This window comes from Anolis carolinensis, chromosome 2 (assembly GCF_035594765.1).
Source record: "Anolis carolinensis isolate JA03-04 chromosome 2, rAnoCar3.1.pri, whole genome shotgun sequence".
NCBI lineage: Eukaryota > Metazoa > Chordata > Lepidosauria > Squamata > Dactyloidae > Anolis > Anolis carolinensis.
In genome coordinates this window covers 28,217,999-28,333,889 of record NC_085842.1, presented here as the reverse complement: position 1 = coordinate 28,333,889, position 115,891 = coordinate 28,217,999, and the positions used below count along the sequence as shown (strand labels likewise).

General features: G+C 42.3%; 2 protein-coding genes and 1 long non-coding RNA gene across 4 annotated transcripts; 1 reads left to right on the top strand and 2 right to left on the bottom strand.

Moving 5' to 3' along the window:
- The first annotated feature begins 15,426 nt into the window (after positions 1 to 15,426).
- Positions 15,427 to 32,342, top strand: tubb (tubulin beta class I). Its single transcript, XM_003227017.4, has 4 exons — positions 15,427 to 15,650; positions 29,482 to 29,590; positions 30,197 to 30,307; positions 31,208 to 32,342. Exons 1-4 carry the CDS (start codon positions 15,594 to 15,596, stop codon positions 32,263 to 32,265), a joined length of 1,335 nt encoding a protein of 444 aa, XP_003227065.3. The 5' UTR covers positions 15,427 to 15,593; the 3' UTR covers positions 32,266 to 32,342.
- A 197-nt stretch (positions 32,343 to 32,539) lies between these two features.
- LOC134297078 (uncharacterized) lies at positions 32,540 to 37,405 on the bottom strand. The gene is made up of 2 exons (XR_010003801.1): positions 37,241 to 37,405; positions 32,540 to 35,690 (listed from the first exon to the last, which is right to left on the bottom strand). It is a non-coding gene; the product is annotated as an uncharacterized LOC134297078 (long non-coding RNA).
- Positions 37,406 to 52,740: 15,335 nt separating this feature from the next.
- On the bottom strand, positions 52,741 to 103,213 carry flot1 (flotillin 1). Of its 2 annotated transcripts, none has more exons than XM_016997917.2 (13): positions 103,052 to 103,213; positions 96,849 to 96,908; positions 93,633 to 93,708; positions 74,586 to 74,676; positions 71,246 to 71,389; positions 70,686 to 70,805; positions 62,968 to 63,063; positions 61,771 to 61,923; positions 60,138 to 60,319; positions 58,269 to 58,314; positions 58,032 to 58,169; positions 55,759 to 55,923; positions 52,741 to 53,967 (listed from the first exon to the last, which is right to left on the bottom strand). In XM_016997917.2, exons 1-13 carry the CDS (start codon positions 103,182 to 103,184, stop codon positions 53,932 to 53,934), a joined length of 1,440 nt encoding a protein of 479 aa, XP_016853406.1. In that variant the 5' UTR covers positions 103,185 to 103,213; the 3' UTR covers positions 52,741 to 53,931. The 2 variants fall into 2 exon arrangements, with proteins under 2 accessions (XP_016853406.1, XP_003228380.2); XM_003228332.4 differs by having other exon boundaries at positions 52,741 to 53,964.
- Between the last annotated feature and the right edge of the window lie 12,678 nt (positions 103,214 to 115,891).

Genomic DNA, 115,891 nt, shown 5'->3' with positions numbered 1-115,891 from the left:
TTACACATGAACATCTAATGCACTTCCTTTCCTCTTTCAGATCCTAATCTTACCTAATTGCACCTCTTGAATGTCTACCCTGCATTTCTAGCATAATAGCCCTTAAAGGTAGCACACAGATCAGGTTCAGATGGTATAAAATCCCAACACTGAGCTTAATAGAAACAGCAAAACAACAGGTACAGGAAGCATCTTTACAAAAGAGGCCCCAAAAGATGAATCCTAATAGATGTTAAAAGCCCAAGCAAGCAGGATGGACGTAACCTGGTACTTAGGGTAAATTATTCAGATACCACTGTTGTTGATGCAACTTATTTTTGAATAAAGAAACGTAGGGGGAAAGCTTTCCTTTTCATCTGCAGCTGGCCCAGTGATGTTCTTAAAAATGCATGTCACTGAAACTTATGTATGTATAACTAATAAAATAGCATAGCATCAAATGGCTGTTTTCTTTCAGGTTGTGTATTACTTTATTTACTGGCAAAGTGTCTGGTTGTGTATTATTTTATTTACAAACACTGGAGCCCCCGGTTACACAGTGGGTTAACCGCTGAGCTGCTGAACTTGCTGACCAAAAGGTTTGAATCCGGGAAGCAGCGTGAGCTCCCATTGTTAGCCTCAACTTCTGCCAACCCTCCAGCAGGAAGGTATCGGTGCTCCATGCAGTCATGCCGACAATATGACCCTGGAGGTATCTATGGACAATTCTGGCTCTTCAGCTTAAAAATGGAGATGAGCATCAACCCCCAGAATCGAACACGAATAGACTTAATATCAGGGGAAAACCTTCACCTTTACCTAACAAAGTGGTATCTGTCTTACCTTGCTCATGCACCATCCAAAGGGGCTTACAACATTTAAAATGTTAAACTGGCTTGGAAGCAGGTAGACTAAAAATTCCATAAATAAATATAAAATACATGAAGTAAAAATACCAATGTATGAAGGCAGAGATCACCAATGAAACATAGCTTTCATAGAATTTCAGTACTTTCTAGGCACAATATTTTCCTGTTGAAATAAAAAGTTATTTTGCAGAGTTCTTCTTTACTGCTAAAACTGCTACATGTGTGTCAATAATATTTGGATCTGTTATGCTGGGATTTTGGTGGGGTTTTTTTGTGGAAATTTTAAATAAGGGTTTTACATTATATCCAAGTTGCCATGCTAGTAGTCTATAGCCCCATTTCCACTGCCATATAATTCAGTGCCTGAATGCAGACTAACTGCATTGAGCTGGATTATATGGTAGTGGAGACTCATGTAATTCAGGTCAAAGCAGTTAATCTGCATTCTGAAACTGCATTATAGGGCAGTGTAGATACAGCCTATGACTCCACAAAAAAGAGTGATACCAGAAATAACATATAGCTTTTACAATGCTGTTAATTTGTTCTAATAGTATGTAAATTTAATACAATTTTATAGTTTTGTCCAAATATGTATTTAATATGTTACCTAGGGATGATCTGTAGACCTCAATAGATACTCATCCTTTTTGCTACCAAAATAAAAGTATCCTTACCAGCCAACAAAAGAGAATGAGCCTTTTTTTGGGGGGGGGGGAGGGGTCTATCACTTTATAGAGTAAGTAAGTTGCTCTGCAATGTTGGTGCAGCTAATGAAAAGATCCTTTCTTTCTTTGCCATTAATCGTGGCTTTCCATAGATACGGTACATTATAATTCCAGGGAAAGGTATGACTCTCCTACCACCAATTATGATTGTTGATTACTTAAATTATCTATATCTCTAGGTTGCTGTGAGTTTTCCGGGCTGTATTGCCATGTTCCAGAAGCATTATCTCCTGACGTTTTTCCCATGTCTATGGCTGGCACCCTTAGAGGTTGTGACATCTGTTGGAATCTGGGCAAATGAGGTTTATATATCTGTGGAATATCCAGGGTGGGAAAAATAACTCTTTTAGAGATGTTTTAAATACTGGTTGCCATATTTTGTTCATTTTCATGGTTTCCTCCTTTCTGTTGAAATTGTCCACATGCGCAAGGCCATTTGATGCTAATCAAGGTGGCCAATTGCAACATTCACACTTGCCTCCAAGAGACAAGAGTTCCTTCTTCCACCCTGGCCATTCCACAGATATATAAACCCCACTTGCCTAATTTCCAACAGACCTCACAACCTCTGAGGATGCTTGCCATAGATGTGGGTGAAATGTTAGGAGAGAAGGCTTCTGGAACATGGCCATAAAGCCTGGAAAATTCACAGCAACCCAGTGATTCCAGCCATGAAAGCCTTCAACAACATATTTATATCTCCTCTTTTAGAGTGTCCAGAGCAGGGTACAGACAATAAGGCAACATGAGAGAATGATAGCTTGTTTTAAATAAATCAGCAAGATAAGACAAGACCCCTTCTACACTATGTAAAATCTTTTTTTATCATCCTTGTGGGAGGCTTCTCTCATGTCCCCGCATGGAGCTGGAGCTGATAGAGGGAGCTCATCCACACTCTCCCCGGGTGGGATTCGAACCTGGCAGCTTTCAGGTCAGCAACCCAACCTTCAAGTCACTTAGTCCACTACGCCATCTGGGAGCCCATGAGGGGCCAACTGACCTCAAGGAGACCCCCCCCCCCAAAAAAAGACCCTCCTCAAGATCAAAACATCCAGGCGTCCCCTGGGCAACGTCCTTGCAGACGGCCAATTCTCTCACTCCAGAAGCAACTCCGGTTGCTCCTGACATTGAAAAAAAAAACTATGTAAAATCCAGATCATCTGCTTTGAACTGGATTATATGGCAGTGTAGACTCATATAATCCAGTTCAAAGCAGATAACTTAATCCAAAGCCAAGGGGTTAGAGCCAAGTCATGGTTAGTGGAAGCAGCTCAGGAGAAAAGCTAGTTTTTAGCTCTGTGCTAAAATAAGACCATGGGGGTTGTAGTTTTGCATGGTCTTTAACCTTCTCCTCTAAAAAGTCACTGGTGTTTTGCCAAACTACAAGTCCCAGGATGCCAAATAAGCCATGGCAGTTAAAGTGTTATAAAACTGCATTAATTCCACAGTGTAGATGAACCCTGACTCTCAACAGTGAAGAGAAGTAGCTGAGGAGGCTTGTTGTGGGGGAAGACTGGTGAGTTGAAGGTTAACACATTATGAGTAACACAGTTTCCTGTCACAAAGCTACATGTCATAAGTAACACAAACTGGAAACAAAGTTGCTCCATTAGTGAATGAACAACGTTTAGAGACATTTTAGAGGCATTCAAGACTTTCTCCCCATTTTATGTCATTTTTTTGTCTTATGTATTTCAAAATAATTAAAAATATCAAAAAGTAACAGGCAATGCAATTTATTAACTTTAAAACTGATGTAATGCTGTGGGTATATGACTCTAGATGTCAGGATTCAAATCCCCATTCTGCCATAGAAATCCACTGGGTGACCCACTCTCGGCCCCATAAAACCCTGAGATAGCTTACTTTAGAATCATAAGTCAGAAATGACCTAAAGGCACACAACAACAATAAGAGGCTATATTGAATATGAGTTTGTGCTGGCTATGCACAAGTTCAGAGTCTTTGTTCCCAGTCAGTATGTGTATATAAAACTGTTCTTAAATCCACAATAGAGATCTAATCTACAACTGACACTATGTCTGAATAACTACCAGGGCACATATCAGCCACCGACGTAAAGACGTTAAATGTTACCTATGAAATATTCTACCAATGCACAGTTCAATAGTCTAAGCCCACATGTATTGTTCCTTTGTTGAACATAGTGTGTGGGCACACCTCTTGCAGTGAGCAATGGCAAATACAAGAAAATTTACTTTTTGGATACTACAATGAATAATGGAAACAAGTTGCTTTTAGAAAAATAACTTCTCAAGCTTTGCTCTTGCCTTTAAGCGTGGCCTTGAAGGCTCTCTCCTCATCAGTTGTTTCAGACTTGGGTTGTATCCACACAGAATTATAGCAGTTTGGCATCACATTAACCACCATGGCTTAATGCAATGGAACCCTCCTCCATTGGAGAGATTGAGTGCCACAACATATTGCAAATCCCAGGATCCCGTGGCAGTTAAAATGTTGTCAAAGTGCTATAATGCTGTAGTGTGGATAGGTTGTTTGCTAGAGATCTGATTAATAGTTGCTTTGGTGCCGGCATGTTTTTCTCCTGAAGCCTCTGGTCACTTCAGTTTAGTCACCGTCCTGTGCAGAAATCTCTGGGTGAGGTCCCCGAATAATGTGGGTTGGGAAAACATTTGGCATCTTGAGCATTATAGTATGAGTTTAGAAGGCATAATATTAAGTACATTTGTATTTTTGTGTGTGCCTTGCGGGTTTTGCAATATAAAAGCTGTAGTCCTGATCTATTGTCCAGGGATGTATCTATACTATAGACTTAATGCAATTTGACTTCACTCTAGCTGCCATGGCTCACTGCGATGGAATCATAGGAATTGTAGCTTTACAAGTTATTTAGCCATCTCTGTCCAAAAGTGCTAGTGCTTCACCAAATCACAGCTCACGGCAATAAAGGTGGAGTCAAACTGCATTAATTCTACTCCGGGATTGTTGCTTCTCAAATCTGTGTGGAAAAGGGAGTAAGGGAATCGGCAATGAAATAACATCTGAATCATTGCCCCCTTGCAGAGGCCAAATGCTCATTGTATGGGAAAGGATGAGTCAGTGCATCTTTTGTTTTAAAATTTGGAAAGGGAGATCTTAACCAATTCAGCCATGAATGCCATACGTTTCACTCACTCATCCCATTCAGCATCTCCACACCACATCAAGGAATCACAATCAAGGATGCTATTGAGACCAGATTCAGCAGCCTTTGGGCACAATCTGTTCCATCTTTGAGTTTTATTATTTCCAGAAGGAAGTCTGTGCCATACATAAAATAAAGTATAGAGATGCTTAACTTCTAACTCCACTGTACCCTTTGTTCCTTTCACATGAGGCATGAGATTAAACTCAAAAGACCCCTTAAATTCATATTTGTTTGCTGTTTGCATTTTCATCACGAACCTGGTTCGCAGTTTTGTCCTATAACATATTTCAATTGGTTTTTAGGCTGTAAACAAGTGATAGAACAAAGCACAATATGATGCCCAGATAAGAGACTATTTAAACAGAAATAACCAATGTTCTTTAATTAGGAAGACTGATCTCCTCCTCCACTGAAAATCACAACATCAAGTCATTCTGTATAGAGTTGAAACAGGTTGAAGGTGCTGGCAAAATTTAGGCTTCTTCTTGAGCCATGGCAATTAGCTTTGGGTGGAAAGACAATAGCAAAGTTCCGCTAAATAAATCTTTCCAAGAAAATCCTATAACAGGGTCACCATATGATGAAGTTAACTTGGAGGCAAACAATAACAGTAACAGCAATATTTGGGGATCAGGAAAGTGAATACAGTAATACAAAACCCAGCCCCTAAAAGGAGACTTGAGAAATAGAAAGAGGAAGTAAATTTGAGATAAATAAGAGCATAATAAAATCCCTGGTGTTTGAGAGAGAAAAAGCAAAGGGAAACTAGAGAAGAGGGGAAGAAGCTGGAAAGGTCACAAGGGGAAAGGGCATAGAAGATGACTATAACTGGGTTATCTTCTATAGAAGACACTTAACATCCTGTTGAGTGGCAACCTGAGGGCAGAAGGATAAACGGGTGTCTGAGTGGTACAAAAAGCTTAGATTGCGTGTTCCTGTAGGGCAGAATGTGGTTGGACTGGATGACCCTTAGGGTCTCTCAGCTCTAGGATTCCACAAATAGTAATACTGTAATAAAAACTTTATTTTAATAGGGGCAACATTCAGGCAGAGTGAAGTACTGTACTTTCAAAAGTGAGGTCTCCAATTTTGATGCTAAAACATAGCAATTGCCAGAGTTTAGAATTAGGGTTTAACAAAAGACGCAATGCTATCACATCATAGAATCATAGAATCATAGAATAGTAGAGTTGGAAGAGACCACATGGGCCATCTAGTCCAACCCCCTACTAAGAAGCAGGAAATCGCATTCAAAGCACCCCCGACAGATGGCCATCCAGCCTCTGTTTAAAAGCCTCCAAGGAAGGAGCCTCCACCACGGCCCCGGGGAGAGAGTTCCACTGTCGAACAGCTCTCACAGTGAGGAAGTTCTTCCTGATGTTCAGGTGGAATCTCCTTTCCTGTAGTTTGAAGCCATTGTTCCGTGTCCTAGTCTGCAGGGCAGCAGAAAACAAGCTTGCTCCCTCTTCCCTATGACTTCCCTTCACATATTTGTACATGGCTATCATGTCTCCTCTCAGCCTTCTCTTCTGCAGGCTAAACATGCCCAGCTCTTTAAGCCGCTCCTCATAGGGCTTGTTCTCCAGACCCTTAATCATTTTAGTCGCCCTCCTCCGGACGCTTTCCAGCTTGTCAACATCTCCCTTCAACTGTGGTGCCCAAAATTGGACACAGTATTCCAGGTGTGGTCTGACCAAGGCAGAATAGAGGGGGAGCATAACTTCCCTGGATCTAGACGCTATTCCCCTATTGATGCAGGCCAGAATCCCATTGGCTTTTTTAGCAGCTGCATCACATTGTTGGCTCATGTTTAACTTGTTGTCCACGAGGACTCCAAGGTCTTTTTCGCACACACTGCTGTCAAGCCAGGCGTCCCCCATTCTGTATCTTTGATTTCCATTTTTTCTGCCGAAGTGAAGTATCTTGCATTTGTCCCTGTTGAACTTCATTTTGTTAGTTTTGGCCCATCTCTCTAGTCTGTCAAGATCGTTTTGAATTCTGCTCCTGTCTTCTGGAGTGTTAGCTATCCCTCCCAGTTTTGTGTCGTCTGCAAACTTGATGATCGTGCCTTCTAACCCTTCGTCTAAGTCGTTAATAAAGATGTTGAACAGAACCGGGCCCAGGACGGAGCCCTGCGGCACTCCACTTGTCACTTCTTTCCATGATGAAGACGACGCATTGGTGAGCACCCTTTGGGTTCGTTCGCTTAGCCAATTACAGATCCACCTAACCGTAGTTTTGTCTAGCCCACATTTTACTAGTTTGTTTGCCAGAAGGTCGTGGGGGACTTTGTCGAAGGCCTTACTGAAATCCAGGTAGGCTGCATCCACAGCATTCCCTGTATCGACCCAACTCGTAACTCTATCGAAAAAAGAGATCAGATTAGTCTGGCATGACTTGTTTTTGGTAAATCCGTGTTGACTATTAGCAATGACCGCATTTGTTTCTAAGTGTTCGCAGACCACTTCCTTGATGATCTTTTCCAGAATTTTGCCTGGTATTGATGTGAGGCTGACCGGACGGTAATTGTTTGGGTCGTTCTTTTTTCCCTTCTTGAAGATAGGGACCACATTCGCCCTCCTCCAATCTGCTGGGACTTCTCCCGTTCTCCAAGAACTCTCGAAGATAATTGCCAGTGGTTCTGAAATAACTTCCGCTAGTTCCTTCAGTACTCTTGGGTGTAGCTGATCTGGCCCTGGGGACTTGAATTCGTTTAGAGAGGCCAAGTGTTCCTGGACAACTTGTTTCCCTATTTGGGGTTGGATTTCCCCCAATCCTTCGTCCATTCCGTGTTGCTGAGGTTGAAGATTGCTTTCTTTTTCTGAGAAGACCGAGGCAAAGAAGGCATTAAGCAGTTCTGCCTTTTCCCTGTCCCCTGTCGCCATCACCCCATCTTCTCCTTGCAATGGCCCTATCGCCTCCTTTTTCTTCCTTTTTCTACCAACGTAAGCAAAAAAGCCTTTTTTGTTGTTTTTTATGTCCCTGGCAAGCCTGAGCTCATTTTGCGCTTTAGCCTTGCGAACCTTTTCCCTACAGGTGTTGGCTATACGTTTGAATTCTTCTTTGGTGATTTCTCCCCTTTTCCACTTCTTGTGCATGTCACTTTTGAGCTTTAGCTCAGTTAGAAGTTCTTTGGACATCCATTCTGGCTTCTTTGCAGTTGTCTTATTTTTCTTCTTTGTTGGCACTGTTTGCATTTGCGCCTTGAGTATTTCACTTTTGAAAAATTCCCATCCATCCTTAACTCCCTTGTTTTTTAATATCGGCGTCCATGGAATGCCGCTCAGTAATTCCTTCATTTTTTGGAAGTCAGCTCTCTTAAAGTCCAGAATGCGTGTTTGACTTGTCTTAGTTTCAGCATTCCTTTGTATTGCAAACTGCAGGAGCACATGGTCACTTGCCCCTAAGGATCCAACCACTTCAACTGTATTGATCAGGTCTTCCACATTTGTTAAGATTAGATCAAGAGTTGCTGATCCCCTTGTTGTCTCTTCTACTTTCTGGACCATAAAATTATCTGCAAGGCAAGTGAGGAATTTGTTGGACTTTGTACTCTTGGCTGAGTTTGTTTTCCAGCAGATATCGGGATAATTGAAATCGCCCATGACTACTATATCTCTTCTTTGTGCCTGTTTGGTCAGCTGTTGACAGAAGGCTTCATCAAGTCCTTCATCCTGACTCGGAGGTCTGTAGTAGACACCCACGACAAGATCTTTTTGAGTCCCGGTTCCCTTGATTCTTATCCAGATGCTTTCAAGCTGGTTTCCCGGATTACAGTCTTGCATTTCTTCTGCAACGTAACTGTTTTTGACATATAAAGCTACTCCCCCTCCTCTCCCCTTTGTTCTATTTCTGTGAAAGAGGTTATAGCCCTCAATGGTTAAATTCCAGTGATGGGAGTCATCCCACCAGGTTTCAGTGATGCCTATGACATCGTATGTGTGGTGCTGTGCTAGGAGTTGGAGTTCGTCTTGCTTATTTCCCATGCTCTGAGCATTAGTGTAAAGACATGTAAGCCCCTGTGACCTCCCCTCGAACTGTTTATTTGGGATTATTGTGCTCTCTGTACTTGGTCCTTGCTGTGTTTGTGCAGCCCTCCGTTTAGCCTTTCGGCGGTTCCCTGTGGTCGTGGGTAATATAGTGTTCGCCAGGCTGTTGTTCCCCTCCCCCAGTGGATCTAGTTTAAAGTGCGCCTGATGAGGTTTGTGAGTCTGTGTGCAAAAAGATGTTTTCCTACTTGTGTGAGATGCACCCCATCGCTTGCCAGTAGTCCATCCTCTTGGAAGAGTAGACCATGGTCAAGGAAGCCAAAATGCTCCTCTTGACACCATTTTCTGAGCCAGTTATTGACCTGTACTATTTTTCCGGCCCTTGTAGAGCCGTGTCCTACAACAGGGAGGAGGGATGAAAAGATCACATGTACATTATACAGTTTTAGCTTTGTTCCCAGAGCTCGAAAATCATTTGTGATCTTTTGAAAAGTATGCCTAGCGGTGTCATTGGTACCTGCATGAATCAACATAAGGTGGGGAGGGTGATGGGGCTTTAGGAGCCTGCTGAGCCTCTGAGTGATATGGTGTATTTTTGCCCCCGGGAGGCAGCATGTTTCTCGAGCCATCCCATCCGGTCTGGAAATGATGGCTTCCGTTCCTCTAAGGAGGGAGTCACCTACTACCAAGACCTGTTTCCTTTGAGGATTGACAGGGTCCCTTTTGTGCAAGACAGTGTGTATGTCCCCTGAAGAGTGTTCCTGTTGAAGTGAATCATGTAGGTGTAAAGTGTTGTCCTCCTCCTCAACATCCCCAGTGCATTCATCAATGACAATCCATTGAGATACATCCGAGAGCCCATTACTCTCCCAAGGATGTTCCTGTTGCTCCTGGTCTATGATTGGGGATGGAGCATTTGCATAATTACATAAGTGTGACTGTGGTGATGCACTGTCCCCGTCAGGGCTATCCCCTGCGCATTGATCCAGGGTGGTCCACTGAGTGGTATCTAAGAAACTGTGGTCCTCCACAAGATGTGTTTCCTGATTGTATGTTAATGATGTAAGAATTTCAAATCTGTTGTGTAAATGCAGCTGAGCAGAGGAGTTCTGCGGAGGCTGCCTGGTCCTGCGTCTCCTTCTATGGGTGACCTCCTTCCAAGCCTGAGGGTTGTCTACCTTTGAGTTGATCTCCCCATAAGGTTCCTGATCATGGTCTTGGTGGTGTTGGTGTGATGCAGGCTGCTGATCTACAGCAGCGTGTTGTGCAGTGTCCAAGAAGAGCTCGAGTGCCTGAATGTCCTTAAGGGTCTTAATACGGTGCTCGAGCTGTTGGATCCTCTGCTCCATCAGAGTCATCTGTTTGCATTTGGAGCAGATGTAGTTGTCTAGTTTTTGTGTGAAAAAGCGGAACATGCCACAGCTGGTGCATGTGATGGGAATGTTTTGCTTTTGTTGCATCTCTTGGTGAGCGTGGTGGCCAATTGGGATCTTTGTACAGTTCAGTAATATGCACGCACTTTATGTGCAAACTGCAACAAACCACCTCTTTGTGTATTTGTTTATGTTGCTTTGTTTCCTGTATTTACTGCAAAGGATAGTTAGTAAAGGTGCCTTTTCCTACCTGAAGCCAGGGAGCAAAAATGTCCTCCTGCTGCCTCTGCTTCTGCGAGAACCAACTGCCCTTCTGGGATCAGGCTCTGGCAGAAACTCACCAGAACAAAAACTATAATGTCAGAAGGCCTGTTTTCATGGCTGCTGTGCTATGGCAGGAAAAAGTTAGCTATCATTCACTCCACTTCCATCAATTCTGGGTCTATGCCACACAGCTCAAAGATGGAGACCAATGCAAACTATTTCTTCCCCATCCCTTAAAAAAAAATCTGAAAATTCTTTTGGTTGTGATCATGTGAATTGAAATGGGAAGGTGAGTCACCAAGAGCCCAGCAAAGAAGAGATGCCAAATGCAATAATAATAATAATAATAATAATATTTATTTACTTCATTTCTATCCCGCTCTTCTCACCCCGCAGGGGACTCAGAGCGGCATACAACATATATTTAGGCAAAAGTGCAATGCCACATTATACAAAGCAAATAAAACATAACAAAAAATCAATAGAAACAATCAACATATAAATATAATTTAAAATCATTAAGATATTAAAACATAAAAATATAAAAACAGCATCTGGGTTCACCTTCCCCCTCCCCCTTCATGATCTTAATGTCTTCTTGGACTCTCTTGGATGGACTGGGCCCTTGCCAGCATCCTCCTTTTATGCCCCAGCCTCAGGAGGCAGTTTTTCCGCTGGGCCTTGCTTCAGCCAGGTAGTCAGGGCCAGAGTCTGCAAGGCGCCAGTCACCAGGAGCTGAGGTCAAAGGCAGCCTGCAGCAACCAAACACTGCCCTTTCCTCCAAGCTCCCCGTTGTTGATGTTCCATGGCTGTCTAAAATGGCGCTGGGTCCATCTATTACAATAATAATAGTAATAATAATAATGATAGATAAAAGGAGGTGATAGTCCTATATTTGTATTTGTTTTTAATTACTGTATTCCAATATTAATCTGAAGTCTGTTTACATGTATTTTAATAGTGTTCTGAATTATCTTGCTGTTGTACCCACCTTGAGCAGCAAGGAGAGGTGGGATGATAATAATAATAATAATAATAATAATAATAATAATAATAATAATATGGGCCACCTCCACAGAGCTGAATAAAATCCCACCTGCTATGAACTGGAATATATGGCAGTGTAGACTCAGATCACCCAGTTCAAAGCGGATATTGTGGGATTTTCTGCCTTGATATTCTGGGTTATGTGGCTGTTTGGAAGGGCCCTGGGAAACCATACTCCAAATATTTCATTGTAAAATGCAGTGATAATAGAGAAAAATAGAGTATAATCTCAAGAATGATTTCATACCAAACGGAACCTTTAAAAAACAGTAATGGGCTGATCACACAATACATTTAAAAGCCGGGGGGGGGGGGGGGGGGTAAAATAAGTGACATTAAAGATAAATGGATGGTTTATATGGAAGGGATAAAAATCGGCAAAGCCAATGTAAATATGGTACAGAAACTAAGAACATTAAAGATATAGAGGAAATGTGTGGTCTGGGTGATGAGTGATGTGATCAGGAGGTTTTTACAATTAATTTTTAAAAAATATTATGGAATAAAGTTATAGTTTACCCTTATCCAGAGAGCACTGAACCCAGCTGACAATGGATCTGGACCACACTTGGTACACAGACCCAATATGGCCAACTGTGCATACAGGCGTAGGTTGGGGGGTGATTGACCTTGGCATATGGGAGTTGTAGTTCATCCATATCCAGAGAGCACTGAACCCAGCCGACGATGGATCTGGACCAAACTTCGCACACAGACCCAACATGGCCAGCTGTGAATATGGGCAGGGTTTGGGGGTGATTGCCCTGGGAATCTGGGAATATATTTGGGGCTGATAATCATAGGCATCAGGGAGTTACAATTCACCTGTATTCAGAGAACACTTAACCCAACAGATGACGGATCTCAACCAAACTTGGTACACAGACCCAACATGGCCAACGGTGAATATTGGGATGGTTTTGAGGTGATTTCCCTGGGAATCTGGGAGTTGTAGTTCACCCTTATCCAGAGAACACTGAACCCAGCTGATGACAGATCTGGCCCAAATTTGGCACACAGACCCAACATGGCCAATTGTGAATACTGAGAAAGAGTTTTGGGAGGATTGACCCAAGATTTTTGGGAATTGTAGTTCACCCACATGCTTATGCATTTTCTAATGGGAGCATTCATAAGAAACAAAAGCAAAGACTGGTTTTTTTTTCTAAGACATAGTGTCACATACAACCAAACTGATATTACCTAACATCCAAAAACAAACAAGGCCCTTTTCAAATAACCCGTGCATAGCCAGGTACCCAAGCTAGTATTAAATACAATTACAATGGATAATATATAATAATATACTGTTTCGTTATTGCATATTTGAAGTTGTAATGTTTTGGATTGTGAGCTATTTTGAGTCTTTCAGTGGCGCAGTGGGTTAAACAGCTGAGCTGCTGAAGTTGTTGACTGAAAGGTCGGCGGTTCGAATCTGGGGAGCAGCGCAAGCTCCCACTGTCAGCTCCAGCTTCTGCCAACCCAGCAGTTCGAAAACATGCAAATGTGAGTAGATCACTGGGTACTGCTCTGGCAGGAAGGTAACGGTGCTCCATGCAGTCATGCCAGCCACATGACCTTGGAGGTGTCTACGGACAACGCCGGCTCTTCGGCTTAGAAATGGAGATGAGCACCAACCCCCAGAGTCATACACGACTAGACTTAATGTCGGGGGAAAACCTTTACTTTTATTTTACTAGCAAGTCTGCAATTTCCTGTACTGAGACAGGAAAATTTATCACAGAGCTCTAGGTTTCTAGCTCATCAGTGGAAAACCTTTACCTTTTAATATATTAAATATAATTACAACTGAACAACATATAATCATATATAATGATATACTGTTTTATTATTGTATATTAGCATATTTGAAGTTGCAATGTTTTGGATTGTGAGCCGCTTTGAGTCTCCGTATGGAGAGATGATAAATAAGAGATAATACTATCTCTTTTATGTTTGGGTTGCGTTGTCGTTATCATCAAATTTTGCTGTTCTTACCACCAAATTAATTTACACTATCAAGACTTGCCATCAGTTGGGGGCCCCTCCCCCCAGCGACAACATAGTACTATATAATATAATAATATTGTGCTATGGTAATAATATATTGTACAGTGTTCCCTCACTTATCGCTGGGGTTAGGTTCCAGGACCACCCGCAATAAGTGAAAATCGGAGAAGTAGGGACACTATATTTATTTTAATATTTATACATTATTTTAGTAGTTATACACTATTTTAAGTCTTTATCAATGAACCGTGTGTTGATAAATCGCCTCCTTCTCCTCTCGTTGCTGCTTGGGCTCCTTTTCTCCCCCTTTGACTTCTCCTTCCTCCCTTCCTTAGCCTGTAAATTGTAATTTTTTATGATTTATAATAGTCTTCTAGAGTTTATTGAAAAACAGCGAATCTGCGAAAAGTGAACCGCGAAGTAGTGAGAGAACACTGTATATAGATATAATATTGATAATAGCATTATAATGTAATGTAATATAATATTAATTATATATTACACTAGCTGTACCCGGCCACGCGTTGTTGTGGTGAAGTATGGTGGTATGGGAAATAGTCAAGATAATCCAGTTCAGAGCAGATAAAATAAGATTATAAATGGGTTATATAGCTGTGTGGAAGGGCCTTGAATCTACACTGCCATCTAATCCAGTTAAAATCAGATAATCTGTATCTTATAGGCAGTGTGTAAGAGGCCTAAGTGAGGCCTAACTCTGCCTGTCCCCTGGGCTGAGTGGGTTGCTAGGAGACCAAGTGGGCGGAGCTTAGCCTTCTAACTGGCAGCAATTGGATAAAAACAATTATTCCTCTCCCTCTAATTAGGACTTTATTTTTCTTTTCTTTTTGTTGTATGAACATAGAGGCATGGATGAAGGGTTGTGCTGCCAAGTTTAGTGTTTCTGGGATGTGTAGTTTTGTTGTTTTGTCCTAGGCCGAAATTTCATTACCCTTTTATATATATAGATGTAATATTACTAATAATATTGCCGTATAGTGCTATAGTACAATATCTATATATATAAAAGAGTGATGGAATCCTGGCAACCGCCAAAACAACAAAACTAAACACCCCACAACCTCAAAAATTGACAACACAATCCATCATCCACGCCTCTGGGTTGATACAACAAAAAGAAAAGAAAAATACAGTCCTAATTAGAGGGAGAGGAATAATTGTTTTTATCCAATTGCTGCCATTTAAATATAAAATACAAATTATCAGATTTTAACTGGATTGGATGGCAGTGTAGACTCAAGGCCCTTCCACACAGCTATATAACCCATTTATAATCTTATATTATCTGCTTTAACTGGATTATCTGGACTCCACACCTTTACCCTTTACCTTAACTACCACCAATTCCTCAATACTTTATTTCCCATACCACCATACTTCGCCACAGCACAGCTAGTAGTAATATATAATGCTAATATTGTGCTATGCAAATAATATATTGTATGTACATATAACCTGTAAGCCGCTCTGAGTCCCTTTTGGGGTGAGAAGGGGCGGGGTATAAATGTAGTAAGTAAATAAATAAATAAGGGGAAAAAATCAATCAATCAATCACTTTGCCATGACTCATGGCTATGGAATTGTGGGATTTTACAATGTCTATGGCCTTCTGTGACAAAGAGTGCTGGTGCCTCACCAAACTAGGTGTGAAACTGCACTCATTCTGCAGTGTAGATGCATCCTGGACCTTGGGTGATGTTGTAGCCGACCGAGGCGTGGCGACCACCAGCACCACGTTGGCTAGGGCCAAACCCCCTTCAATGGCGCCGGTTTTCTCCCAAGCCAACAAAAGGGAGAGCTGCAGTGCCCCCTCCTGCTCTCCCCATTGCTGCGCCTGCTGCCACACCCAGCTCTGCTCCCAGGCCCCCTCCCTCTCCCGCTACGTGTCTCTTTCCGCCGCCGTCCAATCAGCGCGCCGCTCCCGACGCCGGCGGGCCAATTAGAGCGCGGACCGCCCGCCAGTTTATAAAACCTTTGTCTGGGCGCCTCGCCCACCTTCCTGCCTTCCCTCGGCGTCGCGTTCGGAGGATCGAACCTTGAGCTCCGCGGCGTTCTGAGTCTTAAAGGAGCGGCGCGGCTCTGAAACAAAAGGAACGGGGGAAAAGTAATTAAGTTAAAAAAAAAACAAACAACCCGAGCCAGGCAAGATGAGGGAAATCGTGCACATTCAAGCTGGGCAGTGTGGTAACCAGATCGGTGCAAAGGTGAGGATGGGCCAATGCGGTAAATTATTAAGTTTGGGGGTTGCAAAGAAACAAAAATAACGTGGGAAGAAATTATTTAAAAATGTGGCCGACCGGGAGTTATCGGCAGAGCAATGCGAACGGGGTGCATTGGATTTAAAATATTGGGCTGGGAGGGGGAATGGTTCGTTTTAATTACTCTCAATGATGAGGAAAGGAACGTGGGGCTGTAACGCTGCTTCCGTTCCATACAAAACGGTCGCCTGTCTTTGGTGGGAGGGAAAAAAACCTGGTAACGAGAGCCAAACGCTGTGAAAATGAACGACGTTAAATAGGGACGCGCAATTCCATTGTCCACGTGGTTTTCATCTTTCCCATCCCTATAATCACAGCGTTTTCCCAATCTCTCAAGGTGTTATTTTCCCAGTTTAACTACTTTGCAACGGAATGTAGCGCGTTGCTTTCCCCAAAGGGACGGCGTTGCTTAAGGGGCGTGGAATTTGCTGCCTCCCATAATCAGCGTTTTTTCAGTCTCCCAAGTTGTAATTTCCTCCATTGAAGGGGACAAATTAAGAGCCAAGCCTCTTCGCCGTTTAACTACTTTGTAACTGAATGTAACGCGTTTCCTCTCACAAAAGAACGGCGTTGCTTAATGGACGCGGAATTAGCTGCCTCCAACCATCCATCCAGGTGGTAAAAACGGAGGGAAGGCGCCCCAAATTCCCCGCCAACTAACGTCCTCCTTAACGTTTTTAGCGCCAAAGGGGCTGCAGCCAGGAGGAGGGATTTGAATTTTTTTTTTGCTAGAGGAAGTGGGAGGGGAAGAAAAAGCATGAGGCTTCCCACACGAGGCTCTGAAGTGTGGGTTGGAAATAGCGGGCTTTATCTCCATACATTATCTTTAACCCTTGCTCTGCATTCTCGTTTTTAAAAACATACTCTTAAGGGTTGGAGTTGGAGCAACAAGGAGTGCCTCCCTTGTACAATGAGTGCAGTTTGACCCCCAGTTTTAATTGCTATGGTTCAAGGCTGGGGAGTCCTGGGATTTGTAGTTTGGTGGCGCACTTTAGAGAAGGCTACAGAAACCATAAAACCCAAACAAAAATCCAAAAGCCAAGGCAATAAGCACGGAGGAAAAGATTTAATGTCCTTTTAGACATTAGGATCCATAGAAGAGCCTTTTTGTAACTAGTTCAAATCTGAAAGCCTTGTAACTAACCTAAATCTGAAAGGGGCGGACATTAACAAATATAATATTGACAGTATTATTAATAGCATTATTACTATTAATATATACACCAGGCATGGGCAAACTTGGGCCCTCCAGGTGTTTTGGACTCCCACAATTCCTAACAGCCTCAGGCTGTTTCTTTTCCTCCTCATATAGTAACCATAAAATATTAACACATATGCATTGCATATTATGCAGCATAACGTAGTAGTCCCAAATTATAAGCTATTGTGGGTGTGTACATTTTAAAGGGAACACCCTATGTTCTCTTTTGCAAAGAGATTCCTTCCTAAATGACTTCATGACAAAAATGGCTTCTCTAACACTCCCTCCTCTGAGATTCATAAAACATACATATAGGGGGTGTTGTATGTTGTATGTTTTACGGGCTGTATGGCCATGTTCTAGAACATACAACAACCCTGTGATCCCGGCCATGAAAGCCTTCGACAACACATACACATATATATATGCACACATGCAGAAATGTATTGTGGCCACACTTGCAATACATTCACACATGCACACCACAAAGGCCAGCTTTTACATAAAACCCCCAAATTAATGTTTAGGGTCCAACTCTCCTCCCTTTTATCTCATTTAATGGTCTTTTTCCTTCTTCCAAGAATGGGTGTCTGCAGAGCTCTGGAGTCTCAACACTGCAGTTCAAGGGCACTTAAAACTGCTTTGGCTCAATACAATGGGATTTGTAGTTTGGTGACACATCGGAGAAGGCTAAACACCTTCTAAGGACCTCATCCCCCTAGAGTTTGGATCCACTTTAAATCCACTTTAGAGAGGGGTCTTTAAACAGCTCAGCCAGACAGATCCTGGGCCTCACCAGACTACAAACCCCAGGATCCATGCTCTGGTGTGACGGGACAGTAAAACTACAGCTCTCACAATTCCATAGCATTGAACCATAGCAGCTAAAACTAGTGTCAGACTGCATTAATCCTATAGTGTGGAGGCACTCTTTGCTGCGAAGCCTTCCCACAGGGCTGAGCTGCCTTCCCTGCATCTCAATATGTATAAATATATGGCAGAGACATGGAATCCAGTGGTTTGGCCCTGGTGGAGGCTTTTCTGTCTCTCCCCGCCATTTGCTTCCCCTTTTGCTGATGAGCGGATGCCATGTTTGCCGCCAATGGACCATCCCCCTTTTTCCTGACCCGCCCCTCTTTTTTCCGCCCTTCTTTGTCTGCAGGCAGCAAGCACATGGCTGACGGGCCAGCGCCCTGCTTGCCGCTTCCCTCTTGCATTCCTGGCTGGAAATATTTTTTTCCCCTTGAGCCTTCTCCCTGTCACTCCATAGTTTAGTTTCCCTTTTAGAAGGGGTTGCTCTTTCCACAGAGGGGTGTATCCATACTGTAGAATGATTGGAGTTTGACCCCCATGGCTCAATGCTATGGAATCATTGTAGTTAAGTATTTAGCCTTCTCTGGTTGCCTCTCAGAGCTACAAATCCCACAATTTCTGCAGTGTAGTTGCATCCTGGAGCTCGGTGGCTGTGTAAGCGGGTGAGGTTTTAGCCCTATCGCGGCGTGGCGACCACCACCACCATTGCATTAATTTTACAGTGTAGATCAGGCATGGGCAAACTGGCCCTCCAGGTGTTTTGGATTCAACTCCAAAATGTTAACGGTTTAAGATTGGGAGCCCAAGGAACGCATTGTATAGCAGGCATGGACAAACTTTGGCCCTCCGGGTGTTTTGGGCTTCAACTTCCATAATACTTAACAGGCTACCAGCTATTGGGAATTGTGGGAGTTGAAGTCCAAAACCCTTGGAAGGCTGAAGTCTGCCCATGCCTAATGTAGAGCCATTTCATTCTGGCAAGAATGGACCGTTATCTGCAATGGCTACTAGTTGGGTGGGACTTTCCAGAAAGGAGCAGTTGCAGCTTGTAGCATAACAATGTTGCCACACTGTCTTTCATCTATCATGAGTTCCTTTGTTCTGTAAGTTTTTCCCCCTATTTTGCATGCCTCCATTCCAAGCAAAAGGGGAGCCGGTCATCTCCAAGCTGGCTCCCAGCCATCCTAAAATGGCTCCCTGACTCCGCGATGTAGTGCTGGCTGGGTGCACATGGCTCTTGAACTGGCTCAAAGCCAGACTCATTTGCTCTTCTACAAGGCTTTCCTATAAGCAGCCCTTTCCTTGAAACCAAGGATAACGGTTTTATTTATAGGCAAGAGAGAATCAGGGCTTTAAGGCGTGTCTCAAAGCAGCGGTCTAAACAATGGAGGACTGGAATCTCAGCCTGCCTTCCACATTCGTTCCTCAAAAAATAAAAATCCCAAAGGTTCCCCACTAAACAAAAAACCATGTGTTCAGTTTTGTGCCACATTAGATCCTTTTTCTAGACATAATTCCATCTTTTTCTCCATATGCATACGATGGTACAAAAGCCACATGGATATACCAGAGCTTCCCTTTTAGGCTCTTTTTTCTTACCTTAAACAAAGAATCAGTTCATCCCTGCATAGAAGAAGGTGCATTCAATTTGAGGGCTTTCTTCAATTCGTTTTCTCCATTGGCAATAAGAATGTGTAAGATCTGCTTCCTTTAAATAATGGCAGTAGTTTCCTTTGTTACCATTTTTGCTACAATCTGATGGTGAAGATAAGGCTATTATAAGAATCAAAAGTTGGAAGGAAAACAACACTCATATTTCTATATTTTTATCAGTGGTCACTTTAATAGCCATTGTTTAGCAGTATAAAAGACAAGATGGTAACTATGTTAAGATGACAAAGTACCTGTATTACAAAGGCTAGTGAATAGAGTTGTTTTTATAGTTCATCTGTATTCATATCTGCTCAAAATTTATTTATCGACTACCTATTCTTCTCTTTAAGGGAAAAAAAGACCTAAAGGATAAGCTCTGATACATTTATCCATAAGGTCATAAGGTAGTTGGTAATGGTTTTGCATTATGATAAGTAACATTAGCATGAAATGATCCATTGCAGCTACAGAGATGTAAGGCTGTTGCAGATTTTAGTATTCCACATAATAATTCCCCATTTGGCACAAACAATTCTGCAGCGCTCCAAAGCTTTGTCTGCAGAAATCCACACCCCAAACTGTGTTGAGTTGGTGGGTGTTTTGTTTATTTTTAATTCTTAATGAAGGAATGCAACAATAATCTGAAGAGGTTTTTTCCCTACTTACTAAGGTTCTAGATATGTTTTGGTCATCCCAACTTGCCACTCTTAATCAAGATCCATAGATGCTCACAACTTTAAAAAATGCAATTTAAAACCTGCAATATACAAAATATTAAAATAGAATTAAGCCTATTAGGAAAAAAGATTTATTTTTGGGGATGAGATGACAGTGACAGAAATAGGGTTTCAGTGCAGATCCTTTGTGAACTTGGTCACCTTTGTATGCATATAAGATCCTGTATTTTATTTTACCAGAATCCTATTAGGAATATGTCATTGTGATGGTCAGAGGATATTACTGTCATTAAATGACTAACAACTATTCCTTTATATAGGATAATGTCTTAAACATTTATGGGATTGTGGCTAAAGGAGCATTGTCTACTTTTGGGACCGGTTGTCTGCATTACCCCTATCTTTTTGGTGGCACTAGACTGCAACAGAATATAGGAAGGTGTGGCATTGATTCTTTAGCAGCTAGTTATTGTTTGATTTAATATATGATTTACTGTATTTCTTCAATTCTATGAATTGGTGCCTTTTAACTGAAGTACCACCTCCAACCAAAAAATACATACGACCACACCCTTTTTTTTTTAGAGATGGGAGAAAAAAGTATGTCTTAAAATAAAGGAAATAGAGTAGTTTATTGGGCAAATGATAGGGTTATTAATTACAGGGTAAGGTTGGGGATGGTGAGAGTTTTGGGATGGGTTGTAGAATGCATCCTAATGTTTGGTACTCATGGATAACGATTCCATCACTGGCTTCTAGAAAAAGAGTTTTTTGTGTTGCAAAGAACAACTAGGAGAGATCTTCATAGATATTTCCTATCTGCCCCACCCTCCTTCACCTCTGCATGACCTAGATTGCGGCACACTTCTTCGCTTTGGCATGCAGGAGGGTGTGTTCACCCTGCAGATCTGGCACCTGATGAATTAAAAAAAAGGGGCCTTGCCCCACTAAGGAAGGGGGATTCGGCTTGGGTACCAGATCAGCATCAGCATCCCTTATTTTAAGAACCCTCTCCCTTCCCTTCCCTCCCCTCCTCTTTCTCTGGAAACAAAGGACTCCAGCCACAGCTGCATACCATCCCTTATTGTGGAATCCATGGCTGCTGCCAACCCTAATAAATGCTTGGGTTGACTTTTTTGGAGTGTGTCTCTGCACTGGGGTGAGCTTGCTTTTCCCCACTTCACATCCTCTGGTGTATTTAAAAATTTATGGATCTGCAGAGCTTTGGGTGTGTTTGGTGCGACTGAGCCAGCCAGAGGGATTTTTTTTCTTGTTGGCACAGATTTGAAGACAAAGAAACCAGAGTCATTGAATGGGGGAAATCATAGGGCGCTGCAGGCAGCTGGATCTTACACATATGCCTTTTGAACTTTTTTCAATTTTTACTAAATTTTCACAGTACAGTAGAAACAGAACAAATATACTAAAATAAAATCTGATAGAAAAAGTACCCCATAATATTCCACCCCTTGCCCCACCCATCTCTACTAACTAAAAGCTAAGCTCTATCCCCACATTTTAAATAAAGTTTATATATATACAGTATATAGATTTTTCTCCTCAAGAAAGGCAACTGTCAAACTATTACATATTTCTTGTTCTAATTAATTGCATTTCAGTTTCTGTTACATATACATTTAAATTAATACATATGTACCAGTAATATTCATTACAACAATGCATACTTGTAAATTTTATATTCTTGTTAATTTTATCTTTAGTTCATTGACTTAATATTCTCCCCAATTTTATTCCCTTTTACTTTTTCATTTTTAATGACCACGTTTAATCCAAATCAGTTGAACTGTCTATACAGTGGAGAGAGAGAAAACAAAACCTAAATATTTATTGGAGAGGGTTTTGTTCCTTTATGTAAAACCCCCCTTTTAAAGTATTCCCCCATTTTTTTTAAAGTGACATTTTGTGCATTAACATAACTTTTTAAAAATATTAATGAATTTGGACACATTTCTCTACACATTCTACAGTATAGGACCTGTTACACTTCCCAATCACAGTGCTATTTGGGACTTAGGAAATTTGTAGTTCCAAACATCTGGTTGGCAGTCTCCCATCCAAGGACTAACCAGGGCTGACCCTCCTTAGTATGCTCTCAAGTCTGCCTGGGATGCTTTTTCCAAGTAGCTAAAAAGCAAGATCTTAACTTTAAATGGCACTGGCTCTTTAAGTTTGGAGAAATCATCTAAGAGAACCATTTGCTGTTACAGTCCAGTCATTTATTCTGTGCTTCTAGAAGCTACACTTTGTAATTCCAGTCTTTTATGATATGAAGGAAGGCTTTCTACAAACCAAATGCCAGGATTCGTTTTGCATTACATCCAAGGAAAGTCACGAGAAAAGCTTTGCTGTGTGTGATTAATGCCTCCCTGAACTATCCTCCCACCCAGAGCTCCCATAATTGATGAGACCATTATGCTTGGAACTGGCCAGCTATAACTAGTCTATTGATTCTGTGGCTAACAAAGGGAGCCATTTAAAGCCAAGGCAGTGGTCTAGAAAGATCTCCTTTGCTTCTCTACCAAAATGGCACATTTTCTTCTTTGTTCTGCTGCACAGGGTAATGCCGTTAACTAGGAGTGCATCTGCACTGTACAATTAATGAAGTTTGATACTACTTTTAATTGCCATGGCTCAAGCCTGTGGAATAATGGGAGATGTAGGTATACAAGGTCTTTAGCCTTTTCTGCCAGAGTTCTGGTGTCTCACCAAACTACAACTCCCAAGATTCTATAGTATTGAGCCAAGGCAGTGAAAGTCGTGTCAAACCACATTAATTCCATTGTATGGATGCACTCAGTGGGGGTGGAATTAATGCAGTTTGACACCACTGTTAATTCCCATGGCTCAGTGCTATGGAGTTATGGGAATTGCAGTTTTATAGAGTATTTAGCCTCCTTTGCCAAAGAGTGCTGGTATCTCATCAAATTACAAATTCTGGGTTTCTATAACGTTGAACCATGGCAGATAAAGTGGTGTCAGTCTTCCTTAATTCTATAGTGTAAATCAGGCATGGGCAAACTTTGGCCCTCCAGGTGTTTTGGACTTCAATTCACATAATTCCAAGCAGCCTACTGGCTATTAGGAATTGTGGGAGTTGGTAGTCCAAAACACCTGTATGGCCAAAGTTTGTCCATGCCTGGTGTAGATGCACCCTTGGTCTGGTGGGTTAAATTGCATCAATAATGTGTGCTTCCATGTATCTTCCAAGTCACCTGACATAAGTAAAAATAAAATGTTTCTCTGATTGTAATCCTTAATTGAAGTTTCCCAGAACGAAATGGCAATTACAGCACGTTAAATATTAATCTCCATGAGCTCATTCTTGAGATCATGTGCATATGCTGGTTCCAGCAAACATTAGATCATCCCCATGTGCAGGGTAATACCTGAGGTTTATTCAGTGCCTGTGTTATCTTAGCAGTGCTTAACGGTAGGTTGATCCCCATATTGCTGGAAGGAGGCGGGGTTGAGGCCGAAAGATTATAACTTCCTCAATGCCACCTACTGAGTGGCATAGGTGAAGCTCGAAATGGCTTTTCGCTCAGCTTCTTAGCTGTGATGCCAGTCTGCATTAATCTGAAGAGGCAGCAATGCTGTTAGACATACAGAGTTGCTTGGTATATAGGTTAGGGCAAATCTGAGCTTTGGAGAAATGACATACATGTGTGCAAAACAAAGTCAGATATAGGTTGAGGGCAAGTCGTGGGCCAAAATTATGGATTTTGATATGACCCATGGATAGGTCTCAGGTTATTTTGCAGAGAAAGCACCAGCATTGCCTTGGGTCCAATTACTTCCCCCACTATCTATCTTGTGATCCTCAAGCAAAGGACCCTTTAACAATTTCCTTTCAAATATTAGAGGCTTGGAAAGGAAAGAAATTTACCATGCTAACTTGTTATATAAAGTTACCTCTCAGCAAAATAGTCTGCTACTAAGTGGCAGGTGAGAAACGCATTAACAGTGTCACTATGTTGTTACATTTTCATTTCACTATGTTCTTTAAACCTACTTGAACAGATAAGAAGGAGGCATAAAATGTTGGTGTGGGGTATTTTTTTTGCCCCAGTTCACCTTTTAAAATGCAATTCCTTTATACATATCACTGAGTTGGAAAGGGTCCCAGGGCCATCTAGTCCAGCCCCCAGCCATAAACAACTCAAACACTGCCGAGACATGGCAATTCAACTTCTACATAGGGACCACCAAACACGAATCAAGGTGCATGAAGGGCACTGCAGACTAATTCAGCCAGAGAAATCAGCCATGGCAGAGCACTTGATGAACCAAAGTGAACACAGCATATTATTTGAGAACACAGAAATGCTGCACCACTCGAACCAACTCCATGTCAGATCACATAGAGAAGCCATTGAAACAATTTTAACAGAAAGGAGGAAACCATGAATATGAACAAATTCTGTATTAAAAAAATTCTAAAATCAGGACAGTAAATAAAGAACACCACTCAGAAAAGAGGAATTCCAGACATGAATCAATCAGGGCCAGCTAACACCTCCCAACAAAAGAGTCCCCAGGCAGGAAGCAGCCAGGCTTTGAAGCTGCAAGGCCATTCATTGCTAATCAAGGTGGACAATTGCAACATTCACACTTGCCTCCAACAGAAAAGTGTTCTTTCTCCCACCCTGGACTTATCCACAGATATATAAACCCCATTAGTTTCCAACAGACCTCACTAGCCCTGAGGATAACTGCCATAGAGGTGGGCGAAACGTCAGGAGAGAATACTTCGGGAACATGGGTGTATAGCCAGGAAAACTCACAGCAACCCAACAATTCAACATCTCTTTAAATATCTTCAGTGGAGTCTACAACACCTTAAGACAGTTCCCTCAATTTTTAAACAGCTCTTAGTATCAGGAACATTTTCTCAATGTTTAGGTGAGGATCTCTTTTCTTGTAAAATGAATCCCTTCTAGTCTTTGGAGCAGCACAAAACAAGCTTCCTCTCTCTTCTACCTGACATCCCTTCAAGATCTTTGAAGACTGCTGTCATGTCATCTTTCAGTCTTCCATTTCCCATGATAATCCTACCAAACTCTGTAAGAGCTTCATTATTGGTTTTGGCTTCCAACTCTTTTATCATCTTACTCATTCTTCTCTGGACTCAGTCCAGTTCATTAATATCCTTTCTTACAGTGTTCACAATCGATCCACCAATGTAATGCCATTCCCATATCACCCTCTTCCTTGAGGATACCTCTTTATTTTTTACTTCATCGTTTTCAGTATTGGGCTTAAAACTAGATGTAGCTGAGGAATTCTAAAGGGAGAATGAGAGGGTTGGTTGGTGAAATGTGTCCAGATATTGAAACCAAGTTGCATTATCCTGGCAAGAAAGCCTATTGGTCTAAGATGTGCACTGGGTCAATTCTCATGGTGATATCCATGAAAATATGTGTATCACCATGACAATTAACCCAGTCCACATCTTAGGCCGAGAGGATGGCTTTCTGTGAATAGTGCAGCTTGGTTTCAATGTCTAGACACCTTCCAAAGGGTGTGTCTACACTGTAGAAGCAATGCAGTTTGACACCACTTTCACTGCCATAGCTTAATTCTATGGAATTCCAGGGTTTGGAGTTTGGTGAGGCACAAGCAGAGAAGGCTAAATGACAACTGCCACAATTCAATAGTATTGTACCATGGTAGTTAAAGTGTAACTGCATATATGCTTAGTATTCATAGCAGATGACATTTGGAGACCAGATGAAGGCCACTCAGTGATAAGCCAGAAGTTTCTTATGCTTTTTTATGGTGGTGATAATTGAGTTGCTGTCTAGAGCAGTAAAATAAATAAATAAAAATCCACTAATCCGTGGAAAGCTAGATTTGTCAGAAGAGATCAGATCATTGTCAGCAAGACAGTAGATTTCACACAGGATACATCAATATCTTGCTTGACAATGCTGCTTAGTTTTATGTGTCCCTCCCTTCCATTCCTGCCTTCTTTTCTACTTAGCAAGATCACTTCGGGCATAAGAAAGGGGTGGATGGGAGGCCAGCAGGCTCCTGTGTCCTTTCTGTCAACCATTACCCTGTTGAAGAAAAATGTTTGGAATTTTTTTTTGTCCCCACAGCTGTGGTCTTAATGGGGGAGGCCAAGGCAACAGGCCTGGGAGGGACTTCTGTTTTCCTGGAGCTTGTGATAAAAGTCCTGAGGCAGTTTAAGAAGGGAACGCCTTCTTTCTTTTCTTCCCTTTCTTCTCCTATTCATGTTCCCCACGGGGTATGGACAGATGGTCCCCTTTCTTCCATGCTGGATTCGTCTTAAAGGAAATGAAGTAATGAAGGGTTTGGATGGGTGGGATGGTGTAATGAAGGAGGGAATTGTTGACACAAATGCAAGGGTGTTACATAGCCCTTGCGTAGTTTTGTTTCAACTCCAACACATAGTTCCTCAGTGGAGTCTTTTCCCTTCTTTATCTTAAGGATTGGTAGTGGAGGACTCACTTAAAAAAAAATTCAGTATAGCTCCAGTTTCTGCACCCCAAACCATGAAAAATATTGAGCCCTATTGAAATGAAGATCTTCCAGGTTGAGAATATCACAGGGTCATGCTGGAAGACCTGGAAAGATACCTAGAGAGGACATACTTTGTTGGACGTGGATAAATGAAGCCAAACTACAGATATCAGTCTTGTGGATACGGGGTGATGCTCTAGACATGATTTGAAGTGCTATAGTTTCTGATGCTTGTTGGTCTAGGAAAGTCTGGAGTCCCTTGATGGATTAGTAAAGATCATGTTCAGGATGACATTGCCCTAATTAAATCCATTCTGACACTAGAAGAAAACCTAGTTCTTCTGCGTAACATTTCCCCATTCCTGCACATTTCTCCTCTTTAAGTCCACCTTCCAAAAAACATGCATTGATGCTGGCTTCTGGAAAAAAATTATTCTAGGTATCTAAAGAATTCTTTTTTCTAAACTAATCTAGGCCAAAAGTAAGGGTTTTTTATTGGTCCTGGATAACCTGGAGGTGAGTCAGAAGGCAATCTTTGAGCCATTTTCCAATTCACAGCTATACTGGGATTAGGTATGAGCACCTGGTGGTATAATAATAATAATGGTACATCATCATAAAAATGAAATAAAACACTAAAAAACCACACAACAAGATAACAGTTAAAATACAAGTTAAAATCCACTAATGAAATACAGATTAAAATTCACAACTTACAGAGATTCAGGTCTAACTCTTGGGGTCCTTTTCTGGTTCCATTTCAGCCTATTCACAACCTCCCTTTGCACACTGGACTGTTTAGTACCCTTTGGAGGAGATAAAGTGGGGTATGAATAATAATAATATTTTATATAACCCTGCCTATGTATGCTGTTTTGTCTGAGTAGTTGCAGCACGCAATAGGGAAGAGCTTTGCCCTATTAAAACTTGTGATCCTGGGGGGAAACATGGACTGCATGTCTATGTTTTCCGCTTCCACTCTTCATTTTGTTTATAAGGTGGCCCTTGTATTTAAAGGAACTGCTGCCACGGGGCCTAATTCCTTTCCTCTCCTAAAACTATAGCCTTGGGTTAAGGATGGGCAACTGTAGGGGTTTTTCCCTCCCTGAGAGGCACTACAGGTTCCATTGATGCAATAAAATTCCCAGAACTAAAAACAAAACTGAGAAGTGGCAATAATAACAATAACAAGGCAAGCCATCTACTGCTAGTTTTGAGGAAGAAAAAGATTTTAGGAAGCAGCCCTTTAATAAAACTCCCATTGCTCTTCTTTCACATAGACTGAGCCTCAGGATCCTTTTGTGAACATCCCCATATTTGCCTTGTTGTGGATTAAAAGCGGTTAGCCACTTTGAGACTAACCAGGAGACAATATGGTCTGTCTCTGGAACCGAATCCTCCCAGGAGACTGAGTGTTCATATCCCTGCAAAATCATAGCCACTTCAGGCCTGGTTGGATACTGCCATGCTGCAACTGATTCTTCTCCCATGCTGTGTAGGCCTTGGGAATTTTGCCTTCCAGAAGGAGCCCTAATCTCTTGTGGAGAATTGATTGGCAGAGGCCGGATACAAGCAGCTTAACCTTAGTCTCTTGCCATCTGTCCAGGCCATGCTATTGAAAGCCCTGTGTGAGAGGGAGAGGGGTGGGGAAGGAGAGGCCTTGCATATAAGCAGCTGGCCAAACGTATGCTGGGGGTGGAGATGCAAGGAGGCATGCTACAGATACAATGGGAGTCTCCCAGATAACAGAACTTGGGCGGAATAGAAAAGTTTGCGAATGTAGTATCTGTATAGAATGATATCCAAAATAAAACACCATGTAGACTTTTATTTTGGGCAGAGTTATCAGCACAGATTCACTTAAAGGCCAGGCTAATGATGAAGATTTAGGAAAAGCAATATAAGCATGAGGTTCCAGGAACTTGCAGACACATGTGTACTCCCTGTGTAGCCTAAAGTCTGCAAATAAACATCATCCGAGAACAGTTTTCTTTTATGATTCACCATTAGTCATCATAAATAGATAACATAGAGGAGGTATAGTTTCATACATCAAAAAATGGGATGGGAATTCTGCAGTTCTCCAGATGTGTCTGAACTTTTTGTACTTTTACTGCTGGGAGTAACAGTTCAGCAACAATTTGGGGGGCTGAAACATTTCCATCCTTGATATAGAAGGCAACCAATGATTGAGAGCTATCTCTTGTTGTAAAATTGTGTCTCACATTTTCTCTTAAGCAAAAGAACTTAGAACCCATTTACACTGGCCATTTAATGCAGATTCATACCAGTATTAAAGTGGTTTTGCTCTGCAGATCATTACATTGGAAATCCTTGAAAAACGTGAGGGCCAGATAGTGATTATAAAAACCACAAAGCATTGATGCATATTAAGGGCTTTCTTTTGAGTATTTTGGTGGGGGTTTGTTGTCTGGCCACCACAGTTTGAATCTAGCTATCAGTGTAGTGGGGGACCTTGAGAGAGCTAGTGTAGTGGTTTGTGTGTCGAACTGTGATTCTGGAGACCAGGGATTAAATCCCTGCTCTGCCATCTAACCCACTGGTTGACACACCCAGAGGAAGATGATGGCAAATGTCTTTTGAACAAATTTGGCCAAGAAAACTATGGTAGGATTGCAGTAAATCGGAAACAGCTTGAAGGCACAGTCTCTCAACAAAAACAGCATAAAGAAGTGAAACTTGCATTAGTTCTCGGAATATTTTGGGGGATGAAGTTGCAACACTGCAGTTTTCTTCTGACTGTGGCGAAGCTGATCTTTCCATGAATGGGAACATGAACTAACCACACGATACTCAGATGTGTCTCCTCCTCACAGTTAAATTACATTGCTGCTGTAAGATATGTCCTTGTTCTGCATTCTCTCTTTCTAACACATCTTTTTTTGTTTTTCTTTCTCCCCTGCAGTTCTGGGAGGTGATCAGTGATGAACATGGAATTGATCCCACTGGGACTTACCACGGGGACAGTGACCTACAGCTTGATCGCATCAGTGTTTACTACAATGAGGCCACTGGTGAGTATTTGCCTTCTCCTTGTTTTAATGTTTTCATCATGTTAGTTTGCTCCCTTTTTTAATTTTTTTTTGGAACAGTATGCTGGTATCTTTCTTTCAATGCCATTTTTCTTTTTCTTCCACCTAATGCTTTTAGAATTGGTTGCTGTTTATTTTTTATTGTAGGCATCTGTAGTTACGTGTAAAGAATAATAAAACTGTCCAGAATTATAACTAGGGATCCCTGCATTTTGAGCATCAACGAAGCCCATCACCAGCTTCTTGGGAAACTTGATATTTTCTCTTTGTATTTAAACCTATGCTGTTGAAGAGATAAGTGATAGCACCAAGGCGAGCATCAAACTGGTACTTTTATAGGGGCTGCAGTACTACAATAACCCAACACGTTGTTGAGTTCTTGTGCTGGAATTATTTTTTTTGCCAGAAACATGTTGGATAAATGAATTTTGGAAGGACTTAGCAAAGCCAGTTTCAAGAAATTTAAAACCTTGTATGGAGCACAATCCAGAAGCTCCAATGGGCTAGGAATTGGGAGTGGGCTTGGGAGGCCTTTATGTTGCTCAGAATGTTACATCTGATACAATGTGCTCCCTTTCTTTTGACCAGGTGGCAAATATGTCCCTCGTGCCATTTTGGTTGATTTGGAGCCAGGAACTATGGACTCCGTGAGGTCTGGACCTTTTGGGCAGATTTTCCGACCAGACAACTTTGTATTTGGTAAGATACAACCCCACCCTTTTTTGTGCCATTTAATTAAACTTTGGTGGAGGGGGGAGTATACAGGATTGCCTTCCAAGACATTTCAAGTCATGTCAACTTTGCTGTTGCTATTGTGAGACAGAAGAGGTAGAATCGTATTTAAGGTTGCCCAAACAGCTAAATGTTGGGTATACCAAATATGAAGTGTTATACTTCAAAATGTATGCAAGGGAGATTGAAGTACCAGCAAACCCTGAGAATGTCTGGATTATGGAATGCCTGTTAAATCATTCATTCAGAATTGTCTGCGTTTGCACCTTTTAGAGGGGAAGCGCTAGCATGGTGAAAGGGTTTAGCCATATGAATGTCCGAGTGCATATTGGGCGGTCCCCTTATATGAGAATAGGAGACTTTGAGGCTAACCAAATAGTTTGGACTTCATTCTCAGAAGCCACAAAGAGCATGAAATGGAGTAGCATCATTTAAGCCTCTTCCTCAATTAATTGCTTTAAGAGAGGAAGCATGGGAAATACTATTAAGAGAGCTTATCCCAAAAGCCTACAATTAACTTGATAGAGGAAGTACAATATTGTGAGTTGACACTTATTTGCTAAAGAAAGGAACAAGCAAACCAGACAGTGCTCAAACCTTTCTGAGTCAATTAGTGTTCTCCTTTATGGGTGTGCTGTAGTTCACAAAGTATAGAGAATTTAAATGCAGAAAATATCTTCAATTGTTTAGGGTTAGGGGAAAAAAACAATGTTGCAGGGGGACAGCAAGATCCATTTTGGACCAAAAGATTTTCCCCCTGTAAGAGTTATTACCATGGGAACTAGCTGTATTGTAACGGAGGGAGTTGAGAGTTGGCCACCATAACCCAAGCTTCATGGTTTCTCTCCCACCTTCTGCCTCATCCAGGCCAGAGTGGAGCTGGTAACAACTGGGCCAAAGGGCACTATACAGAAGGTGCTGAGCTGGTGGATTCAGTCCTAGATGTGGTGCGGAAGGAAGCAGAGAGCTGTGACTGTCTGCAAGGTTTCCAGCTGACCCACTCTCTGGGTGGTGGAACCGGTTCAGGAATGGGTACCTTACTGATCAGCAAGATCCGGGAGGAGTACCCCGACCGCATCATGAACACCTTCAGTGTGGTGCCATCTCCCAAGGTCTCCGACACAGTTGTAGAGCCATATAACGCCACCCTCTCAGTGCACCAGCTGGTAGAGAACACAGATGAAACATACTGCATTGACAATGAAGCCCTTTACGACATCTGCTTCCGGACCCTCAAGCTTACCACTCCTACCTACGGCGACCTGAACCATCTAGTGTCTGCCACCATGAGCGGCGTGACCACCTGCCTCCGTTTTCCTGGACAGCTGAATGCTGACCTCCGCAAGCTGGCGGTCAACATGGTCCCCTTCCCTCGGCTCCACTTCTTCATGCCTGGCTTTGCCCCCTTGACCAGCCGTGGCAGCCAACAGTATCGGGCCCTGACAGTACCAGAGCTGACTCAGCAAGTATTCGATGCCAAGAACATGATGGCAGCCTGCGATCCCCGCCACGGGCGCTACCTGACTGTGGCCGCTGTCTTCCGGGGACGCATGTCCATGAAAGAAGTAGACGAGCAGATGTTGAATGTCCAGAACAAGAACAGCAGCTACTTTGTGGAATGGATCCCCAACAACGTCAAAACAGCCGTGTGCGACATCCCTCCCCGAGGTCTCAAAATGGCGGTCACCTTCATCGGTAATAGCACAGCTATCCAAGAGCTGTTCAAGCGCATCTCCGAGCAGTTCACCGCTATGTTCCGCCGCAAGGCCTTCCTCCACTGGTACACAGGTGAGGGCATGGACGAGATGGAGTTCACAGAGGCCGAGAGCAACATGAACGACCTGGTCTCCGAATACCAGCAGTACCAGGATGCCACAGCTGAGGAAGAGGAGGATTTCGGCGAAGAGGCCGAGGAGGAAGCTTGAGGTTAACCCTGCTATCATTTCATGAATTAAAAGTTAAATAAATAAATCCGCACAAAATAAAAATTAAACAAATTGCATCTCCCAAGTTCTGCTTCTTTTTCCTTTTACTCTAGCTTGTTCTGTCTCCTTCCTTCTCTTTTTGCAGGCAGGGAAGTCCCCCATGTCAGAACCGACTGAGGGTTGTCCTAGGTCTTGTGTACATATTTCTTGGTGTAACTTACAGCTGCTACGGATTAAATACTGACTAGTCTCTTAGAAGTAGCTAAGTGGGGTAAGTGTGTGAGGAAAGGTTGCCTGGAAGAGCAGCTCCAGGTTTTGTTGGAATTCAAATGTCTATTAGTTTTTGCTGCTATTGCAGTGTTGAAGGATGATGGGAGCAAGAGTTTAGTCTAGAAAAGCCTGGGCTATAGTTTCCTTTGTTCTGTTGCCAATTTTAATCTGTCTCAGCAACACTTGAGAAGCTTCTTTTCTCATTCTGCTCTTTCCGCACATCTGATTCATGAGCTGTTAATGAGGGAACATGAGTGTGAGTCCTTAATTGTGAATTGAATGGAAAGGTGATACAGAAAAGACCTTTGATCAGCCTTTCTCAACCCAGAACATGTCAGTTATGTCATCCTTGGTCAGGAATGGGATAATGGACATGGTTGGTCAACCTGAAGGCTGCTAGATTTGTAGGGAAAGTCCTTACAGGATGGAAGATGCAAAATGTATGTTCTCTTTCCAGGAGTTACTAGGGCCAGGAGACAAATGTGTTTTGAATACTTCTGAAAACTAGGAGAAATTGTATGTGTCTTAGGCTTTGCTCCTTTTGCTTTTGATTCTCCAATCGGATCTGTCACTCTAAATACTTTTGGTCTGTTCTTAAACCTGAAGTCACAACAGAATGAGAAGACTGGTGACATTTCCTCTTCTGACTGCCAAAACATGTTTCAAATCATTTCTATTTAAAACTTGTGCCCTATCTTGCCTTTTTAAAAAATCTGAAGGAGGCTACTTTTGACCTTTTGAGAGCCTGGACAAAAACTCTGGAAGGCCAGGGTTTGAATCCTCACTTGGCCATTGAAACCCACTTCTTGACTTGAGCAAGTCACACTGCCTTAGCCTCAGAGGGGAAGGTAAAGATTAAAACCCCTCTTGAGCAAACGTGGCTAAGAAAATATTGTGACAGGCTCGCCTTACAGTTGCGATAAGTCAGAAATAACTTGAAGGCACACAACAAGAGGAATCTTGTCATTTTCTATCTGCTCATTCCAGAGAGCATTGGTGCTCAGAGATGGCAGCTACTTTCTGCCTTCCAGATCTTTTTTGCTCTACTTTAAAGAGTTGGCTCTTAAAAGATGTGCCAGCCTAAAGTAGATAACCGTCAACAGTACAGAATAATTGCCATTGAAGAAATGTGGAACAAGGCATCGGCTCCAAATGGGTGTTGTTTTCAAAGATTTCATGACCCTTCTTGGGCCACTCATTTGTCTTCCTTTAAAACATCTCTGCTTTTTCATGCTGCTCTTCCCTCTGTTGGCATTTCTTAATCTTTTATCACTCTATTCCCCTCATCTTTTTTTTTAAACGACCCAGCTTTTTCATATTGAAAAGATGTCAACAAATAAAATGGTTTTTATGTTTTCTGTTTGTGTTGAGTGTTGTCACTCTCCCACCGGAGAACCAAAGTGGATCATTCTTCCATCAGCCTAGGCTTATCATAAAAATTGGTTTATTATGGATGAGGATTTAGAAAAAACATGCAAAACAAATTGTATCCATGAAGAAAGCATCAAATCCTGTAATACTGTATTTCGATAACATACTAATAGAAGGAGAGTCTTACACACAGTCTGATTCTTGTTATGTAAGAAATGTGACTGAAATAGGGCAATGTGTTGAAGGCTTTCATGGCCAGAGCTCCAGGTGGTGCAGTGGATTAAACTCTTTTTCCAGTATGACTGCTGACCAATGGGTTGGCAATTCGAATCCAGGGAGAGTGGGCGAGCTCTGTCAGGTCCAGCTCCCCATGCGGGTCATGAGAGAAGCCAAAACATCAGGGCGTCCCCCTGGCCAATGTCCTTGTAGACAGCCAATTCTCTCACACCAGAAGCGACTTGCAGTTTCTCAAGTCGCTCTTGGCACACACAAAAATATTACTAATTTAAACAGTTAACAGCAGTCTCGCTTCTGGATATGAAACAGAATAATGCCGTTTTGATCTTTGTCTCAAGCACCAAAATGCATCTGAGCTAAATCATGGGAATAACTATTCAATGTATGAATCACGTGGGAAAGAATGTTTTTCCATGCACATCTCTGAAGATAATTTTCACAGCAACTTTGCTGTTGCTTCACCAAACAAGAGGGAGCATGCTTGTTCTACTGCCCTTGAAACTAGAATTAGATGCAATGGGTTCAAACTGAAGGAAAGAAGATTACACCTGAACTTTAGGAAGGACTTCCTGACTACAAGCTGTTCAACAGTGGAGCTCTCTGCCTCAATTTGATGGAAGCTTCTTCCTTGGAAACTTATAAACAGGCTGGGTGGCCATCTGTCAGGGATACTTTGTGCTTTTCCTGTATTGCAGGGGATTGGACTAGATGGCCTATGTGGTCTATTATTCAGTAACTCCCATGAATCTAGAACATAGAGCCATGGCAAACTGCATTAAGTCTAATGTGTAGAGTAGCCTTAGAAGTCCCAGATCCTAACTACATAAAGGAGCCTTAAATGCTGAGGGAGGAATGATTAATAAGTTATGTGTCGGGGCATCGTCTAAGCAAAAATGGAAGAACAAACTGGTTGGAAAAAGTATTGGAGCAAAGAGTGTGATATGGCTATGGAGACTGGGAATCCCTGCTCAGCCATGGAAACTCACTAGATGATCTTGGAGAAGCCACACACTCTCAGCCTCAGAGGAAAGCACAAAACACTTGAGCATTGTGTAGTTTCTGGGCTGTATGGCTGTTCTAGCAGCATTTTCTCCTGACATTTTCTCCTGTACCTGTGGCTGACATTTCCAGAGGATCCCCTGAAAATGCCCACCACAAATGCAGGCAAAACATCAGGAGAAAATGCTGCTAGAACATGCTCATACAGCCTGGAAACCATACATTGTCCCTGTGACTCTGGCTGTGAAAGCCTTCGACTATACAACAAAATACTTGTTTGTGTTTACTTTTTATTATTAATGGACATTAAACATAATCCCAACATCGTCCTTCAGTGAATGCAAAGTTTGTCCAAGGATCTCGAATGACCGCAGAATGGCTGGGCTATTTGTGCTTGCCGCGTCATTGTTTTGCTCTTTAATGCCCATAATATAAGCTTCCAGCAGAATCTTTAAATTTTTTCCTACTGCTCGTTTTTAGCAGTCTGCATAAATGCATTTAGAGCTGTCATTGCTTTTGGTTGCCTTCATCTTGGAGACTATATAAAGCTGATAGAAAGGAGAAGAGAACAACTTTGCATGAATCAGCAATCATTTTCTAGTGCTGGAAGCAATTGCTTAAAAATAGTATAGCTTAGAGCAGACCTAGGCCAACTTGGGCCCTCCAGGTGTTTTGGACTTCAACTCCCACAATTCCTAACAGGCTTGACTTAGAGATTCAAAGGTTTCATTTTCTCAGACTGCAAACCAAAACGGTGGCACAGGAATGCACGAAATGCAACCTATTTCTGCCAACCTAAATAATGCCATTGGCCCTTCAGCCATCTAACCTTACTTCCTGTTTGTGGGCCATTGATTTGACACTCCTATCCAGGTATGTTGCAGCCTGAGGCCAAGGTGCAAACCTGCTTCACATCAAAGTTCATCATGCTCAAAACGCCAATCAAGATTACATGACAGAAAGCCTGTTAACCCTGCAGAAATATTATTCCCCTTCTATAGCATTAGGAACACAGAAATCAATATCATGGGGATTCTTTGTTATGCATATTTTGGTATATATGTGTCTGTGTGTATACACACACACAGCATGTACAAAGTGCATTTAAAAATAAACATACGTGTACAGTAGAGTCTCACTTATCCAAGCTAAACGGGCTGGCAGAACCTTGGATAAGCAAATATCTTGGATAATAAGGAGGGATGAAGGAAAAGCCTATTAAACATCAAATTAGGTTATGATTTTACAAATTAAGCACCAAAATATCATGTAATACAATAAATTTGACAGAAAAAGTAGTTCAATACGCAGTAATGTTATGTTGTAATTAATGTATTTACGAATTTAGCATCAAAATATATTGAAAACATAGACTACAAAATGCATTGGATAATCCAGAACCTTGGATAAGTGAGATATGGTTTATATAGGTAGGTAAGGGTTTTCCCCTGACTAGTTGTGTCCGACTCTGTGGGTTGGTGCTCATCTCCATTTCTAAGCCAAAGAAGTGTCATTGTCCATAGACACCTCCAAAGTCATGTGGCCGGCATAACTGCATGGCGTGCTGTTACTTCTCACTGGAGTGGTACCTATTTATGTACTCACATTTACACGTTTTCGAACTGCTAGGTTGACAGAAGCTGGGGTTAACAGCTGGAGCTTAACCCACTCCCTGGATTAACCCGCTGCGACACCAAGGGCTCCTTCTATAGCATTAGGAACACAGTGAACCCTTTGTTGTGTATATTTTGGTGTATGTATGTATGTGTGTGTATAGATGTGTATATGGCCATCTATCAGAGGTGTTTTGAATGAGATTTTCCTGCTTCTTGCAGGGGGTTGGACTGGATGGCCCCTTAGGTCTCTTCCAACTCTCCGATTCTCATATATACCACATACCATATATTTATATATCTGATATATATACTTTCACAGTATATATATATACACACACACCATATATATGCACTTGGTACATGCTCAGAGGCACTAAAGGGAGAAGAAAGGGAAGAATAAAATGTCCCAGTCTTGAAACATTTCTCCAATCCTTCTCTTTTACTCATTTCTCCCAACTAAAAAGAGAAGGGGAAACCTTTACCTTAAAAAGAGAAGGAGGAAAAGGCACCATCAATACCATGAAAGGGAGCAGTATGAATTTGGCCACGTTGCCTGGATACAAAGGAAGAAAATGGCCGCCAGCAACGAGGGGCGGGGCTTTTCGTAGCCACGCCCCCTTTTGGCCGCCATCTTCTTCCCTCCAAGAACCGCCTGGCTTCGCCGCAGTTCCAGTAGAGAAGGCATGTGGAACTGTACCATGCCAGACAAAGGGGGAGAGCCGACAAGATTCTGTTCTTTCCTGCCGTGCTGTGAATTCCTTACATACACACTCATGTATCAAGGAACCTTTTGTAGAAAAAAAAGTTTCGTGGACCTATTCGATCGAATTTTAGTTCCTCCATTGAGCTATTAGGAGATAAAGACAGTAAACCCCCCTTTACTGTCTGAAATGGTACAGACCCAATCTAGTATAAAAGGAAGAGAGCCTATACAGAAGATGCAGAATGGAGACAGTGGGTTGTAGTGTGGTTTCTGGGTTGTATGGCCATGTTCCAGAAGCATTGGCTCCTGACGTTTCGCCCTCATCTATGGCAGGCATCCTCAGAGGTTGTGAGGTATATTGGAAACTAGACAAGGGAGGTTTATATGTCTGCGAAAGGTCCAGGGAAGGAGAAAGAACTCTTGTCTGCTGGAGTAAAGTGTGAATGTTGCAATTAATCACCTTGATTAGCATTGAATGGCCTTACAGATTCAAGGCCAGGCTGATTCCTGCTTGGGTGAATCCTTTGTTGGGAGCATTGTGGCTGCTGTGGGGACACTCTTTGTCAGGGAAGGCTAAAGGCCTCCCAGGATTCCTTGGCATTAAGTCATGGCAGTTAAAGTGGTGTCAAATCGCATTCATTCTCCAGTGTATATGCAACCTAGTGCAGGACCAACACTAATAATAAATAATAATAAACTTTATTTGTATCAATCTCCCCAGAGGGATTTGGGGTGGTATATATGACAACCCCGGTGGCGAAGTGTGTTAAAGCACTGAGCTGCTGAACTTGCAGATTGAAAGGTCCCAGGTTCAAATCCCAGGAGCGGAGTGAGTGCCCGCTGTTGCTCCAGCTTCTGCCAACGTAGCAGGTCGAAAACGCCAATGTGAGTAGATCAATAGGTACCGCTCCGGCGGGAAGGTAAGGGCGCTCCATGCAGTCATGCCGGTCACATGACCTTGGAGGTGTCTACGGACAACGCCGGCTCTTCGGCTTAGAAATGGAGATGAGCACCAACCCCCAGAGTCAGACATGACTGGACTTAACGACAGTGGAAACCTTTACCTTTTATAAGGCAACAACAATGTAAACCAAGAACAACATAGAATATACAGCAAATAATCTAAATCGATACAAGTGAGCACCAAAAGAAATATAATGCAGTGCGTTATATGGTAAGTGTAGACCCATATAGTGCAGTTTGTTGGGGATTGTGGATGATAGATGGAAGCTCTTATGTGTGCCCGTGAGCCCAGAGACACCCTGCAGAATGATGCACCACTCAGCTTTGCTGAATAATAATAATAATAATAATTTTATTTTTATACTCCGCCCCATCTCCCCAAAGGGACTTGGGGCGGCTTACATGGGGCCAAGCCCGGACATCAACAACAGAACAAATAACACAGGAACTTTTACTAAATCAAAGAGATCAACAGAACAATGGTATTTACAGTAGTCCTTCTGTTTGCTTACAGAAATCAGCAATTATAGACAATCCTTTCTTAGTCCATGAAGTTGCTTCAGTGAAGATCAGCAGCAAACACGGCCTCAGAAATAGGCAGGCCTCTCTAAGTACAGAGCCATCTTCTTTCCAGCCAGTACTCAGTAGACACACACACACACACACAGAGAAACTTGTTCAAACTGATTCTCCAGCAGCAGGATAGCAACAGTTACAAAACGAATTCCCCAGGTCTGTGCAAACTCAGCCAATTGGCTTCATGCATTTGATTTTCCAGTTAACACACATATAGTATCTTTGCAAACCATGACACAGTTTAACCATATACAGTAGAGCAGGGGTCCCCAAACTAAGGCCCGGGGGCCGGATGCGGCCCTCCAAGGCCATTTACCTGGCCCCTACCCTCAGTTTTAGATTTAGGCTCGCCCAAAGTCTGAAATGACTTGAAGGCACACAACAACAACAATCCTACTTGATTATCTCATTGGCCAGAAGCAGGCTCACACTTCCCACTGAAATCCTGATAAGTTTACAGTATATTGGTTAAAATTATTTTTATTTTTAAATATTGTATTGTTCTTTCATTTACTAATATTGTAAATGAAATATTGTAAATGAATGATATGGTAATAATATAATATATTGAGTATACATATAATATTGATAATAATATTATAATGTAATACAATATAATATTTATTTATTTATTACAGTATTTCTACCCCACCCTTCTCACCCAATAGGGGACTCAGGGCGGCTAATAATACAGCAGAGTCTCACTAATCCAAGCTAAACGGGCCGGCAGAAGCTTGGATAAGCGAATATCTTGGATAATAAGGAGGGATTAAGGAAAAGCCTATTAAACATCCAATTAGGTTATGATTTTACAAATTAAGCACCAAAACATCATGTTATACAACAAATCTGACAGAAAAAGTAGTTCAATACGCAGTAATGTTATGTTGTAATTACTGTATTTACGAATTTAGCACCAAAATATCACGATATATTGGAAACATTGACTACAAAAATGGCTTGGATTATCCAGAGGCTTGGATAAGCGGGGCTTGGATTAGTGAGACTCTACTGTAATACAATATAATAATATTGTATAATATAATAATATTAATTATATATTATATATTAAATGTAATGTTACTAATAATATTACGTTATAATGGTATAGTACAATATTGTAATATATAATGCTAATATTGTGCTATGCTAATAATATAATATATTGTATGTACATACAACTTGTAAGCTGCTCTGAGTCCCCTTCGGGATGAGAGAGTGTGGGGTATAAATGTAGTAAATACTGTAAATAAATAAATGTTGGGGTTTTTTTTTGCATTATAAATAATACATGTGCTGTGAGCATAGGAATTTGTTCGTTTTTTTTTTTTTCAAATGATAATTCGGCCCCTCAGCAATCTGAGGGACCATGAATCGGCCCTCCACTTCAAAAGTTTGAGGACCCCTGCAGTAGAGTCTTGCTTATCCAACGTAAACAGGCTGGCAGAACGTTGGATAAGCGAATATGTTGGATAATAAGGAGAGATTAAGAAAAAGCCTATTAAACATCAAAATAGGTTATTTTACAAATTAAGCACCAAAACATGTTATACAACAAATCTGACAGAAACAGTAGTTTAATATGCAGTAATGCTTTGTAGTAATTACTGTATTTACGAATTTAGCACCAAAATATCACAATGTATTAAAAACATTGACTACAAAAATGCGTTGGATAATCCAGAATGTTGGATAAGTGAGACTCTACTGTAACACATATTTCCTGTTGACCATGAAAACTCATTGAGTGTCCCTGAGCAAAGCACACACACTCACTACCAAAAACCCTATGATAGGTTTGCTATGCATTGGAAAGGACTATAATGGCACACAACAACATGGTAGCAAAAGCATGTCTACGCAGTTTCCCTGAGTCATACTGAATAGACATCCTACCAAATGAAAGGTGCATGATAAAATTTACTAGGGTTGAACAGCCTAAAACACATGTGTCAAACTCAAGGCCCGCCTAAACAGCCTAAAACACGTGTCAAAATCTGTCCCGTTGTATCATTTTATGTGGCCCTCCAGATGGTGAACTACAACTCCTGTATTCCTCATCATTAGACTTCATGAGTAGAGTTCATGGGAGTTGGGATACAATAACATCTGGAAGGCTGCCGTTTGTTCTGTTTAGTCAGGGATTTGGATTTATATAAAAGGCTTGTGGATGTGATGGGAATTGTCGTTCAATAACATCTAGGCACCCAAACAGGGTAAAACCTAAAGAGCACCAACTACTGTGTAAAAAAAGTATAGTTGGGCCTATGTAGCCACAGATTATTTGTCCATGGATTTAATATCTCTTTGAAGGTAACCACATGGGCAATATGTTCCTCAGTGATAATTAGTTTGACAGTCCTGCTATGGGTCAACTCTTTAGTACTTGTATCAAGTGTGAAAAGTGATGCATCTTCAAAATGCTTCCCAATAACACTTTTATCAAAAGGAGGCTAGCAGGTACATCTAGCAGTAGCAATGCTGGTAGGCAACATCAAGCTGTGGCAGACCTTTGTTACTGTGGTTGTCTACGTTTTCAACGAATGGCGACTGTAAGGTTTCCAAATTTATGGTGCCGTATTATTGGATTTTCCTGGCAAGGTTTGTTTGGCAGGGGGTTGCCTTCACCCGAGAGAGTGCAACTTGCCCAAAATTAAACAGTGGGTTTCCTTGGCTGAGTGGGAATCTGGACCTTCCCACTAGGATCATCAAAACATCCGGGTGGCCCCTGGGCAACGTCCTTGCAGATGGCCAATTCTCTCACACCAGAAGCGACTTACAGTTTCTCAAGTCGCTCCTGACATGAAAAAAAAAATTGCCACCCAAACAACCTGAATCTCAAAAGATGAGTCCTTGCCACCTTTACAATCTTCTCCAAAACTCATAGAGTTGGAAGAGATCACAGGAGTTGCATCCAACTCCCATGTAGGAACACCCAATCCAAGCACTCTTGACAGATGGTCAGTCAGCCTCTGTTTGAAAACCTCCAGAGGAGACTCCACCACACTCCGAGGCAACATGTCGATTGCCAAACAGCTCTTACCATCAAGAAATATCCTTTTCTGCAGTTTGAATCAATTCCTACATGTTTTAGCACTTTCTACACTGCCATATAAAATCCAGATTATATGCTTTGAACTGGATTATTTGGCAATGAAGACTCATATAATCCATTTCAAAGCAGATAATGTGGATTATCTGCTTTGATAATTTGGATTATATGGCAGTGTGGAAGGAGCCTTAGTCTCCAGAGCAGCAGAAAACAAGCTCACATCCTCCTCAATGTGACATCCTTTCAAATATTTAAACATGGCTATCATGTCCCCTCTCGGCTTTATTTTCTCCAAGGTAAACATACCTAGCTCCCTATGAAGAAGCTGCGATTTGAGTTGGCACTGGAACAATATTGTTGTCATTATCATCATTTGTTTATGCACTGCCATGACAAGTATATGGTGTTTTGCAAGTAAAAGTGCAAAAAAACAGGGCCAGAACAGGAAGCGGAGAGCTTTGGTGACTCAGAGCCTCGGAGGCCCCAGGGAAGAATCCCTCCTTTGTTTGCTGATGCCCAAGGCCACATCTGTCACGTTCCTCCCATTTGGGGCTGCTGTGAAATTGGTCTCTCCATCCAGCTGGCCGCTAAATCGCTGAGCTGGACTTGAAACAGCCACAAGCCCTGCCGCACAGCTCCAGATGGATAGACACATCATGCGCCCCTCTGCATGCAGAGAGAGGGAGGCCCTGGTGAGGAAAACACAAGCGCAACCACGTCATTACAGACCAGACGTGGCAGCTGTAGCTGCTGTTGAACTCCACAGCTGCTGTTACTGCTGGACGATCTGAAGAAACAATTGACAAGAAAAAGACAATTCCATAGTGCAGATGCCAAAGCTTTTATAGACTAAGCACCGGCACTTTTTGTGTCATTCTAAGGAAGCCAGAGTTCGGCGAAGGCAATGCCAAACAATAGCAAATGTGCACATCAATAGCACTATATAAACAAAATTTGAAACAGTTCCTGCTTTGAAAGTGTTACTTCCTGTTTATAATAACTTTGAAACTAGTTATTTTACTCCAGAAACTTTGTTTTTGTGGCTGCCACAAACTAGGTTGAATTGGTTGAGACTCAATGAGATATTCATTGAAAAATGATAGTGAACTATGCTGCAAGATCATAGAATCATAGAATAATAGAGTTGGAAGAGACCACATGGGCCATCTATTCCAACCCCCTGCCATGCAGAAAAGGCACAATCAAAATATCCCTGACAACTGCCCATCCAGCCTGTTTAAAAGTTTCCAAGGAAGGCGCTTCCACCACAGTCTGAGGTTGACAGTTCCACTGCTGAACAGCTCATATGGTCAGGAAGTTCTTCCTAATATCCAGGTGGAATTTCTTTCCTGTAACTTGAACCCATTGCTCTGAGTCCTAGTTTCAAAGGCAGCAGAAAACAAGCCTGCTCTTTCTTCCTTATGACACCCTTTCAAATATCATGTCTCCTCTCAGTTTTCTCTTCTGCAGGATAAACAGACCCAGTTCTTTAAGACATTCTTCATAGGACAAGGTCTCCAGATCTTTGATCATTTTAGTTGTCCTCCTCCGGACACCTTCCAGCTTGTCAATATCTCTTTTGAACTGTGGTGCCCAGAATTTATGATAGAACCAATTAGGAAATGATATTTATAACCCAGGAACAAAAACCGTGTTACATAGTGTTGTTGGTCTATTTAGGCCAGTATTGTCAGCTCAGATTGGCAAAAATGGTTCTTCCATGGCTTCAGTTCGGATCCTTTATTAGTTCTACCCAGAGAATGCTAGAATAATTTCTCACCACATAAGGGTTCCATGTTAATTGCTATGGCTGCATTCTATGATATCCTGAGATCTGTAGTTTGGTTAGAAGTATCAGAAGCTGAGAATTCCTAATCTTCAGTGCATCATTGCGGTGTAATTGTTTGAGTGTTGGACGAGGACATTAGGAGGCCAGGGTTTGTATGCATGCTTGGCCACGGAAACCCACTGGGTGATTTTGGTCAAGTCACACTCTCTCAGCCTCAATTTTTGCCAAGAAAAACCCACAATAAGTTTACCACAAGTCAGAAATGACTTGAATGCACATAACAACATAGCAATCACCAACTTTTCCAAAGGATGGAATCGTGGCAGTTAAAAATGGAATTATAGTGCTATAACTATGTGGTGTGACAGGACTCCTGATATATCCTGACAGTTCTCCATCCAAATACTAACTAGGCCTGATCTGCTCAGCTTCTAAAATCGTAATACTGGGTATGTTTGGAATGATTTTGTGGCTACATAACCTGTCCTGCATTCTATTGCTCTTCCAATGCATTGGCTTTACCTTCTAGTTCTCTTTGTTATATTTCATGGTTTAATGTTGCCTACAAAGCATTCTGAGAAATAGTCATCTTTTGGAAATTTCCCAATCATAGGATGGAATGAGCATTGCCGCCTCTCAGCTCCCGATTTCCATATATTTGCTGCAGTGCTGGAATCAATTGCATTGGCAAAAAGTATAGTCAGACATTCCTGATGCACATGGAAAAAAGTAGAACCATTTGAAAGACAAGAATGCAATTTGACCAAAACAAACAGAAGGAGAAAACTCTTGGGAATGCCGCCTTCCTCTGGATATGAGATGTGCAAGACAATGAATATGGCTGTCTATTGGGAGAATTTAGACCAGCCCTCTCTCCCAAACTAATAATGCCCACAGACCGCAAGTGGCACTCCATGGTCATTTACCCTAAATCTTAGACTTAGGGGTGTCCTAAATCTGAGATGCTTTGAAGGCACACAACAATTATTCTAATTAACTTGACTATCTCATCAGCCAAAAGCAGGCCCACACTTCCCATTGAAAGACTGATAAGTCTATGTTAGTTAAAATTGTCTTTCATTTTAAAGATATGTACGGTGTGCATAGGAATTTGTTCATTTTGTTTTCAAACAATAGACCACTGCCTCTCCTGCCCCCAACAGTGAACCGACAATCTGAATTTCACCAATAATATATGGAAATTAGGATCACAGGAATATATTCTGAGCTATTCTCCTTTTTTTTCATTCATAACAAAGCTTTTCTGGACCGCAAAGGGACCTTGCCATATATTTGAGACTACAGGTATGTCTACACTATAGAATCAATGCAGTTTGACACAACTTTACCCACCATGGCTCAATACCACAGAATCATTGGGTTTATAGTTTGGTGAAGCCCCAACAACTTTTGGCAGAGGCGGCTAAAGACTCTGTAAAACCTTTGTTAATATTGAACCATGGAAGTGGTGTCAAACAACATCAATTCTACAGTGTAGCTGCACCCTGAGAGCAAGATGTTGGTAGTATAACTTCTTGCAGACTTCCAAATCATCTTGACAATGCACTTCACTCCAGACATGTGATGAAAAAGAGCTAAGTTTATGAAGACGTAGGCTACTAACTTCTTTCTCTCTGTTGGTATCAAAGATGAATTATGCATCGACTCAGACTAGCATGGCTGTGTTTTTTAAGGCTTTCCTGGACAGAGCTAAGATTCTAACAATGGAGACAATGAACACTCAGATGAAGTAACCACATGCAGATATTCACCAAGCATCAGTCTCACACATCTTCACACTTTCTTTCACTCACTGACACACATATACAACAGCCCAGGTAGTAATCTGAGGTTTTTATTATAGACCAAATATTTCAGTAGCATTCAGGGCAGAGTATGTCTTGCTTGGTAAGAGTCAGACAAGGCACTGGGCTGAGGCTCCACTACACAGCAAGCAAAGCAAGAGCTGGGATTTCACCACCACAGTTTAACAGAGATGGCACTGAAGCCCTTGCTACACTGAGACCAAATCGGCTTCACTGGAGCTCAGCAGCAGCTGCAAGTCACAGTTTGGGACAGAGATATGAGCAGCACTGTGAGATCTGGCCATGCACACCTCGGACTGGGAAAGACAAATATGGCTCACAACAGCAGTTTGAAACAAAATGGATCACAACCATAACAAAGCAGCAGCAAAGAGGTGTTAAGACTTTCATGTCCTATGTCTCAGGATAGGAAGGATCATGAACAGATCTTGGGAAAGTTACTTTTAGGATTGAGAATGCCCAACCTTTCCCAGGCAATCTGGGACCTGTAGTTTTCAAATAGCACTCTTCCCAGGCAACGGCTGATTGTCGCTGCTTGGGGAAATCATTCTTCACAGGATCAATTTTCTTGTGTCAAAACATGGAAATGCATTACAAAGTTCACAACATCTAGTTTGAGGCTACAGTGGAGGGATTTCCCTGCATTCCCTTCACTGCCACAGCAAAAAGCTAGGTCAGGTCTGGGCAAACTTTGGCCCTCCAGGTGTTCTGGACTTCCAACACCCACAATTCCTCACAGCCAGTAAGCTGGCTGGGATTTCTGAGAGGTAATGTCCAAAACACCTGGAGGGCTGAAGCCCATGCCTGTGCTAGGTGAAAAGTCATTTCCTACAGAAGTAATAGAAGTTAACTCTCAGATTTCCCATTGCCTATGGTACATACATATTCCTGTTATAGCAATTTAATATAATTTTTAACTGCCATAGATCCATCCTATTGAATCTTGAGATTTGTAGTTTAGGCAGGAATATCAAGAACTCTCAGCCGAAAGCACTAATCCTTCAGTTCATGGGAGATCACTAGAAAAGTGTACGCATTATCAATTCCAGGATTTTGCAAGCAGGAGCCACAACAGTCAAACTAGCAATCAAAATGATGGTTTGTATTATTTATTTTTTTTCTTCGTGTACTCTGTGAATGCACACTAATGGAGAGGCTGCGCCTGCGCAGGTCCCAACGGAAACTCTTCCCAAGCTGAAGTTTAAATTTTGGCGGTAGCCACGCCCCTCCGTCCCCGGAGGGCATATAAGGCAGCCCTCGGCGTGTCCTCCTCAGTTCCTTTTTTTCCGCCGCAAGGTTCACTTCGGATTCTCATGTCTACGACTCGCTTCAAGCGCTGCACTCAGTGTGCCGCTAAAATTCCTGACTCCGACGGCCACGCCAAGTGCCTCTACTGCCTTGGAGAAGCACATGTCGTCGGTACCTGCCGTTTCTGCCTGGCCCTAACGGCCCAGGCTCGCAAAAATAGAGCCGCGAGGCTTAGAGCGGCGCTCTACGAAAAATCGCTCGCTCCTGAACCCGCTCCGTCGACTTCGGGCACGAAGTCGCCGCGTAACCCGGAACCGATGTCGTCTTCAGCGGCTAAAGCCCCTTCGGTCTCGTCTAAGGCGTCCAGAGCCTCCAGGTCGTCCAAGGTCGCTAAACCACCGTGCACTCTCACCACGACCACGGTGTCGACACGTTCTGGTCGGGTCGGCCCTTCCTCGACGTCGAGCTCGGTAGCTTCCGTTTCCTCGGCTCGATCCCAGCTCGGGGCTCCTCCATCGACCTCCGCGATGAAGATCGCCTTTAAAAGGGCTCATGAGGAAGCTCGTCGGACCCAGTCCGACTCAGCAATGATCCCTCCCACACCGGGTAAATCCCTGAGGGTTCCAACAAAACAACCGCTCGCTAAGAAGAGGGCAACCCAGCGCTCTTCCTCTTCTGCCTCCTCCAAGATGGATGCCCCTTCTTCGGCAACTTCTTCTAGAAGGTCTTCTCCGATCGCTCCCGCTCAGCGACCTCGCCAGCCTTCTCCTCACCAACTCTCGGACGGCGAGTTGCAGGACTCACCCCACCACTCCACTCAGACAGTGGTCAGGGTCCCATCTCCTCGACCTGCTGCTTCTCATCGTTCATCTCGTCAGCAGCTCTTTCCCCCGACCTCGACACCGGAACGGGGTAGACAAACCACTCGCCTGGCTCGAGCGGTCCAGGCTTCGGCCTCCAAACAAACTCGGCCGCAGATAGCTCCTGCTCTTGAGGCGGTGCCGCCACCAGAGACTGTGTTGTCATCTCCTCCCCAGTCCCCTCAAGGGGCTGGGGACGATGAGATAGATATTGATCGCCCGGATTCTGCTCTCTCGGCCTCGGTGGTATCCTTAGGCCTCGATCTCTCTCCTCCCCATGATGCCTATGAGGTGGATCCTCCTTCGCCTACCGACAACATTCGGGCTTTCTCCGAGCAAATGATTAGAATGGCTGATGCCCTGGGTTTAGAAATTAAACAGACTTCCAAAGCAGTAACTGACCCGGTTTTCAAACGGGTCCAAGCCCAGGCCCCTCCAGCCACGCTGTTGCCGTTCTTACCCTATCTCCTCGATGTTATCCAATCTTCGTGGAAAACCCCCTCCTCGATCCCTCCTACCTCGAAGAGAATCGAGTCCTGGTATCGTACGGATGACGACACCTTAGAATGGCTTAAACACCACCCCGACCCGAACTCCATGGTCGTGAAGGCCTCTCAGTCCTCCGGTCGTGAATCCACTACCCCTGCAGACAGAGAGGGTAAAAGGTTCGACGCGGTTGGCAGAAAACTCTACTCCGGAGCCCTTCTACTTTGTAGAATGGCGAACTATGGGGCCTGTATGGGGGCATACCAGCAGATCCTCTGGGAAAAAGCTCAGCCCTTCTTCGCGAAGTTGTCTGACGAAGACCGGTCGGTCATGTCCACCCTCCAGCAGGAGGCCGATTCCTTAGCGCATCATCAAATCCAGATGGCTAAGCATACTGGCGACACGGCCGGCAAGATGATCGCCCACGCCATTGCCATTCGCCGCCACGCCTGGCTGAGATCTTCCGGTTTATCTTCTTCTTCGAGGCAGGTCATCGAGGACCTCCCCTTCGACGCCATGGGCCTCTTTAATGCTGGCACCGATGACAAACTTAAAACCAACCATGACTTTAAAGTTCTGGCCACTAAATGCGGCGATCAACCCCAGGCTCACCGCACCAAGTGGTTTCCTCAACGCTTTCGACGCTTCCCGCCTCCTTCTTACCGCCAGCAATCTTTCAGACGTCCCTCGGTATCGAACAACCAAAATCGCCAACAGCCCCGTCGGGCTGCACAACCTCAAAGACAACGCGGCCGGGTCACCCCCACCGCTGGTCAACCTATCCGGCGTTCCTGACGCCATCTCTCCTTCCAGAGACTCTTTCTCCGGTACCGATGTCGTTCTCACTCCTCCGCACCCCTCTCCCCCACCAAATCAACCTCATGGTCTCTTTATAGACCGCCTGGCTCCTTTCTTTCACCGATGGAAATCTATTACTTCAGATGCCTGGGTTCTAAAAATTGTCCAAGAAGGCTATGCCTTAGAATTCGAGGAACTCCCTCCCACCGGTCAGGTCCTTCTCTCCAACCCCTCTCAAGAAATTCTCGCAGAGGTCGACACCCTCCTCGCCAAAGGGGCTATTCGGCCTTCTCCATCGGCACAGGACCCTCAAAGCTTCTTCTCCAGGTACTTTACGGTCCCGAAGAGGGGTGGGGGCCTCCGCCCAATTCTGGACTTACGCATGCTCAATGTCTTCATATGCCCAACCAAGTTCAGGATGGTCTCCATCGCCTCCATCCTCCCGATGCTTCACCGCGGAGACTACTTCGTGTCTATAGACCTCCGAGACGCCTATTTCCACGTGGCGATTCGAGAAAACCACAGGCGCTTCCTCTCTTTCAAGATCCTCGACCAAACCTACCAGTTCACCGTTTTACCCTTTGGCCTCGTTACCGCCCCAAGGGTCTTTACCAAAGTCGTCGCTGTCGTGGCTGCCCACCTCCGGCTCCAGGGGATCACAGTTTTTCCCTATCTAGACGACTGGCTTCTGGTCGAATCCGACCCTGTCCTACTCCGTCGTCACGTCGACTACACCCTCTCTCTTCTAGACTCTCTCGGTCTCCAGTTAAACCACGACAAATCTCACCTCAACCCGTCGAACAAAATCCGCTTCATCGGCGCCCTGTTCGACTCAATCGCTCAGTCTGTCTCGCTCCCGCTCGACAGGTTTCTAGCTCTCCGTCAACAAATCATCTTCTGCGAGACCCACCGAAGGGTTCGGGCCCGATCCATCCAAATACTGCTGGGCCACATGGCCTCCACAGTCCTCACGACCCCGTTCGCCAGGCTCCGTCTCCGGCCCCTGCAGAGGTGGTTCATAGATGTTTTCAAGCCATTTCGCCACCCCAACTCGAGGTTTCTCTCGGTCCCGCCTCATGTTCGTCGGTCGCTCCTTTGGTGGAAGTCCCTCTCCAACGTCTGCAGGGGTCTTCCGTTCCACTCGGTTCCTCCCTCGATCACCATAACCACAGACTCATCCAATTTCGGCTGGGGAGCCCACATGAAGGGCCTCACTGTTCGAGGCCTCTGGTCTCCTTCCGAAAAGGCCAATCACATAAACTTTCTCGAACTCCTTGCTATCTTCAAGGCTCTGAAAGCCTTCTCCCGCCTGATCTCCCAAAGATCTGTCCTCGTACAGTCAGACAACACAGTAGCAGTATTCTACATCAACAAGCAGGGCGGCACGGGCTCAAGGAAGCTGATGCTTCTCTCCTCCCAGCTGTGGCATTGGTGCATAGCCCGCAACATCCAAATCTCGGCGATTCACCTTCCCGGGATCCAAAACAACTTGGCAGACGCCCTCAGCAGAATGACGACGTCCTCCCACGAGTGGATGCTCGACCCCGAGACTCTTCTTTCTCTCTTTCTCAAATGGGGTTTCCCCACCCTAGACCTCTTCGCTTCTCCCCAGAACGCTCAGCTGCCTCGGTACGGGGCAAGACTTCTCCCGTCCTCCTCTCCAGGCTGCCTGGGAGACGCCTTCCTTCTGGACTGGTCGGCGGAACCGATCTATCTCTTTCCGCCCTTTCCTCTGATACCGAAGGTCCTCCAGAAGCTCCGGTCGGTACCGATGTCGGCGATCCTGATAGCGCCAGCCTGGCCTCGTCAACCGTGGTTCCCGGCTCTTCTTCGTCTTTCCAAGGCGACCTTCTTCACTCTGCCTCTTCTACCACACCTCTTATCCAGAGAGAACGGCCAGATTCTACACCCGGATCTCCCCTCTCTACATCTCACTGCTTGGAGGATTCTCGCCTGACCTCCCTCCCGCAGAACTTACAAGAGGTCCTCCGCGCAGCTCACAAGCCGGCTACAACCAGGGCCTACACTTATAAAGTCTCTCGCTTTCGTTCCTTTCTTCGCTCCCGAGGAATCACTGCTTTCCCAACCTCGGTACCGATTGTGCTGGACTTCCTTATGTCTCTAGCAGAGCAAAAACTTTCTCTTGCCTCTATAAAATCTTACCTGGCTGCTCTATCCTGGTGCTTTCAACAACATGGTAGACCATCATTGTTCTCCGACCACCTCGTCAAGACCTTCTTGAAAGGATACAACAACATCTGCCCACCGGCCCAACCTCCTACCCCAGGATGGAGCCTCGAGCTTGTCCTTTCCCAGCTCACTGCTTCTCCTTTCGAACCCTTGGCCTCGACCGACCTACGTCTCCTTTCCTGGAAAGTTGCCTTCTTGGTGGCCATAACCTCAGCGCGCAGACCCTCGGAGCTGGCGGCCCTTCGGGTTGATGAACCCTACCTCCGTTTTCATCACGACCGCGCCGTTCTCCGTCCGGACATCACCTTCCTCCCCAAGGTGGTCTCGGCCTTTCACCTTAACCAGGACATTGTCCTTCCCGCCTTCTTCCCGGACCCCTCGTCTTCCCTCGAGCGGAGACTGCACCTCCTTGATGTGCGTAGAGCACTTCTTTTCTACCGGGACCGTACTAAGGACATTCGAAAGACCCCAAAACTTTTTGTGGCCCATGCCCCAGATAAACTGGGCAATCCTATTTCTTCTCAAAGACTCTCACACTGGATTGCTCAGGCCATTGAACTGGCCTATGAACTAGCCAAACGGCCTCCCCCCCCGTCGGTTCGCCCGCGTTCGACAAGAGGTCTCTCCACGTCGACTGCCTTTCTAAGGGGCATTCCACTAGACTCTATTTGCAGAGCAGCAATCTGGTCCAACCCCCTTACATTTGTGTCTCACTATAGGGTAGACCAAAGGACTTTAAAGGACTCAGCCTTTGCTAGAGCAGTTTTATCCTCATGCTTGTCCTAAACCTTCTGCTCTTACGACTTCTCTATGGCTACCCCTTCTTCTCAGGTGCCTCTCTTCATTGTTTTTTCTCCTGTTCAGTACATGTTTGCACTGTTCTCTGACAATTTGTGCCTTATTGTTACTACCTTCTCCCTTGGAGAATGATGTTCCTGCCTACACATGTGCTCTTACAAGGGTTATATCATGCCTTACCGGTCTGTTCTCGGTATTTGGTGTGTATTGATGCAATACCTTATTGGGTCCTCGGACCATGGTTTTTTCATGTTTTTTCATGTTTTTCATGTCTAATAAACATATGTTTGGACAGTTTCTCGTTGTCAGGGTTTGCTTAGCCCGCCTCCGAGACTTAAGCTTGCTAGTCTCCATTAGTGTGCATTCACAGAGTACACGAAGAAAAAGGACAGGTTGCTTACCTGTAACCATGTTTCTTCGAGTGTACTCTGTGAATTCACACAAGCCCGCCCTTCCTTCCCCTCTGGCAAACCCTCTTCCTTTCTCGTTGCCTTAGCGGCGTAGGAACTGAGGAGGACACGCCGAGGGCTGCCTTATATGCCCTCCGGGGACGGAGGGGCGTGGCTACCGCCAAAATTTAAACTTCAGCTTGGGAAGAGTTTCCGTTGGGACCTGCGCAGGCGCAGCCTCTCCATTAGTGTGAATTCACAGAGTACACTCGAAGAAACATGGTTACAGGTAAGCAACCTGTCCATACCTGCTTTTCTCCCTATGGAGAATTGAGATGACTATTTGTACTTTGTGGATGCACCCACAGCACAGGTTTGAAAAAATAAGAATGTGTTGTGTGATTCCATTGTTTATGTTAATTCCTAGAAGTCTGTACATATTATCTCTTCACCTCTTTGAGCCACAATCCATAATTGTTCTAGATGGCAAAATGGATAATAAGGCACAGCCAGATATGTATTTTTGGGTAGACATGTAACCTCTGCAGTGCACCACTATGAGAGCCCCCTTCACCCAGCTTTCTGGAGGGTGCCTTCGGTAAATAGAAACACTGCAGTAAACTCAGGCGTCCAATGTAAAACATACATTATAAAATGAAAGTAAGGAAAGCCACTCCTTCTGGCTAAGATCGAGTGCACATGTGTATATGTGTTGTGTATGGAGACAGTAGGGAAAAGTAATAAAGCTTTGCTATGTGTACAAATGATAGCAAAATGTGGCAACTATGGCACAAAAGGGAAAATTGTAGGACCTGGTAGAGGACTATGTACATAGAAAATAGATTGTGTTAGCTGGTGCAAAGAAGGACTATACTAGATTTTCTGAAGAGTGATCTGCAAGCATATTTTTCCAAAGTATCTTCACAGATAAAAAGTAACTCTCCTTAAGGAAAACACTAAATCAGTCTATCATAATCTCAAACATTTACAAGCTGCTCATTGCAAAGCATCAAGCAGCAACTAGCTTCCGAAAGGAAAGTGCTCAGATTTCACCGTCATTCACTGAACAACTTTCTCGTTTTCTTCCCAGCAATTCCGAAAGCAGATCTAATCTTACTTCGTTGAAGAAAAACCCAGGAGAGAAGGACATGGTGGTTTAGAGAGAACTGGATACAACAGAATATACAGTGGTTATGAGTCGCAGACGGGAACAACAAAACCATACCTTAGAAGTGACGGTGGATACCAGCATTTTCTAAGGTCCACTTTGGGTTGTAACTGGGACACAACAGCTGCACAACAGAGTAACAGGCCTCAATAGTTTTGAATATCGTTGGCCAACATGCAACAGTTCAGTCCAGAAAGGTTTGGCAATTATATGAGGGTTCTGGGTGGGGAAGAAGGCTATATATGGATATACACAGCTAAGGATAGTGGGAGTTCATGCTTAGGAAGATCTCTCTCCCTCCAACCGCACCCCCCAAATCTTCTGCCTTTAGTTCATTCTTCCTGGCTTCTTTTGGTTCATCTGCTGGAGAGACAAAGGAAGAAAAAAGAGATCAAAGCCATCTGTAGTACACTTGGATATCAACTAGCATGCCAACGCCTTAAATCAAGAAACAGCTTCCTAAAATCTCCAGGGATACTCGCCGGAACACCTCGAAAAGCGAGAGTCCAAAAGTGGCAGGCTAGAACTCGGAACCTCAATCAGACTGGATGAGAAACTCCCTCCTGGGCACACAGAAGACTCGCCAACTTGGAAGGTGCTCAACAGACTGTGCTTCGGGACCACGAGATGCAGAGCCAATCTTAAGAAATGGGGTTACAAAGTGGAGTCTACAACATGCAAATGCGGAGAAGAGCAAACTACAGACCACCTACTACAAGGCAGTCTGCCACATGCACAATGGAGGACCTTCTCACAGTGACACCAGAGGCACTCCAAGTGGCTACCTTCTAGTCAGAGAAAATCTAGTATAATGCCAAATTTTTAACTTTGTTTTTTACCCTCAATTTGCTTCTGACACAATAAAAAAATCTGTAATAAGCAGGCAGACAGAACAAGCACACCATTTTATAGAAAATGGAAATTGAGGAGGTTGAGAAAGAAGAGAGAGGACACAAAATATTTGTGGTTCCTAGAATTCTACTTTCCTCTGTGATATTCAAGGACCTGTGATTCTACGGCCCCTTCTATGCTGCCATACAAAATCCAGATTATCTGAACTAGATTATATGGCAGTGTAGAGGGGGCCTAAATCTCCTTCTCCCAACCATATGATCTTTCCTCCTTTCATAGAGCTGATTCTCAATTATCCTTCCCATGCACTATGCCAATAAACATACATGTATATTTGAGTGTGTGTTGCATGTGTTGCACACCAATGTTGAATGCTTTTATCATTAAAAATAATAGTACGTTTTTTGCACTTCTATGGAAACCTCAGTGTTTCTGCATGCGTATGTGGCGGTATAATGTGGTGGACATGGAAAAAAGCCAAGAAATACTGGAAATAGATACATTTTCTGATTTAATGCATCTTTAAAACTACTGGGTTCTCTACAACACTTCTTCTTAAACTGTGGGTTGCAACCCCAAAAGGGCTCCCCTTAGCTCAATGTGGGGCCATGAAATAATTGGCAACAATTTTCTGAACTAGTGGCTGTTTGAGACATTGACACGACTGTTGTGCAGTATTTACAGTAGACTCTGCAGGAGATGCTTCAGCTGTATTTCATAAAAAGAAAAATCAGCCTGTTTAGCAAGCCTTGCAAATGCTGATTGGTTATCAGTAAATGTTTGATTTTTACCAAAAAGGCCCTCTCCTTTGTTCTAACCAAACATGCTTGAGTGGATGGTGGGACAGAGAAAAGGCCTTCCCCAGAAGATCGTAGATTTTTAACAAGTTCGTAGAAAGAGATACGGTCCAAATTCAAATTGGCACTGCTCTTTTTTTTCCTCGGTAGCCATCGACATTACCCTACCATCTCTCATTGACATTCTCCCATTGTATCCATTTTCATTGAAGAGGGGAAGGGAGCAGCCGGGGATCTTTGAGGAGAGGAATGATCCCTGGCCTGCTGGAAGCCTGCATTCAGATGCTGTTGGACCTTACTCCGCTTCCCACTTTCCCTTTCCCTCCGACACACTTAGGCATGTCTTAAACACTAATGGCACCCTGCTCTCCCCTCCTTCCTCACCACGATGGCACTGAAAAGCTCCTGCATGTTTCTGGATGACTGCTTGCTGATATCTAGGGTTGCACATGTCCTTTACCCACCCACTTCCCCACTCCAAACATGGTACTTCCATCAGTAGTACCTGAGAGATGCTAATGCCAGTCAGTTTCTCCACGGTGTCCGGCAACCTGTTCATGATTTCCAGGACCTCCCCAGTCATCTTGGCTGCACCCACGTCTCCAGCCCCACTCGACACCATCGTGATCTTGTTCACCGAGGCCATAGGTTTGGTGATTTCTTCAGCCATCTACACACAGAAGGAAAAGGGATACAAATACACTTAGGGACTGCTACACACTTTGCAAAAATGGGGATTAGTTTGCCCTTGGATCTAACAACTTAGCTGAAGTTGTAAACATACAAGTGAAACTAATAACAAACATATTTTCGGTGTGACTGTCTTATCCATGGATTTGATATTCATGTTTTTACTAACCCCATGATCCAAATATCTCTCCTCATCCCAAAGTGTTTGTAAAGCCTCTCTAGCTTCTCTAATGTAATTCTGTGGTATGCTTCTAGCCTAAATAAAAGGTTTGCTATAGGTGGGTTTGGATATGTATGAGGGGGCTTGGAATATATTCCCTGTAGATATAGAGATCATACTGTAGTTCAGGGGTCCCCAAACTAAGGCCCATGGGCTGGATGTGGCCCTCCAAGGTCATTTACCTGGCCCCTGTCCTAAACTTTAGATTTAGGATTAGGATTGACCTAAGTCTGAAACGACTTGAAGTCACACAACAACAACAATCCTAATTTTGGACTACTTTATCATAGTCTTAGGAACCGCAAACTGACCCTCCACTAACAATGTTTGAGGACCCCTGCTGTAGTTAGTCAGCAGATTGAAAAACCTTTGTCTAAAACTAAATTTGAAGAAACCTAGTAAGATTAAAAGTGCTGATGGCAAACCTATTTTAAAAGAGCTTCTTCCCAAGAGAAAATATCTACAATGATATATATGCAATGATGATGGGAGTAAGTATGCATATTTCCCTTTAGAACAACTGTAATTATTTTCTGAGGAATGCACATGATTTTTTAAACTATGATTTCTTTATGCAAAGGGATCTTGTAGCACCTTTGAGACTGAGAGAAGTAAGTTGGCAGTATAACCTTTTGTAGACTTAAGTCTACTTCATCAGTTGCCGATAATATGATTTCCTTCATTAGTTTATAATCTCACTAAAAGCTGATAGTCCTATGTTTCACTATGAAGGTTTTGCAAACATTATTTGCAAGAGTTATCCTTTAAAAAAGAAATCAGTGAGTTGTCAAAGGTTTTCATGGCCGGAATCACTGGGTTGTTGTGCGTTCCAGAGGCATTCTTTCCTGATGTTTCGCCCACATCTATGGCAGGCATCCTCAGAGATTGTGAGGTCTGAGACACCAACCCAAACTCACACCAACCCAAAGAAATCAGTGTTTGCAAAAGCTTAATTGTTCAACAGGTGGGGCAGCTGTGCCCTTACAATGTGGCCTTATTTCACTGCAGCGTAACTGCTTAATGACAGCATCCTTTGACCACTGCAGTACAACATATAATACAATGGAAATATTTTGCATACAGTTGAGCTATTGAGTTCTGAAAAGAACATATATTTTTGGGAAAAATTGTCCAAAAATTGACTGTTCTTAAATAGGTTATTTTAAAAGCAACGTTTTCAGAGTGACAAATCTGTGGACATTGACATCATCTGAAGATGTTCATATTCAGATGGTGCCAATGTCCACAAATTTGGCACTCTGAAAACGTTGCTTTTAAAATAACCTATTTAAGAACAGTCATATTATCTGCAATCCATCAAGCATCAATGTCACAGATGTGTATGGTTACAGTTCTAAATTGGTGATGTTGGCTTTGTGATCTTGGAACTTGTTGCCCTGAATATCAGGACGCTAGCTTGTCTGGGCTACACTTTTAAAGCATGCTAGAAAGTGCAGGGTAGACATTAAAACTGTTTCGAAGAGTCTGATTTTTGCTGACATCTCTTTCCTTTTGGGCAGCATTATCATTCAGATTCCACCTATACGAGTAGCAGGGCCGTAGCCAGAAAATAATTTCGGGGTGGGAGGTGGGGGTGGGGCTTTGAAAATTTTGGGGGAGGGGGGGGTTTAACCCCTTGCACACACCCCTCCCCGCTACAAACCTGTCAATATCTGCTTGAGATAGTGCCTGGAGGGACTCTTAATGTTTTGTGTCTCATAGACTTAGCATGGGGATTTGGTTAACCAGTTAAAATTCCTGAGTAAACCAGGTTTTTTTTTATAACCTGAAAAATTTCGGGGGGGGGGGTTGAACCCCTAAAATTGCCCCCTCGCTACAGGCCTGCGAGTAGGAGGTGAAGTGCTCACCTCTGGAAGCCTCTCCAGAAGCATGTCAACCATGGCCACCTCTTGGTACTGCTTGAAGGCATCTGCTTTCTTGGCCATCTGCTCAGCATCAGCTCGGGCCTTGGCTTCAATAGCGAAGGCCTCAGCCTCACCCTTCACCTAAAGGCAAGAGGATTGAGATGGAATTGATCAGTGAGTACAATTTGGTCCCCCTAATTTCCCCTTAAATTGGTTCTACTTAAATAGGTTTACACTCACCCTGACTGCCTCAGCTTCTGCCTCCGCCTGCATGATAAGCTGTGACCTGACAAGGTACAAAAGAAGGAAGAATTGTCACTCTTACACCCTTCTTACAATGTTCCAAAGCTGAGTTTCTAACTCTTTTCCAAACTTTTTTGTCTCTCAAAATGGAGGGGCAGGGAGGACGAGATACCGAAAAAGGCTAAAACAAACTTAGGATCAAATACTGGACATTATACAGTACAGACTCGGCATCCGTTATGCAAAATGCTTGGAATTAGGTGTGTTTTGGATTTTGGAGAACATGGGAATGCTTGAATTTGCATATACATACATAATTATATGGGATGCTCAACCTGTACAAACCCCATACATGCAGGACCACTCCACCTCCTTTTTCAGCTTAATTGTTTCTCCACACAAACCTTCTCAAATCAGCTTTGAGCAGAAGTGGGTATGTACAGCTTAAAAGTAATGTATAAATATATTAATGTTATTATGTAAATCAGTGGTTCTCAACATATAGGTCCCCAGGTGTTTTGGCCTACAAAAATTATGTTTGTATAATTGTATCTATCCTCCAGAATACCCCACTCCCTTATGACCCTGTTCGCTGTGGTTTTTATTTTTATGTCTTTCTCACCCCGAGTTTTAACTTAATGTTCATGTGGTCTGCCCTTGTTTTTATTGTCTCCTTGTTTTATTTTGTAATGGATACTATTTACTGTATTGCTTATTGTATTGTGTTGTGCTGTTCTTTTATATGCTGTTTACATTGTATTGTTTTGGGCATGGCCCCATGTAAGCCGCCCCGAGTCCCCGTTGGGGAGATGGTGGCGGGGTATAAATAAAGTTTTATTATTATATTATTATTATTATTATGTATTTTTTTTACTGATTACTGTTAATGGTTTTAAATGTGTTGTTAATTTTATTGATTGTTTGGCATTGATTTTTGCCGGGTGTTGTAAGCCGCCTTGAGTCCCCTCGGGTGAGAAAGGTGGGGTAAAAATGTTTTAAATAAAATAAAATAAAATAAATACAACTCCCAGAAATCCCAGCCGGTTTACCAGCTGTTAGGATTTCTGGGAGTTGAAGGCTAAAAACATCTGGGGATCCACAGGTTGAGAACCACTGATGTAAATGGATGCCATGTATTTAGCTGCTATCCTTTTTTGATTTCATTTTTATATACCCCCCCCCTCGAACTTCTTCTAAATAGTATTTACAGGCCAAAATGCATTGGGCTTTTCCCCTTTTCTTCATGGACAAGACTTGTCTCTGACATGCTAGTATCACTAATAGAGTTTCCAGAAGGAAAGCTGGAAAGAACTCTTGTACTTTTAATAACTATAGGTGAGCTTACAAGCAATATCTACTTTAAGTCCCCTTTCTAGCCAACAACTAAAAATACAAGAATCCTCTTTGGCTTTCACTCTGGAAATAATAATAAACTTTATTTATAGACCATCCTATCTTCCCAAAGGGACTCAGGGTGGTTTCCAACAGTAAGGCAACTATTCAATGCCAAAAGAAAACCATACAAACAGTTACATCAGAACAAAGCACATTAGGCGAAATAGACAACCTAATTGTAACTTAATAAACAAAGTGACAACAAATATAATAAAAACTAAAAAAAGAAAATAAATAAAAATTAAATTAAAACATCATAAAATACAAAAATTCTGAAAACGTTCTAAAAATAATATATATATAAATTTCAATAATTTGTTTCATAGAAATGGCAGCGCTTGGGCCTCCCACTTTCAGTCTGAAATGGCATAGCCTAGCATTGAATCTTTCCTCTTCTAGCATGTCTATTCTCAGAGTAGTCTTGACACAGAAAAGGATGAGGACAAGCCAGAGGAAAGCGCCGGCTCCTACCTTTCTGCCTCAGCCAGTCTCTCCAGCCGGTAGCGTTCAGCTTCTGCAGGTTTCTTGACTTTGGCTTCCAGCTCGCGCTCCTTCCGAATCATCTCCTGCTCCTGTATCTGTATTTGTTGGGTTCGTTCCACCACCAGCACCTGCATCTTCTGCTCCTCAATCATCTGCTTTGTCTTGGCTACCTGGAGTGTGTAAAAGGCACAGTGAGGCAGTTAGAGACCCATATCCAGTGAAGCTCAAATGGTCCAACAGTCAGAACAGCCAGTGGTGTAATTCTGGACATTTTTAGTATCCCAACTACCACTGCCCTGGCTTCAGAGGAAAAGAAGAAGAGGTAGGCACACCTCCATCATGCCTAGGCCAAGAAGCAAATGGAAGGCCCCCCTTTCCATCTTAACTGCCACTGCCCTGGTCAGATTTCAATATTAATGTCAAAAATACGTAGTATGATTTTACTATTTGTGCTGCATTATATAAATATTGAGTAAAGACAAATATCACTTAAGTAAAAGAAACATTAAATATTAAATAACAAAAAAAGTTGTACACACTAAACTAATCTGGGAATCTGCTATTGCAACACATCCAATGAAATGGTTTAAAACCAGTATAAAAAAGGATTAGGACTAAGAACATTCCAGTCTACTTGGAATATATGAAACTCATTCCAGAAACGTATTTAAGAACTGGTCCAAGAGCCCAGAACAGCCTTGATTCCAATCATCCCACTTTCTCTGGTGATTAATTTGTACTCAGTATGCTTTATTATGCCAATTGTTTGTCTTAGATAGTTGAGCAAATAGTTTTCATGGTGCTATATAGACAAATAGATGATCATGATAATGTCATTTGTTTTTAATGTGCTCCTTTCAGCTTTAAACATTTCTAAAAATCTGGCCTTTTACCCTGAGGTTTTACAGAAAATCTAGACTTTTAGTATCTGGACATCCCTTCAGTTGGCATTGCTTTGCTGTGTTGTTGAGAGGAGGAATTAGTGGTGAGAGGAACTAATTCATGAAAAGGTGAAGTCCCTTTAGGGAGATGAATGAATGAATGAATCTTTATTTATAGTCCGCCCTATCTCCCCAAATATAAAGCATATAAAGTTGTTGTCATTATTGTTGTTGTTATTATTATTATTATTATTATTATCCTCTAGGAAGTGCCTCTTTTCCAGGATGAATTCTTGAAATATTCATGCGTGTGGATACTTGCATATCAGTATATTAGCATTAATGCACCTCTACTTAATGAAAACATGTTTATTTGCATACATGATAGGAGGAAAATCGAAGTATCCTTGGCTATGTGGTTGAAAATAATGAAAACTCCTAACAGCAAGATGGATTTCCCAAAGGGAAATGTGTAGCCAATTATGGTGACTTCTCTATGATGTGTGTCACTGTAATGGCTGATGTGGGCTAGGACAAAAGGATTTTTTCCCCTCTTTTGGAGGCAAGAAAGGTTATTATTATATTACAGCTCCCAGAGTCCATAAGCCAGCATTGCCAGTAGAATGGAAACCAAAATGCTATACATGAATAAAACTAAATACACAGGCGGATTGCTGTAAGTATTAGGAACGCATCTATCCAACCCATGCTTCCCTCCCACCCCAATAAGGTTGCCTTACCTGCAGCTGATAGGCCAGGTCCGACTCTGCTTTCCGCGTGTTCACCTCAATGTCATACATAGCCTTCTTCAGCTCGAAGTCCCGCTGGGCTTTGGCCATTTCAATATCATTCATGAACTGAGCGGACAATTTCTCCTGCTTGGCATTGGCTTCCTACAGGCAGAAAGCAACGAGAATTCAGCAGGACATCACAAGCCATATTGTAGTCTGGAGTGGAACAGCATAGGCTACTTTGGCAACTTTGTCAGGAAAAGACAAATCCCACAAGGGCCTTTTCCCTTTTTCTAGATGTAATAATAATCATAAAAAATAAAGTAACTGGCAATGATCAAAATTTGTTTCCCTTTCATGATTCCCCTGGTTCAGGCACCTCAATATATCTAAGAGCCAGCTCTAAAAAGCTAGTATTAGTCAAAATACGTAGTGTTATGTTAGGTGGAGGAATGGCTCTTTGGATTTCTCAGTATCATATTGGCATTTGAGTTCTGTCTCTGTTCAGTACTGGATTGCAAATGTTTCTCTCCCACCAAATGGAAATTTCTGTACCTATTTTCTTAAGATGATGATGATAATAATAATAATAATATTTTTATCTGCTCAAGGTGAGAACGCAGTCAAAACACACAGGTAAAACAATACCATTAAAACATAGTCCATAATAAGATCAAAACATAATACTAATAGAATGTAAATTTAAAATTCATAGTTTAAAATTGAGTAGGCCTTCCAGAAGAGATAAGACAGGAATTCTTATATGCATTTGGGATCATTTTGAAACGTCCCATAAAAAAGCCCTTTGTGCATACAGTAAGATTCCCATAACTGAGGGAATGCATATCTGTGATTTCACCTACCCACACTAGGTTATCCAGGCAATTCTTTGGTGTGCTTCTTCTGAAAGCTACCAAGGAGCTACATTGGAAGATTTAGCAAATTCCTAGAAATGCAACACTATGGTATCCTGGGACCAGAAGTCAAGTAATGTAATGGCGTTCAGTCATACAATATCTGTGGTTTCCAGTAACTACGATCCAGCTGGGAATGAGATCATGCTGCATTTCCCCCCTGAAATTGATCTGAAGTTTTAAACAATGTGTCTATTTCTGATGCAAAATATACTCCATTCCTTTGCCAGGTCCATGAGGTGCAAAGTAAGTATCCAACATCATCATCATCCACTATGTGGCTAAAACGTACCTTAATGCCAGCATCCCTCTTGGCTTCAGCTTCCCCAATCCTGGCGTCCTTCTGGACCTGAGCTGTCCGGGCTTTCCCCAGAGAGTGCAGATAGTCCTGTAGTTGCCGAGAGAAGGAGATTATGTTGGGGAGGTAGACAAACATGGCTGTAAAGGAAACATCCCGACAACTCAGCACTGAGAAAAGCCAATTTTTGCAAATGAAGGCCGAGAAGTCATCAGTGAAAATGAAGACTACAGCCAAGAAATCAGAAGAAGGCTAAGACTTGGAAGGACAGGTATCAAGGTAGTAGAGTAAGATCCCCAACTGTAATGATGTACAAGTGATATTTCTATGTACAGATGTGAAAGATGGACAATGAAGAAAGCGGACAATAAACAGAATCAACTCATTCAAAATGTGGGGCTAGAAGAGAGATTGATGGAGATCATGGATGCTATAAAGACAAATAAATGGGTCCTAGAGTAAATCAAACCTGGATGACAGAATGTTATTGAAAAGACACAAAATAATGCTGGGAAAGTTTTAAAGTCAGCAGGAAAAGACCATATCACAGATGGATTGAATCAATAAAAGAGATCACGATTATCCAGAGTTGACAAGAGCTAAGCAGTGGTGTTCGTAGTAGGAACCTTGGAGGGTTGCTATAAGTTAAATTTGACTGATCCATCTGAAAGTCGAAGTATGTATGTATGTATGCACGATTGACTGTTTGTACCACATAGGCTGCTGCTAGGTGAAGTGGCCCTCTGTGATGTCACTGGGAAAGAAAGCATACCAATGCCTAACCCTAGTCCTGCCTAATATCCTACTTGGGATATGTTAGTGCATTCAATATTGTGCCATTTTGGTGATCTGAGACTGCAACTCCATTTATTGAATGTGCTGGCTAAGCTTGATGACAGTAATAATCCAATCATATCTGAAGGATATGATTTAATACACTATACTAAACTTTTCAAAACCTGCAAGTGTCTTCACTTGTTTTTTCTTCACAGAACTTCCCATTTATTTAAAGTCACATCTGTAGATTTCTCTTTTACCATACTGGATATTTGACAATCAGCTTACAGCCTTATGACATCCTACAACTTGGAAAACAAAGGAGGTAACGTATCACAGAATTGGGACAAGCTGATTGGGCACTGAAATATCTCGAGAGGATTCCCTCTGGGTATTTCCAAAGGTGAAAAGCTCCACATGGATGGATTAGTTGGTGTAAGGCAGTGGCATGGAACCAGCCCTACCAGCTTTGAAGCAATCAGCAAGGGCAAATGAAGGGAAGCTTTAAACCTGCAGATTAGGAACTTGCAGTCTGATTAATCGGAGAAGTTGGCAACAAGTCAAGGATCTCAACAGTCAATAGAGACGCATGTTCTCCTCCCAATCTGATGCCGCTTAGCTTAGATGCATTTAGAAGTTGGTTCCACGTAAATTCTGGTAATGATAATTGCTGCTTAAGTTGGATACAATGTTGGAGGTAGCACTTTAAGATTATGAAGGTTAGCAAGATCCACACCAGACTCGGATCTTCATAATTTCTTGTACAGGAGTCTTATTTGTTGGTTAATTTTAATACAATCCATATCAAACACAGAATTCTTTGAACTTCTTGTACCTCCACCAGGTTGAGGGTTGCTTGTAAGAGAATTTGCTAATTGGATAATTAGGTTATCAAATAGCCCATCACAGCTCCTGGACTATTTGCTATGATTATATCCCATTTTAAATTAGAAACGGAGGGCTGTTCTATAAAGGTATTAAAAACGGCCTCGGTTTGTGATGACCATCTCAAATTTGGACATGATTCATATTTTGCAGAGTCAAAGTTTGAAACACAGCCAACAAGCACAGAGAACACTAAAGGAAGATGGTCACTTATGGCAAAGTCATCAATGACAAACTGGGAACTTGAGCTCAAAAGGTGTGAGAATACCAGAATATAATCTATCACACTACAACCCTTTGGCTGAGATGAAAGTATTGATATAAACCTTAATAGCTACCTACCACACTGTCTTAGGGCTTCTAGAGCTAAAAAATATGGATGCTTATCTGGTGGTTTAGCTACCTTTGCTTCTAGACACATTGATTTTATTTATTATTTATTTACAGCATTTATACCCCACCCTTCTCATCTGAGGGGACTCAGGGTGGCTCACAGAAACTGGCAAAATTTAATGCCCAAAACACAATGATAAAATCAATACAATACAGTAATCAATACAATAAATATAAATCAGTTAATATTACTGTTAAAATACATTATAAAACTTTAAAACATATATATAATTAAATCCATTCATCCAGAACCTCATGTGTAAACCTTAATTCAGACCATGTCGACTTAGATGTTTATTCATTAAATGCTTGGGCACACAGCCATGTCTTTAAAACCAATAAAAGTTAATTTATAAAAGTAAATCTATACCAATCTACATTTTTTTTAAAAAATCACACAATTTAAAAGATATAAAAATAATCTCATGTAAATTAATATATCACTACAACTATAAGTCACGCTTTTCAAGAGAGTCAATTAGGCTGAAGTGCTTGGAAAGAGGAAAAAAACCTGATCACTTCAGTTGTATTTCAATCCTAAATGTGAATTATCTGCTTTGATAATCTGGATTATATAGCAGTGTAAAAGGGTTCCTACAGAGCAAATTTCAACACTTTCCTGGATGAATAATGTCACAACCCTTTCCTGCTTATACCAGTGTCCCTCGTTCTTCAACCAATTGAAAATACAACAGAACTAAAAATAAAACAAAATTGTGACAAAAGTTTTCTGTGTTTCAACAATTCCTGATTTTGGACATTGTTCGGGTACGGTATCTCACCTGTTGAATAAATGCGGGATTGGCTGCACTGGAACTGGTCATAAATTTGTTTTCTATTTGGGAAAAAAAAACACCCTTTTCTCCATATTTAGATACGGGTGACCTCAAGTAACTTTGAAAGTTGCAAATGCTGGTGAAGGCCACCTGCAAGCTATGAGCTGATAGTAGTAATAATACTGTAACAGCAGCAGTAATAATAACAACAGTGAGTTAGATGAACAAATGGTCTGACACATTTTCCAGTCTTTCCCTTGTTCTTACCTGGTCATCACGGATGTCCTTGAGAGTGTAACTTGTGGTATACTGTGCCTTTAATCCACACTCTCTGGTTGTTACAGCTGTAATGTAAGAACTACTGATTGCTGGGATATATAGCTTTTGTGCACCCAAAGCCTCAGTAGCCTTCCTAATGTTTGGAATAAACTCTTTCCTACAAGACTCTGCTGGCTGTTGAGCTTCCTTCATACGAAGAATATTACATGGTGTCAGAAGTGGGATACAAACCTCTCCTGTGCTACAACCTGGAAGCTAGCGTCCCCCGAAAAAGGAGTGTTTAGACATGGAGTCATTTCGTCCTCCTCCTCCCCTTGCTATGCAAGGTAATTTGGCTGAGAACTGGAGACGGTGGGAACAGGCCTTTCAGTTGTATCTTGCTGCAGCGGGACTTGAGAATGTGTCAAAGAAGAGGCAGATAGCTATCCTGCTACATTGTGTGGGAGAGGAAGGAGTTTCTTTATATAATACATTTGTTTTTGCCGAGGAGAACCCGAAAGATATTGCAGAGGTTCTGGAACAGTTTAGGACTTATTTTTTACTTCGGAAGAACATTGTGTTTGAAAGGTTTTGTTTCTGGAACCATATGCAGAGTCCTGGAGTTACAAATGTGCAATTTATTGCTGAGCTAAAACTGAAAGCAGCCAGCTGTGAATTTGGAATGGCAGTTAATGAGATGATAAGAGATAAAGTTGTTTTTAGTTTACAGCAAGAGAAACTGAAACAAAAGTTGTTACAAGAAGCTGATCTTACACTTGAGAAGGCCGTGGAGATATGCCGGGTTAATGAGACAACGAGAGCTCAGCTGAGAACCATGGCAATAACATCGGAAGAAGGAGTGTTTGAATTACAAGACAGCCATGGAGAAAACAAAGAGATTATAACTCAAGCTCTGGGAACCAGGGAGTCAAGACACAGAGACAATTGGAAAAATCAGAATAAGTGTGGTTATTGTGGTACAGCTCATGAACCTCGGAGATGTCCAGCATTTGGAAAGACCTGCAACAAGTGTGGCAAGAAAAATCATTATGCCAGGTTATGCAGGTCAAGGGTGACCAATCCTGTGAATATACAAGCCAGACAACACATTCATGAGTTGAATGTAAGTAATTTAATGATAGGAAAGCTGGATGAAGAAATGAAGGATACACAGATAACAAACAAGGCAGGATGGTATGCTGATATTTCCATAAGAGACTGTATAATTAAGTTTAAATTAGATACTGGAGCTGAAGCAAATGTGTTACCATTTAGTATATTTTCTAGAATACCTGGTGCAAAACAAATGTCTAAGAGTAAAGTAGTGCTGGTTGCATATGGGGGAACAAAAATACAACCAATGGGAGCAGTTGAGTTTGATTGTATAACAGCAAAAGGAGTGTATAATCTGTTGTTTTATGTGACAGATTGCTCGACAACCCCATTATTAGGCAGACCAGCTTGTGAGAATTTGGGTTTAATTTATAGGGTAGATCTGATACAGGCAGAGGGGTTATTAACACAAGAAAAATTGCTCAGCTTATATCCAGAAGTATTCCAGGGTCTCGGTGAGTTTCAAGGACATCACCACATTCACACTGATCCAACAGTGGTTCCCGTGATCCAAGGATGTAGGAGAGTGCCCTTTGCCACACATGATAGGCTAAAGGATACCCTTGATCAGATGGAAAATATGGGAGTTATAACAAAAGTTGTAGGACCCACAGATTGGGTGAGCAGTCTTGTTATCACTGAAAAAAAGAATGGGTCTCTGCGTATATGTCTTGATCTGCGAGATCTAAATAAGGCAGTGCGGAGACAACATTATACCATCCCAACAGTTGAGGAAGTTTTAAGTCACCTAGCTGGAAAGAAAATCTTCACAATAATAGATGAGAAAGATGGCTATTGACAGGTAAAACTAGATAAAGCATCATCCAGATTATGTACATTCAATACGCCGTGGGGAAGGTATTGTTTTAATCGTTTACCATTTGGGCTTAAATCCTCAAGTGAGGTCTTTCAACAGAAAAATCAAGAAACATTTGGGCATATAAAAGGTGTATATATGATTGCTGATGATATGATTATAGCAGCTGAGACAAGTAAACAACATGATGAGATTTTACATCAGGTAATGGAAACAGCACGTGTCAAAAACATCAAGTTTAACAAAGAAAAGATCCAGTTCAGGGTAAACTCTGTTAGATATATGGGCCATATTGTGACTGCAGAGGGAGTCAGGCCAGACACTGAGAAAGTAAAGGCAATTCAAGAAATGAAACCTCCCAATGACAGGCAGGGAGTGCTTAGATTTCTAGGGTCAGTACAGTATTTGGCAAAATACATCCCAAAAGAGGCAGAGTTGACAGCGCCATTGAGAAGTCTGTTAAAGAAAAATATGAGTTTTCAATGGATGCCAGAACATCAGAAAGCTTTTGAGGCGATCAAGCAAAAGTTGTGCGATGCACCTGTACTGCAGTATTTTGATGTGACAAAACCAGTTGTTATCCAAGCAGATGCTTGAAAAGATGGCTTAGGAGCATGTCTCCTACAGGATAATAAGCCAGTGTCTTATGCTTCAAGGGCACTCAGTTCTGCAGAGAAAAATTATGCTCAAATAGAGAAAGAATTGCTTGCTGTTGTATATGCAGTACAAAAGTTCCATCAGTATGTGTTTGGTAAAATGGTTCTAGTTCAAACTGATCACAAGCCCTTAGAATCAATTTATAAAAAACCAATAGGCAGTGCCCCGGCTCGTCTGCAAAGAATGTTGTTGCAGCTTCAGAAGTATCAACTTAACTTTGTATATACTCCAGGTAAACTTATGTATCTGGCTGATACCTTGTCAAGAGCTACTGTTGATCCCCCTGGAAGTCAGGAAAATCCAATAGGAGATGAGAAAGTGATATACGAAGTGAATACATTAGCCATGCACCCAGATAAAATGGGTTTAATACAAGAAGCAACAAAACGTGATCCCCAGCTTAGGATGATTCAAACATACCTAAACGAAGGATGGCCAAAGTACATGAGAAAGGTGGCTCCAATAGCAAAATCTTTTTGGCCGGTTAAAGATCACCTAAGGTATAGGGATGGGGTTCTTTTCATGGGAGAAAGAATAATCATTCCGGCAAGCCAAAGACAAAATGTTCTTGCACAGCTGCATGAGTCCCATCAAGGGATTCAAAGAACCAAAGAAAGAGCAAGACAGTTGATGTACTGGCCTGGTATGTCCAAAGATATTGAGTCAGCTGTTGGCAGTTGTTTTGTGTGTGCTTGTTTTGCCCCAAATAATCAAAAGGAACCACTTAAACCCCATGAGATCCCAGAAGGGCCATGGCAGAAGGTGGGAGTGGATATATTTGAACAGGACAATCGCTCTTTTCTGTTGGTAATTGACTATTTCTCAAAATACCCAGAAGTAGTAAGTTTACCTGATAAAACTGCAAGAACAGTAATTGTCAAGATGAAATCTGTGTTTGCAAGACATGGAACTCCATTAATTGTGGTGAGTGATAATATGCCATTTGCGAGTCAAGAATTCAAAGTATTTGCGAAAGAATGGGGATTTGAACAATGCTTTAGTAGTCCGGGGTATCCACAATCTAATGGTATGGTAGAACGAGCCATCCAGTCTATAAAACAACTTACACATAAAGTAGGAAAGGCAAGGGGTGATCTGTATGCAGCATTGTTGGAGTACCGGAATACACCTGTGACAGGACTATCATATTCACCTGCACAAATATTGATGGGCAGAATGCTGAGAAGTAAACTTCCCATAACAACTGACTTATTATGTCCTAGGATTCCTATTAACGTGCGTCAAGATCTACAAAGAGCTCAGGAAAGACAGAAACATTTTTATGATCGAACAGCAAGACCCCTCAAACCACTAAGAGAGGGAGATTTGGTATGGATGCAATCCAATAATTGCAAAGAAAGATGGCTTCCTGCCGTTGTGATAGAAAAATGTAAACAGCCTCGGTCATATCTAATAAAGAATCAGGACGGTCGCGTATATCGGCGTAATAGGCGTCAATTAAAACAACGGAACCAAATACCCGAAACTACAATTCAAGGAAATACAACATATAATGGTTCTAAAGGGATGTTTGTGAACAAAAGTGACGCACATGTAATAGCAGATAGAAAGCCAATGTATGTGACATCGCATGGCAGGCCTGTGTTTGAACCTGTAAGGTACACTCCTTAGAAGGATGGTGCTGAAGACCATCCTCAACGGTGGGCTAAGTACTAGTGACCTCTGGCCCCATAGAAGACATATTTTCTTACCTGTCTAGTGATGTAATGAAGCTGCCAAGTTTTAATGAGAGACTTTTGTAATTTTGATGTATGATTTTTTTTAACACTTTTATAAAATGTATTTTGTTTTGTCTTGTCAGATGTGTAGTTATTATGTATGAAGGGGAGATGTGGTATACTGTGCCTTTACGCCACACTCTCTGGTTGTTACAGCTGTAATGTAAGAACTACTGATTGCTGGGATATATAGCTTTTGTGCACCCAAAGCCTCAGTAGCCTTCCTAATGTTTGGAATAAACTCTTTCCTACAAGACTCTGCTGGCTGTTGAGCTTCCTTCATACGAAGAATATTACCTGGTCATCATGGATGTCCTTGAGAGTGTAACTGACCACACTGATCCCCATATTGACCAGATCAGAGGAAGCAACTTTGAAAACTTGCTCAGAAAACTTCTGCCGGTCCTTGTATATTTCCTGTTGGGTGAAGAAAGACACCAGAGGTCACTATACAATTAAAATAATATGATTTGCTTTAAATTCTGTAACAACATACAGTAGGATCCTGTTTTTGCAATTTAGGAAGAGGCATCTTAGTTTCTCAGTCAGAGAGCTCTGCTATCCCATAAGATGATAAACTAGGCATGGGCAAACTTCAACCCTCCAGGTGTTTTGGACTTTTTACCAGCTGTTAGGAATTGTGGGAGTTGAAGTCCAAAACACTTGGAGGGCTGAGGTTTGCTCATACCTGCTATAAACCCAGGATTCCTTAGGATGTACTTTTTGCACATGGAAACATTACAAAACTATGAAATGTGCAATGTCGACTACTACAATATGGCTGAAACCCAACCTTCTCCAGCAGGAGGCAGTAAAGATTTGCACATCTACAAAACCATACACCCAACCCAGCTCACCTCCACGGTCATGTGGGCCATGATGGCTCTCTGATGTCCTTCAAGTGTTTCTAGGGAGATGTGGGCAATTTCAGGCTCTGATTTTCCCAAGAACATCTGGCAAGCAGCGGCTAGCATCTCCTTGTTCTGACCTTGGATCTTTACCTATGCAAAAGGATGAAAGAAGGTGAGTAAAAAACCAGAAGCCCCCAAATGGTCAAAGAAGCCCATTTCACATTTCAAGGAAGCATCAGATTGCAATTGTTTATTTATTAAAACATTTATGTTCAGACCACGGAACAACAGAATGGTTCAAGATTGGGAAAAGAGTAGGGCAGGGCTGTATATTTTCACCCGACCTATTCAACTTGTATGCAGAACACATCATGCGACATGCAAGGATTGATGAATCCAAGGTTGGAGTTAAAATTGCTAGAAGAAACATTAACAACCTTAGGTATGCAGATGATACCTCTCTGATGGCTGATAGTGAGGAGGAGCTGAGGAGCCTTATCACCAAGGTGAACGAAGAAAGTGCAAAAGCTGGGTTGCAGCTAAGAAAGCCAAGATTATGGCAACCAGACTGATTGATAACTGGCAAATAGAGGGAGAAAACATGGAGGCAGTGACAGACTGTATTTCTAGGCGTGAAGATGACTGCAGATGCAGACTCCAGCCTGGAAATCAGGAGACGTTTCCTTCTTGGGAGGAGAGCAATGACCAACCTTGATGAAATAGCGAAGAGTAGAGACATCACACTGGCAACGAAGGTATTTCCTATAGTAACCTATGGATGCGAGAGCTGGACCATAAGGAAGGCTGAGCAAAGAAAGATAGAGGCTTTTGAACTTTGGTGCTGGAGGAAAATCCTGAGAGTGCCTTGGACTGCAGGAATATCCAACCAGTCCATCCTCCAGGAAATAATGCCCGGCTGCTCACTGGAGGGAAGTTAGAGGCAAAGATGAAATACTTTGGCCACATCATGAGAAGTCAGGAAAGCTCGGAGAATATCATGATGCTGGGGAAAATGGAAGGAAAAAGGAAGAGGGGCCGACCAAGGGCAAGATGGATGGATGGGTGGTATCCTTAAAGTGACTGACTTGACCTTGAAGGATCTTTGGGGGGGGGGGGGTGTTACGGCTAACAGGGAGCTCTGGCGTGGGCTGGTCCATGAGGTCACAAAGAGGCGGAAGCGACTGAATGAATAAACAACAACAAAGTTCTGCCCTATATTCAAAAATCTCTGTGCAGCTTCCAATAAAATCAATTTAAAACAATAAATAATAATTTATTTATTTATTTATTTATTTCAATTATTTATACCCCGCCCTTCTCACCCAAGGGGACTCAGGGCGGCTTACAAGTGGCAATTGATGTTTTAAAAGACTGAAAATACATCAAATCACTTGTTAGTTGAAACCAGACTGTATCAATTCAGGTCAAACAGTTTAGAATACTGCTATGTGCAAGGAGGTAAAAATCAACAAAGCCATAAAAGGTTTTGAGTGGTACCAGAATGATGATGATGATGATGATGGTATCATCATCATTAGTAGTAATAATAGTAGAGGCAGCAGTGCTATTACTGCAAATGGTGCAGGGCAAGTAAAAGAATAATAAAACCCAGGCTTACAATCTAATTAAGACATGACACACAATAAATGTGGTGTGGGAAGGGATTAAGTTGAGCAAATACTTCCTTTTTCCTCTCGCCAAAGCCAAAACAGTGGCAGCTGATTGAAGAGAGGGCTTTTAATCTATATTGTCGAGGTTTTCATGACCGGAATCACTGGCTTGCTGTGAGTATTCTGGGCTGTATGGACATGTTCCAGAAACATTCTCTCCTGGAATTTTGCCCACATCTATGGCAGCATCCTCAGAGGCTGTGAGGTCTGTGGGAAACTATGCAAGTGGGATTTATATATTTGTGGAAAGTCCAGGTTGGGAGAAGGAAATCTTTTTTTTTTTTAGAGGCAAGTGTGAATGTTGCAAATGGCCAGTTTGATTAGCATTTAATGGCCTTGCAGATTCAAAGCCTGGCTGCTTCCTTGCCTGGGGGAATCCTTTTTTGGGAGGTGATTGCTGGCCCTGATTGATTCATGTCTGGAATATCCCTTGTTTTCAGAGTGCTGTTCTTTATTTACTGTCCTGATTTTAGAGTTTTTTAAATATTGGTAGCCAGATTTTGTTAATTTTCATGATTTTCCTATATTCTCCCACAGTGCATTCTCTATCCCAATAGACCTCAATGCTCTTTTGTCCCCGTTAGGCAAAGGCAGTGGCAGTTGGCAGAGGGAGGGAGAGAAGGCTTCTGGATTTAGGCATGATGGAGCAACGTGATGCCCGTTTCTTCTTCTCTTCCCCAAAGGCCAGGGCAGGAGCTGTTGGAGAGTAATGTGGTATAGACCAGGCATGGGCAAACTTCAACCCTCCAGGTGTTTTGGATTTCAACTTCCACAATTCCTAACAGCTGATAAGTCACAGCAGGTTAAACAGCTAGGTTGCAGAAAATCCTGCCAATTGAAAGGTTAGTCATTCAAGCCCAGGTCGGGGTGAGCACCCGCTATCAGTCCCAGCTCCCTGCCCACCTAGCAGATCACAAACAGAAAAGTGAATAAATAAGTACAGGGAGGTAATAAAAGCTGCCCTTAAGGACAGGCTAGCGATTCGATTGGGAGGATGTCTAAGGATGACAAAAGCTCCTTGGCATGGAAAATGGAGCAACAGAACCCCCCTCGGCCGGAGTCGAGCACTGCTTCTAGACGCCAGAAATGGAAAAGATGGGAAAAGCCTTTACCTCTGTTTATGTATGTTTATGTCCTTGTTAATTGTATAACGGCATTGAATTTTTGCCATATATGTGTTCTGTAATCCACCCTGAGTCCCCTGGGGAGATAAAGAGGAATATAAATAAAGTATATTATTGTGGAAGTTGAAGTACAAAACACCTGGAGGGCCAATGTTTTCCCATGCTTGGGACACTGTTCTGAGGCACAAACCCTTTCCAAAAAAAAAGATGAGCATTTTCATCCTTAAGGCAACCTGTATGGGAAGCACCATGCTTCACTGCCCGTTAGGTTAGAACAAATACAATTCAACTAGAATCAGCACTTATAAAGACTGAGGGAAGCAGCGAGGACAGAGCTGTGACAAATGAGAAAAGAGGGGAGGAAATAAAGCTGAGAACAGGGGAAGGGGAAAGGAAAGCACAGGTGGTTTCATCCAGGGGATTAGGGAAATATAGTGGCTTTAGTTGATACACAGAGAAGTCTTTGGTTTAATTTAGACAAATAGAAGAGAGACAGTTTGATGTTCTCCCATCCTTGACTTAATTCTCAGAGTACGACTAGGAAAGCATTACCTGGGCAATGCCAGTGACTGAGATGGGGACTCCATGCCGCGTGTACACTTTCTCGCTCTTCACATTCAGGGTCAGAGTATTCAGTGAAATCCTGAGGAGAGTGGAAAGAGACAAGAAAGATTTAATGAAAGACACAAACACAGTCTAATACTTACTCTCAGCTGTCCCCAGTTGAGGCCAAAAAGGAAAAAAATACGACGTTTTCTTTCCACTGCATTCAGTTTAACACTATTGGTGTATCCTATAGTCCAGCCAGCATGCTGTTATGGTTTGAGCATTGGATTATGTAACTTTGGAGACAAGGGTTCAATTCCCTACTTGGCCATGAAACCCACTGGGTGACCTTGGGCAAGTCACACATTTTCAGTCCTGGAAATACAATGCTTTTGACATAAAATAAATAAATAAAATGTCCTGGAAAACCCCAGGATAGGGTTTCTTTATGGTTGCAGTAAATCTGAAAAACTCAAAAAGCACACAACAACAACAGCACCACTCCATTTTATCTTCACAAACATTATCTTAGGCACATCTCAGTTTACAAAGCCTCTTAGAAAGAAACTTCTTTTTATGGCTGTTTCCAGGCAAATATGGATACTGGCCAGCTAGGAGACTCAGCTCTTTGTTTCACAATAGCAAAACTTTGTGTGTATATGTGTGTGTGCCTTCAAGTTGGCTATAAGTGTATGGCGTACCCATGAATTTCAAGAAGGCTTTTCTTAGGCAAGGAATACTCAGAGGTAATTTTGACAGTTTCTTATTCTGCAACTAAAGCACACCTACTTCCAGCACAGAGCAGTCGTTCCTCATAGGCCTGGTTCTCCAGAATCTTGATCATTTTAGTCACATTCCAGCTTGTCAACATCTCCCTTCAATTGCGGTGCCCAGAATTGGATGCAGTATTCCAGGTGTGGTCTGACCAAGACTGAATAGAGGGGGGGCATGACTTCCCTGGATCTAGGCACTACACTCCTATTTATGCAGGTCAAAATATCATTGGCTTTTTTAGCCGCGGCATGAAGTTGTTGGCTCATGTTTAACTTGTTCTCCACGGGGACCCCAAGATCTTTTTCACACGTACTGCTGTTGAGCCAAGCGCCCCCCTCCCCTCATTCTGTATCTTTGCATTTCAATTTTTCTGACTAAGTGGACTATCTTGCATTTGTCCCTGTTGAACTTCATTTTGTTAATTTTCGCCAATCATCTCTCTAGTCTGTTAAGATTGTTTTGAATTCTGCTCCTGCCTTCTGGTGTGTTGGCTATTCCTCACAATTTGGTGTCTTCTGCAAACTTGATGTTCATGTCTTCTAGTCCTTCAACTAAGTCATTAATAAAGATCTTGAACAGAACCAGGCCCATGACAGAACCCTGCTTACGGCACTCCACTCGTCACTTCTTTCCAAGATGAAGAGGAAGTATTGATGAGCATCCTTTGGGTGCGTTCACTTAACCTTATTATCCTTATTACCTTCATGTTATTTCTGCATCTGGTAAATTTCTGGAGCACATCTGAAATACACCTATATTCAAGGAGAAAGCAATTTGCTTTTGCATGAGTCAACAAGGTAGAGCAAGACCCCTGTCATCCAGCTGAATTGAATGAACGTGAATTACTTTTGCATTTAATATGCTGTTTGCAGCAGTTGACTAAACTAAGGATGAAGAGGCAAATCTGTGGCAGTGTAAAAGCATATGAGAAATCAGACACAGGGGATTAATCGAGGGTTGTCCATGCCAAATTGAGACAGGTGGAGGGAATGTCCTTAGATGATATGCCCTTCAGATGCTATTTTGAGGACTTATTTATTCTCTTGGCAGCTCCTCGATCTTAATGGTGTTAATTTGTTTAGATCTGTTCTGCAACAAACTCTGGGAATTTCTAGAAATACGTGTCTGTTTTGTGAGATTATGTGGCTCTGGAATTGGACACAAGGACTCCATTCAGTTACTTATCAGCAGTGGCTTCCGGGCAATGAGTTAATGGCAAATGAATTTAGGCAAGTACTGAAAAATGAATTATTGGTATACTATGTAACAATTTTTTAAAAACGTTCTGTTGCTAGTTTGACAGTGTTATTTCTTGTTTAATTGTGCGGTACCTACTTTGAAAGCACTTGTTCTACTCCATAGTTGCCACAAACTATCTTGAATTGGTTGAGATGCTATGAGATATTCACTGAAAACTACAGCAAAATGTGCTGCAAGATGTCCCACAAAAAAAAACAAACATATTTGCAGTTGAATAAACTTTCCTCATGTTTTTTATGATAGAATCAATTAGGAAATAACATTTTTTAACCCAGGAACAAAAATCATGTTACATTGTGTAATGTGTGTGAAGATAAAGAGGAATTATCCCTTCCTTTCCTGGCTCACTTCTCCAACACTTTGACCAGAGTCACTACAGGCGTGATGACCACCAGCAATGCCTAGTGGTTGCCATTAAGACGAGAACCCAAGGGGATAGTAAGTGCCATCCCCTGTCCTTGGGCCACCCAAGCCCAGTTTTGAATCAGAACTGGTCCCAGTATTTACACTGCCACAAAGAGTGGGTGAGCTCTGGAGTGGAGCATCCTCCAACTGTAGGGTAAGACTGTGTTAAGAAACCTTTCCAGGAATTAGAGTAAATCAGGCTTGTGGGTCATGTGAACACTAGAAAAGTCAATTTACCATTGCCCTGCCTCATTTGGCCCATGTAGATGGATACTAGATTTGAAAGAGACCCCATTTCAAGTCTCATTAAATTATGCATTGTATTACGTAACTCCCACCCCCCTCTCTTTCTCCATCCTAACATATTTCACAGGTTTGCATTTGATAAAAGAGAGTTCTTCTCAGTTAATCTCAAAGGTGTTATTGGTTTCCTTTATTTTTTTTATGTTAAGATAGCTATCCCTTTGAATACACTAGACCCTTGGCATTTCCTGTAGCTTGTTCCAGGATCTCCCATGGATATCGGCATAAAAATATAGAATCACAGAGTTGAGAAAGTCTCCAAGGACCATCCAGTCCAACCCATTTCTGCCCTGTAGGAACACACAATCAAAGCACCTCCGACGGATAGCCATTCAGCCAAAGCAATAATACAATGTATCCCCATAACAATACTATGTGTGTATATATACACACTATGTATAAATTAATAGCGTGTGTGCAAATATTCACACTGTGTATATATATATATACACACACACATATAAAATGGTTGAGTTGTTACAGTAGTAGCATTTGTGCTGAACTGCATAATCTTTCAAATCTATTAGAAGTATTTTGATCGTACAAGTCTCCAAATTATAATGGAAATATTTCAAACGTGGAGAATGGATATGGAAATTGAGAGGGAAGACATTTAAAGGAAAATAAATAATATAGTAAAGGAAAAATATAATGTACTAAGGGAAGCAAGGAGGAACAGGTTACAAAAATGGTATAAAAAAACCAGGGGTAAAGGACAGGTGTTGGCATGGCTGTAAACAAAGAGGTGTGTTTAGTCACATGATATGGGAATGTGCTAGAGTACAGGCATACTGGAGAATGATTGAAGGAGAAATTAATAGAATGTTAAATCTTCAAATAATAGCCAATAGAAATGTATTAAATGCAAGGATACCAGGAGTGTATAATGTGCAAAAGGAAATAATGGTTGACAAATTAGTAGAGTGTGCAGAAATTGTTTTAGTGAGCGGCTGGAAAGATAAAAGTGGACTTGAGGCAAATTGGTATAATTATATGGTAAATATGTTAAATGTAGAAATAACAAAATAGAAAATGTCATAATAATTAAGAGCATGTGGGATCCAGTTAAGAATTATCTAGAGAATGTATTAAGATGTGAAGTAGAAAAATTGAGATTAAGACTGATATTTCAAATGTAATTTCCGTAGTTTATTGTAAAAATTTTATGTCCAGGGGGAAGGGCGGAGGGTGGGAATCGGGTAAAACATTAAAATTAAAATTAAAAATAAATTTTAAAAATCTATTAGTATTACCCAGTCAGTTGTAACTCTAAATTTTAAAATCATTTCTTGCGTTTACTATATTTTGCACATGCCCCTCCCTGGTAATCTCTAATTTGCCCCATTTTAAGCCATACCTGTCAATGTATTTTATGATGTTATTGTATTGTTTAACTGTTTTAATTATATTGTTGTGGTTTTACTTTTTCTATTTGTTGATCCTTGGGCTTGGTCCCCATGAAAGCCGCCCTGAGTCCCCTCGGGGAGATAGAAGCAGGTTATAAAAATAAAGTTGTTGTTTTTGTTGTTATTTTAATATTTGTTCTGTGCATTTTAATACGAGGGTTATCCAGAAAGTACATTACATTTTGGAATTAAAAATGAACAAAGTATAGGATAAAACATTTATCATATGCAGTTGAAAGCCACACCCAAATACCACATCTCATGTAGTCGCCATTCAAATCTAGGCACTTATCATAGCAATAAATGAGCTTGGAAACTCCTTCCCCACTAAATTCTGCCGCCTCCGTCGTCAACCCTTCCCCCTTCCGGCAGCTGCGCAGCATCGGAAAAATGCTGCGTCGCCAGCCACGCCCCCATTGTTGGAAACAAGTGGTTGACAACGGAGGTGGCAGAATTTAGTGGGGTAGGAGTTTCCAAGCTCATTTATCGCTATGATAAGTGCCTAGATTTGAATGGCGACTACATGAGATGTGGTATTTGGGTGTGGCTTTCAACTGCATATGGTATATGTTTTCTCCTATACTTTGTTCATTTTTAATTCCGTAATGTAATGTACTTTCTGGATAGCCCTCATATATGTATTTCATATAAATAAGTTTTAATATATGCATTTAATGTTTATGATGGTATGTTTTTAGCTATGTTGTGACCCTTCTCGAGCCACGAGGAGAGGTGGGTAAGAAACAACAACAACAACAACAACAACAACAACAACAACAATGCTGGTAGAATTATTTTTATTTGTCTTTACTAACAATTATACTATTGCAATTCTTAGTTTCCTCAAATTATAAATTATAATAACAAAAATGAATAACAACAATGGCAGCAGCAGCAGCAACAAAAACATTATATACAATGGCATAGTAAAACGGTAGCCCTTATAAAATTGACAAATCAAGCTTTGCTTTTTGGAATTTTTCAAAAATATTTTCAGTCTGTGGATGGTTGAATCAATGGGTGCAGAATCCATGGATATGGAAGATCTACTGCTACAGACATTGAAGGGAAGGTTCTTTAAAATAAATGTGTTAATTTGTTTAAAGCATGATTCTACCTTGAATAACTTAGAAAATCCCACATCACATTCCAGATCAAAATACAGTAGACTCTCAGATCAGGGGAAGTTAAGCAATTGTAACTTTCAAGCCACTGGCAAAAAACACAAAGAAACAATACTATAAATAAAAAAGCTGTTTTTATAATTAAATTGTGTTACATTAAGTTAAGTTTATCTTTACTTGTATTAACTTGTTTTTAATTACTGTATTTCAATACAAATAGCAAGATTATACAGAGGTCCCTTCCACAAAGATGAATAAAATCCCACAATATCTGCTTTGAACTGGAATATATGGCAGTGTGGATTTAGGTAACCCAGTTCAAAGCAGATATCGTGGGATTTTCTGCCTGATATTCTGGGTTATATGACTGTGTGGAAGAGCCCAGAGGATATGGTATGGTATTGTATTAATTAGGCCTCTTTTTAATAGTATCTCGCAAGCAACAAGAAACAACATTTATCCAGTGTCCATCAATCTGCATGGGTGCCCGTTAACTGAGAATCTACTATATCACAATAGCAGGAAGCAGCACCCACGATTTTAAAAAAAGGAAGGGAAAAGAAAACACACAAGTAAGCACACAGATTTCATTTCCTTCTGTCTGCAAATACGTGCCTCAGTGAAAAACTTGGCAGATAGAAAGGTACAACTGAGCTTGGCCTATTTTCTAGCGGTTGCTTGCCAAATATAGGGCAAGATGCAAACGAGTGAGCCCCGAATCTAAGCGCATAGTTAGCAAAGCAGTGGGCACAACTTCTGAGAGCCTATCTTGACCTGAAACAAGCCCCAAGGCTATTTATATAGATGCATTCAACAATAGCCACCCATCGCTAGTGACTCCTACTATTCTCTCAATCTAGTATAATTTTAAACTTCGTTTTGGGGGACAGGGAAACTGTTTTCTGCTGATCTTTGCAAATAGGGATACAACACAGTGGCCTCCAGATATTGCACTACAACTTTCATCAGCATTAACCAATGATGAGAAATATAGGAACTGTAATCTTAAAACTTTTCAGAGCATTATACAGTCAGTCCCCAAGTTACAAACTTGCAAACTCATAGTTAATAACGGGGATGAGACAACAGAAAGTGAGAGAAATCAAATCCTCGGAAGGGAAATCCACTCCCAGAAGAGTTATTATCATTGGGAAAAGGTGTGTCCACTGAAGTTTTATCAACAATCTTTGTTTCCACAACAAGCCAAATGTTTCAAATTCCAATGATCACAGGGACAGAAAGTTTGGTGAAACCTTTAGAACAAGGGCACAGACAACAAAACGAACAGCACAAGGATGTTAGCCCTGTTGGGCAAGTGGGCTTATTGACAAAAGACCCTCTCCATAAATGTATAGCAGAGTAACCTATTAGCAGCAGCGTGACCCAGCACCAGTAGCCAAAAGTGACAAAAAGAACAAAAACACACAGACCAATGTTATCTCTTTTCTTTATAGCAAAATAATATGGTTGCACTATTTACAAGAACAAGGTTTCCATAACACAAAGTTCTTTAAACTATCTTCTTTGCTTCCATGCTGGGCTTCTTTCTCATGAAGATTAACAGCTTCTCTCTCACAGAGCCTCCTCTCACACCAAATTTACAGGAGCTTCACACAGTAGCTTTACACACAGCAGCCTTCACACTACAGCTTCCCTCACCGAAGTTTTATCCACAGGGGCCTTCTCACACTGAGGCCTACCTCACACTGAGGCGTTCTCTCACACTCCTCAGGATGACACTAGCTTTAGCCCACTATAACAAGCTTCGGCCTACACACTCAGGGCGATGCTAGCTTATTTAACCCTTTCAGTGCTTGATTCACATATTTGTAATTAAAAACACCTAGTTAATTTTCAATATTTCTGACAAACCCTTCCCTATGTTTTCTAAAGCTAAACTCTCTCTCTCTCTCTCTCTCTCTCTCTCTCTCTCTCTCTCTCTCTCTATATATATATATATATATATATATATATATATTTTACATCATTTTTACTGCGCCCTTCTCACCCATAGGTGTAAGACTCAGGGCGGCTTACAACTGTTGGCAAAATTCCATTGCCCCAAAATACATTCAATAAAACAGTAACAAAATCAGTAAAACAATAAACAATACCAAGTCAATTAAAAATTCTATTAAACTCTATTAAAACACGAATTATAAAGTGTTAAAATGCATGTGTAGTTTAGCTGGAGTTGCACTTAAAAATGTACCTGTTCCGACTTACATACAAATTCAGCTTAAGAACAGACTTACAGAAATTATCTTGTTCCTAACTTGGTGGACTGCCTATATCTCCCTATTTATCTATTCCTATCTTATCTCCGGAGCCCCCAGTGGCGCAGTGGGATAAACCACTGAGCTACTGGACTTGCTGACCAAAAGGTCAGCAGTTTGAATCCGGGGAGCAAGGCAACCTCCCGCTGTTACCTCAAGTTCCTGCCAACCTAGCAGTTCGAAAACATGTAAATGTGAGTAGATCAATAGGTACCGCTCCAGTGGGAGGGTAACTGCGCTCCATACAGTCATGCCGGCCACATAACCTAGGAGGCATCTATAGACAATGCCGGCTCTTCAGCTAAGAAATGGACAAGAGTACCAGCCCCCAGAGTTGGACACGACCAGACTTAATGGCAAGGGGAAACCTTTATCTTTACCTTACCTTATCTCCAAGGGTCTCTTCCACTAAGATGGCAATTTTGACTCATTTTTTAAGGAGGAAATCCCACTGAACTCCCAAGTTAATAAGCGCAGGATGGTACTGAACATGTCTTTCATTTAGACAGTTTTTATCCACGGGACTGAGAGTAAAGCCATGGACTGAATGCATAGTTTGCTTGGGCTTCTACAACTGCTCTGCTACCATTTCCTCTTGCATCAGCCACATTCTTCCCGGATGCATTTGGCAGGAGGCCTAAGAATATCCTTGGCTTAATGCAATTTAGATTCAACAGAACTGGCTGTGGGGCATGCAAGTAGGAGTTATTCATTTTCCTGCCCTGAATAAAATGCAGTTTTACAGAATTAAGATATTTGAGGTACCACCTCTAAAAAAATCATAGGGAGACTGTCAGTGAGGACTAGGTGCTGAGTAGATTATATTTTAGAGGAAAAAACTGGCAAAATACCACTGTGTACTCCTTGCTTAAGAAAACCCTAGGAAATCCATAGGCTCACTGTGGATGCACCTATACAATAGAATTAATTAATGTAGTTTGACACCACTTTAACTGCCATGGCTCACTGCTATGGAGTCATGGGGACTGTAGCTCCAAAAGGTCTTTAAACTTTTTTGCCAAGGAGTACCCAACTGAGAGCTCCCAATGATGCAGCAGGTTAAACTGCCAAGCTGCTGAACTTGAATCCGGGGAGTGTGGCGAGCTCCCGCTGTTAGCACCAGCTTCTGCCAACCTAGCAGTTTATAAACATGCAAATGTGAGAAGATCAATAGGTGCCACTCCGACAGACAGGTAACAACGCTCCATGTAGTCATGCCAGCCATATGACCTCCTACATACTCTATAGAAGGTGACTGTGAAGATTCAAAAGAAATAATGTTTAGTAATGTTTAGTGCATGAGATGGATAAACTTCTGTGCATGTTTCAATGGCAGCTGCTTGTTGTGGAGGAATCTCTCAGGGACAGTAAGTGGGACCAAACGCAGAAACAGAGAAAAGTGAGTGGGCCAACATGCCTCTCCTATCCTAAAGCTTCTTTTTTGTCTTTCTGATGCAAGTCAAGCTCCTTCAGCCCCTGAGGAAGAATGGGGCAAGCATGCTATGAACAAACCTTGCCAAGAAAACCCCATGATAGGCTTACAGTTCCTCTTCCATCACCACCATCCATCATAAACCCTTGGAGCTAGAATTCAACACTAGCAGAGCTTTTGGAAAATAAGTATATACCATATATAAGTTAACCCATATACAGTAAAACCTATGTATGAGTGGGGCCAAAATAATGCATTTTGATATGACCTGTGGGTAAGTTGAGGGTCATTCTGTGGAGAAGGGAAAGCACCAGTGCCAATTCGCTGGGTGCTGCCACAATTTTCCCACTCTAGCTTTTAAAAATGTAGAGGACAGTGTAGAGGAGTTCAGTACGTCTTTTAGGTTCTCCTGAGATGGACAAAGCTCTCACTCACCTTTTGCCACTCAAAGAAGAGGATGAAGTTACACTCAAAATATGTTCTGACTTACATACAAATTCAACTGAAGAACAAACCTACAGAACCTATCTTGTTTGTAACTTGGGAACTGCCTGCATATTGACTGAATGCACAAAGATACCTTCATCATATTCATGCTTGGAGACTGCCTGTACTCACAATGACTCGTAGATAAGGTGACCCAGCTTTTTTGGCTAAGATTTCTAAACTTATACATGAGTAGGTTACATAGGGTACTCTTATATAAACTGACTTCATGTATAAGACAAGGGTGAGCCAAAAATATGGATCTTGATACTACCTGCTGATAAGTCCAGGGTGATTCCACGGAGGGGGAGCAGCAGTCCCTGGATGTTTCCACTGCCATTTCTCCAACCAGGCACATTCAAAAAGGCAAGAAGTGGTACCACAACAGAGAGAGTGAAGGAGAACCTACTAGGAACACTTGCTTTTCACCACTCTGCTCAAAGAAGAGGACAATTCCCTTTTTGATCAAAGTTCAGGTGCAATATTCACACTGATCAATGAATAAATTGACTAGGTTTAGGGCACTGATTGCAACAGGGGACGGCAAATGCCTCCTTTCCTGATTCGGTCTTAGGCTACCACTGTTTGCCTCCTCCCAAGTCAAATACACAGTGGCAATGAGCACTGACTATATAGCTAGCTATCTCAAGGGGTGTTATCTTTTTATGAGTTTGTCTGTGATATGATTATCAGAGAAGGCCTGCCTCTTGGTTCTGTCGGCATACCAAGTGCATTTGGTGGAAACAAAGAAGAAAACACAACTCTGCCATACACTGACGCAAAAGCAGATGAAGGGGCCTCCTTCCATCCCAACTGACACAACTCTGGCCTCAAAGGAGAAAAAAAGCTAGTATCTACTGAACCTAATCCGCTTCCACAATGCCACCTCTTTTTCCTTTTCTATCATCTCAATGAGATCATAAACCTGAGGACAAGTTGCACATTGTATGTGGTATTTTTACAAGTAAAAGTGTCACAAATAATAATGACACTATTAAACGAACAGAACACTAACAACAGGCCTTCTTGGCAGCTGCAACCAGGTTTTGGAACTCTTTACCTAGAGCAACTGGAATCCCTCCTTACTATCCCTTTGTCAGCAAAGAATAGCATTTCTATTCCAGATCTGGTTGAAAATTTCTGCTACCTTAGCAGCCACCTCTCCTCAAAAGTCAACATTGACACTGAAATACAACACTGCCTGAGCTCTGCGAGTGCAGCATTCTTCCGAATGAAGCAGAGAGTGTTTGAGGATCAGGACATCTGTAGGGATACTGTGATGAGTCATGGGCCATGTAGTCCCGTTCATGGCACTGTAGTCCCAGATGAAGAGGAGAACTTGGGTTTTTCACCGTCTCAGTCAGAATTGGAACCTTCCCAGCCAGATTTGGGAACCTTGCACCTGCAAGAGATTTGTCTTCCAGAAATCTGTCAAACAAGCCCTGAGTCTAAATCTCCTGTGTTTTCTCGCCACGAGTTTTGTAAACATCAGAGAGCAGTTCAAGCGGCCTCTCGTAGGAGTGCTAGGATAGCTGCTAAGAATTCAGCTGATTAAGCCTGCTTTCCATGGGAAACCTTAAGGAGTCATGCATCTGGACTCAGAGATTAGCTTTCGTTTCTAGTTCCCCAGAGAACTGCTCTTTGGTGGGAAAACTAGACCCTATTTAGGTGTTTTACCCACAAAGGCATCTTGCGGAGTCAATTCGTCAGCTACTGGAGTGAGTTGTGTGTGGACAGCGCGCTCCGTTTCCAAGCCTCGTTCCTGTTTCAAGCCTTGTTCCTGATTCCAAGCCTTCGCTCCGTTTCCAAGCCTTCGTTCCCGTTTCCAGCCTTGTTTACCTCCATGGACCTTGCCTTGTTTTCCAGGACTCAGCCTTGCCTTGTCTTCCGGATTTTGCCAAGTAATTCCACGGATCTTGTTCTCGCTCCTCGTTCCTTGTTGCCTTGTTTCAAGCCTTGTTTCAAGTTATTTCCTAGCCTTGCTCAAGTTCATGGACTAAAGGACCTTGTCATCTCCCCTCACTTTGCCTGGCAAAGTGAGTGTTTCGGTTATTGGATTACAACTTTGGACCTTAATATTTCATATTGGACATTGTTTCTTTGGACTAATTTTGACCTTTCCTGAAAGGTCTAATTCTGGACTATTTTCTACACTTGTTTTTATTAACTTTATATACTCCTTCAATAAAGATATTAGATAGATTCTGGCCTCTGTGTATGGTTATTGGTGCCCTGCAGCCGGGTCGTGACAGTTTGACTCCACCACCCTAAGCACCAATTAACCTAGGCCAGAATGTCTACCGGAGCCGGACCGGGAGGCCAGCCGCTCAGCTACACCATCGACAAGGAGGAAGTGGACCGCATCCGTGATAAGCTCAATGCGCAGGAGGGAGAAATAAAGGGATTGAAGGAACGCGGAATCCGACTCCCGGCCCTGGCATTGCCAACCAAGTTTTCTGGAGAAGCTTCTAAGGTTCATGTTTTCCGTCGCCAATGCCAAGCTTATCTAGAGGCCCGCGCTGCCGAGTTTCCCCAAGAAGACATCAAGGTGGCGTGGATTTACAGCCTTTTAGACGGGCCAGCGGCCAACTGGGCGACGGCACTGTTCGACCAAGTTTCCCCACACCTAAGATCAGCGCAACACTTCTTGGATCACATTAAGGCGACTTGGGGGATCGAAGACAATTTGGAGGCAGCCGGCCATAAACTCCGGCGCCTCTCTCAGGGGGACAGACCCTTGTCCCAGTACATAGCCGAGTTCCGAGTGCTGGCCCACAGCACCGGATGGAATGATATAGCCCTCAGAGGACAATTTCGGGAGGGTCTCAACATCGAGATGTTGGAAGAAATTTCCAAAGTGGATCCCCCTCACTCTCTTGAAGCACTCATTGATCAATGTTTACGAGCTGAAGTCATGCTTGCCAACAGAAAACAATGGGTCCGAGGCCAGAGCGGTAGAGCTGGGGTGAAACCTCCCGCTCCCACCAGCGTCCAGCCGTGTCCAATATGGAGACCCCCGCCACCAGCCCCATACCCCAGGGGGAGCGAGGAGGTGCCGATGCAGTTGGGCAATGTGCGTCCCAGGTTAGATGCCGCCGAGAAGGCCCGCCGCCAACGCCTAAATCTCTGTTGGTACTGTGGAAACGGGGGCCACTTCGCCAGAGAGTGCCCAGCCAAAGGGAAGCCCCCCGCCCGTCTGGCGGCGGCGTCCTCCACGGAGACGAAGACGTCTGAGGCGGCTGGCGCACAGCCGGCGGGGGAAGCCAGCGACCGGGCGTAGAGAGGCTCGCCAACCCGGTCAAAAAACCCACTCAAGAGCCGCCAACCGGGGTCCTATTTCTTCTAGTGGTCACCTTGTGGTCAGCAAAAAAGGGGCCAGTCATGGTCCATGCCATGATAGACTCAGGAGCCACAAACAATTTCATTGATAGAGAGTATGCCGACTCTCTGGGATTACAATACCATGACTTCAAGAATGCCCGTGTGGTGCAAGCCATCGATGGCCGCCCCCTCAAGACGGGTCCCGTAAGCCAGTGGTCGGAACCCACCAGAATGTGGATAAGGGAACATATGGAAGAGATTTCCTTCTTTGTTACCGAGGTTCCCCATTTCCCTGTGATTTTGGGAATTCCATGGCTGACACTTCACGACCCAAGCATCTCCTGGTCCAACAGAGAACTGCAGTTTGCTTCAAAATATTGCCAAAACCATTGCCTTGTAGCCAAGATCTGCCATGCCACAGACACTGAACCCATTATCACCTTGCCCAAGAAGTACTCAGAATATTGGGATGTATTCAATGAAAAAGAGGCCGAGAGATTACCCCCACATAGACCTTATGACTGTGCCATTGACTTGGTGGAGGGGGCCCCGATCCCGCGAGGACATCTCTACTCCCTGACTGAACCGGAGCAAGAAGCTCTCAGGGAGTTCATAGAGTCAAACCTTCGCAAGGGATTCATCAGACCCTCTCAATCCCCAGCCGCTTCCCCAGTGATGTTTGTGAAAAAGAAGTCGGGGGAATTACGCTTGGTGGTGGACTATAGAGCATTGAACAATATCACTAAGCGGAACAGCTATCCCCTGCCCTTAATCTCGGACCTACTAGACCGACTTCGAGGAGCCAAGGTCTACACCAAGCTGGATCTTCGGGGAGCGTATAATCTAGTTCGCATCAGAGAAGGGGACGAGTGGAAGACCGCCTTCCAGACTAAATTCGGATTATTCGAGTCCCGAGTTATGAATTATGGATTATGTGGAGCTCCCGCAACGTTCCAGCATTTTGTCAATGACATCTTTCAGGATTATCTAGATCGGTTCTTGATCATCTACCTGGACGATTTTTTGGTGTTTTCTAGATCACAATCAGAACATGAGAACCACGTCAGAATGGTGTTACAACGATTGCGGGATCATGGACTTTATGCCAAGCTGGAAAAATGTGCTTTTGATCTACAAGAGGTAGATTTCCTGGGCTACCGCGTCTCGCCACTAGGGCTCTCCATGGACCCGGCAAAGGTTTCAGCAGTATTGGAATGGCGGGCGCCAACCAACAAGAAAGAGGTGCAACGATTCTTGGGGTTCGCGAACTATTACCGCAAGTTCATTCCAGATTTTGCCCGCTGGTCTGATCCAATCACCAGCTGCATCCGTGGGAAACAGCCCTTCCGCTGGACAGATCAAGCAGAGAAAGGGTTCCAGCAACTAAAGAAATTATTCACGTCCCAGCCAATCCTTCAGCATCCAGATCCTGAAACCCCTTTTGTTGTGCAGGCGGACGCCTCCGATGTGGCAATTGGGGCTGTACTCCTACAACCAGTGGGAGACCATCTTCATCCTTGTGCCTTTTATTCCCGTCAATTGACCGCGCCAGAGAGAAATTACACCATTTGGGAAAAGGAACTATTGGCCATAAAGGCAGCCTTTGAAACTTGGAGACATTGGCTAGAAGGGGCCAAATTTCCCATTGAAGTCCATACTGATCATCGAAATCTAGAGCATCTAAGAACTGCCCGCAAGCTAAATCAAAGGCAACAACGCTGGGCTTTATTCTTTGAACGTTTTAACTTCCAAATTCATTATGTAACCCCAGCCCAGACCAAGCAAGCAGATGCTCTGTCACGGAAACCGGAATACGCTGCAGGACGCAAGGAGACCTTTGAGTCCCAGCTGCTACAACCCGGGAACTTTGCCACGCTCACAGTGGGGAACACCAAATCCACTCCCATTGAATCAACTCCCTCTACTCCAGGGCCCCTTTGTGCTCAAGAAATCAGGGCTAGTCAGCAAGCAGATGCCTGGGCGCAGGATCAACTTCGCCAAGGACTACATTTCCCCTTTTCGCTTAAGGATGGGCTGCTTTGCTATAGAAATCATGTTTACATCCCCCCAGGACCGGGCAGGGAAAAGGCACTTCGTTTGTGTCATGACTGCAAGCCAGCAGGGCATTTCGGGCTATTCAAAACTATGCATTTGATCCTAAGAGATTTCTGGTGGCCCAAGATCCGCAAGGATGTAGAAAAATATGTCAACACCTGCCCAGTATGCCAGCGCTCCAAGATAAGAAGGGAAAAGCCCTCAGGGCTTCTGCATCCCCTTCCTACCCCATCTCGCCCATGGGAAATAATCTCTGCGGATTTTATAACTGATCTACCACCTTCCTGTGGATTCACCACGATCCTAGTGGTGGTGGACCTTTTCACCAAGTTAGCCCATTTTATTCCCTGTGAAGGCCTTCCCACGGCCAAAGAGACTGCAGATCTATTTCTCCAACATGTTTTCAGATTGCATGGATTGCCCAAGAGTTTGGTCACTGACTGTGGGTCCCAATTCACCTCTCGCTTCTGGAAGGCACTACAAAAACTATTGGGCATAGACTCTCGTTTATCTTCGGCTCATCACCCTCAAACAGATGGGCAAACTGAGCGCACCAATGCCACTTTGGAACAGTACCTTCGCTGTTATGTAAACTACCAACAGGACAATTGGGCTTCCCTGTTACCACTCTCGGAGTTTGCCTACAATAATGGGGTCCAGGCTTCAATTAAGGAAACCCCGTTCTTTGCAAACTATGGCTTCCATCCACGTTTCTTTCCTCCTGTCATTGAAACCTCAGAAGTTCCCGCAGCAGAGGACTGGCTGCAGGAACTCACAGCAGTGCAGCAACTTTTGCTCCAACAACTAGACCAAGCCAAGGAGGACTATAAACGCCACGCTGACAAGCATCGCCAGCCGGGCCCCGAAATCAAGGTAGGAGACCGGGTTCTTCTGTCCACTCGCTTTTTGCCCTCCCACCGTCCCTGCCGGAAGCTAGATGCCCGTTTCATTGGTCCCTATCCAGTGGTGGCGCAACTTAACCCCGTGACTTTCAAACTCCAACTTCCGCGCTCTATGCGCATTCATCCAGTGTTCCATCGCTCCCTGCTCCTTCCGGCGGATGGTGTGCGCCCTGATGCAGACCGGCCGGCCCCCGCCCCTGTTTTGGTGGACGGAGAAGAAGAGTTCGAGGTTCAGGACATTTTGGATTCTCGCTTTCACCGCCGCCGCCTACAATATCTCATTGACTGGGTGGGTTTTGGCCCCGAGGAACGTTCTTGGGAAGACGCTTCCACAGTCCATGCTCCTGATCTAACCCGCCGCTTCCATCAGACCTATCCCGCCAAGCCGCGGCCTCGCGCCTCGGGGAGAGAGCCCCGGTTTGAGAGGGGGCTTGAGGAGGGGGATAGTGTGATGAGTAATGGGCCATGTAGTCCCGTTCATGGCACTGTAGTCCCAGATGAAGAGGAGAACTTGGGTTTTTCACCGTCTCAGTCAGAATTGGAACCTTCCCAGCCAGATTTGGGAACCTTGCACCTGCAAGAGATTTGTCTTCCAGAAATCTGTCAAACAAGCCCTGAGTCTAAATCTCCTGTGTTTTCTCGCCACGAGTTTTGTAAACATCAGAGAGCAGTTCAAGCGGCCTCTCGTAGGAGTGCTAGGATAGCTGCTAAGAATTCAGCTGATTAAGCCTGCTTTCCATGGGAAACCTTAAGGAGTCATGCATCTGGACTCAGAGATTAGCTTTCGTTTCTAGTTCCCCAGAGAACTGCTCTTTGGTGGGAAAACTAGACCCTATTTAGGTGTTTTACCCACAAAGGCATCTTGCGGAGTCAATTCGTCAGCTACTGGAGTGAGTTGTGTGTGGACAGCGCGCTCCGTTTCCAAGCCTCGTTCCTGTTTCAAGCCTTGTTCCTGATTCCAAGCCTTCGCTCCGTTTCCAAGCCTTCGTTCCCGTTTCCAGCCTTGTTTACCTCCACGGACCTTGCCTTGTTTTCCAGGACTCAGCCTTGCCTTGTCTTCCGGATTTTGCCAAGTAATTCCACGGATCTTGTTCTCGCTCCTCGTTCCTTGTTGCCTTGTTTCAAGCCTTGTTTCAAGTTATTTCCTAGCCTTGCTCAAGTTCATGGACTAAAGGACCTTGTCATCTCCCCTCACTTTGCCTGGCAAAGTGAGTGTTTCGGTTATTGGATTACAACTTTGGACCTTAATATTTCATATTGGACATTGTTTCTTTGGACTAATTTTGACCTTTCCTGAAAGGTCTAATTCTGGACTATTTTCTACACTTGTTTTTATTAACTTTATATACTCCTTCAATAAAGATATTAGATAGATTCTGGCCTCTGTGTATGGTTATTGGTGCCCTGCAGCCGGGTCGTGACAGATACCAAGGTGCTTGTTTATAAAGCCATTGTCCTCCCAACGCTGCTCAACGCCTGCAAAGCGTGGACGGTCTACAGACATCACACCCAACTCCTGGAGCGTTTCCATCAGCATTGCCTCAGAAAAATCCTGCAAATCTCTTGGGAAGACAGGCGGACAAATGTCAGCGTGCTGGAAGATGCAAAGACCACCAGCACTGATGTGATGCTCCTACGCCATGAACTCCGCTGGACTGGCCACGTTGTCTGAATGCTCGATCACAGTCTCCCAAAGCAGTTACTGTACTCCCAATTCAAGAACGTAAAACGGAATACTGGTGGACAGGAAAAGAGATTTAAAGGTGGGCTGAAAGCTAACCTCAAAAACTGTGGCATAGACACTGAGAACTGAGAAGCCATGGCCCTTGAGCACTCTAACTGGAGGTCAGCTGTTGTCAACAGTGCTGCAGAATTCGAAGAGGCATGAATGGAGGGCAAAAGGGAGAAATGTGCCAAGAGGAAGCACATCAAGCCAACCCTGACCGGGACCCCCTTCCACCAGGAAGCAGATGCCCTCACTGTAGAAGAACATGCGGGTCAATAATAGGACTCCACAGTCACCTACGTACCCACCGCCAAGACACTACACTTGGAGGGCCATCATACTTGGACAACGAGGGAACCCCTAAGTAAGTAAGGTTGAAAATACTGTTTTACTTATTTTCATCTTCCTAATGTTTTTGATGCTTTGAATTCTACTGTAACAATTTGTTTTTGTATATTGTTTACCAAAGTTTAACAATAAATTTTCTGTAGATTTTACCTATGTAAAAAAGCTACCTGCATACATTTACCTATTCTAATGCCTTTTTCTGTTGTACTCCAGGGAAGGAAGCACATCTGCACTTAGCCACCACATTCCAGTCCAAGTTAAAACAGCAAAGCAGTTCATTGAAGATTATATAAAAAGCAGTTCAGCAAAAATAGTAAAAATGTCAAAGTCTAAATGTAAAAGTCCATAAGATTCAAGGTACAAGAGTTGTTTCAAAATCCAAGACAACAAGAAATCCACCACAGGATACAGCAAAGGCAGTATGAAAATCCAACACAAAAATATAGAAATAATCACTTAAACTTGAAAGCATGAAACATGAAACTAGAAATCCCTTGGCAGGCTAGCTAAGACTTGACCATGAATGTTGCTTCTCAAACTCCAATGTTGACCAGACTGCTGAAAAATCCCTCTGGTCTCTCTAATATAGACATGAAATCATGACGTCTTTCCTGAGAAGCTGATAAGGGCTTTTTTTTGGTATTAAGCGATGTGACCTTCACAAACTCTGCTGGGCAGATCTGCGTTCACAAAAACTATGTCTCCTATCTATTAGCTCATTATTCTGTCCACCCGGCATTTCCTCCTCAGAGCTCATCTCAGCCTCTGAATTTGCTTCCCTAGTGAAAGGCTTCTCAACAACATCTGGGCCCCTTTCTGGAATGTGGCCTTCACTTGCTAGTGGAGACGGAAATGGCTCAGTTTCAGGACTTAAAATCTCATGCTGGCTCACAGGCTGAGAAATCTCATGATTGACAACCTTAGAAATCCCATGATCCACTTCCTCAGAAATCTCATCATCCATTTCCACATCAGGTGCAGCCACAATCAAGGGCTGAATTACAACATTTTCTCTGTATTTGTTTGAATTTTCATAAGCCACTATGACCTTTGCAATAAAAACGGGATATAAATTGATAAATTTACATGATTAAATCAGAATTGAACTAAGTTACTTTCTGTGCACGCTACCTGACACAGAGCACTACTAGCCCTCTCTGTTCAAGCTAACAGTTTAAAGCAGAACCTTTCAGTGAAAGGTCTCCCCATAATAACAAGGGTGCACAGCAACTCACCTCTGGATCTTTTGGATACATGGCACCACAAATACCCGGCCTCCAGCGATCATGACCGGGGGACTGCGGCAGAAACCTATGGGGAAAGGGGACGGAATTAATATAGTATGCCAAGGCATAAAAAATTGGAGGCTGTATGTCTGGAAGGGATATATGGTTTATTGAGAAGTTTCAAAAGGAAATTAGGCTACACTTAGGAGGCTGCAACCCTACTGCAGAAAGTGATCTGACTGGATTGATTAGATCTTGTCCTTTTCTTTGTAATCAGCAACAGCCAATGTAGGAGTAAGAAAAGAAGGTATTTCAGAAATGTTAGAAAGAGCAAAGGGTGGGAATCATATGGCTCTTGCTGCAGAACAGCAACTCCCAAAACTTCTAATCATTGTTGACAGTGATGTGAGTTGGCTAGAGATAACACGGGTTGTATCCAACAACTAGAGATCTGCTCAGTTCTCATCCTACAAAAGAGATGCTAGAGTAGACTAGGAATTAATACAGGCTGAGCATCCTTTATCTAGAATTTGGAAATCCAAAATACTCCAAAATCTTGAAAGGTCCAGATGAGTGGCTGACATAGGGACACATTTGCTTTCTGAAGATTTTGTTATGCACAAAATTATTGAAAACAATGCTTATAAAATTACCCCCAGGGTATAAGGTGCATATTAAACATAAATTAATTTCATTTTTAGACCTGGGTCCCATTTTTAAGATATCTCCTTGTGTACATATATGCCAGGACAGGTATTTCAATATCTGAAAAAAAAATCTGGAATCCAAAATATTTCTGGTCCAAATAATTTTGGATAACGGATACTCAGTCTGTACACTAAAATGCAGTTTGGTCAGGAAGAAGCGCCCGTTTAGAGAGGAAATCATTTTGATAATCTCTATGCATTTGGAGACACTCCTCACTCACCCCTCCCTTCTGCTGTGGGTTGTACTCATTGAACTCCATGTTGGGATAAATGCCAGTGTTTCGCTTGTGATAGTGGTGAGAGTGGCAGGAAACAGGATGCGTGAAGGTTCTTGTGTTTCCTGTTCGCCAGCATTTTCAAACATTCAAGCATTTGACAATTCAGATTTGAAACAGCTCTGCTTTCCATTGGTTGCATACTAGAATCAGAGTTTGAAGAGACCACAAGGGTCATCCAGTCCAACCCCTGCATGCAGGAAAAGCACAATCAAAGCAACTTCCCTCGTCTGGACACCCTATTTCTATTGATGGAACCTAAAATCGCATTAGCTTTTTTAGCTTCTGCATCACATTGTTGACTCACATTCAACTCGTGGTCTACTAAGACTCTCAGATCCCTTTCACATGTAGTGTTTTCAGGCCAGAGGTCACGCATCCTGCCTCTGTGCATTTCCTTTTTATTGCCCAAGTGTAGTACTCTACATTTCTCCCTGTTGAAGTTCATTTTGTTAGTTTTGGCCCAGCTCTTTAATCTGTTAAAGTCATTTTGGATTCTGATCCTATCCTCTGGGGTATTAGCTATACCTCCTAATATTGGAAATAGTAACCTCCAAGTCTTTCACTATTTATTTATTAATGTATATATTTGCTAACCTGTATTCTATGTGTATGTTGATTTGCCAATTTAACTGTACCTCTTTGGTATGGGAAGGATTATAGACATGTGATTGTACTGAGCATATTCAGACTCAGGACTCCATTTTGTAGTCAGTCTGTTCTACACTTTAGTAGAGGTGGATGCCAGTCTACTTTATACCTCAGTGGAGGTGGAAGTCTGACTCATACCTCAGTGGAGGTGGATACATGTTGTTATTTGGACTTCAGTAGAGAAGTATGACTTACCTAAAGACGATGGACTATTGATTAAGAATGATACCATGTGTACTCAAAACACTGAGAACTACATCTAATCTATAACTGAACTTAAATAAGAAATGTGCCTGTATCGTGAATTAATACAAGATGTTTGTGAGTAAACAAAATGCTATTTTTCAAAGAAGACTTTGCTTTTTTATCTCTGAGTGAGTATTTTAAACTAAGAGGTTTCAAGGAAGTGTATATCTTTTGGGCAATTAAAATTACAACTGCAACTGTAATTTCAATTTCAAAGAAACAACTATCATCTGCTAACCAAATATATGATTGCAGTGGCATGTCTTTGTCCTTAGCAGTTCAAAGACATGGTTCTTCACTTTAACAGCTGAGTTAACTGTGTGCCATTACGTGAATGCTGATGAATATCACTTGTTCAAAGGGCTGACTTCTAACAAGCTCATGCTTTTCTTGACTAGTGGTTTTTAAAAAGTGGTCTCCACATGTTCATGGAGATTCACATTCACCAAGCGGAGATGACATATTTTTTCCTTTTCAATAAGGTTATGATTGTCATTTATTTCCAAAGGGATATGTGCCCAGAGACTGGGTGCAGTTATTTTCAATAGTCCTCTGGGGCATTAGCTATCCCTCCCAATTTGGTGTCATCTGCAGATTTGATAAGCATGCCTTCTATTCCATCATCCAAATCACTGATAAAGATCTGGATGATAAAGAACGTTCCCTATTGCAAAATGTTGTAGCAGTTCTCATTTGTATATCCCACTGGCAAGTTTAGAAGCTTGAGTTACAATGGCTAAGGATGTAGTCACTTTTTTTTTTGAAATGGGGCAGCACAGAAATAACACTGTGCAACACAATTTTTGTTCCTGGGTTATAAACATCATTTCCCAATTGGTTCTATCATCAAAACATGGAAATATTTATTAAACGGCAAAAACTTAGTTTTTTGCGGGACATCCTGCAGCATATTTTCCTGTAGTTTTTCAATTAATACCTCACTGAGTCTCAACCAATTCAGCATAGTTTGTGGCAGCCACAAAAATGAAGTTTCTGAAGTATAACCACTACTTTCAAAATAAGTGCTGCACAATTAAACAGGAAATAACACTTTCAAACCAGGAACAGATTTTCTCCCCAAATTTTTGTTACATTGAGGTATCAAGAAGTTCCCTTTTAAAGAGCAAACACCTAAGCAGACCATCTTTCATGCAAAAGAAACCAATAACAGAATACAGAGTGCCTGTTGAGGCCAGAGACAGATAACAACAAAGGGGAGAAGGAACAGAGAGGGTCATGCTGAAAGAAGATATGGCTGGAGCACTGAAAAAGCCTTCTACACTGCAACACTCTGTTGCAAGTTGTCAACACTTATTTAGTTAAAGAAAATAAAAGGCAGCACTTACCTGAGACAACCATGGCCTCATTGGGGCCACAGGTAAAGAACATCTTGATGCCAGGAGGATCTGGAAAAGTACATGAAACACACACATCTTAGAGTCATAACAATCAGCTTCTCTTTCCTTGCCCACCTTCAAGAGTTCTTTCTCCCAACCTGGACTTTCCACACAGGAAACAATCAGAGCCAGCTAACATCTCCTAACAAAGGATTTCCCTAGGCAGGAAGCAGCCAGGCTTTGGATCTGCAAGGCTATCCAATCAAAGTGGCAACTGCAACATTCACACTTGCCTCCAACAGAAAAGAGTTCTTTCTCCCACCCTAGTCATTATTCCAGATATATAAACCCCACTTGCCTAGTTTCCAGCAGACCTCACACTTCTGAGGTTGCCTGCCATAAATGTGGGCAAAACGTCAGGAGAAAATGCTTCTGGAACATAGTCATACAGCATGGAAAAAGCACAGGAACCCAGTGGTGCCGGCCATGAAAGCTTTCGACAACACATTGATATCCAATGGGTTTCCATGGCCAAGCCAGGATTTGAACCCTGGTCTTCCAGAATCCAAGTCCAAAGCTTTCCCTTTCCCACCCCAATGATATTCTGTATTTACTTCTATTAACCCGTCATTAAGACATGGCTCTCTGTTCCAGGTTTTTAGTACACTACAAACTCTAAAAGTGCTAGCCAAAGTCCTGAAGTTATTTTGGGGATAGGAGTCAGCATACGGGATCACTTGTAAACCCTCAAGTAAATTCTCTGCCCCATGGATATAATAACCAGTATCTTTGAGTCTCATTTAAGAGAGGAGAGTGGGATGTAAACATGACAACATTATTTTCTTCAGTGTATCTAGGGTACAGTAGAACTAGTAAACAACAGAGCCAGTGAGAACCAGAATGGCATAATGGTCTGAGAGTTCACCTACCAGGGTCCTATCCCTTCCTCCATGATTTTTGGTACATCTATCCACCTGGAACAACAACAACAACTTTATTTCTTACCCGCCTCTTCTCATGGCTCGAGGCAGGTTACTTCTATTTTGTTGTCAAGGGCTTTCATAGCCGGAATCACTGGGTTGTTGTGCATTTTCCGGGTTGTATGGCCGTGTTCCAGAAGCATTCTCTCCTGACGTTTCGCCCACATCTATGGCAGGCATTCTCAGAGGTTGTGAGGATGCCTGCCATAGATGTGGGCAAAACATCAGGAGAGAATGCTTCTGGGACATGGCCATACAGCCTGGAAAATGCACAAAAACCCACTACTTCTATTTTCCTAGTGCCTTCTACTCTTCCAAGCCCTGTCTTCTCATGATATGACTACCGTAAATTATGATAGTCTCAGTTTAGTCAACTTGACTTCCAGAGAAAGTGAAGACTTGATTTGCTCTAGGATGCATTTGTTTGTCTTTTTGGCAGCCCATCATATCAGTAGAGCTCTCCTCCAGCACCACATCTCAAAAGGATTTTTTCTCTTCCTATGAAATATTTTATCCAAGATGACAACCTGTAACTTAATAATATTTGAAAACCCAGGAATGAGTCAGACACACACAGCACTATCAAATTTCTGTGAATTTTCCCAAGATTTGGTGAGACACTAGTAATCTTTCACAGAGAAAGCAAAAGACTACAAATCCTATGATTCCATAGCCCGGAGCCATAGCAGATAAAGTGGTATCAAGCTGCATCAATTATACACTGTAGATATAATTCTTAAGCTGTACCAGGCTTTGCAGCTCAGCACCTTGAACCATGCCTACATTGCCTAGCAATAAACAAGGTGTCAGTACAACTGTCTAAATATTAGCCAGAAGTGTATCCACACTGCACAATTACAGCAGTTTGGTACCACTGTTACATCTAGAAATCTCTAGGTCAACTTCCAATGGAAATTGAGCAGAGTTGTGCTGGAGGACTTAAGTTTCCCTGAGAGAACGTATTAATCAAATCCACAAAAGTGAAACCAGCAAATGTGGAGGGCTGACTAAATGCCAGCATTATGTAAGGTGACGTAACTAAAGTAACAACAAACTGCTGTAATTGTGCAGTGTGAACACACTTCTGGCTTGCCACTCCCAGCTGTATTCACTTGCAGTTTCAGCTATCTGCAATCTTCAAAGGCAGCCCCACCTACAATGCATTAAAGTGATTACAGTGCCATGACAACCAAGGGCGCCTCCACACTGTAGAATTAATTCAGCTTGACCCCACTTTAACTGCCATGACTCAATGCTATGGATACATGCGAGTTGTAGTTTGACAAGATCATTAGCCTTCCCTGCAAAAGAGTGTGGGTGCCTAACAAACTACAGCTCCAAGGATTCCACAACATTGAGCCAAAGTGGCATTAAACTGCATTAATTTGACAGTGTAGAAGCACCCCAAGTAGTTACCAAACTTCTATTTCCCCTGCTTGCAAGGAGATGCATGTGGCACATCATTCTGACCTTACGCCATACACTTTGAGTTTCATTTAAGAGATGAAAGCATGATATAAATGAATATAACAACAACAACAACAACAACATGCCAGGTTTCCAAGACAGCTATAAGGGAGAGCCTTAGTGGATAGATACCATGCAAGGTTGACAATCAGGAGGAAGCTATTAAATAAAAATAACAATTTTGTTGCACTTTGTCAAGTGTTTCTCTGTCAAATATTGTCTGCTTTCATAAGTCGTATGACGCATACATTTCTGTACTTCAAAATATGGGTATTTTTAAAACATCTTGTTTAGACTTGAGAAAAGAAAAAAGTCTGAATGTTGCAATTGGCCACCTTGATTAGCACTGAGTAGCCTTGCAGCTTCAAAGCTAGGCTGCTTCCTGCCTGGGGGAATCCTTTGTTGGGAGGCGAAAATGAACAAAATCTGGCTACCAGTATTTTAAAAACCCTTTAAAATCAGGTCAGTAAATAAAGAAGAATACTCAGAAGACTGGGGAATTCCAGACAGGAAACAATCAGGGCCAGCTAACACCTGGCCAAAGGAAGCAGCCAGGCTTTGAAGCTGCAAGGCTATTTAATGCTAATCACGGTGGCCAATTGCAACATTCACACATTCCTCAAACAGACAAGTTCTTTCTCCCACTTGGGACATTCCACAGATATATAAACCCCAATTGCCTAGTTTCCAACAGACTTCACAACCTTTGAGGATGCTTGCCACAGATGTGGGCAAAATGTCAGGAGAGAATGCTTCTGGAATATGGCCTTACAGCTCAGAAAACTCACAGCTACCCAAGCCTTCTAAATCTCAAATAAGATACTTAAGATACTATGGGACCTCTAGCAACCCTACTTGTGGATCAATGCTTGGTCCGTGTAATATATTCCTTTCATGGCCTTGAAATCCCCATTACTGTATATACTTGAGTATAAGCCTAGTTTTTCAGCCCTTTTTTAGGACTGAAAAAGCCCCCCTCGGCTTATACTCGGGTGAGGGTCCTGGTTGGCTTATATTTGGGTCGGCTTATGCTCAAGTATATATGGAACATTTATTATTTTTCTCTATTATTATTGGTATTATTACATTTATTATTTCATTCTGATATTATTATTGTTATTACATGTATTATTTTACTCTGTTATTACATTTATTATTTTACTGTAATTATTATTATATTACATTAATTAATTTTGCTCTATTATTATTAAAAGGATACATAAGCACATTTACATTGATGAAGATGAGAGTGATGATTTAATCAGAGTTGGACTGTCTTATCTTAAATTACAGTTTTGTGTAAATATTCAAAAACATTTAATCTACCGATGCCTCAATTAATGTAATTTTATTGATATCTATTTTTATTTCTGAAATTTACCACCCTCTGCTTATACTGGAGTCAATGTTTTCCCTGGTTTTTATGGTAAAATTAGGTGCCTCGGCTCATATTCGGGTCGGCTTATACTTGAGTATATACAGTATTTACCTCCCCATCCAATGGTAAGTTACAATTGTGAGTTCTATAAAGGGACAAGCATTTCCAACCCCAAATAAGGGTGATCTTTTATAATAAAGAACATCGAGCAACCCTACTTGTGGCTCAATGCTCAGCATCACACTCAAAGCATCCTTCCAGAGCAAAGAAATGCCCTATAAAACAATGTTTACCTCCCCAGCTAATTCCAGCTCAAAGGCATATTAAAATTGCCAGCCCTATTAAAAAAAAGGAAATCTTCTGGGGCATTTGTTATATATACCAAGAGACATCTGGCAATCCTATTAATTGATAATGCTCAGCACACGCAATGCTTTCCTTCGAGGCCTAGAAATTCATGTTGTTTACCTCTCCAGCTAGTTTCCACGCAAAGGCGTGTTATACTTGCAAGTCGTATAAAAGGACGGCCCATCTTTTATATACGAAGGAACACCTACATGTGTTGTCGAAGGCTTTCATGACCGGAATCACTGGGTTGCTGTGCGTTTTCCGGGCTGTCTGGTCATGTTCCAGAAGCATTCTCTCCTGACATTTCATCCCATCTATGGCAGGCATCTTCAGAGATTGTGAGGTGTGTTGGAAGCTAGGCAAGTGGGGTTTATATATCTGTGGAAGGTCCAGGGTGGGAGAAGGAACTATTGTCTGTTGGAGGCAAGTGTGAATGTTGCAATTGGCCAGCTTGGTTAGCACTGAATGGCCTTGCAGCTTCAAAGCCTGGCTACCTCCTGCCTGGGGAAATCCTTTGTTAGGAGGTGTTAGCTGGACCTGATTATCTCCTGTCTGAAATTCCCGTTTTTTTTAGTGTTGTTCTTTATTTTAGAGTTTTTTTAATAGCTAGATTTTGTTCATTTCCATGGTTTACTCCTTTCTGTTGAAATTGTCCACATGTGGATTTCAATGGCTTCTCTGTGTAGTGTGACATGCTGGTTGTTAGAGTGGTCTAGCATTTCTGTGTTCTTCAAAGCCTGGCAGGAAGAAGCCAGGATTTTGAAGCTGCAAGGCTATTCAATGCTAATCAAGGTGGCCCACTGCAACACTCACCCTTGCCTCAAACAGACAAGAGTTGTTTCTCCCACCCTGGACATTATTCCACAGATATATAAACCCCACCTGCATAGCTTCCAACAAACTTCACAACCTTGGGGATACATGTCACAGATGTGGGCAAAACGTCAGGACAGGATATGAGAACTGAGGAGGGTAACTCAGGAGGCCCCTTCTACACTGCCATATAAAATCCAGATTATTTGATTTGAACAGGATTATATGGCAGTGTAGACCCATATAATCCAGACCAGATACAGTAGAGTCTCACTTATCCAACATAAACGGGCCGGCAGAATGTTGGATAAGTGAATATGTTGGATAATATGGAGGGATTAAGGAAAAGCCTATTAAACATCAAATTAGGTTATGATTTTACAAATTAAGCACCAAAACATCATGTTATACAACAAATTTGACAGAAAAAGTAGTTCAATACGCAGTAATGCTATATAGTAATTACTGTATTTACAAATTTAGCATCGAAATATCACGATATATTGAAAACACTGACTAGAAAAATGCATTGGATAATCCAGAATGTTGGATAAGCGAGTCTTGGATAAGTGAGACTCTACTGTACCGGTAATGTGAATTATCTGATTTGATAAAATGGAATACAGTAGAGTCTCACTTATCCAACATAAACGAGCCGGCAGAACATTGGATAAGTGAATATGTTGGATAATAAGGAGGGATTAAGGAAAGGCCTATGAAACATCAAATTAGGTTACGATTTTACACATTAAGCACCAAAACATCATGTTGGATACGCGAGACTCTACTGTACCGGTAATGTGAATTATCTGATTTGATAAAATGGAATATATGGAAGCAGAAGGGGATTGAGAGGGCACCTACACTGTAGAATTAAGGCAGTTCGGCATCACTTCCATTGCTGTGACTCATTGCTATTGGAACCCCTGGGATTTGCAGTTTGGTGATGCAGAGAAGGCTCAAGACCTTGTGAAAACTACACATCCCAGGATCCCATAGCATTGAGCAAGAGAATTGATTCTATCATAGATGCACCCCAAGGCAAATCAGTGCCAAAGCACTAATACTATTCTATTCTAAGGTTGTAAACAGAAGGAAGCAATCTGTTAGCAATGCATTTTAATATGTTTGCAATGCAACCAGACATGGGGCAGTATGGAAACAAGCAAAGCCCTTGCTCATTGGCCCCCATTATGTTTATTATGTTTCCCCCCTTCCCCACTTACTCTCTGGTCTGTACCCGAAGCTGCAAGACCAATCGCTGGCCCCTCTCCTCCTCCTCCTCCTCCTCGGTGTGTTTCTTCCTGCTCGGCGAAGACACTCCCTTCCCGTCTCTGACACCAAGGCTTGCCTTCCCATCAGCCCTCGGCCCCGTTAGTTACCTTCCCCTTCCCATGTTCCCAATACTCGGCGATGAAAGTCAACAGAAGCCCAGGCGCCGCGCCACCTGCTGGCCGCTTGCTCACATTGCACCCTCCGGGAGGATTTATTTATTTTATTTATTTATCCCCGAAGTCAAAGTTGTGTACAGACAGTCCCTTGCTGCTGCTCAGTCGTTTAGTCGTTTCCAACTCTTCATGACCTCATGGACCAGTCCACGCCAGAGCTCCATGTCGGCCATCACCGCCCCCAGTTCCTTCAAGGTCGAGCCAGTCACTTCAAGGATACCGTCCATCCATCTTGCCCTTGGTCGGCCTCTCTTCCTTTTTCCTTCCATTTCCCCCAGCATTGTGATCTTTTCCCAGCTTTCCTGTCTCCTCATGATGTGGCCAAAATACTTCAGCTTTGCCTGTAAATCCTTCCCTCCAGTGAGCAGTCGGGCATTATTTCCTGGAGGATGGACTGGTTGGATCTTCTTGCGGTCCAAGGCACTCTCGGGATTTTCCTCCAGGACCAGAATTCAAAAGCGTCTATCTCCTTTGCTCAGCCTACCTTATGGTCCAGCTCTTGCATCCATAGGTTACTATGGGGAATACCATTGCTTTACCTATGTGGACCTTCATTGCCAGTGTGATGTCTCTGCTCTTTACTATTTTGTCAAGGTTGGCCATTGCTCTCCTCCCAAGAAGTAAACGTCTTCTGATTTCCTGGCTGCAGTCTGCATCTGCAGTTATCTTCATGCCTAGAAATATAAAGTCTGTCACTGCCTCCACGTTTTCTCCCTCTATTTGCCAGTTATCAATAGGTGTAGTTGCCATGATCTTGGTTTTCTTGATGTTTACTGCAGCCCAGCTTTTGCACTTTCTTCTTTCACCTTGGTGATAAGGCTGCTCAGCTCTTCCTTTTTCGGCCATCAGAGTGGTGTCATCTGCATACCTAAGGTTGTTAATGTTTCTTCCAGTAATTTTAACTCTGGCCTTGGATTCATCAAGCCCCGCATGTCGCATGATATGTTCTGCGTACAAGTTGAATAGGGAGCCCTGCCGCACTCTTTTCCCAATCTTGAACCAGTCTGTTGTTCCGTGATCTGTTAAGGCAGTCCCTTAGTTACAGACAAACAACTCCTACGAGGGTTGAATGAAAAGTAATGTCTCCACCTTTGTAACTCCTCAACAGTTGGCAGTACTGGTATGTGGCAGGTCCTGGCTTGTTCAGTAGACTCTCCTCTACAGTTAGTTCCATTTGGCTGGAAGTCTTAGCACTGAACGGTTGTGTTGTTAAAGTGCGAAGTATGGATCCCTGCGCAGACAGTCGGTCAATGCGACTAGCCTCCGGTGGCCTAGGGGAGAAAAGCTTTGTGACTTGAAGGTTGGGTTGCTGACCTGAAGGCTGCCAGGTTCGAATCCCACCCGGGGAGAGCGTGGATGAGCTCCCTCTATCAGCTCCAGCTCCATGCGGGGACATGAGAGAAGCCTCCCACAAGGATGGTAAAACATAAAAAAACATCCGGGCGTCCCCTGGGCAATGTCCTTGCAGATGGCCAATTCTCTCACTCCAGAAGCAACTCCGGTTGCTCCTGACACAAAAAAACAAACAAACAAAAAACTTATTTTCATCTTCCTAATGTTTTTGATTTAGATGCTTTTAATTCTACTGTAACAATTTTTTTTTGTATATTGTTTACCAAAGTCAACTCAGGTTGCTCCTGACACAAAAAAAATATGCGACTTAACGTGCAGTCACTGAATTCTTGACAGCAGAAGGTGTCACCCCAAAGGAGATTCATCAGAGAATGCAAGCTGTTTATGGTGATTGTGTTGATATGAGTACTGTACATCGTTGGGCGAGTAAGTTTAAAGATGTTGAGGTGGGAACGTCCAACTTACGTGACAAACAAAGAGTTTGACTTCTGAGGATGCCTGCCATAGATGTGGGCAAAACGCCAGGAGAGAATACTTCTGGAACATGGCCATACAGCCCGGAAAACATACAACCATCCAAAGAGTTGGACGTTCTGTGACAGCTACAGTAAAGTCTCACTTATCCAACATAAACGGGCCAGCAGAACATTAGATAAGCGAAAATGTTGGATAATAAGGAGGGATTAAGGAAAAGCCTATTAAATGTCAAATTATGTTATGACTTTACAAATGAAGCACCAAAACAACAAATTGACAGAAAAAGCCATTCAATACATGGTAACATTATGTAGTACAGTAGAGTCTCACTCATCCAACATTCACTTATCCAACTTTTGGATTATCCAACACATTTTTGCAGTCAATGTATTTAATACATCATGATATTTTGGTGCTAAATTCGTAAATACAGTAATCACTGGATAGCATTACTGTGTATTGAGCTACTTTTTCTGTCAAATTTGTTGTCTAACATGATGTTTTGGTGCTTCATTTGTAAAATCATAATCTAACTTGATGTTTAATAGGCTTTTCCTTAATCCCTCCTTATTATCCAACATATTCGCTTATCCAACATTCTGCTGGCCCGTTTATGTTGGATAAGCGAGACTCTACTGTACATGGACTGGGAAGAGTATTTACGAATTTAGCACCAAAACATCGCAATGTATTGAAAACAATGACTACAAAAACATTGGCTACTAAAAGGCAGACTGCGTTGGGTAATACAGAACGTTGGATAAGCAAAGGTTGGATAAGCGAGACTCTACTGTACCACCAAGTTTCACAAGCAAAAGGTGGACAAATTGATTCAGGACGATCGTCGTATCACACAGAAATTTCAAGCATAATCGGTATTTCACAAGAACGTGTGGGTCACATTATTGCTTTGCTTGGCTATCGGAAGATCTGTACACGATGGGTCCTGTGAGATGCTGGTTGTGGAAACAGAGTGTTGACTTCTTCTGTAACGGCTTCAGAAAACTTGTTCATCGTTGGCAGAAATGTATCCAATTGTCTGGTGATTATGTGGAAAAGTGAATAGTGATAGTTAAAGAGCACATTATGAGGATCATTTCTGCTTTTGATTTATTAAAATATTCCCATCCAAACCCAAGTAACGAAGGTGGAGGCATTACTTTTCATTCAACCCTCGTAGTTAGGAATGTGGGTGAGAAAATAAGAAGTGAGAGAAATCTACCCTTAGGAAGGAAACTTCACTTCTAGAAGAGTTATTATCATGGGGGAAAGGTGTCTCCACTGAACCTTTGTCACCAATCCTTGTTTCCACAAAAAGCCACATTTTTCAAAATTCAGTTATTGTTGTTCGAGCATGATCCCCGCCCCCCGGGTCAAATTATATTAAATTGAGAAACTTGGTACCGCAGTGGAGAGTTCCACAGGCAGTGGAAACCCCTTTTGGCCTTTTGTGGATATTCAGCAGTTCGGAGGAGCCCAGCAGCAGTTACCAGCATCCAGAAGACTTTTGATACTTTTTTACTACACTCTTCCCCCTTTCAAGTAATTATATATCTTTACCCCCAAATAAGGAGCCCCTGGTGGAGCAGCGGGTTAAACTGCTGCGCTGTTGAACTTGCTAACCAAAAGGTCAGCAGTTCGAATCGGGACAGCAGGATGAGTTCCTGGGGGGGGGGGGGGGTGAGACGCGGCCGGCGAGTCAGATAATATGGAGTGTTGGATAAGCGAAGGTTGGATAACTGAGACTCTACTGTATATACACTTTTAAAAGTACCTGTTCCAACTTACATACAAATTCAACTTAAAAACAAACCTACAGAACGTATCGTGTTCATAACCTGGTCACTGCCTGTATATATTTATTTTAAACTAGCTTAGGCCCTTTCCACACAGCTGCATTAAATCCGCATTGAACTGGATAATATGGCAGTGTGGACTCAGATAATCCAGTTCAAAGCAGATATTGTAGATTATCTGCCTTGATATTTTGGATTATATGGCTGTGTGGGAGGGCTTTTGTTTTTAATGAATGCTCCAATTTGAAAACGCTTAAGGATGTGGGTGAACTACAACTCCCAACATTGTGGATCAATTCCATGTAAACCCTATCAGTATTCAAAGTTGGTCATGTTGGGTATGTGTGCCAAATATTGTCCAGAGCCATCAACAATTGGGTTCACAGTGCTGTTTTGATTGTGGATACAACCCCTAACTTCCAAGGTCAATTCCCTCCAAGCCCTGCCAGGACTTAAAGTTGGTCATGTTGGAGCTGTGTGCCACGTTTGGTCCAGATCCATTGTAGGTGGGGTTCACAGTGCTCTCTGCATGCAAAGTGAGCTATAATTCCAAGCATCCATGGTCAATTCCCTCCAAAACATGACAGTAATTAAAGTTGGTCATGTTGGGTCTGTGTGCTAAGTTTACTCCAGATCCATCACAGTGGGAGGCACTGTGCTCTCTGTTTTAATGCCCTTCCACACAGCCATATAACCCAGAATGTCAAGGCAGAAAATCCCACAATATCTGCTTTGAACTGAGCTATCTGAGTCCACACCGCCATATATTCCAGTTCAAAGCAGATAATGTGGGATTTTATTCAGCTGTGTGGAAGGGGCCTTGTATGTTTGCATACCCACATACAGTACAAGCATATATTGACTTTTATTATATACTGTGTATAGATAAACTCTCACATAACTGGTATCCATGGGGATGGGTAGATGCTGGATAAATATAATTCATGGTTGCTTGAGAATTATTATTAATAATATGTCTAATTAAAACTAGACTCCTATGCTATTCCATGCAATAAACCCTGCATGGATTTGAGATTAAAAATAATATTGAAAAGCGGTAATTAAAAGCAAATAAAGACAAGCTTATCATAATATAACTAAAGCCCCCTCCACAGCTGAATCTGTATCTTTGCATTTCATTTTTTCTGCCTATTTATTTATTTGTTTGTTTGTTTATTTATTTGCAGTACAGTAGAGTCTCACTTATCCAACACTCGCTTATTGAATTAACTTTTCTGTCAAATTTGTTGTATAACATGATGTTTTGGTGCTTAATTTGTAAAATCATAACCTTATTTGATGTTTAATAGGCTTTTCCTTAATCCCTCCTTATTGTCCAAGATATTCACTTATCTAAGCTTCTGCTGGCCCGTTTAGCTTGGATAAGTGAGACTCTACTGTACATGCTTTACATGCGTGCAACTGCAAAAAGGTCAACATTGAACTTTATCAAAGTGTGTTCAGAAATTATTTGTGCAATGAGAGCTAGGGCTGGCAGACATGATCCTATCTCAGCCAAGATCCTATCTCATTTACCATGGAGGAACCCGTTTTAGGAGACTTGTATGATAACGTTCCTAGACAGATGCTTCTTTGACACATACATAAATTGTTCCTACAAGACATATAATGGCAGTAGAGATGACACAATGATTAAGTTGTAAATTAGTATGTGTGTATTGCCCTTTTCACACAGCTGTATAAAATTATATGGTAGTGTGGACTCAGATAAACCAGTTCAGATATTGTGGATTATCTGCCTTGATATTCTGGTTTATATGGCTGTGTGGAAGGGCCTTCAGTCAAGAAATATCAGCCCAAAACAAAATACAGTAGAGTCTCACTTATCCAACATTCACTTATACAACGTTCTGGATTATCTAACGCAGTCTGCCTTTTAGTAGTCAGTGTTTTTGTAGTCAATGTTTTCAATACATTGTGATAATTTGGTGCTAAATTTGTAAATACAGTAATTACTACGAAGCATTACTGCGAATTGAACTACTTTTTCTGTCAAATTTGTTGTATAACATGATGCTTTGGTGATTAATTTGTAAAATCATAACCTAATTTGATGTTTAATAGGCTTTTCCTTAATCTCTCCTTATTATCCAACATATTCGCTTATCCGGCGTTCTTCTGGCCCATTTATGTTGGATAAGTGAGACTCTACTGTACATGTAGAAGTAAGACTAAAGTGGATGCTATCATTGCATACTACAGTATATCCAGTGTGTATGGCATTCACACTCACAGAGTTGGAGAGATGATGATACATCATATAGACTACATTTGCATACCTTAATGTTTGATAAAAATTTAAGCAGATTAACAATACATTATTTTATTTATTTATCGTGTCAGAAGCTAATTGAGAATACAGTTATAATGTATAGAAAAACCACAAACAAAGTTAAAAACTTGGCATTGTACTAAATTTCCTTTGATCATAAGTTGGCCACTTGGAGTGCCTCTGGTGTTGCTGTAAGAAGGTCCTCCATTGTGCATGTGGATATATTGTGAACTGTTATGCATAAAAAAAAGAGGATGTGGATCGTAAGCAGCTCGTCTATCCTTTCCCCTAATTTTTTTAATGACCTACTCCTTGTTCTGCTCACTGACACATTCTGTGGTCAAGAGGCGGATGTGGGTCACGAGGCGGATGTGGTCGCCTTAGATTCCACTTCCTTTTCATGCCAACAGCTTTCCCTACTTCTTGGCGGAACGCTTAGTAAACCAAGAGGTCTCCGACATCCAGGAAGCTCAATAGGTTGAGAAACAACAAACATCTTCCTTCCTGCTGGATGAAAAGAAATGAAAATCCCCCCTCCAGCTAATCCTTTGCAGTCATGATGTCACCCCCTTGCAAATAGCACATTTCCGTTTAATTTCTTTAAGGTTTGCCCTTCTCCTTCCCCACTGTCTTATTTGTCATTCTTGAGACGTGTCTGGACTGTGCTATTCATTCTAATGATTTTTGTGTGCATGTGGCCAACTGGCACCCCGCCATTAATTACATATTGGTCGCACTGTAGGCCTATCCAATTTCAAGTCAATGCATTTTCTCCCCAGTACACGCAACCACACCGCAAGAATAAGGAATGCAATATTGTTTTCAAAAGTGGTGATAAAGAGAAATATTCTGCTCAATGATTTTTTGCTCTTTCTGGGTGTAACTTTTACATGCTTTGCATGGAATCCTTTGTCCACAACTAAGTTCATTGGATCACTGAAACCCCCCTGTGGTGCAGTGGGTTACATTTATTTATTTATTTATTTATTTATTTTACAGTATTTATATTCCTCCCTTCTCACCCCGAAGGGGACTCAGGGCAGACCACAATGTACACATACAAGGCAAACATTCAATGCCATATGAACATAGAGACAGAGACACAGAGGCAATTTAATCTTCTCCAGCTTCCAGCTTCCTGAGGTTATGCTTGATTCCGGCCACAGAGGAGCAGCTGCTTCACCATCCACTGTGACACCGAGTCCTTGGATACTTCCTTATTCCAAACGCTGCTAGACGATTTTTATGGTGTTGTAAATTAGTTAAATTAGCCTCCCCACATAAGTGGTACCTAAATTTCCTACTTGATAGATGCAACTATCTTTCGGGTTGCTTAAGTCAACAACAAGCAAGGCTATTTTTTATTTTTAATTGTTGGGTGCTCACTCCGACATGGGCTGGCCTCGAATTCATGACCTCTTGGTCATAGTGATTTATTGCAGCTGGCTACTAACCAGCTTGCGCCACAGCCCGGCCCCTTGTGCCAGCAGGACTAATGACTTGAAGGTTGGGTTGCTGACCTGAAGGTTGCCGGTTTGAATCCAACATGGGGAGAGCAAGGATGAGCTCCCTCTATCAGCTCCAGCTCCATGTGGGGACATGAGAGAAGCCTCCCACAAGGATGGTAAAAACATCAAAAACATCCGGGCATCCCCTTGGCAATGTCCTTGCAGACAACAAATTCCCTCACACCAGAAGTGACTTGCAGTTTCCCAAGTCACTCCGGACATGAAAAAAAAATGGGATCACTATCAGCGATATTCAGCTCTCACCTGTGGATAAATGCTGGTCCATGAGAAGTGTCATGGATTTAAGAAATGGGCACCAAAATGGTATTGATCTGTAGCATATCAAAAAAGAAAGAATGAATAAGATTCTTGAGCACATCGTTGAGCAGATATCCAAACCTTTGGGGACTAATCACATCATTCCTTTATGTGTTATTTGGTTGGAAATTGTGAGGATAGTTTTTTGTTGATATTCTCTATTGCACCCTTGCCACATTTGCAAGAGTACTATTTGAATTTTTTTTCACCTGCATTAATGGCATCGTAACTGGGTTGCTGTGAGTTTTCCGGGCTATATAACCATGCTCCAGAAGCATTGTCTCCTGACGCCCACATCTCTCACAGGCATCTTCAGAGGTTGTGAGGTCTGTTGGAAACTAGGCAAGTGGGGTTTATATATTTGTGGAAGGTCCAGGTTGAGAGAAAGAACTCTTGTATGTTTGAGGTAAGTGTGAATGTTGCAGCTGGTAGAATCCTGCAGAGGTGAGAGCATTTGTTGTATTTTCTTAGTGAGCCTGTAAGATAGTTTGTATGTTGTGTTTCTTCATCAGCTTGCCTATGTGGTCAGTGGTTCTGTACCCTGCCATTTGCTAATTATTCATGTATTTTTTATTTTAAAAATTGCAGTCATAGTAGCGCTATGAAGGTGAAATGTTACAATGGTAGGACTTGCTACAACATTACGATGATATAATAGCAAAATGCTTGAGTATCCTTAAAGATAATTTGGCTGTGTCCACATAGTAGTCAATGATGGTTAGTTCATGTAGGAAAACACTATCAGACATCCACAACCAAACTGGTTTCTGAATTGTGGCAGAAAACAGGCTGGGCTGTGGCACAGGCTAGATAGCAGCCAGCTGCAACAAATCACTGTGACCAAGAAGTCATGAGTTCGAAGTCAGCCCGTGCCTGCATCTGTCTCTGTCTCTGTTCTATGTTATGGCATTGAATGTTTGCCTTATATGTGTGCAATGTGATCCGCCCTAAGTCCCCTTCGGGGTGAGAAGGGTGGAATATAAATACTGTAAATAACTAAATAAAATAAAATCTGTAGTTGATTACATAGTGGAACACAACAATGCCAGGAGAGCAATGGCATGATGTGTGAGGTGTGAGGCAAAAGCAGGACTAATGCATCGCTGTGACGGCATAACAGTGTGGAATGATCATTCCCTTAGAAAGGAATGCTGTTATCATTAAATGTCAACACCAGTTTCTCAAGAACAACTAATGTCAAACTAATCTTATCTCTTTCTTTTATAGGCTTCTAAGCTTGACAAATAAAGGGAATGTTGTAGATGTAGCATACCTTGATTTCAGTAAGGTCTTTGACAAGGTCCCCTATGATATTCTTGCAAACAAGGTACTAAAATGTGGGCTAGACAATGCTTCTGTTAGGTGGGTCTTTTACACGGTTGACAAGAACATTAGAAGTGGAAGATAGCAATGTTTGAAGCCTGGAAAGATACTATGAAAAAGGGAAGGTGGTTTTGTACAAGAGACGCCACTAGTTGTACTTTTGGTCTTCAGACTGCAATTCAGGAACCTCAGGCCACATTGTTCAAGTTTTAAGAAATTCTTCTTGGAGTAGGTCAGGGTGGGAAACTGTAGAGGACCTAAGAGCTACCACTTCTGTTGAAAATACCACTATTTATTTAGCGTGTCAGAAGCAAATTGAGGGTACAATGTAAAATTAAAAACTTGGCATTATACTAGATTTCTTTTGACCAGAAGCTCGCTACTTGGAGTGCCTCTGGTGTCACTGTGAGAAGGTCCTCCATTGTGCATGTGGCAGGACTCAGACTGCATTGTAGTAAGTGGTCTGTGGTTTGCTCCTCTCCACACTCACATGTCGTGGACTCCACTTTGTAGCCCCATTTCTTAAGACTGGCTCTGCATCTCATGGTGCCAGATTGCAGTCTGCTCAGCGCCTTCCAAGTTGCCCAGTCTTCTGTGTGCCCAGGGGTCTCTCACCTGGTCTCAGCCATGGATTGAGGTTCCGGGTTTTAGCCTGCCACTTTTGGACTCTCGCTTGCTGAGGTGATCCTGTGAGTATATCTCTGTGGATCTTACGAAGCTGTTTCTTGATTTAAGGTATGCTGACTGATATCCGAATGGAGGATGTGCCAGAGATCTCAATGCCTTGGTCCTTTTATTACAGGCTGCTTCTTCCTGATGGATATCAGGTGGTGCAATACTAGTTAAACAGTATAATTTCTCCAGTGGTGTAGGGCGTAAACATCCTGAGATAATGCGGCATGTCTCATTAAGGGCCACATTCACTGTTTTAATGTGGTGAGATGTATTCTACACTGAGCATGCTTATTTAGCAGCAGAGTATTAAAGCGCAAGGGCAGATGTCTTCACTGTCTGGTTGTGATCCCCTGTTTGTGCCACTTAGCAACCCAGAAAAGATGAGAGATGCTCAAAAGCAGCACTCGTTCTTTGCCCCACTGTTTCAGTGGGAGGTAAAGTGCAAGATACGTCCATGCCAAAAGAATAAATGGGGAAGAATCATAGGAATAAATCACATAGCTTGTCTTGGAAAATAGATATTTAAAAAAGCTGGCATGGCAGTGCGAAATGTAATAGGATGCTAATATAGGGAGAAACAATAGACTTTTAAAAAAGCTGACATGCAAGGAATAGTGATATAGGGAGAAATGAACCTGAATCCTTTCTTCAGTACAGATCAGATGGGAATGACTTTCCCCCATGCCTGATATTTGCATTGGGAGAAAACCTTCAACTGGTGCCAAGGGTGAATGAATGCTGCTCTTGGAACTTTCCCAATGTTTGCGGAAACAAGGAATGTTTGACAATATTTTTTCCAAATTGCAACACAGCCCAACTACCAGTCATGAGTGGAGCGAGGCTTACATTTAAAACCGCAATTACATTGCAAGAGCTTCTCATGTTATCTGATGCAAGGGAGTGGCAATATCTTGCTTTCTTTTCAGAGAATCCAGAATTTGAAGAGAACACAAGGTTGCCCAGTCCAACTCCATTCTGCCATGAAGGAAGACACAATCAAAACACTCCTGACAGATGTTCATCCAGCCTCTGCTTAAAAAACTCCCAAGAAGGAGAATATAGCATACTCCAATGAAGAATATCTCACTGCCAAACAGCTCTTATTGCTGTCAGGAAGTTGTTCCTAATGTTTAGGTTGAATCCTTTCCTCTTGTTTGAATCCACAGGTCTATGTCATATTCTGGAGCAGCAGAAAACAAGCTGGCTCCATACTCAACAGGATACCCTTTCCAATAAGCACAGTTACACTGTCCCCTCTGATCTTCTCTTCTCCGAGGTAAACATAATCGGTTCTTCATAGGGATGCGTGGTTTCAAGACTGGATCATTCTGATCGCCCTTCTCTGGACACCTTCTCACCTCTTCAATATCTTTCTTGAACTGTGGTGTCCAAAATTGGACACAACATTTCAGATAAGGTGTAAACAAAGCAGAATAGCAGTCCAACAAAACAAAGTGATGGCAAAATATTGGAGTAAATTGTCATTCTGAGAATGGAATATGGAAACATCAGAGTCACACACACACTTTCCTCTTTCCTGTGTAAAATGATAAATTTTACATTGTCAGAATGGACTTTAAACTATTAAAAGAGCATAACATCAGTTTTAAAAGTATATATATATATATATATATATATATATATATACACATATATATACACACACACAGTAGAGTCTCACTTATCCTACACTCGCTTATCCATTGTAGTCAATGTTTTCAATACATCATGATATTTTGGTGCTAAATTCGTAAATACGGTAATTACTACATAGCATTACTGCGTATTGAACTACTTTTTTTGTCAAATTTGTTGTATAACATGATGTTCTGGTGCTTAATTTGTAAAATCATAACCTAATTTGATGTTTAATAGGCTTTTCCTTAATGCCTCCTTATTATCCAACATATTCGCTTATCCAACATTCTGCTGGCCCGTTTATGTTGGATAAGTGAGACTCTACTGTATATATAAACAATCAAGTCATGATTTTAAAACTTGTAGTTTAATGACCATCTAGATAGCCTCTTCTGGCAGGTCATTCCACAATTTGGGGGCAGCAGATGAAAAAGTCCTCTGGTTAATAGTTGCCAGTCTGATCCTGGCTACTGAATACCATCCTTCTTCCTTTCTTCCCTCTCAAAGTATGATTTCAGGACCATAGAATGGCAAATTGGTGCAACTACAATAATGAAAAGTAGTGTGATATTGAAGATGCTCAACCTGCTATGTATCTACTGCCTACCCTAATGCGACAGTAGTGGAATAGTGAGTTGGTGTGGTAAAGTCCTCTGACTCAAAGGTGGGTTGCAGAAAAAATATGTGAAACAATTGCAATTGAAGTATGAAAGGAATAAGGAACAGAAGACTTAGAATTCAAAGGAAAATACACTAATAAATGAACCAGTGCCCCTCTTGAGCAGCAAACAAGGCCAGTGGGTGAAGGGAATTCTTCATCTCTCTCATTTGAGGCTCCATGGGGCAAACAACTATTTGAGGAACATAAAGTCCTCTAGTGACCAAGGAGAGGGAAATAAAGATAATAATAGTTCTCTATCAGCTGCTCATTGAGGTCCTTATCTGCCCTTCAGCCTCCATCAAAAGCAAGGACGGCTGGAGTTGTTTTTGAGAGGAAGATGCTGAATGAGATGGGGTGAAGCAGAGCACTAAACAAGGATAGCTTTGCCATTAAAGAAAGGGAGATTTCTGTTATTTGTGTTGTTTTTCCACGTGGACATTGTCCCCTTGCTCTCTGCTGGGGTTTGGTTCCAGGATCCTTGTACATAACAAAAATCCATGGATGCTTATGTCTCATTATATGTAATGATGTAGTGCAATTATTTCCCTTATATAAAACAGTAAAAATGAATGCCAG

Bases quoted from the DNA above. Each gene is read 5' to 3' on its own strand.
- tubb (XM_003227017.4), top strand. From the start codon at position 15,594: ATGAGGGAAATCGTGCACATTCAAGCTGGGCAGTGTGGTAACCAGATC. The intron at 29,591-30,196 runs GTGAGTATTTGC...TCTTTTGACCAG, and splicing joins TTACTACAATGAGGCCACTG to GTGGCAAATATGTCCCTCGT. The intron at 30,308-31,207 runs GTAAGATACAAC...TGCCTCATCCAG, and splicing joins ACCAGACAACTTTGTATTTG to GCCAGAGTGGAGCTGGTAAC.
- flot1 (XM_016997917.2), bottom strand. From the start codon at position 103,184: ATGGGAAGGCAAGCCTTGGTGTCAGAGACGGGAAGGGAGTGTCTTCGC. The intron at 71,390-74,585 runs GTAATGCTTTCC...CCTTTTGCATAG, and splicing joins CAGTCACTGGCATTGCCCAG to GTAAAGATCCAAGGTCAGAA. The intron at 61,924-62,967 runs GTACGTTTTAGC...TTCTGCCTGTAG, and splicing joins AGAGGGATGCTGGCATTAAG to GAAGCCAATGCCAAGCAGGA.